The following is a 144,179-nucleotide window of genomic DNA, read 5'->3' as shown; positions in this document are numbered from 1 at the left end:
AGTGATCTCTCTACAAGTGTACTTAGAGTGTTCTCTATCCTGGTTTATGGCATGCCTTACAAGAACAAGATAGCTGTTTTTGTACACATGATTTTTCATCTTTTGCAGGTAAAATAGCCAATATTTGGCCAAAATCAACTATATTATGTTTCCATAACTTATTTTGTTGCATGCATTCCAATCTAGGAGGTAACAGCACATACATAAAGGCATTAGGTAACACAAGTCTATATCTATCATAGCTATAGTTATCAAAAGTCCCCATCCAAAGCCAACCTTTGCTATTTTCTGAAGATTTCATACATTTTATTCTTAAAGAACTTTCAATATTTGACCAAAACTGTTCAGCACACATTTGTTTTCCTACATCAAACTAGTATAGTTCATAAATGCCGCCCACATGTATGCGTTTCTATGGATACACTGTGAGGCTATTCTTTCCTTTAGGTATCACGGTACCAATTGTTTCTCCATATACCTCAATGCTAATGTTCTGTGAAATAAATATACTTTCTGTCCTACCTGGGCATGCATGTCACACACTGCCATATAGAACAATGCTAGATTGTCAATTTGACAATGACATAACCAGGTACTCCATTGCATTTAAGAGAGATAACTCTACTGGAACTAGACAGTGGTTAGAGTTATCTAGTCACAACAAGCACATTTTCAGCCATGTGTACCATATTTTAAAAAAATCATAAAAAATACAAAATATGATCTAGATAGAAATTAACACAAACTCACATGTTGCCAAGAGGCTCAACATTTTTTTAAGCCAAACAGAAAGTACAACTCTTACATAATGCACCAATCACAGCTAGAGTTGTTCTTTAATTCTGAATACAATGTTCCATACACCTTAAGCTCCGCCCACCTGGACTTGCGCAATTGGTACCGTTATACCTATAGAAAACCTTAATTTTTCCAATAATCTGTGAAATAGTTCGGGACTGTATAAGTAACAAATATACTTAGTCTCACTTGTGAAAAACAATTTGATGAGGTACTAGCCTATGTCTTATATGAATGTGTATAGAAATGTCATTGAGCTGTTTGAACTATTGTTTTCATACTTTTGCTTCACCATCAAAATCATCTTTAGAAATAAAATGAATTCTTTCAACTATGAGTTGTATCTTATTCATATCAGCACTTATTGAACTTCACATAGGTGATATGGGATAAATCACATTATGTCATATTATGTAATAACTAGGTCAAAGGTCAATGTACCAAATAGTATGTACCTGTCCTACTTCAAAATGTACAATTCACCTAAAAGAAAGGAATTTATATTTGTTTGGTAGGTGCAGAACTTAACATCAGAGACCAGTGGACATGACCCAATCTTATTATAAAGTATAAGCTTTGAGCACTTTACACTATCTGCAGATACAAGAGGTCACTAACCACCAGTCCTCACACAAAGGTCCACCTACCCATCCTCATTGTAACACAAATAGTAAGCTTTCCTCCTTTGTAATGTGAATAAAATTGTTTCAATAAGCCAATCAGTCACCAGATATAGTAAATCACAGCTTATAAGTGGTTATGTTGGATTGGGGGGTGAAATTAGGGGAATAAAATACAGAAAAATGCCAAATATAAACACTAAGTATAGCACATCAAATGGAGTTAAAAACAGGAGGAATGTGTTTATCTAAAAGGGAGAGGTAGCTTATGATAAAGGAATTAAAGGAGGCAAAATCAGCAATGCGAGAAATGAGAAGTGAAAGTTTGATGACCTTACCTTGGACAAATATATGGGGCAGGGCCCAACAGGTCCAAGGACAGCCCAAAGGCAACTGTGCTATAACATCCTTTACAGGTACCCACATTTCAAGTGAAGTTGTGTTCATTTCCATCTAATATAAAAGGGTGAATAATTTAGATAATATAAATACATATAAAGTATATTTCTTCTACATTAGAATTTAATAATAATTAGCATAAGATAGAGATAAACTTATCTCAGATCCAAGCAGAACATACCTTATCAGTTTTTAAACTTGTAAACTTTACTGTGAGAAATTATTAAACTGCTTCTACTTACATTTGCATCAAGATTGAGGGCTAATATAATACTTCACATATCTTCTCTTTATTTTCATAACCAGTCACTGAAAATGTGAGATTTTATATCCTTGAAATGTTATGACTGGTGTAAGGGAGATAACTGAATGATATACATAAGGTGTGGTAACCTCTAATACAGTATCCATGTAATATAGATGAGTTCATCAACAACCTGTATTAACTTCATTGCAATTAAATTATCTCAAAATACATTACTGATAAAGTGAGAACCTAACATTTAGACTCCTATATTTAGTGGAGACCTCAAGAGTCATGTAATTTTAATTTCTAAGATGACGCAGCTCTTTCATATCACATAGTTCATATTTTCTACAATGTCGGCATGTAGAGTGCAGCCTTCCATAACCATGCAGATATCATCTCATGCCAATTTGGATTCTTGCGATGGGATGCAAAGTTTCAAGAACAGTGTGGATTTGAATGGAATGAATACGCACTGTGTGACTAAAATGGTTATCATTCTGTAATGTTGGACCAAACATGGAAATTCCACAAGAGCAGCTTGACAGAAAGAAATAGGATTAATTGAAAGTCAATAGTAGATTATAATTGGGCTTATACAAGTGCCAATGGGAAATGATGACTTAAGGAAACTGTTCTTGTTTGTTGGTATTCACTGCTACTTCAACAAAAGGGAATGCAAGAGAACTGAACTAACTACATGAACAATTTCAAAGCAGGAAAGTGTAAAAAAAAAAGGACAATTAGAGCAGGACGATTCAAATCAAAGTGTGAAGGAATACCATATCCTTAATAAATTACCTAAAAATTACTCATGCCAGAACATCCCACATGGTACAAGTGATCTCTCTACAAGTGTACTTAGAGTGTTCTCTATCCTGGTTTATGGCATGCCTTACAAGAACAAGATAGCTGTTTTTGTACACATGATTTTTCATCTTTTGCAGGTAAAATAGCCAATATTTGGCCAAAATCAACTATATTATGTTTCCATAACTTATTTTGTTGCATGCATTCCAATCTAGGAGGTAACAGCACATACATAAAGGCATTAGGTAACACAAGTCTATATCTATCATAGCTATAGTTATCAAAAGTCCCCATCCAAATCCAACCTTTGCTATTTTCTGAAGATTTCATACATTTTATTCTTAAAGAACTTTCAATATTTGACCAAAACTGTTCAGCACACATTTGTTTTCCTACATCAAACTAGTATAGTTCATAAATGCCGCCCACATGTATGCGTTTCTATGGATACACTGTGAGGCTATTCTTTCCTTTAGGTATCACGGTACCAATTGTTTCTCCATATACCTCAATGCTAATGTTCTGTGAAATAAATATACTTTCTGTCCTACCTGGGCATGCATGTCACACACTGCCATATAGAACAATGCTAGATTGTCAATTTGACAATGACATAACCAGGTACTCCATTGCATTTAAGAGAGATAACTCGACTGGAACTAGACAGTGGTTAGAGTTATCTAGTCACAACAAGCACATTTTCAGCCATGTGTACCATATTTTAAAAAAATCATAAAAAATACAAAATATGATCTAGATAGAAATTAACACAAACTCACATGTTGCCAAGAGGCTCAACATTTTTTTAAGCCAAACAGAAAGTACAACTCTTACATAATGCACCAATCACAGCTAGAGTTGTTCTTTAATTCTGAATACAATGTTCCATACACCTTAAGCTCCGCCCACCTGGACTTGCGCAATTGGTACCGTTATACCTATAGAAAACCTTAATTTTTCCAATAATCTGTGAAATAGTTCGGGACTGTATAAGTAACAAATATACTTAGTCTCACTTGTGAAAAACAATTTGATGAGGTACTAGCCTATGTCTTCTATGAATGTGTATAGAAATGTCATTGAGCTGTTTGAACTATTGTTTTCATACTTTTGCTTCACCATCAAAATCATCTTTAGAAATAAAATGAATTCTTTCAACTATGAGTTGTATCTTATTCATATCAGCACTTATTGAACTTCACATAGGTGATATGGGATAAATCACATTATGTCATATTATGTAATAACTAGGTCAAAGGTCAATGTACCAAATAGTATGTACCTGTCCTACTTCAAAATGTACAATTCACCTAAAAGAAAGGAATTTATATTTGTTTGGTAGGTGCAGAACTTAACATCAGAGACCAGTGGACATGACCCAATCTTATTATAAAGTATAAGCTTTGACCACTTTACACTATCTGCAGATACAAGAGGTCACTAACCACCAGTCCTCACACAAAGGTCCACCTACCCATCCTCATTGTAACACAAATAGTAAGCTTTCCTCCTTTGTAATGTGAATAAAATTGTTTCAATAAGCCAATCAGTCACCAGATATAGTAAATCACAGCTTATAAGTGGTTATGTTGGATTGGGGGGGGGGTGAAATTAGGGGAATAAAATACAGAAAAATGCCAAATATAAACACTAAGTATAGCACATCAAATGGAGTTAAAAACAGGAGGAATGTGTTTATCTAAAAGGGAGAGGTAGCTTATGATAAAGGAATTAAAGGAGGCAAAATCAGCAATGCGAGAAATGAGAAGTGAAAGTTTCATGACCTTACCTTGGACAAATATATGGGGCAGGGCCCAACAGGTCCAAGGACAGCCCAAAGGCAACTGTGCTATAACATCCCTTACAGGTACCCAAATTTCAAGTGAAGTTGTGTTCATTTCCATCTAATATAAAAGGGTGAATAATTTAGATAATATAAATACATATAAAGTATATTTCTTCTACATTAGAATTTAATAATAATTAGCATAAGATAGAGATAAACTTATCTCAGATCCAAGCAGAACATACCTTATCAGTTTTTAAACTTGTAAACTTTACTGTGAGAAATTATTAAACTGCTTCTACTTACATTTGCATCAAGATTGAGGGCTAATATAATACTTCACATATCTTCTCTTTATTTTCATAACCAGTCACTGAAAATGTGAGATTGTATTTCCTTGAAATGTTATGACTGGTGTAAGGGAGATAACTGAATGATATACATAAGGTGTGGTAACCTCTAATACAGTATCCATGTAATATAGATGAGTTCATCAACAACCTGTATTAACTTCATTGCAATTAAATTATCTCAAAATACATTACTGATAAAGTGAGAACCTAACATTTAGACTCCTATATTTAGTGGAGACCTCAAGAGTCATGTAATTTTAATTTCTAAGATGACGCAGCTCTTTCATATCACATAGTTCATATTTTCTACAATGCCGGCATGTAGAGTGCAGCCTTCCATAACCATGCAGATATCATCTCATGCCAATTTGGATTCTTGCGATGGGATGCAAAGTTTCAAGAACAGTGTGGATTTGAATGGAATGAATACGCACTGTGTGACTAAAATGGTTATCATTCTGTAATGTTGGACCAAACATGGAAATTCCACAAGAGCAGCTTGACAGAAAGAAATAGGATTAATTGAAAGTCAATAGTAGATTATAATTGGGCTTATACAAGTGCCAATGGGAAATGATGACTTAAGGAAACTGTTCTTGTTTATTGGTATTCACTTCTACTTCAACAAAAGGGAATGCAAGAGAACTGAACTAACTACATGAACAATTTCAAAGCAGGAAAGTGTAAAAAAAAAAGGACAATTAGAGCAGGACGATTCAAATCAAAGTGTGAAGGAATACCATATCCTTAATAAATTACCTAAAAATTACTCATGCCAGAACATCCCACATGGTACAAGTGATCTCTCTACAAGTGTACTTAGAGTGTTCTCTATCCTGGTTTATGGCATGCCTTACAAGAACAAGATAGCTGTTTTTGTACACATGATTTTTCATCTTTTGCAGGTAAAATAGCCAATATTTGGCCAAAATCAACTATATTATGTTTCCATAACTTATTTTGTTGCATGCATTCCAATCTAGGAGGTAACAGCACATACATAAAGGCATTAGGTAACACAAGTCTATATCTATCATAGCTATAGTTATCAAAAGTCCCCATCCAAAGCCAACCTTTGCTATTTTCTGAAGATTTCATACATTTTATTCTTAAAGAACTTTCAATATTTGACCAAAACTGTTCAGCACACATTTGTTTTCCTACATCAAACTAGTATAGTTCATAAATGCCGCCCACATGTATGCGTTTCTATGGATACACTGTGAGGCTATTCTTTCCTTTAGGTATCACGGTACCAATTGTTTCTCCATATACCTCAATGCTAATGTTCTGTGAAATAAATATACTTTCTGTCCTACCTGGGCATGCATGTCACACACTGCCATATAGAACAATGCTAGATTGTCAATTTGACAATGACATAACCAGGTACTCCATTGCATTTAAGAGAGATAACTCTACTGGAACTAGACAGTGGTTAGAGTTATCTAGTCACAACAAGCACATTTTCAGCCATGTGTACCATATTTTAAAAAAATCATAAAAAATACAAAATATGATCTAGATAGAAATTAACACAAACTCACATGTTGCCAAGAGGCTCAACATTTTTTTTAAGCCAAACAGAAAGTACAACTCTTACATAATGCACCAATCACAGCTAGAGTTGTTCTTTAATTCTGAATACAATGTTCCATACACCTTAAGCTCCGCCCACCTGGACTTGCGCAATTGGTACCGTTATACCTATAGCAAACCTTAATTTTTCCAATAATCTGTGAAATAGTTCGGGACTGTATAAGTAACAAATATACTTAGTCTCACTTGTGAAAAACAATTTGATGAGGTACTAGCCTATGTCTTATGTGAATGTGTATAGAAATGTCATTGAGCTGTTTGAACTATTGTTTTCATACTTTTGCTTCACCATCAAAATCATCTTTAGAAATAAAATGAATTCTTTCAACTATGAGTTGTATCTTATTCATATCAGCACTTATTGAACTTCACATAGGTGATATGGGATAAATCACATTATGTCATATTATGTAATAACTAGGTCAAAGGTCAATGTACCAAATAGTATGTACCTGTCCTACTTCAAAATGTACAATTCACCTAAAAGAAAGGAATTTATATTTGTTTGGTAGGTGCAGAACTTAACATCAGAGACCAGTGGACATGACCCAATCTTATTATAAAGTATAAGCTTTGAGCACTTTAGACTATCTGCAGATACAAGAGGTCACTAACCACCAGTCCTCACACAAAGGTCCACCTACCCATCCTCATTGTAACACAAATAGTAAGCTTTCCTCCTTTGTAATGTGAATAAAATTGTTTCAATAAGCCAATCAGTCACCAGATATAGTAAATCACAGCTTATAAGTGGTTATGTTGGATTGGGGGGGGGGGGTGAAATTAGGGGAATAAGATACAGAAAAATGCCAAATATAAACACTAAGTATAGCACATCAAATGGAGTTAAAAACAGGAGGAATGTGTTTATCTAAAAGGGAGAGGTAGCTTATGATAAAGGAATTAAAGGAGGCAAAATCAGCAATGCGAGAAATGAGAAGTGAAAGTTTGATGACCTTACCTTGGACAAATATATGGGGCAGGGCCCAACAGGTCCAAGGACAGCCCAAAGGCAACTGTGCTATAACATCCTTTACAGGTACCCAAATTTCAAGTGAAGTTGTGTTCATTTCCATCTAATATAAAAGGGTGAATAATTTAGATAATATAAATACATATAAAGTATATTTCTTCTACATTAGAATTTAATAATAATTAGCATAAGATAGAGATAAACTTATCTCAGATCCAAGCAGAACATACCTTATCAGTTTTTAAACTTGTAAACTTTACTGTGAGAAATTATTAAACTGCTTCTACTTACATTTGCATCAAGATTGAGGGCTAATATAATACTTCACATATCTTCTCTTTATTTTCATAACCAGTCACTGAAAATGTGAGATTTTATTTCCTTGAAATGTTATGACTGGTGTAAGGGAGATAACTGAATGATATACATAAGGTGTGGTAACCTCTAATACAGTATCCATGTAATATAGATGAGTTCATCAACAACCTGTATTAACTTCATTGCAATTAAATTATCTCAAAATACATTACTGATAAAGTGAGAACCTAACATTTAGACTCCTATATTTAGTGGAGACCTCAAGAGTCATGTAATTTTAATTTCTAAGATGACGCAGCTCTTTCATATCACATAGTTCATATTTTCTACAATGCCGGCATGTAGAGTGCAGCCTTCCATAACCATGCAGATATCATCTCATGCCAATTTGGATTCTTGCGATGGGATGCAAAGTTTCAAGAACAGTGTGGATTTGAATGGAATGAATACGCACTGTGTGACTAAAATGGTTATCATTCTGTAATGTTGGACCAAACATGGAAATTCCACAAGAGCAGCTTGACAGAAAGAAATAGGATTAATTGAAAGTCAATAGTAGATTATAATTGGGCTTATACAAGTGCCAATGGGAAATGATGACTTAAGGAAACTGTTCTTGTTTATTGGTATTCACTGCTACTTCAACAAAAGGGAATGCAAGAGAACTGAACTAACTACATGAACAATTTCAAAGCAGGAAAGTGTAAAAAAAAAAGGACAATTAGAGCAGGACGATTCAAATCAAAGTGTGAAGGAATACCATATCCTTAATAAATTACCTAAAAATTACTCATGCCAGAACATCCCACATGGTACAAGTGATCTCTCTACAAGTGTACTTAGAGTGTTCTCTATCCTGGTTTATGGCATGCCTTACAAGAACAAGATAGCTGTTTTTGTACACATGATTTTTCATCTTTTGCAGGTAAAATAGCCAATATTTGGCCAAAATCAACTATATTATGTTTCCATAACTTATTTTGTTGCATGCATTCCAATCTAGGAGGTAACAGCACATACATAAAGGCATTAGGTAACACAAGTCTATATCTATCATAGCTATAGTTATCAAAAGTCCCCATCCAAAGCCAACCTTTGCTATTTTCTGAAGATTTCATACATTTTATTCTTAAAGAACTTTCAATATTTGACCAAAACTGTTCAGCACACATTTGTTTTCCTACATCAAACTAGTATAGTTCATAAATGCCGCCCACATGTATGCGTTTCTATGGATACACTGTGAGGCTATTCTTTCCTTTAGGTATCACGGTACCAATTGTTTCTCCATATACCTCAATGCTAATGTTCTGTGAAATAAATATACTTTCTGTCCTACCTGGGCATGCATGTCACACACTGCCATATAGAACAATGCTAGATTGTCAATTTGACAATGACATAACCAGGTACTCCATTGCATTTAAGAGAGATAACTCTACTGGAACTAGACAGTGGTTAGAGTTATCTAGTCACAACAAGCACATTTTCAGCCATGTGTACCATATTTTAAAAAAATCATAAAAAATACAAAATATGATCTAGATAGAAATTAACACAAACTCACATGTTGCCAAGAGGCTCAACATTTTTTTAAGCCAAACAGAAAGTACAACTCTTACATAATGCACCAATCACAGCTAGAGTTGTTCTTTAATTCTGAATACAATGTTCCATACACCTTAAGCTCCGCCCACCTGGACTTGCGCAATTGGTACCGTTATACCTATAGAAAACCTTAATTTTTCCAATAATCTGTGAAATAGTTCGGGACTGTATAAGTAACAAATATACTTAGTCTCACTTGTGAAAAACAATTTGATGAGGTACTAGCCTATGTCTTATATGAATGTGTATAGAAATGTCATTGAGCTGTTTGAACTATTGTTTTCATACTTTTGCTTCACCATCAAAATCATCTTTAGAAATAAAATGAATTCTTTCAACTATGAGTTGTATCTTATTCATATCAGCACTTATTGAACTTCACATAGGTGATATGGGATAAATCACATTATGTCATATTATGTAATAACTAGGTCAAAGGTCAATGTACCAAATAGTATGTACCTGTCCTACTTCAAAATGTACAATTCACCTAAAAGAAAGGAATTTATATTTGTTTGGTAGGTGCAGAACTTAACATCAGAGACCAGTGGACATGACCCAATCTTATTATAAAGTATAAGCTTTGAGCACTTTACACTATCTGCAGATACAAGAGGTCACTAACCACCAGTCCTCACACAAAGGTCCACCTACCCATCCTCATTGTAACACAAATAGTAAGCTTTCCTCCTTTGTAATGTGAATAAAATTGTTTCAATAAGCCAATCAGTCACCAGATATAGTAAATCACAGCTTATAAGTGGTTATGTTGGATTGGGGGGTGAAATTAGGGGAATAAAATACAGAAAAATGCCAAATATAAACACTAAGTATAGCACATCAAATGGAGTTAAAAACAGGAGGAATGTGTTTATCTAAAAGGGAGAGGTAGCTTATGATAAAGGAATTAAAGGAGGCAAAATCAGCAATGCGAGAAATGAGAAGTGAAAGTTTGATGACCTTACCTTGGACAAATATATGGGGCAGGGCCCAACAGGTCCAAGGACAGCCCAAAGGCAACTGTGCTATAACATCCTTTACAGGTACCCACATTTCAAGTGAAGTTGTGTTCATTTCCATCTAATATAAAAGGGTGAATAATTTAGATAATATAAATACATATAAAGTATATTTCTTCTACATTAGAATTTAATAATAATTAGCATAAGATAGAGATAAACTTATCTCAGATCCAAGCAGAACATACCTTATCAGTTTTTAAACTTGTAAACTTTACTGTGAGAAATTATTAAACTGCTTCTACTTACATTTGCATCAAGATTGAGGGCTAATATAATACTTCACATATCTTCTCTTTATTTTCATAACCAGTCACTGAAAATGTGAGATTTTATATCCTTGAAATGTTATGACTGGTGTAAGGGAGATAACTGAATGATATACATAAGGTGTGGTAACCTCTAATACAGTATCCATGTAATATAGATGAGTTCATCAACAACCTGTATTAACTTCATTGCAATTAAATTATCTCAAAATACATTACTGATAAAGTGAGAACCTAACATTTAGACTCCTATATTTAGTGGAGACCTCAAGAGTCATGTAATTTTAATTTCTAAGATGACGCAGCTCTTTCATATCACATAGTTCATATTTTCTACAATGTCGGCATGTAGAGTGCAGCCTTCCATAACCATGCAGATATCATCTCATGCCAATTTGGATTCTTGCGATGGGATGCAAAGTTTCAAGAACAGTGTGGATTTGAATGGAATGAATACGCACTGTGTGACTAAAATGGTTATCATTCTGTAATGTTGGACCAAACATGGAAATTCCACAAGAGCAGCTTGACAGAAAGAAATAGGATTAATTGAAAGTCAATAGTAGATTATAATTGGGCTTATACAAGTGCCAATGGGAAATGATGACTTAAGGAAACTGTTCTTGTTTGTTGGTATTCACTGCTACTTCAACAAAAGGGAATGCAAGAGAACTGAACTAACTACATGAACAATTTCAAAGCAGGAAAGTGTAAAAAAAAAAGGACAATTAGAGCAGGACGATTCAAATCAAAGTGTGAAGGAATACCATATCCTTAATAAATTACCTAAAAATTACTCATGCCAGAACATCCCACATGGTACAAGTGATCTCTCTACAAGTGTACTTAGAGTGTTCTCTATCCTGGTTTATGGCATGCCTTACAAGAACAAGATAGCTGTTTTTGTACACATGATTTTTCATCTTTTGCAGGTAAAATAGCCAATATTTGGCCAAAATCAACTATATTATGTTTCCATAACTTATTTTGTTGCATGCATTCCAATCTAGGAGGTAACAGCACATACATAAAGGCATTAGGTAACACAAGTCTATATCTATCATAGCTATAGTTATCAAAAGTCCCCATCCAAATCCAACCTTTGCTATTTTCTGAAGATTTCATACATTTTATTCTTAAAGAACTTTCAATATTTGACCAAAACTGTTCAGCACACATTTGTTTTCCTACATCAAACTAGTATAGTTCATAAATGCCGCCCACATGTATGCGTTTCTATGGATACACTGTGAGGCTATTCTTTCCTTTAGGTATCACGGTACCAATTGTTTCTCCATATACCTCAATGCTAATGTTCTGTGAAATAAATATACTTTCTGTCCTACCTGGGCATGCATGTCACACACTGCCATATAGAACAATGCTAGATTGTCAATTTGACAATGACATAACCAGGTACTCCATTGCATTTAAGAGAGATAACTCGACTGGAACTAGACAGTGGTTAGAGTTATCTAGTCACAACAAGCACATTTTCAGCCATGTGTACCATATTTTAAAAAAATCATAAAAAATACAAAATATGATCTAGATAGAAATTAACACAAACTCACATGTTGCCAAGAGGCTCAACATTTTTTTAAGCCAAACAGAAAGTACAACTCTTACATAATGCACCAATCACAGCTAGAGTTGTTCTTTAATTCTGAATACAATGTTCCATACACCTTAAGCTCCGCCCACCTGGACTTGCGCAATTGGTACCGTTATACCTATAGAAAACCTTAATTTTTCCAATAATCTGTGAAATAGTTCGGGACTGTATAAGTAACAAATATACTTAGTCTCACTTGTGAAAAACAATTTGATGAGGTACTAGCCTATGTCTTCTATGAATGTGTATAGAAATGTCATTGAGCTGTTTGAACTATTGTTTTCATACTTTTGCTTCACCATCAAAATCATCTTTAGAAATAAAATGAATTCTTTCAACTATGAGTTGTATCTTATTCATATCAGCACTTATTGAACTTCACATAGGTGATATGGGATAAATCACATTATGTCATATTATGTAATAACTAGGTCAAAGGTCAATGTACCAAATAGTATGTACCTGTCCTACTTCAAAATGTACAATTCACCTAAAAGAAAGGAATTTATATTTGTTTGGTAGGTGCAGAACTTAACATCAGAGACCAGTGGACATGACCCAATCTTATTATAAAGTATAAGCTTTGACCACTTTACACTATCTGCAGATACAAGAGGTCACTAACCACCAGTCCTCACACAAAGGTCCACCTACCCATCCTCATTGTAACACAAATAGTAAGCTTTCCTCCTTTGTAATGTGAATAAAATTGTTTCAATAAGCCAATCAGTCACCAGATATAGTAAATCACAGCTTATAAGTGGTTATGTTGGATTGGGGGGGGGGTGAAATTAGGGGAATAAAATACAGAAAAATGCCAAATATAAACACTAAGTATAGCACATCAAATGGAGTTAAAAACAGGAGGAATGTGTTTATCTAAAAGGGAGAGGTAGCTTATGATAAAGGAATTAAAGGAGGCAAAATCAGCAATGCGAGAAATGAGAAGTGAAAGTTTCATGACCTTACCTTGGACAAATATATGGGGCAGGGCCCAACAGGTCCAAGGACAGCCCAAAGGCAACTGTGCTATAACATCCCTTACAGGTACCCAAATTTCAAGTGAAGTTGTGTTCATTTCCATCTAATATAAAAGGGTGAATAATTTAGATAATATAAATACATATAAAGTATATTTCTTCTACATTAGAATTTAATAATAATTAGCATAAGATAGAGATAAACTTATCTCAGATCCAAGCAGAACATACCTTATCAGTTTTTAAACTTGTAAACTTTACTGTGAGAAATTATTAAACTGCTTCTACTTACATTTGCATCAAGATTGAGGGCTAATATAATACTTCACATATCTTCTCTTTATTTTCATAACCAGTCACTGAAAATGTGAGATTGTATTTCCTTGAAATGTTATGACTGGTGTAAGGGAGATAACTGAATGATATACATAAGGTGTGGTAACCTCTAATACAGTATCCATGTAATATAGATGAGTTCATCAACAACCTGTATTAACTTCATTGCAATTAAATTATCTCAAAATACATTACTGATAAAGTGAGAACCTAACATTTAGACTCCTATATTTAGTGGAGACCTCAAGAGTCATGTAATTTTAATTTCTAAGATGACGCAGCTCTTTCATATCACATAGTTCATATTTTCTACAATGCCGGCATGTAGAGTGCAGCCTTCCATAACCATGCAGATATCATCTCATGCCAATTTGGATTCTTGCGATGGGATGCAAAGTTTCAAGAACAGTGTGGATTTGAATGGAATGAATACGCACTGTGTGACTAAAATGGTTATCATTCTGTAATGTTGGACCAAACATGGAAATTCCACAAGAGCAGCTTGACAGAAAGAAATAGGATTAATTGAAAGTCAATAGTAGATTATAATTGGGCTTATACAAGTGCCAATGGGAAATGATGACTTAAGGAAACTGTTCTTGTTTATTGGTATTCACTTCTACTTCAACAAAAGGGAATGCAAGAGAACTGAACTAACTACATGAACAATTTCAAAGCAGGAAAGTGTAAAAAAAAAAGGACAATTAGAGCAGGACGATTCAAATCAAAGTGTGAAGGAATACCATATCCTTAATAAATTACCTAAAAATTACTCATGCCAGAACATCCCACATGGTACAAGTGATCTCTCTACAAGTGTACTTAGAGTGTTCTCTATCCTGGTTTATGGCATGCCTTACAAGAACAAGATAGCTGTTTTTGTACACATGATTTTTCATCTTTTGCAGGTAAAATAGCCAATATTTGGCCAAAATCAACTATATTATGTTTCCATAACTTATTTTGTTGCATGCATTCCAATCTAGGAGGTAACAGCACATACATAAAGGCATTAGGTAACACAAGTCTATATCTATCATAGCTATAGTTATCAAAAGTCCCCATCCAAAGCCAACCTTTGCTATTTTCTGAAGATTTCATACATTTTATTCTTAAAGAACTTTCAATATTTGACCAAAACTGTTCAGCACACATTTGTTTTCCTACATCAAACTAGTATAGTTCATAAATGCCGCCCACATGTATGCGTTTCTATGGATACACTGTGAGGCTATTCTTTCCTTTAGGTATCACGGTACCAATTGTTTCTCCATATACCTCAATGCTAATGTTCTGTGAAATAAATATACTTTCTGTCCTACCTGGGCATGCATGTCACACACTGCCATATAGAACAATGCTAGATTGTCAATTTGACAATGACATAACCAGGTACTCCATTGCATTTAAGAGAGATAACTCTACTGGAACTAGACAGTGGTTAGAGTTATCTAGTCACAACAAGCACATTTTCAGCCATGTGTACCATATTTTAAAAAAATCATAAAAAATACAAAATATGATCTAGATAGAAATTAACACAAACTCACATGTTGCCAAGAGGCTCAACATTTTTTTTAAGCCAAACAGAAAGTACAACTCTTACATAATGCACCAATCACAGCTAGAGTTGTTCTTTAATTCTGAATACAATGTTCCATACACCTTAAGCTCCGCCCACCTGGACTTGCGCAATTGGTACCGTTATACCTATAGCAAACCTTAATTTTTCCAATAATCTGTGAAATAGTTCGGGACTGTATAAGTAACAAATATACTTAGTCTCACTTGTGAAAAACAATTTGATGAGGTACTAGCCTATGTCTTATGTGAATGTGTATAGAAATGTCATTGAGCTGTTTGAACTATTGTTTTCATACTTTTGCTTCACCATCAAAATCATCTTTAGAAATAAAATGAATTCTTTCAACTATGAGTTGTATCTTATTCATATCAGCACTTATTGAACTTCACATAGGTGATATGGGATAAATCACATTATGTCATATTATGTAATAACTAGGTCAAAGGTCAATGTACCAAATAGTATGTACCTGTCCTACTTCAAAATGTACAATTCACCTAAAAGAAAGGAATTTATATTTGTTTGGTAGGTGCAGAACTTAACATCAGAGACCAGTGGACATGACCCAATCTTATTATAAAGTATAAGCTTTGAGCACTTTACACTATCTGCAGATACAAGAGGTCACTAACCACCAGTCCTCACACAAAGGTCCACCTACCCATCCTCATTGTAACACAAATAGTAAGCTTTCCTCCTTTGTAATGTGAATAAAATTGTTTCAATAAGCCAATCAGTCACCAGATATAGTAAATCACAGCTTATAAGTGGTTATGTTGGATTGGGGGGGGGTGAAATTAGGGGAATAAAATACAGAAAAATGCCAAATATAAACACTAAGTATAGCACATCAAATGGAGTTAAAAACAGGAGGAATGTGTTTATCTAAAAGGGAGAGGTAGCTTATGATAAAGGAATTAAAGGAGGCAAAATCAGCAATGCGAGAAATGAGAAGTGAAAGTTTCATGACCTTACCTTGGACAAATATATGGGGCAGGGCCCAACAGGTCCAAGGACAGCCCAAAGGCAACTGTGCTATAACATCCCTTACAGGTACCCAAATTTCAAGTGAAGTTGTGTTCATTTCCATCTAATATAAAAGGGTGAATAATTTAGATAATATAAATACATATAAAGTATATTTCTTCTACATTAGAATTTAATAATAATTAGCATAAGATAGAGATAAACTTATCTCAGATCCAAGCAGAACATACCTTATCAGTTTTTAAACTTGTAAACTTTACTGTGAGAAATTATTAAACTGCTTCTACTTACATTTGCATCAAGATTGAGGGCTAATATAATACTTCACATATCTTCTCTTTATTTTCATAACCAGTCACTGAAAATGTGAGATTTTATTTCCTTGAAATGTTATGACTGGTGTAAGGGAGATAACTGAATGATATACATAAGGTGTGGTAACCTCTAATACAGTATCCATGTAATATAGATGAGTTCATCAACAACCTGTATTAACTTCATTGCAATTAAATTATCTCAAAATACATTACTGATAAAGTGAGAACCTAACATTTAGACTCCTATATTTAGTGGAGACCTCAAGAGTCATGTAATTTTAATTTCTAAGATGACGCAGCTCTTTCATATCACATAGTTCATATTTTCTACAATGCCGGCATGTAGAGTGCAGCCTTCCATAACCATGCAGATATCATCTCATGCCAATTTGGATTCTTGCGATGGGATGCAAAGTTTCAAGAACAGTGTGGATTTGAATGGAATGAATACGCACTGTGTGACTAAAATGGTTATCATTCTGTAATGTTGGACCAAACATGGAAATTCCACAAGAGCAGCTTGACAGAAAGAAATAGGATTAATTGAAAGTCAATAGTAGATTATAATTGGGCTTATACAAGTGCCAATGGGAAATGATGACTTAAGGAAACTGTTCTTGTTTATTGGTATTCACTTCTACTTCAACAAAAGGGAATGCAAGAGAACTGAACTAACTACATGAACAATTTCAAAGCAGGAAAGTGTAAAAAAAAAAGGACAATTAGAGCAGGACGATTCAAATCAAAGTGTGAAGGAATACCATATCCTTAATAAATTACCTAAAAATTACTCATGCCAGAACATCCCACATGGTACAAGTGATCTCTCTACAAGTGTACTTAGAGTGTTCTCTATCCTGGTTTATGGCATGCCTTACAAGAACAAGATAGCTGTTTTTGTACACATGATTTTTCATCTTTTGCAGGTAAAATAGCCAATATTTGGCCAAAATCAACTATATTATGTTTCCATAACTTATTTTGTTGCATGCATTCCAATCTAGGAGGTAACAGCACATACATAAAGGCATTAGGTAACACAAGTCTATATCTATCATAGCTATAGTTATCAAAAGTCCCCATCCAAAGCCAACCTTTGCTATTTTCTGAAGATTTCATACATTTTATTCTTAAAGAACTTTCAATATTTGACCAAAACTGTTCAGCACACATTTGTTTTCCTACATCAAACTAGTATAGTTCATAAATGCCGCCCACATGTATGCGTTTCTATGGATACACTGTGAGGCTATTCTTTCCTTTAGGTATCACGGTACCAATTGTTTCTCCATATACCTCAATGCTAATGTTCTGTGAAATAAATATACTTTCTGTCCTACCTGGGCATGCATGTCACACACTGCCATATAGAACAATGCTAGATTGTCAATTTGACAATGACATAACCAGGTACTCCATTGCATTTAAGAGAGATAACTCTACTGGAACTAGACAGTGGTTAGAGTTATCTAGTCACAACAAGCACATTTTCAGCCATGTGTACCATATTTTAAAAAAATCATAAAAAATACAAAATATGATCTAGATAGAAATTAACACAAACTCACATGTTGCCAAGAGGCTCAACATTTTTTTTAAGCCAAACAGAAAGTACAACTCTTACATAATGCACCAATCACAGCTAGAGTTGTTCTTTAATTCTGAATACAATGTTCCATACACCTTAAGCTCCGCCCACCTGGACTTGCGCAATTGGTACCGTTATACCTATAGCAAACCTTAATTTTTCCAATAATCTGTGAAATAGTTCGGGACTGTATAAGTAACAAATATACTTAGTCTCACTTGTGAAAAACAATTTGATGAGGTACTAGCCTATGTCTTATGTGAATGTGTATAGAAATGTCATTGAGCTGTTTGAACTATTGTTTTCATACTTTTGCTTCACCATCAAAATCATCTTTAGAAATAAAATGAATTCTTTCAACTATGAGTTGTATCTTATTCATATCAGCACTTATTGAACTTCACATAGGTGATATGGGATAAATCACATTATGTCATATTATGTAATAACTAGGTCAAAGGTCAATGTACCAAATAGTATGTACCTGTCCTACTTCAAAATGTACAATTCACCTAAAAGAAAGGAATTTATATTTGTTTGGTAGGTGCAGAACTTAACATCAGAGACCAGTGGACATGACCCAATCTTATTATAAAGTATAAGCTTTGAGCACTTTACACTATCTGCAGATACAAGAGGTCACTAACCACCAGTCCTCACACAAAGGTCCACCTACCCATCCTCATTGTAACACAAATAGTAAGCTTTCCTCCTTTGTAATGTGAATAAAATTGTTTCAATAAGCCAATCAGTCACCAGATATAGTAAATCACAGCTTATAAGTGGTTATGTTGGATTGGGGGGGGGGGGTGAAATTAGGGGAATAAAATACAGAAAAATGCCAAATATAAACACTAAGTATAGCACATCAAATGGAGTTAAAAACAGGAGGAATGTGTTTATCTAAAAGGGAGAGGTAGCTTATGATAAAGGAATTAAAGGAGGCAAAATCAGCAATGCGAGAAATGAGAAGTGAAAGTTTCATGACCTTACCTTGGACAAATATATGGGGCAGGGCCCAACAGGTCCAAGGACAGCCCAAAGGCAACTGTGCTATAACATCCCTTACAGGTACCCAAATTTCAAGTGAAGTTGTGTTCATTTCCATCTAATATAAAAGGGTGAATAATTTAGATAATATAAATACATATAAAGTATATTTCTTCTACATTAGAATTTAATAATAATTAGCATAAGATAGAGATAAACTTATCTCAGATCCAAGCAGAACATACCTTATCAGTTTTTAAACTTGTAAACTTTACTGTGAGAAATTATTAAACTGCTTCTACTTACATTTGCATCAAGATTGAGGGCTAATATAATACTTCACATATCTTCTCTTTATTTTCATAACCAGTCACTGAAAATGTGAGATTTTATTTCCTTGAAATGTTATGACTGGTGTAAGGGAGATAACTGAATGATATACATAAGGTGTGGTAACCTCTAATACAGTATCCATGTAATATAGATGAGTTCATCAACAACCTGTATTAACTTCATTGCAATTAAATTATCTCAAAATACATTACTGATAAAGTGAGAACCTAACATTTAGACTCCTATATTTAGTGGAGACCTCAAGAGTCATGTAATTTTAATTTCTAAGATGACGCAGCTCTTTCATATCACATAGTTCATATTTTCTACAATGCCGGCATGTAGAGTGCAGCCTTCCATAACCATGCAGATATCATCTCATGCCAATTTGGATTCTTGCGATGGGATGCAAAGTTTCAAGAACAGTGTGGATTTGAATGGAATGAATACGCACTGTGTGACTAAAATGGTTATCATTCTGTAATGTTGGACCAAACATGGAAATTCCACAAGAGCAGCTTGACAGAAAGAAATAGGATTAATTGAAAGTCAATAGTAGATTATAATTGGGCTTATACAAGTGCCAATGGGAAATGATGACTTAAGGAAACTGTTCTTGTTTGTTGGTATTCACTGCTACTTCAACAAAAGGGAATGCAAGAGAACTGAACTAACTACATGAACAATTTCAAAGCAGGAAAGTGTAAAAAAAAAAAAGGACAATTACAGCAGGACGATTCAAATCAAAGTGTGAAGGAATACCATATCCTTAATAAATTACCTAAACATTACTCATGCCAGAACATCCCACATGGTACAAGTGATCTCTCTACAAGTGTACTTAGAGTGTTCTCTATCCTGGTTTATGGCATGCCTTACAAGAACAAGATAGCTGTTTTTGTACACATGATTTTTCATCTTTTGCAGGTAAAATAGCCAATATTTGGCCAAAATCAACTATATTATGTTTCCATAACTTATTTTGTTGCATGCATTCCAATCTAGGAGGTAACAGCACATACATAAAGGCATTAGGTAACACAAGTCTATATCTATCATAGCTATAGTTATCAAAAGTCCCCATCCAAAGCCAACCTTTGCTATTTTCTGAAGATTTCATACATTTTATTCTTAAAGAACTTTCAATATTTGACCAAAACTGTTCAGCACACATTTGTTTTCCTACATCAAACTAGTATAGTTCATAAATGCCGCCCACATGTATGCGTTTCTATGGATACACTGTGAGGCTATTCTTTCCTTTAGGTATCACGGTACCAATTGTTTCTCCATATACCTCAATGCTAATGTTCTGTGAAATAAATATACTTTCTGTCCTACCTGGGCATGCATGTCACACACTGCCATATAGAACAATGCTAGATTGTCAATTTGACAATGACATAACCAGGTACTCCATTGCATTTAAGAGAGATAACTCTACTGGAACTAGACAGTGGTTAGAGTTATCTAGTCACAACAAGCACATTTTCAGCCATGTGTACCATATTTTAAAAAAATCATAAAAAATACAAAATATGATCTAGATAGAAATTAACACAAACTCACATGTTGCCAAGAGGCTCAACATTTTTTTTAAGCCAAACAGAAAGTACAACTCTTACATAATGCACCAATCACAGCTAGAGTTGTTCTTTAATTCTGAATACAATGTTCCATACACCTTAAGCTCCGCCCACCTGGACTTGCGCAATTGGTACCGTTATACCTATAGCAAACCTTAATTTTTCCAATAATCTGTGAAATAGTTCGGGACTGTATAAGTAACAAATATACTTAGTCTCACTTGTGAAAAACAATTTGATGAGGTACTAGCCTATGTCTTATGTGAATGTGTATAGAAATGTCATTGAGCTGTTTGAACTATTGTTTTCATACTTTTGCTTCACCATCAAAATCATCTTTAGAAATAAAATGAATTCTTTCAACTATGAGTTGTATCTTATTCATATCAGCACTTATTGAACTTCACATAGGTGATATGGGATAAATCACATTATGTCATATTATGTAATAACTAGGTCAAAGGTCAATGTACCAAATAGTATGTACCTGTCCTACTTCAAAATGTACAATTCACCTAAAAGAAAGGAATTTATATTTGTTTGGTAGGTGCAGAACTTAACATCAGAGACCAGTGGACATGACCCAATCTTATTATAAAGTATAAGCTTTGAGCACTTTAGACTATCTGCAGATACAAGAGGTCACTAACCACCAGTCCTCACACAAAGGTCCACCTACCCATCCTCATTGTAACACAAATAGTAAGCTTTCCTCCTTTGTAATGTGAATAAAATTGTTTCAATAAGCCAATCAGTCACCAGATATAGTAAATCACAGCTTATAAGTGGTTATGTTGGATTGGGGGGGGGGGTGAAATTAGGGGAATAAGATACAGAAAAATGCCAAATATAAACACTAAGTATAGCACATCAAATGGAGTTAAAAACAGGAGGAATGTGTTTATCTAAAAGGGAGAGGTAGCTTATGATAAAGGAATTAAAGGAGGCAAAATCAGCAATGCGAGAAATGAGAAGTGAAAGTTTCATGACCTTACCTTGGACAAATATATGGGGCAGGGCCCAACAGGTCCAAGGACAGCCCAAAGGCAACTGTGCTATAACATCCCTTACAGGTACCCAAATTTCAAGTGAAGTTGTGTTCATTTCCATCTAATATAAAAGGGTGAATAATTTAGATAATATAAATACATATAAAGTATATTTCTTCTACATTAGAATTTAATAATAATTAGCATAAGATAGAGATAAACTTATCTCAGATCCAAGCAGAACATACCTTATCAGTTTTTAAACTTGTAAACTTTACTGTGAGAAATTATTAAACTGCTTCTACTTACATTTGCATCAAGATTGAGGGCTAATATAATACTTCACATATCTTCTCTTTATTTTCATAACCAGTCACTGAAAATGTGAGATTTTATTTCCTTGAAATGTTATGACTGGTGTAAGGGAGATAACTGAATGATATACATAAGGTGTGGTAACCTCTAATACAGTATCCATGTAATATAGATGAGTTCATCAACAACCTGTATTAACTTCATTGCAATTAAATTATCTCAAAATACATTACTGATAAAGTGAGAACCTAACATTTAGACTCCTATATTTAGTGGAGACCTCAAGAGTCATGTAATTTTAATTTCTAAGATGACGCAGCTCTTTCATATCACATAGTTCATATTTTCTACAATGCCGGCATGTAGAGTGCAGCCTTCCATAACCATGCAGATATCATCTCATGCCAATTTGGATTCTTGCGATGGGATGCAAAGTTTCAAGAACAGTGTGGATTTGAATGGAATGAATACGCACTGTGTGACTAAAATGGTTATCATTCTGTAATGTTGGACCAAACATGGAAATTCCACAAGAGCAGCTTGACAGAAAGAAATAGGATTAATTGAAAGTCAATAGTAGATTATAATTGGGCTTATACAAGTGCCAATGGGAAATGATGACTTAAGGAAACTGTTCTTGTTTATTGGTATTCACTGCTACTTCAACAAAAGGGAATGCAAGAGAACTGAACTAACTACATGAACAATTTCAAAGCAGGAAAGTGTAAAAAAAAAAGGACAATTAGAGCAGGACGATTCAAATCAAAGTGTGAAGGAATACCATATCCTTAATAAATTACCTAAAAATTACTCATGCCAGAACATCCCACATGGTACAAGTGATCTCTCTACAAGTGTACTTAGAGTGTTCTCTATCCTGGTTTATGGCATGCCTTACAAGAACAAGATAGCTGTTTTTGTACACATGATTTTTCATCTTTTGCAGGTAAAATAGCCAATATTTGGCCAAAATCAACTATATTATGTTTCCATAACTTATTTTGTTGCATGCATTCCAATCTAGGAGGTAACAGCACATACATAAAGGCATTAGGTAACACAAGTCTATATCTATCATAGCTATAGTTATCAAAAGTCCCCATCCAAAGCCAACCTTTGCTATTTTCTGAAGATTTCATACATTTTATTCTTAAAGAACTTTCAATATTTGACCAAAACTGTTCAGCACACATTTGTTTTCCTACATCAAACTAGTATAGTTCATAAATGCCGCCCACATGTATGCGTTTCTATGGATACACTGTGAGGCTATTCTTTCCTTTAGGTATCACGGTACCAATTGTTTCTCCATATACCTCAAGGCTAATGTTCTGTGAAATAAATATACTTTCTGTCCTACCTGGGCATGCATGTCACACACTGCCATATAGAACAATGCTAGATTGTCAATTTGACAATGACATAACCAGGTACTCCATTGCATTTAAGAGAGATAACTCTACTGGAACTAGACAGTGGTTAGAGTTATCTAGTCACAACAAGCACATTTTCAGCCATGTGTACCATATTTTAAAAAAATCATAAAAAATACAAAATATGATCTAGATAGAAATTAACACAAACTCACATGTTGCCAAGAGGCTCAACATTTTTTTAAGCCAAACAGAAAGTACAACTCTTACATAATGCACCAATCACAGCTAGAGTTGTTCTTTAATTCTGAATACAATGTTCCATACACCTTAAGCTCCGCCCACCTGGACTTGCGCAATTGGTACCGTTATACCTATAGCAAACCTTAATTTTTCCAATAATCTGTGAAATAGTTCGGGACTGTATAAGTAACAAATATACTTAGTCTCACTTGTGAAAAACAATTTGATGAGGTACTAGCCTATGTCTTATGTGAATGTGTATAGAAATGTCATTGAGCTGTTTGAACTATTGTTTTCATACTTTTGCTTCACCATCAAAATCATCTTTAGAAATAAAATGAATTCTTTCAACTATGAGTTGTATCTTATTCATATCAGCACTTATTGAACTTCACATAGGTGATATGGGATAAATCACATTATGTCATATTATGTAATAACTAGGTCAAAGGTCAATGTACCAAATAGTATGTACCTGTCCTACTTCAAAATGTACAATTCACCTAAAAGAAAGGAATTTATATTTGTTTGGTAGGTGCAGAACTTAACATCAGAGACCAGTGGACATGACCCAATCTTATTATAAAGTATAAGCTTTGAGCACTTTACACTATCTGCAGATACAAGAGGTCACTAACCACCAGTCCTCACACAAAGGTCCACCTACCCATCCTCATTGTAACACAAATAGTAAGCTTTCCTCCTTTGTAATGTGAATAAAATTGTTTCAATAAGCCAATCAGTCACCAGATATAGTAAATCACAGCTTATAAGTGGTTATGTTGGATTGGGGGGGGGGTGAAATTAGGGGAATAAAATACAGAAAAATGCCAAATATAAACACTAAGTATAGCACATCAAATGGAGTTAAAAACAGGAGGAATGTGTTTATCTAAAAGGGAGAGGTAGCTTATGATAAAGGAATTAAAGGAGGCAAAATCAGCAATGCGAGAAATGAGAAGTGAAAGTTTCATGACCTTACCTTGGACAAATATATGGGGCAGGGCCCAACAGGTCCAAGGACAGCCCAAAGGCAACTGTGCTATAACATCCCTTACAGGTACCCAAATTTCAAGTGAAGTTGTGTTCATTTCCATCTAATATAAAAGGGTGAATAATTTAGATAATATAAATACATATAAAGTATATTTCTTCTACATTAGAATTTAATAATAATTAGCATAAGATAGAGATAAACTTATCTCAGATCCAAGCAGAACATACCTTATCAGTTTTTAAACTTGTAAACTTTACTGTGAGAAATTATTAAACTGCTTCTACTTACATTTGCATCAAGATTGAGGGCTAATATAATACTTCACATATCTTCTCTTTATTTTCATAACCAGTCACTGAAAATGTGAGATTTTATTTCCTTGAAATGTTATGACTGGTGTAAGGGAGATAACTGAATGATATACATAAGGTGTGGTAACCTCTAATACAGTATCCATGTAATATAGATGAGTTCATCAACAACCTGTATTAACTTCATTGCAATTAAATTATCTCAAAATACATTACTGATAAAGTGAGAACCTAACATTTAGACTCCTATATTTAGTGGAGACCTCAAGAGTCATGTAATTTTAATTTCTAAGATGACGCAGCTCTTTCATATCACATAGTTCATATTTTCTACAATGCCGGCATGTAGAGTGCAGCCTTCCATAACCATGCAGATATCATCTCATGCCAATTTGGATTCTTGCGATGGGATGCAAAGTTTCAAGAACAGTGTGGATTTGAATGGAATGAATACGCACTGTGTGACTAAAATGGTTATCATTCTGTAATGTTGGACCAAACATGGAAATTCCACAAGAGCAGCTTGACAGAAAGAAATAGGATTAATTGAAAGTCAATAGTAGATTATAATTGGGCTTATACAAGTGCCAATGGGAAATGATGACTTAAGGAAACTGTTCTTGTTTGTTGGTATTCACTGCTACTTCAACAAAAGGGAATGCAAGAGAACTGAACTAACTACATGAACAATTTCAAAGCAGGAAAGTGTAAAAAAAAAAAAGGACAATTACAGCAGGACGATTCAAATCAAAGTGTGAAGGAATACCATATCCTTAATAAATTACCTAAACATTACTCATGCCAGAACATCCCACATGGTACAAGTGATCTCTCTACAAGTGTACTTAGAGTGTTCTCTATCCTGGTTTATGGCATGCCTTACAAGAACAAGATAGCTGTTTTTGTACACATGATTTTTCATCTTTTGCAGGTAAAATAGCCAATATTTGGCCAAAATCAACTATATTATGTTTCCATAACTTATTTTGTTGCATGCATTCCAATCTAGGAGGTAACAGCACATACATAAAGGCATTAGGTAACACAAGTCTATATCTATCATAGCTATAGTTATCAAAAGTCCCCATCCAAAGCCAACCTTTGCTATTTTCTGAAGATTTCATACATTTTATTCTTAAAGAACTTTCAATATTTGACCAAAACTGTTCAGCACACATTTGTTTTCCTACATCAAACTAGTATAGTTCATAAATGCCGCCCACATGTATGCGTTTCTATGGATACACTGTGAGGCTATTCTTTCCTTTAGGTATCACGGTACCAATTGTTTCTCCATATACCTCAATGCTAATGTTCTGTGAAATAAATATACTTTCTGTCCTACCTGGGCATGCATGTCACACACTGCCATATAGAACAATGCTAGATTGTCAATTTGACAATGACATAACCAGGTACTCCATTGCATTTAAGAGAGATAACTCTACTGGAACTAGACAGTGGTTAGAGTTATCTAGTCACAACAAGCACATTTTCAGCCATGTGTACCATATTTTAAAAAAATCATAAAAAATACAAAATATGATCTAGATAGAAATTAACACAAACTCACATGTTGCCAAGAGGCTCAACATTTTTTTTAAGCCAAACAGAAAGTACAACTCTTACATAATGCACCAATCACAGCTAGAGTTGTTCTTTAATTCTGAATACAATGTTCCATACACCTTAAGCTCCGCCCACCTGGACTTGCGCAATTGGTACCGTTATACCTATAGCAAACCTTAATTTTTCCAATAATCTGTGAAATAGTTCGGGACTGTATAAGTAACAAATATACTTAGTCTCACTTGTGAAAAACAATTTGATGAGGTACTAGCCTATGTCTTATGTGAATGTGTATAGAAATGTCATTGAGCTGTTTGAACTATTGTTTTCATACTTTTGCTTCACCATCAAAATCATCTTTAGAAATAAAATGAATTCTTTCAACTATGAGTTGTATCTTATTCATATCAGCACTTATTGAACTTCACATAGGTGATATGGGATAAATCACATTATGTCATATTATGTAATAACTAGGTCAAAGGTCAATGTACCAAATAGTATGTACCTGTCCTACTTCAAAATGTACAATTCACCTAAAAGAAAGGAATTTATATTTGTTTGGTAGGTGCAGAACTTAACATCAGAGACCAGTGGACATGACCCAATCTTATTATAAAGTATAAGCTTTGAGCACTTTAGACTATCTGCAGATACAAGAGGTCACTAACCACCAGTCCTCACACAAAGGTCCACCTACCCATCCTCATTGTAACACAAATAGTAAGCTTTCCTCCTTTGTAATGTGAATAAAATTGTTTCAATAAGCCAATCAGTCACCAGATATAGTAAATCACAGCTTATAAGTGGTTATGTTGGATTGGGGGGGGGGGTGAAATTAGGGGAATAAGATACAGAAAAATGCCAAATATAAACACTAAGTATAGCACATCAAATGGAGTTAAAAACAGGAGGAATGTGTTTATCTAAAAGGGAGAGGTAGCTTATGATAAAGGAATTAAAGGAGGCAAAATCAGCAATGCGAGAAATGAGAAGTGAAAGTTTCATGACCTTACCTTGGACAAATATATGGGGCAGGGCCCAACAGGTCCAAGGACAGCCCAAAGGCAACTGTGCTATAACATCCCTTACAGGTACCCAAATTTCAAGTGAAGTTGTGTTCATTTCCATCTAATATAAAAGGGTGAATAATTTAGATAATATAAATACATATAAAGTATATTTCTTCTACATTAGAATTTAATAATAATTAGCATAAGATAGAGATAAACTTATCTCAGATCCAAGCAGAACATACCTTATCAGTTTTTAAACTTGTAAACTTTACTGTGAGAAATTATTAAACTGCTTCTACTTACATTTGCATCAAGATTGAGGGCTAATATAATACTTCACATATCTTCTCTTTATTTTCATAACCAGTCACTGAAAATGTGAGATTTTATTTCCTTGAAATGTTATGACTGGTGTAAGGGAGATAACTGAATGATATACATAAGGTGTGGTAACCTCTAATACAGTATCCATGTAATATAGATGAGTTCATCAACAACCTGTATTAACTTCATTGCAATTAAATTATCTCAAAATACATTACTGATAAAGTGAGAACCTAACATTTAGACTACTATATTTAGTGGAGACCTCAAGAGTCATGTAATTTTAATTTCTAAGATGACGCAGCTCTTTCATATCACATAGTTCATATTTTCTACAATGCCGGCATGTAGAGTGCAGCCTTCCATAACCATGCAGATATCATCTCATGCCAATTTGGATTCTTGCGATGGGATGCAAAGTTTCAAGAACAGTGTGGATTTGAATGGAATGAATACGCACTGTGTGACTAAAATGGTTATCATTCTGTAATGTTGGACCAAACATGGAAATTCCACAAGAGCAGCTTGACAGAAAGAAATAGGATTAATTGAAAGTCAATAGTAGATTATAATTGGGCTTATACAAGTGCCAATGGGAAATGATGACTTAAGGAAACTGTTCTTGTTTATTGGTATTCACTGCTACTTCAACAAAAGGGAATGCAAGAGAACTGAACTAACTACATGAACAATTTCAAAGCAGGAAAGTGTAAAAAAAAAAGGACAATTAGAGCAGGACGATTCAAATCAAAGTGTGAAGGAATACCATATCCTTAATAAATTACCTAAAAATTACTCATGCCAGAACATCCCACATGGTACAAGTGATCTCTCTACAAGTGTACTTAGAGTGTTCTCTATCCTGGTTTATGGCATGCCTTACAAGAACAAGATAGCTGTTTTTGTACACATGATTTTTCATCTTTTGCAGGTAAAATAGCCAATATTTGGCCAAAATCAACTATATTATGTTTCCATAACTTATTTTGTTGCATGCATTCCAATCTAGGAGGTAACAGCACATACATAAAGGCATTAGGTAACACAAGTCTATATCTATCATAGCTATAGTTATCAAAAGTCCCCATCCAAAGCCAACCTTTGCTATTTTCTGAAGATTTCATACATTTTATTCTTAAAGAACTTTCAATATTTGACCAAAACTGTTCAGCACACATTTGTTTTCCTACATCAAACTAGTATAGTTCATAAATGCCGCCCACATGTATGCGTTTCTATGGATACACTGTGAGGCTATTCTTTCCTTTAGGTATCACGGTACCAATTGTTTCTCCATATACCTCAATGCTAATGTTCTGTGAAATAAATATACTTTCTGTCCTACCTGGGCATGCATGTCACACACTGCCATATAGAACAATGCTAGATTGTCAATTTGACAATGACATAACCAGGTACTCCATTGCATTTAAGAGAGATAACTCTACTGGAACTAGACAGTGGTTAGAGTTATCTAGTCACAACAAGCACATTTTCAGCCATGTGTACCATATTTTAAAAAAATCATAAAAAATACAAAATATGATCTAGATAGAAATTAACACAAACTCACATGTTGCCAAGAGGCTCAACATTTTTTTAAGCCAAACAGAAAGTACAACTCTTACATAATGCACCAATCACAGCTAGAGTTGTTCTTTAATTCTGAATACAATGTTCCATACACCTTAAGCTCCGCCCACCTGGACTTGCGCAATTGGTACCGTTATACCTATAGAAAACCTTAATTTTTCCAATAATCTGTGAAATAGTTCGGGACTGTATAAGTAACAAATATACTTAGTCTCACTTGTGAAAAACAATTTGATGAGGTACTAGCCTATGTCTTCTATGAATGTGTATAGAAATGTCATTGAGCTGTTTGAACTATTGTTTTCATACTTTTGCTTCACCATCAAAATCATCTTTAGAAATAAAATGAATTCTTTCAACTATGAGTTGTATCTTATTCATATCAGCACTTATTGAACTTCACATAGGTGATATGGGATAAATCACATTATGTCATATTATGTAATAACTAGGTCAAAGGTCAATGTACCAAATAGTATGTACCTGTCCTACTTCAAAATGTACAATTCACCTAAAAGAAAGGAATTTATATTTGTTTGGTAGGTGCAGAACTTAACATCAGAGACCAGTGGACATGACCCAATCTTATTATAAAGTATAAGCTTTGACCACTTTACACTATCTGCAGATACAAGAGGTCACTAACCACCAGTCCTCACACAAAGGTCCACCTACCCATCCTCATTGTAACACAAATAGTAAGCTTTCCTCCTTTGTAATGTGAATAAAATTGTTTCAATAAGCCAATCAGTCACCAGATATAGTAAATCACAGCTTATAAGTGGTTATGTTGGATTGGGGGGTGAAATTAGGGGAATAAAATACAGAAAAATGCCAAATATAAACACTAAGTATAGCACATCAAATGGAGTTAAAAACAGGAGGAATGTGTTTATCTAAAAGGGAGAGGTAGCTTATGATAAAGGAATTAAAGGAGGCAAAATCAGCAATGCGAGAAATGAGAAGTGAAAGTTTGATGACCTTACCTTGGACAAATATATGGGGCAGGGCCCAACAGGTCCAAGGACAGCCCAAAGGCAACTGTGCTATAACATCCTTTACAGGTACCCACATTTCAAGTGAAGTTGTGTTCATTTCCATCTAATATAAAAGGGTGAATAATTTAGATAATATAAATACATATAAAGTATATTTCTTCTACATTAGAATTTAATAATAATTAGCATAAGATAGAGATAAACTTATCTCAGATCCAAGCAGAACATACCTTATCAGTTTTTAAACTTGTAAACTTTACTGTGAGAAATTATTAAACTGCTTCTACTTACATTTGCATCAAGATTGAGGGCTAATATAATACTTCACATATCTTCTCTTTATTTTCATAACCAGTCACTGAAAATGTGAGATTTTATATCCTTGAAATGTTATGACTGGTGTAAGGGAGATAACTGAATGATATACATAAGGTGTGGTAACCTCTAATACAGTATCCATGTAATATAGATGAGTTCATCAACAACCTGTATTAACTTCATTGCAATTAAATTATCTCAAAATACATTACTGATAAAGTGAGAACCTAACATTTAGACTCCTATATTTAGTGGAGACCTCAAGAGTCATGTAATTTTAATTTCTAAGATGACGCAGCTCTTTCATATCACATAGTTCATATTTTCTACAATGTCGGCATGTAGAGTGCAGCCTTCCATAACCATGCAGATATCATCTCATGCCAATTTGGATTCTTGCGATGGGATGCAAAGTTTCAAGAACAGTGTGGATTTGAATGGAATGAATACGCACTGTGTGACTAAAATGGTTATCATTCTGTAATGTTGGACCAAACATGGAAATTCCACAAGAGCAGCTTGACAGAAAGAAATAGGATTAATAGAAAGTCAATAGTAGATTATAATTGGGCTTATACAAGTGCCAATGGGAAATGATGACTTAAGGAAACTGTTCTTGTTTGTTGGTATTCACTGCTACTTCAACAAAAGGGAATGCAAGAGAACCGAACTAACTACATGAACAATTTCAAAGCAGGAAAGTGTAAAAAAAAAAGGACAATTAGAGCAGGACGATTCAAATCAAAGTGTGAAGGAATACCATATCCTTAATAAATTACCTAAAAATTACTCATGCCAGAACATCCCACATGGTACAAGTGATCTCTCTACAAGTGTACTTAGAGTGTTCTCTATCCTGGTTTATGGCATGCCTTACAAGAACAAGATAGCTGTTTTTGTACACATGATTTTTCATCTTTTGCAGGTAAAATAGCCAATATTTGGCCAAAATCAACTATATTATGTTTCCATAACTTATTTTGTTGCATGCATTCCAATCTAGGAGGTAACAGCACATACATAAAGGCATTAGGTAACACAAGTCTATATCTATCATAGCTATAGTTATCAAAAGTCCCCATCCAAATCCAACCTTTGCTATTTTCTGAAGATTTCATACATTTTATTCTTAAAGAACTTTCAATATTTGACCAAAACTGTTCAGCACACATTTGTTTTCCTACATCAAACTAGTATAGTTCATAAATGCCGCCCACATGTATGCGTTTCTATGGATACACTGTGAGGCTATTCTTTCCTTTAGGTATCACGGTACCAATTGTTTCTCCATATACCTCAATGCTAATGTTCTGTGAAATAAATATACTTTCTGTCCTACCTGGGCATGCATGTCACACACTGCCATATAGAACAATGCTAGATTGTCAATTTGACAATGACATAACCAGGTACTCCATTGCATTTAAGAGAGATAACTCGACTGGAACTAGACAGTGGTTAGAGTTATCTAGTCACAACAAGCACATTTTCAGCCATGTGTACCATATTTTAAAAAAATCATAAAAAATACAAAATATGATCTAGATAGAAATTAACACAAACTCACATGTTGCCAAGAGGCTCAACATTTTTTTAAGCCAAACAGAAAGTACAACTCTTACATAATGCACCAATCACAGCTAGAGTTGTTCTTTAATTCTGAATACAATGTTCCATACACCTTAAGCTCCGCCCACCTGGACTTGCGCAATTGGTACCGTTATACCTATAGAAAACCTTAATTTTTCCAATAATCTGTGAAATAGTTCGGGACTGTATAAGTAACAAATATACTTAGTCTCACTTGTGAAAAACAATTTGATGAGGTACTAGCCTATGTCTTCTATGAATGTGTATAGAAATGTCATTGAGCTGTTTGAACTATTGTTTTCATACTTTTGCTTCACCATCAAAATCATCTTTAGAAATAAAATGAATTCTTTCAACTATGAGTTGTATCTTATTCATATCAGCACTTATTGAACTTCACATAGGTGATATGGGATAAATCACATTATGTCATATTATGTAATAACTAGGTCAAAGGTCAATGTACCAAATAGTATGTACCTGTCCTACTTCAAAATGTACAATTCACCTAAAAGAAAGGAATTTATATTTGTTTGGTAGGTGCAGAACTTAACATCAGAGACCAGTGGACATGACCCAATCTTATTATAAAGTATAAGCTTTGACCACTTTACACTATCTGCAGATACAAGAGGTCACTAACCACCAGTCCTCACACAAAGGTCCACCTACCCATCCTCATTGTAACACAAATAGTAAGCTTTCCTCCTTTGTAATGTGAATAAAATTGTTTCAATAAGCCAATCAGTCACCAGATATAGTAAATCACAGCTTATAAGTGGTTATGTTGGATTGGGGGGTGAAATTAGGGGAATAAAATACAGAAAAATGCCAAATATAAACACTAAGTATAGCACATCAAATGGAGTTAAAAACAGGAGGAATGTGTTTATCTAAAAGGGAGAGGTAGCTTATGATAAAGGAATTAAAGGAGGCAAAATCAGCAATGCGAGAAATGAGAAGTGAAAGTTTGATGACCTTACCTTGGACAAATATATGGGGCAGGGCCCAACAGGTCCAAGGACAGCCCAAAGGCAACTGTGCTATAACATCCTTTACAGGTACCCACATTTCAAGTGAAGTTGTGTTCATTTCCATCTAATATAAAAGGGTGAATAATTTAGATAATATAAATACATATAAAGTATATTTCTTCTACATTAGAATTTAATAATAATTAGCATAAGATATAGATAAACTTATCTCAGATCCAAGCAGAACATACCTTATCAGTTTTTAAACTTGTAAACTTTACTGTGAGAAATTATTAAACTGCTTCTACTTACATTTGCATCAAGATTGAGGGCTAATATAATACTTCACATATCTTCTCTTTATTTTCATAACCAGTCACTGAAAATGTGAGATTTTATTTCCTTGAAATGTTATGACTGGTGTAAGGGAGATAACTGAATGATATACATAAGGTGTGGTAACCTCTAATACAGTATCCATGTAATATAGATGAGTTCATCAACAACCTGTATTAACTTCATTGCAATTAAATTATCTCAAAATACATTACTGATAAAGTGAGAACCTAACATTTAGACTCCTATATTTAGTGGAGACCTCAAGAGTCATGTAATTTTAATTTCTAAGATGACGCAGCTCTTTCATATCACATAGTTCATATTTTCTACAATGCCGGCATGTAGAGTGCAGCCTTCCATAACCATGCAGATATCATCTCATGCCAATTTGGATTCTTGCGATGGGATGCAAAGTTTCAAGAACAGGGTGGATTTGAATGGAATGAATACGCACTGTGTGACTAAAATGGTTATCATTCTGTAATGTTGGACCAAACATGGAAATTCCACAAGAGCAGCTTGACAGAAAGAAATAGGATTAATTGAAAGTCAATAGTAGATTATAATTGGGCTTATACAAGTGCCAATGGGAAATGATGACTTAAGGAAACTGTTCTTGTTTGTTGGTATTCACTGCTACTTCAACAAAAGGGAATGCAAGAGAACTGAACTAACTACATGAACAATTTCAAAGCAGGAAAGTGTAAAAAAAAAAAAAGGACAATTACAGCAGGACGATTCAAATCAAAGTGTGAAGGAATACCATATGCTTAATAAATTACCTAAACATTACTCATGCCAGAACATCCCACATGGTACAAGTGATCTCTCTACAAGTGTACTTAGAGTGTTCTCTATCCTGGTTTATGGCATGCCTTACAAGAACAAGATAGCTGTTTTTGTACACATGATTTTTCATCTTTTGCAGGTAAAATAGCCAATATTTGGCCAAAATCAACTATATTATGTTTCCATAACTTATTTTGTTGCATGCATTCCAATCTAGGAGGTAACAGCACATACATAAAGGCATTAGGTAACACAAGTCTATATCTATCATAGCTATAGTTATCAAAAGTCCCCATCCAAATCCAACCTTTGCTATTTTCTGAAGATTTCATACATTTTATTCTTAAAGAACTTTCAATATTTGACCAAAACTGTTCAGCACACATTTGTTTTCCTACATCAAACTAGTATAGTTCATAAATGCCGCCCACATGTATGCGTTTCTATGGATACACTGTGAGGCTATTCTTTCCTTTAGGTATCACGGTACCAATTGTTTCTCCATATACCTCAATGCTAATGTTCTGTGAAATAAATATACTTTCTGTCCTACCTGGGCATGCATGTCACACACTGCCATATAGAACAATGCTAGATTGTCAATTTGACAATGACATAACCAGGTACTCCATTGCATTTAAGAGAGATAACTCTACTGGAACTAGACAGTGGTTAGAGTTATCTAGTCACAACAAGCACATTTTCAGCCATGTGTACCATATTTTAAAAAAATCATAAAAAATACAAAATATGATCTAGATAGAAATTAACACAAACTCACATGTTGCCAAGAGGCTCAACATTTTTTTAAGCCAAACAGAAAGTACAACTCTTACATAATGCACCAATCACAGCTAGAGTTGTTCTTTAATTCTGAATACAATGTTCCATACACCTTAAGCTCCGCCCACCTGGACTTGCGCAATTGGTACCGTTATACCTATAGAAAACCTTAATTTTTCCAATAATCTGTGAAATAGTTCGGGACTGTATAAGTAACAAATATACTTAGTCTCACTTGTGAAAAACAATTTGATGAGGTACTAGCCTATGTCTTATATGAATGTGTATAGAAATGTCATTGAGCTGTTTGAACTATTGTTTTCATACTTTTGCTTCACCATCAAAATCATCTTTAGAAATAAAATGAATTCTTTCAACTATGAGTTGTATCTTATTCATATCAGCACTTATTGAACTTCACATAGGTGATATGGGATAAATCACATTATGTCATATTATGTAATAACTAGGTCAAAGGTCAATGTACCAAATAGTATGTACCTGTCCTACTTCAAAATGTACAATTCACCTAAAAGAAAGGAATTTATATTTGTTTGGTAGGTGCAGAACTTAACATCAGAGACCAGTGGACATGACCCAATCTTATTATAAAGTATAAGCTTTGAGCACTTTACACTATCTGCAGATACAAGAGGTCACTAACCACCAGTCCTCACACAAAGGTCCACCTACCCATCCTCATTGTAACACAAATAGTAAGCTTTCCTCCTTTGTAATGTGAATAAAATTGTTTCAATAAGCCAATCAGTCACCAGATATAGTAAATCACAGCTTATAAGTGGTTATGTTGGATTGGGGGGGGGGTGAAATTAGGGGAATAAAATACAGAAAAATGCCAAATATAAACACTAAGGATAGCACATCAAATGGAGTTAAAAACAGGAGGAATGTGTTTATCTAAAAGGGAGAGGTAGCTTATGATAAAGGAATTAAAGGAGGCAAAATCAGCAATGCGAGAAATGAGAAGTGAAAGTTTGATGACCTTACCTTGGACAAATATATGGGGCAGGGCCCAACAGGTCCAAGGACAGCCCAAAGGCAACTGTGCTATAACATCCTTTACAGGTACCCACATTTCAAGTGAAGTTGTGTTCATTTCCATCTAATATAAAAGGGTGAATAATTTAGATAATATAAATACATATAAAGTATATTTCTTCTACATTAGAATTTAATAATAATTAGCATAAGATATAGATAAACTTATCTCAGATCCAAGCAGAACATACCTTATCAGTTTTTAAACTTGTAAACTTTACTGTGAGAAATTATTAAACTGCTTCTACTTACATTTGCATCAAGATTGAGGGCTAATATAATACTTCACATATCTTCTCTTTATTTTCATAACCAGTCACTGAAAATGTGAGATTTTATTTCCTTGAAATGTTATGACTGGTGTAAGGGAGATAACTGAATGATATACATAAGGTGTGGTAACCTCTAATACAGTATCCATGTAATATAGATGAGTTCATCAACAACCTGTATTAACTTCATTGCAATTAAATTATCTCAAAATACATTACTGATAAAGTGAGAACCTAACATTTAGACTCCTATATTTAGTGGAGACCTCAAGAGTCATGTAATTTTAATTTCTAAGATGACGCAGCTCTTTCATATCACATAGTTCATATTTTCTACAATGCCGGCATGTAGAGTGCAGCCTTCCATAACCATGCAGATATCATCTCATGCCAATTTGGATTCTTGCGATGGGATGCAAAGTTTCAAGAACAGGGTGGATTTGAATGGAATGAATACGCACTGTGTGACTAAAATGGTTATCATTCTGTAATGTTGGACCAAACATGGAAATTCCACAAGAGCAGCTTGACAGAAAGAAATAGGATTAATTGAAAGTCAATAGTAGATTATAATTGGGCTTATACAAGTGCCAATGGGAAATGATGACTTAAGGAAACTGTTCTTGTTTGTTGGTATTCACTGCTACTTCAACAAAAGGGAATGCAAGAGAACTGAACTAACTACATGAACAATTTCAAAGCAGGAAAGTGTAAAAAAAAAAGGACAATTAGAGCAGGACGATTCAAATCAAAGTTTGAAGGAATACCATATCCTTAATAAATTACCTAAAAATTACTCATGCCAGAACATCCCACATGGTACAAGTGATCTCTCTACAAGTGTACTTAGAGTGTTCTCTATCCTGGTTTATGGCATGCCTTACAAGAACAAGATAGCTGTTTTTGTACACATGATTTTTCATCTTTTGCAGGTAAAATAGCCAATATTTGGCCAAAATCAACTATATTATGTTTCCATAACTTATTTTGTTGCATGCATTCCAATCTAGGAGGTAACAGCACATACATAAAGGCATTAGGTAACACAAGTCTATATCTATCATAGCTATAGTTATCAAAAGTCCCCATCCAAAGCCAACCTTTGCTATTTTCTGAAGATTTCATACATTTTATTCTTAAAGAACTTTCAATATTTGACCAAAACTGTTCAGCACACATTTGTTTTCCTACATCAAACTAGTATAGTTCATAAATGCCGCCCACATGTATGCGTTTCTATGGATACACTGTGAGGCTATTCTTTCCTTTAGGTATCACGGTACCAATTGTTTCTCCATATACCTCAATGCTAATGTTCTGTGAAATAAATATACTTTCTGTCCTACCTGGGCATGCATGTCACACACTGCCATATAGAACAATGCTAGATTGTCAATTTGACAATGACATAATCAGGTACTCCATTGCATTTAAGAGAGATAACTCTACTGGAACTAGACAGTGGTTAAAGTTATCTAGTCACAACAAGCACATTTTCAGCCATGTGTACCATATTTTAAAAAAATCATAAAAAATACAAAATATGATCTAGATAGAAATTAACACAAACTCACATGTTGCCAAGAGGCTCAACATTTTTTTTAAGCCAAACAGAAAGTACAACTCTTACATAATGCACCAATCACAGCTAGAGTTGTTCTTTAATTCTGAATACAATGTTCCATACACCTTAAGCTCCGCCCACCTGGACTTGCGCAATTGGTACCGTTATACCTATAGCAAACCTTAATTTTTCCAATAATCTGTGAAATAGTTCGGGACTGTATAAGTAACAAATATACTTAGTCTCACTTGTGAAAAACAATTTGATGAGGTACTAGCCTATGTCTTATGTGAATGCGTATAGAAATGTCATTGAGCTGTTTGAACTATTGTTTTCATACTTTTGCTTCACCATCAAAATCATCTTTAGAAATAAAATGAATTCTTTCAACTATGAGTTGTATCTTATTCATATCAGCACTTATTGAACTTCACATAGGTGATATGGGATAAATCACATTATGTCATATTATGTAATAACTAGGTCAAAGGTCAATGTACCAAATAGTATGTACCTGTCCTACTTCAAAATGTACAATTCACCTAAAAGAAAGGAATTTATATTTCTTTGGTAGGTGCAGAACTTAACATCAGAGACCAGTGGACATGACCCAATCTTATTATAAAGTATAAGCTTTGACCACTTTACACTATCTGCAGATACAAGAGGTCACTAACCACCAGTCCTCACACAAAGGTCCACCTACCCATCCTCATTGTAACACAAATAGTAAGCTTTCCTCCTTTGTAATGTGAATAAAATTGTTTCAATAAGCCAATCAGTCACCAGATATAGTAAATCACAGCTTATAAGTGGTTATGTTGGATTGGGGGGGGGGGGGTGAAATTAGGGGAATAAAATACAGAAAAATGCCAAATATAAACACTAAGTATAGCACATCAAATGGAGTTAAAAACAGGAGGAATGTGTTTATCTAAAAGGGAGAGGTAGCTTATGATAAAGGAATTAAAGGAGGCAAAATCAGCAATGCGAGAAATGAGAAGTGAAAGTTTGATGACCTTACCTTGGACAAATATATGGGGCAGGGCCCAACAGGTCCAAGGACAGCCCAAAGGCAACTGTGCTATAACATCCTTTACAGGTACCCACATTTCAAGTGAAGTTGTGTTCATTTCCATCTAATATAAAAGGGTGAATAATTTAGATAATATAAATACATATAAAGTATATTTCTTCTACATTAGAATTTAATAATAATTAGCATAAGATATAGATAAACTTATCTCAGATCCAAGCAGAACATACCTTATCAGTTTTTAAACTTGTAAACTTTACTGTGAGAAATTATTAAACTGCTTCTACTTACATTTGCATCAAGATTGAGGGCTAATATAATACTTCACATATCTTCTCTTTATTTTCATAACCAGTCACTGAAAATGTGAGATTTTATTTCCTTGAAATGTTATGACTGGTGTAAGGGAGATAACTGAATGATATACATAAGGTGTGGTAACCTCTAATACAGTATCCATGTAATATAGATGAGTTCATCAACAACCTGTATTAACTTCATTGCAATTAAATTATCTCAAAATACATTACTGATAAAGTGAGAACCTAACATTTAGACTCCTATAATTAGTGGAGACCTCAAGAGTCATGTAATTTTAATTTCTAAGATGACGCAGCTCTTTCATATCACATAGTTCATATTTTCTACAATGCCGGCATGTAGAGTGCAGCCTTCCATAACCATGCAGATATCATCTCATGCCAATTTGGATTCTTGCGATGGGATGCAAAGTTTCAAGAACAGTGTGGATTTGAATGGAATGAATACGCACTGTGTGACTAAAATGGTTATCATTCTGTAATGTTGGACCAAACATGGAAATTCCACAAGAGCAGCTTGACAGAAAGAAATAGGATTAATTGAAAGTCAATAGTAGATTATAATTGGGCTTATACAAGTGCCAATGGGAAATGATGACTTAAGGAAACTGTTCTTGTTTATTGGTATTCACTGCTACTTCAACAAAAGGGAATGCAAGAGAACTGAACTAACTACATGAACAATTTCAAAGCAGGAAAGTGTAAAAAAAAAAGGACAATTAGAGCAGGACGATTCAAATCAAAGTGTGAAGGAATACCATATCCTTAATAAATTACCTAAAAATTACTCATGCCAGAACATCCCACATGGTACAAGTGATCTCTCTACAAGTGTACTTAGAGTGTTCTCTATCCTGGTTTATGGCATGCCTTACAAGAACAAGATAGCTGTTTTTGTACACATGATTTTTCATCTTTTGCAGGTAAAATAGCCAATATTTGGCCAAAATCAACTATATTATGTTTCCATAACTTATTTTGTTGCATGCATTCCAATCTAGGAGGTAACAGCACATACATAAAGGCATTAGGTAACACAAGTCTATATCTATCATAGCTATAGTTATCAAAAGTCCCCATCCAAAGCCAACCTTTGCTATTTTCTGAAGATTTCATACATTTTATTCTTAAAGAACTTTCAATATTTGACCAAAACTGTTCAGCACACATTTGTTTTCCTACATCAAACTAGTATAGTTCATAAATGCCGCCCACATGTATGCGTTTCTATGGATACACTGTGAGGCTATTCTTTCCTTTAGGTATCACGGTACCAATTGTTTCTCCATATACCTCAATGCTAATGTTCTGTGAAATAAATATACTTTCTGTCCTACCTGGGCATGCATGTCACACACTGCCATATAGAACAATGCTAGATTGTCAATTTGACAATGACATAACCAGGTACTCCATTGCATTTAAGAGAGATAACTCTACTGGAACTAGACAGTGGTTAGAGTTATCTAGTCACAACAAGCACATTTTCAGCCATGTGTACCATATTTTAAAAAAATCATAAAAAATACAAAGTATGATCTAGATAGAAATTAACACAAACTCACATGTTGCCAAGAGGCTCAACATTTTTTTTAAGCCAAACAGAAAGTACAACTCTTACATAATGCACCAATCACAGCTAGAGTTGTTCTTTAATTCTGAATACAATGTTCCATACACCTTAAGCTCCGCCCACCTGGACTTGCGCAATTGGTACCGTTATACCTATAGCAAACCTTAATTTTTCCAATAATCTGTGAAATAGTTCGGGACTGTATAAGTAACAAATATACTTAGTCTCACTTGTGGAAAACAATTTGATGAGGTACTAGCCTATGTCTTATGTGAATGTGTATAGAAATGTCATTGAGCTGTTTGAACTATTGTTTTCATACTTTTGCTTCACCATCAAAATCATCTTTAGAAATAAAATGAATTCTTTCAACTATGAGTTGTATCTTATTCATATCAGCACTTATTGAACTTCACATAGGTGATATGGGATAAATCACATTATGTCATATTATGTAATAACTAGGTCAAAGGTCAATGTACCAAATAGTATGTACCTGTCCTACTTCAAAATGTACAATTCACCTAAAAGAAAGGAATTTATATTTGTTTGGTAGGTGCAGAACTTAACATCAGAGACCAGTGGACATGACCCAATCTTATTATAAAGTATAAGCTTTGAGCACTTTACACTATCTGCAGATACAAGAGGTCACTAACCACCAGTCCTCACACAAAGGTCCACCTACCCATCCTCATTGTAACACAAATAGTAAGCTTTCCTCCTTTGTAATGTGAATAAAATTGTTTCAATAAGCCAATCAGTCACCAGATATAGTAAATCACAGCTTATAAGTGGTTATGTTGTATTGGGGGGGGGGGTGAAATTAGGGGAATAAAATACAGAAAAATGCCAAATATAAACACTAAGTATAGCACATCAAATGGAGTTAAAAACAGGAGGAATGTGTTTATCTAAAAGGGAGAGGTAGCTTATGATAAGGGAATTAAAGGAGGCAAAATCAGCAATGCGAGAAATGAGAAGTGAAAGTTTGATGACCTTACCTTGGACAAATATATGGGGCAGGGCCCAACAGGTCCAAGGACAGCCCAAAGGCAACTGTGCTATAACATCCTTTACAGGTACCCACATTTCAAGTGAAGTTGTGTTCATTTCCATCTAATATAAAAGGGTGAATAATTTAGATAATATAAATACATATAAAGTATATTTCTTCTACATTAGAATTTAATAATAATTAGCATAAGATAGAGATAAACTTATCTCAGATCCAAGCAGAACATACCTTATCAGTTTTTAAACTTGTAAACTTTACTGTGAGAAATTATTAAACTGCTTCTACTTACATTTGCATCAAGATTGAGGGCTAATATAATACTTCACATATCTTCTCTTTATTTTCATAACCAGTCACTGAAAATGTGAGATTTTATTTCCTTGAAATGTTATGACTGGTGTAAGGGAGATAACTGAATGATATACATAAGGTGTGGTAACCTCTAATACAGTATCCATGTAATATAGATGAGTTCATCAACAACCTGTATTAACTTCATTGCAATTAAATTATCTCAAAATACATTACTGATAAAGTGAGAACCTAACATATAGACTCCTATATTTAGTGGAGACCTCAAGAGTCATGTAATTTTAATTTCTAAGATGACGCAGCTCTTTCATATCACATAGTTCATATTTTCTACAATGCCGGCATGTAGAGTGCAGCCTTCCATAACCATGCAGATATCATCTCATGCCAATTTGGATTCTTGCGATGGGATGCAAAGTTTCAAGAACAGTGTGGATTTGAATGGAATGAATACGCACTGTGTGACTAAAATGGTTATCATTCTGTAATGTTGGACCAAACATGGAAATTCCACAAGAGCAGCTTGACAGAAAGAAATAGGATTAATTGAAAGTCAATAGTAGATTATAATTGGGCTTATACAAGTGCCAATGGGAAATGATGACTTAAGGAAACTGTTCTTGTTTGCTGGTATTCACTGCTACTTCAACAAAAGGGAATGCAAGAGAACTGAACTAACTACATGAACAATTTCAAAGCAGGAAAGTGTAAAAAAAAAAGGACAATTAGAGCAGGACGATTCAAATCAAAGTGTGAAGGAATACCATATCCTTAATAAATTACCTAAAAATTACTCATGCCAGAACATCCCACATGGTACAAGTGATCTCTCTACAAGTGTACTTAGAGTGTTCTCTATCCTGGTTTATGGCATGCCTTACAAGAACAAGATAGCTGTTTTTGTACACATGATTTTTCATCTTTTGCAGGTAAAATAGCCAATATTTGGCCAAAATCAACTATATTATGTTTCCATAACTTATTTTGTTGCATGCATTCCAATCTAGGAGGTAACAGCACATACATAAAGGCATTAGGTAACACAAGTCTATATCTATCATAGCTATAGTTATCAAAAGTCCCCATCCAAAGCCAACCTTTGCTATTTTCTGAAGATTTCATACATTTTATTCTTAAAGAACTTTCAATATTTGACCAAAACTGTTCAGCACACATTTGTTTTCCTACATCAAACTAGTATAGTTCATAAATGCCGCCCACATGTATGCGTTTCTATGGATACACTGTGAGGCTATTCTTTCCTTTAGGTATCACGGTACCAATTGTTTCTCCATATACCTCAATGCTAATGTTCTGTGAAATAAATATACTTTCTGTCCTACCTGGGCATGCGTGTCACACACTGCCATATAGAACAATGCTAGATTGTCAATTTGACAATGACATAACCAGGTACTCCATTGCATTTAAGAGAGATAACTCTACTGGAACTAGACAGTGGTTAGAGTTATCTAGTCACAACAAGCACATTTTCAGCCATGTGTACCATATTTTAAAAAAATCATAAAAAATACAAAATATGATCTAGATAGAAATTAACACAAACTCACATGTTGCCAAGAGGCTCAACATTTTTTTTAAGCCAAACAGAAAGTACAACTCTTACATAATGCACCAATCACAGCTAGAGTTGTTCTTTAATTCTGAATACAATGTTCCATACACCTTAAGCTCCGCCCACCTGGACTTGCGCAATTGGTACCGTTATACCTATAGCAAACCTTAATTTTTCCAATAACCTGTGAAATAGTTCGGGACTGTATAAGTAACAAATATACTTAGTCTCACTTGTGAAAAACAATTTGATGAGGTACTAGCCTATGTCTTATGTGAATGTGTATAGAAATGTCATTGAGCTGTTTGAACTATTGTTTTCATACTTTTGCTTCACCATCAAAATCATCTTTAGAAATAAAATGAATTCTTTCAACTATGAGTTGTATCTTATTCATATCAGCACTTATTGAACTTCACATAGGTGATATGGGATAAATCACATTATGTCATATTATGTAATAACTAGGTCAAAGGTCAATGTACCAAATAGTATGTACCTGTCCTACTTCAAAATGTACAATTCACCTAAAAGAAAGGAATTTATATTTGTTTGGTAGGTGCAGAACTTAACATCAGAGACCAGTGGACATGACCCAATCTTATTATAAAGTATAAGCTTTGACCACTTTACACTATCTGCAGATACAAGAGGTCACTAACCACCAGTCCTCACACAAAGGTCCACCTACCCATCCTCATTGTAACACAAATAGTAAGCTTTCCTCCTTTGTAATGTGAATAAAATTGTTTCAATAAGCCAATCAGTCACCAGATATAGTAAATCACAGCTTATAAGTGGTTATGTTGGATGGGGGGGGGGTGAAATTAGGGGAATAAAATACAGAAAAATGCCAAATATAAACACTAAGTATAGCACATCAAATGGAGTTAAAAACAGGAGGAATGTGTTTATCTAAAAGGGAGAGGTAGCTTATGATAAAGGAATTAAAGGAGGCAAAATCAGCAATGCGAGAAATGAGAAGTGAAAGTTTGATGACCTTACCTTGGACAAATATATGGGGCAGGGCCCAACAGGTCCAAGGACAGCCCAAAGGCAACTGTGCTATAACATCCTTTACAGGTACCCACATTTCAAGTGAAGTTGTGTTCATTTCCATCTAATATAAAAGGGTGAATAATTTAGATAATATAAATACATATAAAGTATATTTCTTCTACATTAGAATTTAATAATAATTAGCATAAGATAGAGATAAACTTATCTCAGATCCAAGCAGAACATACCTTATCAGTTTTTAAACTTGTAAACTTTACTGTGAGAAATTATTAAACTGCTTCTACTTACATTTGCATCAAGATTGAGGGCTAATATAATACTTCACATATCTTCTCTTTATTTTCATAACCAGTCACTGAAAATGTGAGATTTTATTTCCTTGAAATGTTATGACTGGTGTAAGGGAGATAACTGAATGATATACATAAGGTGTGGTAACCTCTAATACAGTATCCATGTAATATAGATGAGTTCATCAACAACCTGTATTAACTTCATTGCAATTAAATTATCTCAAAATACATTACTGATAAAGTGAGAACCTAACATTTAGACTCCTATATTTAGTAGAGACCTCAAGAGTCATGTAATTTTAATTTCTAAGATGACGCAGCTCTTTCATATCACATAGTTCATATTTTCTACAATGCCGGCATGTAGAGTGCAGCCTTCCATAACCATGCAGATATCATCTCATGCCAATTTGGATTCTTGCGATGGGATGCAAAGTTTCAAGAACAGTGTGGATTTGAATGGAATGAATACGCACTGTGTGACTAAAATGGTTATCATTCTGTAATGTTGGACCAAACATGGAAATTCCACAAGAGCAGCTTGACAGAAAGAAATAGGATTAATTGAAAGTCAATAGTAGATTATAATTGGGCTTATACAAGTGCCAATGGGAAATGATGACTTAAGGAAACTGTTCTTGTTTGTTGGTATTCACTGCTACTTCAACAAAAGGGAATGCAAGAGAACTGAACTAACTACATGAACAATTTCAAAGCAGGAAAGTGTAAAAAAAAAAAGGACAATTACAGCAGGACGATTCAAATCAAAGTGTGAAGGAATACCATATCCTTAATAAATTACCTAAAAATTACTCATGCCAGAACATCCCACATGGTACAAGTGATCTCTCTACAAGTGTACTTAGAGTGTTCTCTATCCTGGTTTATGGCATGCCTTACAAGAACAAGATAGCTGTTTTTGTACACATGATTTTTCATCTTTTGCAGGTAAAATAGCCAATATTTGGCCAAAATCAACTATATTATGTTTCCATAACTTATTTTGTTGCATGCATTCCAATCTAGGAGGTAACAGCACATACATAAAGGCATCAGGTAACACAAGTCTATATCTATCATAGCTATAGTTATCAAAAGTCCCCATCCAAAGCCAACCTTTGCTATTTTCTGAAGATTTCATACATTTTATTCTTAAAGAACTTTCAATATTTGACCAAAACTGTTCAGCACACATTTGTTTTCCTACATCAAACTAGTATAGTTGATAAATGCCGCCCACATGTATGCGTTTCTATGGATACACTGTGAGGCTATTCTTTCCTTTAGGTATCACGGTACCAATTGTTTCTCCATATACCTCAATGCTAATGTTCTGTGAAATAAATATACTTTCTGTCCTACCTGGGCATGCATGTCACACACTGCCATATAGAACAATGCTAGATTGTCAATTTGACAATGACATAACCAGGTACTCCATTGCATTTAAGAGAGATAACTCTACTGGAACTAGACAGTGGTTAGAGTTATCTAGTCACAACAAGCACATTTTCAGCCATGTGTACCATATTTTAAAAAAATCATAAAAAATACAAAATATGATCTAGATAGAAATCAACACAAACTCACATGTTGCCAAGAGGCTCAACATTTTTTTTAAGCCAAACAGAAAGTACAACTCTTACATAATGCACCAATCACAGCTAGAGTTGTTCTTTAATTCTGAATACAATGTTCCATACACCTTAAGCTCCGCCCACCTGGACTTGCGCAATTGGTACCGTTATACCATATACTTTGATTGGATCTACATTTCACGCTCTAGTAAGTCTATGCTTTTGCAAGATTAGTATATTGCACCTTAATGAAGTCTACACATTTGAATCGATCTATATTGCACCTTAATATGTTTTTGCATCGATCTTTATTATACCTTAATAGAATAAATGCATTTACATGGATCGATAATATACCTTCGTACAGTCTAGCATTCACATTGGTTTACATTACATCTTCACAAAGTCAATGAATTCACATGTATCAATAAAACACGTTCATAAAGTCTATCCATGCACAGGGATCGATAGTACACCTATATAAAATATATGAATATACATGAATCGATATTACACCTTCATACAATCTATGAGTTTGCATGGATCCATATTTTACGCCTTCCTGAAGTCTCTGCATTTGCGTCAGCCTATAGTGCACCTTAACGATGTTCACAAGTCAGCAGGGTTCTATTATATTTTACATTGAAAATTGTATCATCTGAAGAAAAGAAAAAAACAATCATACAAAATTATTCATTAGAGTCTGAAGATTTTAGGTCAGAAACAAAGACTCTAAGTGTGTTTTTTTATCTGGAGCATCGATACAGATATATAGGTGAACATGGGAGCTAATGGTTATTGTGCAGTGGTAAAAAGTCAGATTAGTTGCGTTCCCTGAGTGAATACATCTGCATATCAGATCCAATTTTCTGACTAAGTTTAGAAAGATACTATATCCTAGCTTTACAATATTCGCTAAGCTTATGTCATCAATGATGTGGAATGCAGTTTAGTTAAGTTAATAAGTATGATGTTCTCTTTATTAAATTAAATGTGTATCAACAATAAATATCAAGCACATGCCTGGTTGTTTATTCAATATATTTTATGTCACTGTCAACATGTAAATAGTGTTGGTAAATGTGTGCAGCATGACAGCCGTTTCCCCCATCTATTTTAAGAAGGTGGATCAATGTCTGACCAACATACTGTTGTTTGATTATGGAAACTTTACCTCAAAGAATGAATAGCACTTAAGAAGTTTGACTATGCATGCTACAATTGTACAATGTTTTTAATCATACAAAACAAAAACAACATATTTTTTTAGACATTTAATACAGACACAAAACTTTACATAACGTACCTATGCATTATCCAATATATACTTGTTGTTTTTTTGTGGCATGTTTGGATAAAGGAGAATGTATTGTATTTATTTCCATAATTCCTAGCATGTTTGGTTAAATGATATTACACTGTATATATTTTCATCATTCCTAACAAGTCTGGATGAATGAGACTGTACTGTATTTCCTTTTGTTTGGATAAAGGAGATTGCACTTATGTATATCAGTCATCTCTAGCAGGTTTCGATAAAAGATATTGTATTGTTTTTCGTTCCATCATTCCTCATTTTGATGGATAACAAAACAAGCTCCACAAAGCCATATGATGCAATTGCAATGCTGACGCTTTACTTTTCAATTACTGTATAACTCAAGCATACCTCATCAATGATTGGTCAAATTGTATTTTCACGTTTCAAAAGCAAACCAGTGGGTCTTGAATAACTCAGACCGTAAACTATAATAATACCCACATCATATGTATCGTCCTTATGCCCACACAGATCCACAATATGCAGTTTTGCTGGATGCTTTGAGGTATCTAACCTTTGCGGATCATTGAAATAAATATGGATTATCAAAATGAAAATGTATAACTTACTGGAGAGTGAAAATAAATCATCAATATCCACGAAACAGACAATACGTGACACTCTTGAAAATAAAATGATGCAAATGGAATTGTATGATCAAAATGTACAAAAATCTGTGTAGTGTAGACTCATGAAAAACAATAACATTACCAATGCCAATGAGTATCTATAATAATGATGATGGGGAAACTGACATAGTTCTGTCTAATAAATAATACAAGTACAATAAAAAATGTAGTTTTCTGGACTCTTTTGCAGCCAACAGAGACATTAATAATTGTCATGTCACTAGTACATAATGCTCTACAAAATGTCGAATCAAAGACCTGAATAAACCAGCCGTACAATCCACACAAGAGGTCATGAAATCTGTGTTGCAGTCTTCAACTTGGATTGTCGTACGCAGAACTTGTAGTGACTATGCAGAGCGTTGTCATATCTAACATTTTCTTGCGATTCACTTCTCGATCTAAAAGAAATAAAAACAAAGTTTTAAATTAAGGACATATATTCTTAGCTAACGCCAAAACCATTTGCTAAGTAAATAAACAAATGTAATTATGATAATATTGATAAAGTATTTTTAATCTACATACACGTACAAACTAATAACATGCTACAATATTCAAAATGTGCACATGAATGCAGATCTTATGAGAATACATTTCATCAAAAAGCTTATTTCATTTAACACATCAGTTCAAGGTATGTAGCAGATGTGACGATCCCATGTAGCATGTCCATATTGCAAGGTGTATAAAGTGTGTTGTGATATCTGGTATTTAAAATGAGAGTAAAACACTCAATGTGATAAACTCCTATGACTCATAAATATAGAACTGTCAAATGCTAACAACATCGAACGATGTTTAATCTTTTCACGCATAAATGGTCTATTTGTTAAATCTGGATGGTAAACGTAAGTTTGATAAATATATAATTTTCCTTAAACCATAACAATCCATTAGTCATTTTCTGCAATGGCATATCTTCTATAACCTAAGCTATCCCTGACAGTTTCTCAAACAACCACTATTTATAAAATTGGCCTATGCAAGTTCATGATCATTAGTGGATCTGTGGTTATATCACAAAACAAATGAATGTAAGTGATTTCTGCTTTGATGTTTTAGTTGCAAATAAATGCCATATAATTGGTGTAGCAAGTTTACGCAAGTTCTGATTTAAATGCAGCCTTCATAATGTTACCCATCTCAGAAAATGAGAGACAATGTTGTATTATAACAAACCAATTTACCATGAATAACGAATGTAGCTATAGGTATGATCATCAATAATGTCTCAAAGTCTAGTCTGCACATATAGCCATTTGCAGTTTGCCAAATCAATGTATGTATTAATTCTGTGAAAATTACTCCATTATTCATTGAAACTCAGTGATCCTAATATTGCCTTATTTTATCTGTCAACAGTATATCATATACGAGTTTGCGTACTGCAATGGTTTCGTCCAAGTTTATATGGAAATATCAGTAAAACTACAGAATTCAGTTAAATATATCAATTTAACAGTGAGAGTATTTTACTGCAACGATGCATCATGCCAAAGTTCTCTGAAAACCATTATATTAGGCTTTTCATCGCAATCATTTAAGTGCTTGTGAATGATGTATTTGTACAAAATTTGGGCATCTGTATCATTTGGAGTGATGTCACGTCCTCATTTGTTATGCTGTGAATGAACTATTTACAAGTAGAGTTAATGAAATTTATGATCACTTAGTCTAGGAAATAAAAAGATTTTCTTAACAACAGACAATTTCACAATGTATAAGCAAAATAGCATGTAATAACTAATCACTTACGATCCATTCCTGTACACATATATGTGTACCAGACTAATGTATAACAATTAAAATCAATATGGCCCATGAAATGAAAGTTCACACAACGCTGATTAAAAATACCACAATAAGTCATTTTGTGCAATGGTCTACTGTCATGTTATGTATGTCATACAATATCAAGGTCATGTTGTTTGCCGACATCAATTCTTATAGCAAATAACTAATTACAGAAGAATGTACCCTACCATATCATCATCAGTATGGTGCCCAAAAAGTACCAGGAATGCACAATAATACCATGTAATTTAAAAAATGGTATATTCTGACCCTCAAATATTTATACTGGTAGGACTATACGGTCTTAAACTAAATAACAAAAAAGAGTTAAAACAACTGACTTTTGCAAACTTCAGCAAATAACTTATTTCCCTAGAATACAAAGTGAAAATTTAAAAGGAATTTCAGTGTTACAAATTAAATCTCAAATAGTCCTAAATATTCTAAAACAAGTCCAAAACTACAGAGTATTCTAAATGAATTTCAGTGGTGTTTAGAATAAATTCAAATTCTGAATGTGCCAACATACCAGTTGTCTTGAATGTGCTAATGTACCGACAGTCTTGATGAGCTACACATGTATTATCCAATCTGTCCATGAACTAGTTCACAATAATCCCCAAATAGGGACTTCATCAGAAAATATTCAAAGTTTTGTAATATCAGTGAATACTTTAAATTAAAACTGAACACACCTAAAACAAACAGTAAATGATGAATGGTTGACTCGAATGAAAACACTTTTGGCATGTATTTGTAGGCGTATATTCCAGGGTTAGTGGTACATACCTGTTCCAGGGTTAGGGGTACGTATATGTTTCTGGGTCTATACCGAATTTTGGATATATCTTATTAGTTTGAATAGTTCCTAAATTTTCATTTTACAAAAAATACTTAATTAGGTATAGCATTCAACAAGATCCATTAGCATACACATGATTAATAATAAGAAGAACTGCAAGAATAAAAAATCAGTTATAATAGCAACACAAACATAAAGCAAGTCAATGAGTTAAACTAGCAATAAGGAATACAAGAATGTAAACATGTTATAATGACATGCACGCATACAAATGATTCGTAATAACACAAACAACATACATACAACTCAGTCATAATAGCAATAAGAAATGCAATCATCAAAATGAATTATAACAACAACATATTCAGGAATATATTTTTTTTTTTATAAAAACGTGAAATGCGAGCTTACAAAAGAATAATAGAATAAAACAGCAGCGTACTTATTCCTCGTTAAACACTCAGAATGTTGTTGTATATTGTCCATGACCAGACACAGAGACTATGAACACTTTTAACGCCTGATATTTCATGCAAACATTGTTTCAAGGCTTGGTAGTCAATATCTCGTGGAGCACCTTAAATATAAAACAATTAGCAGAGTATTAAAATAGAAAACAAGTATCAGTTGTTCAAATCAAGCTAAATGACATTTACCATAACTTAAGTATCACTTGTTTAAACTCGTTAGATAATCACTGTGCAAACCATTATATTCCCAAAATACAGCATTCATTTATCTTATTAAATACTGTGGTACACTTTTCAGGCAAATTTTAAAAGATAGTTTTTAAAGTGCTTTATTAAAAAAAAAGCATATACCAAATTAATTATTATGCAAAAAAGAAGACAACAGAAGCGGGGAAAATGTAACCGGTAAACTTTTCATTTGGTTATATTTCCCTTCTTCATAATGTTGGTTCTTCATAAGCCACATCGTGTGTGCCATCATTTTGTGTTTTACAAAAAAAAATCTAACAGTATGAAAAGGGGCCAAGTGTAATAAAAATGGGCCATCCGTAATGAGAATGAATGATTGATTTATTGATCATATTGAAGATTAAATAATCACATGATAGACTATTTCCTAAACTTCGGTTAATTTTATGTTACGATTATTTTTTTCTAAATTTAATGACACTTAAATACCATGATATATACTATATATGTATCTATCCAAATCCATCTATCCATTTTTCGATCTATCCTTACATCCATCAATCTACCAATCCATCATTGGATCACTCGATCCCAGTTTTTGATGTTAATGATTAAGTTCAGATCACCTGATAATGTTAACATTATTATAACAACACCATAGTTTGTCAACCAATGTCCACAATAATGAGGATCGACTGAATATAAAATCAACTATTTGTTCTCTATCAGGTATGTTAACATCAAATTAAACATTATTAAATAGATTAATTTCTCCATGACAATGGATATTATCCATTCTAAAGGTGGCTCTCCACAAATATTATACTTCTAACACAGTGACAGATATAAGGTGAAGTTGCAAAATGCGTAATGGACATAATAATATCATACCTCTATACTACAATAAAGTATATAGAATGAAAACATAACTTGATTGTTTTTACAATTTAGATTTGAAGTCCGGAAAGTGAAAGTGACAAAGTAGTGCTAGCAATGTTTGACAGATTCACACATGAAGTAAGGCAAAGCAGTATACTCCATAACCAAAATTACATCAATCATATAACAATATGAAGTTAATTAAAGGTTATTTTGATATTACCTAGGATATAAACCTAGGAAATTCACTGTCATTAAAAATTGAACTTTATGCAAAATATAAAACTGCAGACCACCAGTTTAAACATAACAATTAACATAATTTGTGCAATTGCTTTTGTCTTTTTCATATCATCATGCATGATTTCATTAAGCTCGCAGTACATTACTATTGATGTTATGTATTAAAATAAGTATATTACGACAATTTTTGACTATTGGCTATACACTATCGACTGTTAGTATTACGTAGAATGGCCTTTTTGTATGGCAAATTAGAAGTCTTAGAACACTGAAAATATCAACCTAAATTTAAACCTTCTGCATTAAGTGAGACAAGGTACAGCCAAACTTTATTTTCATTTATATAATCCTGAAGAAGAAAAGTGATAACAAAAAACTTTCTTTCATAGACTGCTAAATGAATTGGCAAGTCTTTTACACTTCGGCCTTTTAACTCTCAACATCATATATACTATTTCTGTTCAAACTGTTAAATTGATGGGTGACACCTCTAGAATAAATATGACAAGTATGCGCTGCTATCCTTTAGCATTATATTGTTTCGCTATGTTCAGAAAGTTCAATATGCAGTTTTGAAATATATCACAGTCATCAATACGTCAGTGGGACTTTGCTACTAACAAATATTGTCCTGTGGAAGAACTGCACGAGCACTATTCAGAAGGATTTGGTTATATGCTTGCAACTTATATATTTCGGGGCCCCGAATGGCCGAGTTGTCTAAAGCGCTCTCCGTTACGGATCATTGCCATCGCACATATGCCTGTGTGGGTTCGAGTCTCGGATTTGGCTAATGTTGGTATGTGGGAAAGCTTACCAGTAGATTCTCGTGGGCCGGGGGTTCTTTCCGAGATTTTCCCGGGTTCTTCTTCCACCATTGATATTGGCCGCCATGTATAGCCTGAAAATGGCGTCAAACTCTACAACAACAAGAAAAACAACTTATGTATTTCAGCATTACAACCTCAATTAGATCACACAATACTAATACCTATATGGACTTAATTGGGGCTCTGTGCATATAGTATGGCCGTCTAAGAATGATATGTTTAAAGAGAAGTTGTTTTTGCTATTCAATATGCACAGTGGAGGTAATGCTGGCATACCCCATTACTACTTTTATGTACTACGGATAAACGTTCTTTCTAGGTTTTAGTTGTGGAAATCATGCATTATCTAAGGACATTTTTCAACATAATGGCATTCTTATGTGCTCAAAAAATCCGCCCAATCTGATTAAAATCAGATTTCCCTGTCCTACAGACAGCTTATAGATCATGTTCTGGTGACCTATGTCATTAACATAATAGCTATTGTTATCAACGAATCAGATGAAGTCTTATACATTCGCATTTGGGGACTGCGAAGTATGGCCGAGCAACATCAATGTGAGGCGAACAATTTGGTCACTTACAAATTTCAGAAAGATATATTTCCATTTGCTAATTGAAAGGACCCCTAAGCGGTATTTGTAAAATTTACATGTAGGACAGTGGAGTTCTGATTTTAATCAGGTTGAAAATCAACCTGAACTAGTCCATAATACATTCCATTTAAAAGGCAATAAAATAGAGAAAATCACTTTTGCTATAATAGATATTACCAGCTGAAGTTAGTGCAATGAATTAATTATATCATGTACAAAATACAATAACGGTAAGGGCTTTTTAAACTGGCTAAAGTCAGGTTAAGTGAAAATGACTAAACTAAGCTAACAGTTTGTTTGATAGATGCACATCTTAAGTAAGGTCAAGCTGCATACTCTATAAAACATATTGCATTAAACATTCAAACACCAAAAATAATGGATATTAAATTAGTTTTAACAAAAATTAAAATATTTTAGATCTTTTATAAAATAACTATAATGACCTGTGATAAAAACCTCGGAAATTATTTGTCTGTAACAATTTAACCCTCTACGATGTAGGAAACTGTACATCAGAACCAGTATTAATGTGGTCATTCTTCTGGGGGTGAAATAGTCCAAGTATACATTGTCTCCCTCTACTTTATTTAAAAAGCATAAAAGATTAAAGCAAATAGAAGGCATCAAATGCATAGTCATTTAAAATTCCATCAGCTACCTTCTTGCTGACACCAGGAGAGTAAATACGTCAAAAGTCCAGTTTAAAAATCACGTACACATTTGATATAACCAGGCATGTCACTTGAAATTTGAATATTGTTTTATTCGTCCGCACGTTTATTATGTATTGTGCACACTCGAAGTAAACAGACACAAACTTTTTGTTTCGGTGCACATTCGAGAATCGTCGGGTCCCTTCTGAAAGTTAGGAACCACCCACAGCCACTCCAACACTTGACCTGATCCTGCCCTGCCGCATCACGTTTTACGGAATATTTACCTGAGCCATCATCATTTCATGCAATTTCCGTTACGAATCGGGTATAATGGCTGTTATGGATTGACTAGGTCGTAACCACAGGCTCTTGTATCGTTGCTTATAACGTGTCATACATGCACTTATGCAATAGCTACATGTATTGCAGGTACATTGTAAGCAACGATACGAGGTCATGTGGTCATGGCTCGTAGTTAACGGGAATAATGTGTTATTGAACACGTTAGAATGTTGCTGCAATATAATTACGTAATAGTTGACATCCAATACGGTCACCTGCAGTACACAGTGCATAATGATATGTGTACTTCTCAAGCAAGGCTGCTTAATATTCAAGGACTCGTGTACTTTCACGCATTTACCTACATTTATTGCAAGTGACCAACTATACATATCCGAGCAAACCATTTTGAGACTAATTAGGTGCTTCGCTAAATGTATAAAGTTTAATTAGTGCAATTTGAATGAGATGATGAGGGCATAATGTTTTCAACAAACAAAAATAATCAGATATCACACTTAAGTATTGGCGGGGTTCACTCCTCAGGAACTAGACACGCGTTTAATTTTACCGTAAACCTACTTCTTTTTCGCCCACGCTACACAGCACGTCATGTTGCATTCCATAACAACATCTTAACAAATATATTTAATATTGCCGATATGTTCACCTGCCGGGTTTAATATTACCAAATGGACGGGTGAAAATTGTATAAAAATTTAATCCCTTACATAATTTTGGTAGGAGATAAACAGTAGCGTCACAAGGATTGGTGTCACCCAGTACGGTACCTCATGGTGTTAACCCCATGGACCTCCTTCCGTAATTAACAATACATAATCCTTAGTAATGTCATTTTTGTGTCACCCTCTCTGATGGTGTTACTCAGTGAGGTCCACACACCCGCACCCTCTAGTGACGCTGCTGGAGATAAACTCGTGTTTGTTTTGAGTTTAACACCATTTTCTCAGTGCAAGATAACTGTTAAATGTAACTGATGGAGGGAGAACCATGGAAATTATTGGCAAGAACCACCGACCAATGGGACGCTTCTCACGGACCTACTTTGACCGGACCCGAAACTCGAACCCAGGAGGATACAGGTGAGATGGCAATGATCGGTAATGGTGAAAGACAAATACAGCAAAGTACAAATAAGATTGAAAATTTGAAATTGTTTATCTTACAAGCGCTGTTGCTCATGCGTCATTTTTTAGATTGTTAGATCTTTGATAGGTAGCTAACATCCACTATTATTGACACGTGCTAGTAAATCATAATACATATAACGACATTCTGTTGTGTTCAGGTTTGCTTTACAATGGTATAACATGTGAATTTTTGCATGTATAGAACTCAGTCAATTTATAAAGCCATGCTTGCTATTATTTACTCAAATCGGTGGACTTGTTATATTCGTATTTTACGTGAAATACCGTAGTAAATGAATGCTTTTGTTAATCCGACACAACATCTGCAACCTGAAGGAGAAGACGTGAAACACAATGACTGACAAATTACATTTCACATGTCCATTATAAAACTACGGATGTCACTAAACTTTTAGAACGAAGTGTAACTTCTACTTATTGTATCATGTTCTTCATCCTTATATCCTATAAATGTCGAATGAAACTCAGCGCATACAGGTTTTCGTTTACTGCATGTCTCCGCCACTGCATTAGAACTTGTATATGTATAATACATAAATATATTTGAGTCCTTATATTTTCATATATAGACTTTTATATCAATTTGCGATCGAAATTTAAATACAAATGGCACGGTTCGAAAAGTAACACTTGTTAACAGTATTTAAACGCCTATAATCAATATCTATTGTGTGAGTTGTGGAAAGAAATTGTAAAGAAATATGCCATGGCATTATAGAGTTTATGATAATCTTTATAAAATGCCATATACGGAGCTTTGATAAGATATATGATGAAATAACTGTTGTATGCCATATATTCAGCTCTATATAGTCATATTATAAGATCAACTTGATACTGAATGAGCTGTTCCCAAATTAGTGCACTTCATGCAGGCAGTGTTCCGAACCTAATGCACATACGGATATTGAAAACAATACTACTCTCTGCATGTGGCTTCTTCGGACCATGACTTGTACATTCCCCGAATAGTTGGCCTACTCTTTAATAATTAAATAGTTCTCTTATAGGTGAAGATGGTAACTTGAGATTTTGTTGCTTATCTACAAATAATAAGTCATTATTACTCCTCGTCTATTATCGCATATTTCAAATGTCACTGTAAGAGTTTTAATAGCTGCATGGGTATGGATAAGGCTACTTTTTCAGGACGAATAAGAGTATTATAATGTCACTTAGTATCAGTAGTGTAAATGTGACGAAGATTAATGGGTTAGATTATATGAAAACTAAGACAGTTGACACATGCGGTATGAATTTGTCAAAGTCTACGTTGATATCTGAAGCTAAACTTCCGTGATGATATATTTGATGTTGCAAGTGTAGCTGACTAAACGTGACGAAATGACTAAATGTGATCGTAACATGGGCAAAGCATATTCAGACGTATGTGAGATATATAGTTTAGAATGGATAATATACGCGCATTTGTTTACTTTAGGGCATTCAAAGTCATGATCCGACGGAAAGCTTCTTGACAATTTTATATGTACAATATGACGTTAAACTGGCATATGGTGAATCAAGCCAGACATGAATCATCGCTGTGACATTGAATATCAATAATAAAGTATTAAAACTATGAAGTAGCTTGTCCGAAAGAATTCGACGAGGCTGAATAGTACATGTTTAGTTTTTGTTCTACTATTTGTATATTGTACTTGTTCACACTAGTATTATACCAGAGACTTAGAAAACTGATAGTAACAGCTGCATCGTTACGCATTCAGCATTAAGGGGTTAGTTGTAGGACTGACTGGTCGCCTGATGTTAACATAATGTGACAAGGTAGGGACTTCATGATATATGCTTGAGTGCTAGACATCACTATAAACTGCCGCATTTTAACAGCTATGCGATATGACTTCAAAATTGTTAAAACTATTTTGAAATCCCAAATCACATACCCACGCTAGGAATATAGGTCGAGCAATGCAATCTAGTAAAATTTGTAGGTACAAATTGATTATTTTATTATTAAGAGTGTTTTTTTCCCAGGGGAGGTAACGCGTACGTTTACTTACAGGTTTCAAGTTCAAGATGTCTTTCATTAACTGTAAACTTCAATTGCTTATACCACATGATTTTAATTTGCAGGTATACGTATAATGTAACCACTTTCCTAACCACTTTCACCAGTTTTCTCTTCCGTAATTATATTTCATGCATCTAACTTGATCAATGTGTATCGCTATTAAACCTTTGTTCTATCAGCTTTACGTAATGGACTCCTTACTTGTGAATTTACAAGTCCTTGTTCAGCACGTGTTTGTGTGTGATTTTGATTTTAAAGGTAGCTTTGACCATTTTTTAGTCATATCGCTGCAGTGTCCGCAGTGTGGCAGTTTATAGTGATATCTAGTACTGAGGTATGATATCCCACCCAGTCACATTATCCTGACACCAGGTCAAGCAGTCTTAACACTAAACTCTTAATGCTGAGCGCCAAGCGAGGCAGCTGTTAGTATATATTGTATAAGTCTTTGGTGTGCCTCGGCCATGGATCGAACACACGACCTTCCGCATCTGAGGCGGACGCTTTAACTACTAAACCACCGGATCGGTCCCTTGTTTTGTAAAAGAAAACTTTTATTAACCGGACTTAGCAAGAATTAAACGACGACGTTTCATTTCATGTTGTAATAAACGTATATTCTTTATATATATATATATATATATATATATATATATATATATATATATATATATATATATATATATAATTTCTAAATTATTTTGAGTTAAAAGAAGAGTGTCTTTGTAATTAATTAATTTATAAATTAATTTGAGTGTTGTATTATTCGGCAAAAAACATAAATTCTTTCTCACACTTCCTTAACTTAATATCACGGATTCGAATTGTTCTGTTTATAAGTGCGAATGCATTCGTACACAAAACAAAACATGAAGGAAGACCGATCTTTATTAAAGTACGTAATGTATTTGATGACTTCGGATACATTAATAATTTGCTCTAATTTTAGAGGAAATCGAAAGAATTCAGCTAGTATAGATGCAGCACATAAGTACATTGCTCACATGAAAACGCATTTGTAGAGAAGTTATAAAGCATTTACTTCCTGAAGATCTTGTATAAAGTTTCCTTTTATTAGAAATCAATTTTTTAGAGATCGTTTATAAAAGTGAAGCATAACGCATCAAAATAATGTTACATTTCGCACAGCTTAGTATCGTTATATTAGCCTTGCGCTCGTCCGTTCGGACATATCTCTGGTACCTCTTTATGATATTCTGATTTTAAATCCATACATATCCATTTGGATGGTTTGATTATAACGTATCTTTAACCTAATTTGGACATTGAATTTGGTCTATGTCGTCAAAGTCAAAGTCTGTGTAATCAAGAAGTGACGACAAGATATTTCATATTTAAATTCATCCAATGAACACAAACTGACACCAAAACGTAAACTGTGCATGTAACGTATACCTGTGAGATTGAGCTTTGCTGTAACAGAGAGCCACCGTGGCTTATAATCTAACACGGGTTTCGCTCCAGTTTTAATGCCAAAAAAAAAAAAAAAAAAACAGTTTCTCAGAAGAGGTATGTCATATCAAAGTCTAAAGGAGCCAAATATGGAAATATGTACAAATACAATCAGGGATTCTACTATAGTGTTGATCTCAAATAAGTTCAGTAATACTCCTTATTGTAAAGGCATTCTTTGAGAGACGTGTATATATATATATATATATATATATATATATATATATATATATATATATATATATATTAAACCCAAATCGGTAACTATCAGATTAGTCTGCACAAATACGCATGTATATACTTTCTAAATGACCTTTGAAGTGCAGGCAAAATTTAATAGGTTTTAACATTATTTCAAGAGGAAGACAATTTTGCTTTAAATGTCACATGATTCTCAACTTTCTACCTGTATCGTCTTTACAAATGTTGTCTGCATGTAAGCGTACATTTGCGTATGTATATCAATTTATGCATGTATTTGTGCATGAATGAAAGCAGGAGGATATATAAATGCACAATCCTAAAAATGATTTGATTGGTCTGTTGATTGTCATATAAAACTTTGATAGCTTGAAAATTGGGTTTGAAGTAAGTGGCAGCGAAGCGAGGTTGGGTTTTATACGAATACAATTAAATGTAATACTCTGTATATCTTTGTTATGATCAACCAGTCAATACATATTAGAAAAAGTATTATTGAATAGGATCTTGTTTGGGTTGTTCTATTTGTTATCCTCGCAAAAAGATGATGGAAAAGATAGTTTTATAAGGAGCACTAATGGCATCAAGTGTCACAATTACACCAATGATCGAATTACAGAAAATCTGTAAATTGTACTAAATTGTATTTAGGTATGTATTCCTTCGTAGTACAGGGCGGATGTAAACTTGCATTAGTTATATTAAATCTAGATACAGATGTCAAATATTAACAGGAATGTCTTTGTTTATATGTTGAGTGTTTGCCTTGTGATATTAGTCCCAATGGAGAATGGTAGTCAGACGGAAACGTCTTTTGTTGATTATTTTTATTCCGATTGTTCTTGTGCTGCATTATACTCTGAAATCAATTTTTTCTTTCTTTCCTTAATTATATTCTTATGTATATATTGATTTAACAATACTCTCCATTGGTATAATGCAATGCCTAAGTAGCATTTAGGAGTGCCCACACATCAGTTCACGAGATCCAACAATTTATACTCCTTGTGACGTTGTAGTTCCTTTCTATTCCTTAGTCATGTGCAAGTACATTTGAAGCTCTTATAAATCATTTGTACCGAATTGATTTTGTGACATTTAAAGGCAGCCATATTCATTGAAATGCATGAAGATGATATAAACTTAATCGTCCCACAGTTACAGTCACAATCCTTTAAGATGACAATACAATCATTATAAGTATTTTATAATCTACAATGCACAGCATGGGCAACATATCGTATGATTGTCATTCATTGGTCGTTTACCGTATACTTCTCGATAAGAAAATGCAAATTATCCAAACCGTGTCATTTATCACCTGCAAACGTCAAACGCCAAAACATACATCGAACATACAAGATGGTATTCTCAAAAGGGGTCTGTCTTATAATAGGCTACAAACGCCAAAAGTCAGAACGATACTACGAACCGTCAGCACGAGTGTGTCAGATGGGGTCTGTCATAATCCTGTAAATAAATCTTCTGAGACGCAAACAAAACGACATTGATCCTGATATAGACAAACATAAATGTAATATGCAGTCAATCTTAATAGGTGTTCAGTCATGAACACTTTTTAATGCAAGGCTATATGAATGCATTGTGGAAAATAACGACCCATTTCAGTATAAGTATTCATCTAAGCATGATGGTTGGTGTTTAACGACAGTGCGCTAGTTTCATTTATTTGTTGGCGTATTTATACTTGTGTTTTCTATTGTGGAAGTTGTGAAATGTACCCCTATAGACTCATGCCTGTCGGGAAAGTGAGAACTTTACACCAGGTCATTTTATGTCAAAGTGAAGTATTGCATTCGACACGTGTCATACCAATAACCATGCATTAATTGTACATCCTCTAATGCCAATAACTTTTCATGCAATGAAGACATACTTGTAAACATAATGTCCTCAACCTTGTTCAACTAGTGAACCTTGTGTGGTTCTATGTTTTGTAGGTGGTAGCTTTATATGCCAAACGACGTGTGATATATAATGTTTGTCGGAGAATTGCAAACAAAGTGGCTTTTTGGACTAAGTGAAGAAGACAAACACAATGTGAGAAAGATGGAAATTTATGAATGAGTTAATACAGATAAATATATGATGTAAAAATACAATGATTCTCTCACGCTCACTACATACGTTTTACTCAAGCACTCTACACAACATTCACACATCGAAAATAAACAAATATTAAATCAAAATAAAGTACAGATCCAAGAACCCTCATGGATTGCGCATACACCTCAACAGTAACAGACTCACCTAATCTCGAACATAAATTATATTAAGATTCAAAATAATCTTAACACAACTAAGATTCACAATAATCTTAACACAACTAAGATTCACGATAATTTTAACACAACTAAGATTCACGATAATCTTATGAATATAAACAAAAAAAATGCAAAAGCACAACAATTGATCCAAACGTATGCTGCTAGACCCCTTGTTCGGTCGCACGATTCCTTGGGTTGGTCCACACTCTTATCGACCGCTCGCACCCTTTATAAATCCACCAGGAGTACAGTCATACGTTACACGTACAGACAGCATACAGCACTTTTTCAATTTTGCTACGTCTACGTCCGTGGCACAGACATACGTACATACATACATACATACATATCGTCAGAACGTAGCATTAAATGTTCTGGAAACTCCAGATAGCTCTAAGCAACTTTAGACGGCTTTGGACAACTTCGGACCGCTCTAGTCATATCCACAGTCACATTGACAATCACATTTCATAGACACAATCACAGCTACAAACACGGTCAGCTACAGTAACAGTCAGCTACCATAACAGTCAACTACGAACACAGTCAGAATCAGCGCTATGGCTGGGGAACAATGGAGAGTGTATACTCTTTGACGTGATCCAAAAACGACCAGTGTGGTTTTTAGAAATTGGTCTTACTTAAATCCATAGGACAGTGAGTACAAGTCAGGGTAGAATACCCGTGGACATCATGTTAGTCATGATACCTGTCACAAGTAATCTCTGTGGCTAGGTACATGTTAATACAGTCGCTTACCTGGATAAACACATTCACCCTAGATAACGTTGTACACATGTACAACGAGAAATAGTCGAATTGTTTTAAGACAAAACCAAGTTATTTCTTTGTCTAATTCTGTGACAATGTTAAGGACCACAAGAAACACAGGAATATCATACCAAGTTTCGTTCAAAATGTTTCAACGTTATCAATCTGAACTTGTATTACCTGTAGTGTATAAAGTAAGAGTATACATCCTGTTCCCTAACATAAGTTCAGCTACTTTCATGCAATCAGGTTTACAGTTGAAATTTATGGAACGCTACTAATACTCAGTTTTTACGTAACTGAAACAATTAGCAAAAATTGGCTTGATGATCGCCATTTATGATTTACCAGTATGTTAATGCTCGATTAAAGAATCAGACAAACTGACACAAACATGTAGCATTTGATGATGATTAATTTTGCTATCTGATGTTAATATTATAAGGAATTTATTTTGAGCAAAAACTGTCATTGATTTATTGTAAGAATATTAAATCGTCTAATGTACTGAGTCTATACTAAACTGCGCTATCATTCCGTAATTGGTGTGCAAAGATGTATGTATGTATGTATGTATGTATGTATGTATATATATATATATATATATATATATATATATATATATATATATATATATATATATATATATATATATATATATATATATATATATATATATATATATATATATATATATATATATATATATATATATAATCTCATACTTATAATATATGAAATATGTATTGTTGCAAATGCAAGGTAGAGAAAGCTACATTTCAGTTATAACATTTTTTTTTCAACAGCAAGGTAAACATATACACGTGTAACATCGTATCATATTGCTTAAGATATAATATCTACTTGGTTTCCATTTCTTAAACATTATCCTTAATCTTTCTTGTCTCTGGAAAGTTAACTGCTGCAATCAAATACAAATTGACCATAGTGTATTTTCCAGGGCAATTGCAAAGTCGATAGTTATGTTTGAAGGTGTACCAGTCATCGAATGACAGGTCAATATCCTAAAATCTATTTTAAGCCGAGTTGTATTCGCCTGTTGCTTTTATCATAGATCAACAAAAAATATACACTGCTATATACAGCATTCTTATCTTCCATTTTCTTCCGGGAAAATATGGTGGTTCCAAATATAGTGTTTCAACGATGTTTATATTTTACGTTAGCAAATTCATAGAGTCTTTAACCATACTTCTTTATTATAAATAAATCGGCTTTATAAAGGGAGCAATCAAAACATTTAGGGTAACCAATCCACGTGAATGTGAATAGAGAATTAATAAACCACTTGTTATTACAATGTGTACAACACATGGTTAATGAATCTTAGAATTCTAATATAGTGTTGCAGCGCATTAATGTGACATTTACATCGATGTATAGTACTACATTATTGTTTTCAAGACGTATGATTCCGAAATATTAAAGTATCTGGATACGAAAATTTTGAAAGCCACAAAATTAAGCACGACAATTAAATTAAATCCACAATCATATTATAAGGGAACACTTATTGCAATATGTGTATAACATAAATACCAGTATGTAGATGTACACATTTTGAAGATCTGTCTCCAGACAATGAGTAAGTAACAGCAATGAAACTGCAACTCATTCTACGAAGGAGTTAAGCTTGATGTGCCAAAAATAAAAATAACTTCTGTATATAAAATTTAATCAGCCTTCAAAGAAACAATTGTCTTACTATGGATATTATGCAGGACATAAGAACTTTAGTGCCTTTATAATTTTAATATTATTTATTTTTTCCTCCTTTGTAAAATATGTGTCCGTCAAATGTTTAAAATCATTAGGTGCACGAAATTCTCAACAATCTTCTCGCAGCTGGATATCATATTGATTTATATACAGTTTGTAATATGTTAGGTATATCTTATTTAATATATATGTATTTTAATTGAATTGTTTGTTTGTCAGTTTTACATTTTTATTTTTCTTACATGCTATTGTAATGTACATTTATTCAATAGTGTTGATACTTTTTTCAGAAAATTGTTAGACATTGACTTACTTTATAAACAGCATGTGTAGATCTAAATTCTGACCTGGACTCATAATTAGCAAACAACGTTCTCTTTTATCTTAAAATGATTGGTTGTTGTCAAGGTCATGATGGACTACAAGGAATGAGTAAAAAAACACCTTTATTTAATTTTTATTCTGGGATTAACATCATTGGTCTAATCAAGGCCATATTCTTTGAATGTGATATAAACATAATCACCTGACTCCCCCCACCACCACCGTTTGATTTCGCAATCTAATTTTTTCACAACTACGCATTTGTTAGTTATAATAGGGACGTGTAGAGAGAGAGTTCTCAGTATTGGGGCTTTTCATACTGATGTCAAGTTAATTTGCTGCAGCTAGATTTGATCTATACTAAGTATTCACATCAGATGGATTTCAGAAGGATTAATTATTTATTCTCTTTAAATATTTAGAGGAGTGCTCACACAGAAAGTTGGGAAAACATTGCTTACAAATTTAATTTGGATTTCCAACACCGGTGTGCCATTATTTGTATTTCTACAAAGAACAGTAGATAAGCACAGAACTGACTACAGCATACGTCAACGTCATCCATCTTGGATTTTACATCAGGATTGGATTTTGAAATTATTAGAACTTTTATTACTAGGACTTCTGCAATTTAATTCGTGGATTATTCTTAGAATATGTTTGGATTTGACTCTTGAAACCTAAAGTTCTTCTCCATTTTTTATTTTACAGTATTTTCCTGGAAAATAAATGATTTGTTAAATTTTAAAAAGGTTGTTGGTTTCACTCTTTCTGTGTTACTGTTACAACTAAAGGTGCGTATATGTACAAGGAAATATTCTATCCACAATGAATTTGTCAGGGATTCTCTCTATGTATCAATTTAGATTTGTTGACGATGGAAATGACGGATGTTTTTAAACGTAGTTGTTAATATAAAAAGAACATTGGCTTAAGCATCTTATATTTCTAAAAGATGTTGAATATAAAAGTGTCATTAAACCTCCCACATAAGTGGTTTATGAATAACAACGCTACCGATATAAAAAAGATGTCACATTTAATTTTCAGATGCTGGTGTAAAACTGTTCCATAAATGGGAAACAACTCATCGGGATGCCAAATGTAGTCTGCCTAAATAGCTTTTCGCATTGTATGCATCATACACAATTCTAAATTATGGAACCTTTCTAGCATATATTCCTCATGCAGGTCTATGGTTGTAGAAATGCCACGACGTGTCCACACTACGGGATGTAAGAGGCAACTAAGTAGAGGCAACTTGTCTGAAGTTTGGATTATAATTGAAAGGTCGCTCTTGACCTTCACAGCGGTGACCACTTTATAATCTCACTTAAGATCAGCAACACTGTACTCAATTTTTAAATTCCTCAATGGAATTTAAAGAAGGCCAACTGTGCCAAATTTGATACCATTTTGCAACTAGGCTTAACAGGGATACTGTTTTAAACGACAATGACCATATTCAATATTTTACTTCTGTTTTAAACGACATTGCATTGAATCCATTCATATGTAGTCAACGAACTGTAAAATAAGCCAAAACCGTGGTTCACGAAAGAATATAATGAAGCCATTAGACAACGCCAAAAAGCACTGTGAACATTTAACAATTGTCCAACGCCCAAAAATGTAACCTTAAAATTCCCAAAATTTCAGCTAAGTACTGTAACGCAAGGTTGCCACACTATTAAAGAAAGTAAAAGGGTATCATGTAAAACTTGGTTGCAACTTTAAATTCCCCGTTCCTCTGTAAAGAAAGTTTGAGACTATATGAATGGTAAGTGAAAACGCAATTCTAAACTAAACAACGATTTCAATTCCAAAGATGACATAGTTAATATACTTGTTGAAATGTTCATCGTCTGTTTTTTTCAGAACTGTTCCGAAGATTAAACAAAAAAGAACAGAAACAACACGTTGAAATTTACATCGAAAAGGGAGAAAGTTATAATCAACCATTTCCACTGTTGGAGCTAGTGGAAGCTTTGAACAAGACCCATGATACATCATTTGGACCTGATGAAATACATTACCAGTGTTATAAACACCTCCCAGATCTATCATTAACAGTTCTTCTGAAAATCTTTTATGATTTATGGCTTTTGCTAGATCCATATTACATCCGCTAGGCATGTTGCCAGGTTTTGAAATATTATGTAACAGTTATTTTGGAAATCGTTAATGATTTATGTCTTACTGGTAATATACCGAGATCTGGAAACAAGCCAAAATAATACAATTCCCAAAAGAGCAAAAGATACCACAGTGCCTAAAATCTATCGTGCCATTGCTCAGACGAGCTGTGTGTGCAAAAACAGCGGAATGAATTATCAATTCTCGACTTGTATTGTACTTGGAAACTAAAAATGTAATATTTTCTTTCCAAATAGGCTTTCTTTATGGGCGTAGCACAAATGATCATCTGGTTAGACAGGAAAAAATTATCGTGACGCATTTATCAAGAAGGAACGTTTAGTAGCGGTTTTCATTAACTTACATACGGGATACTAAATGACCTGCACGATCTGGGTCTAGGAGGCCGTCTCTCTCTTTCACATCGAACTTTCTCTTTAATAGAGTATTCATGGTACGAGTGGGTTCCACCCTCTCTGATGTGTACGAGGATAAGATGAGTGTGCCCACCTCATTATTTTATCTGTAATGCTTTTCAACATCAAAATTAATATAATTGCCAAGTGCTTGTCTCCTGGTTGGGATTTCTATTTATACGTTGATGATTTTCAATGTTACCGAAAAATGCACATGCATTCAATTGAATGACAACTACAACAAAACATGAACAACATCTAAAAATGGGCCAATTACAACGGTTTCAAATTCTCCAAATCAAATACTATGCATCCATTTCTGCCAGTTGCGAAGACATTATGATCAAACTATAATCATGCTTGACGGAACCCTTATTCTAGTCTTTGAGGAAACACAGTGTTTAGGTGTTATCTTCAACATAAACCTGATATTGATTCAACACATTAAGAACTTGAAATCTAAGCCAACCCTAGGAGAATGTATCTTTCCTAAAGAATCATCCGTAGGGAGGAGGTAGTCATTGCAAGAATTATAACTGTTCATACTTATATAACCCATACTCACATACTAAATGTTCAAGAACCACGATAGTATGCTTTTCGCAATGAATCATTCCATGTAAATAACCTTATGATATACTGTTTCGACCTCCTACCCGCGCGACATCAGTACTACATTGTGGAAAACAGGAGGGAACTGTTTGATTCATGAAACGTCACGTATATGTTAAAAATCTTGAAAGACGTAAACATTTGTTCTAAGTTATGAGTTTTATTCTATCACCTTGAGCATTTTTATACAATTTATATACCGTCCTTTATATTCAATACCTTTGCATCTAAATCTTCATTAACATGCTTTATTTACATTCCCCATTGATTATAGATATTTATCAATTACCCTCAACATCTTATCGTTTTGCTTTTAACTGTCTGATTTTGTTATCGCTGGTCGGTAAGAAACCTTTTGTTATTTTTGAGTAATTTACAGATCAACTTCGAAATAGTGCTAGGAAGCCTAACAATCATTGGGCGTCTTGCAATACAATCGTCAATAAATATGTAGGTCAGTGGGAGTTTGTAAAATATGCCAACTAATTTTTGTAGGTTATGGTAACGTTCAGTAAATTTAGACTGAAAATTAAATTTCCCACGTCGTTTTAAATTTAAATTTGGATTTCGAATAACCTGTGACAGTTTCACATTTTTCTATTCATTTTAACATTATACGTTTCCTTGAATTCATATAATATAATTTGTTACCTGTGTTAACTAATCTTCAATTACAACTGTACCTACATTTTCACATTTGCCATTATTGTCACCATGACAGTGATTATCTTATAGTGGGACTAATACGAAATTTCTATTGCTGCACAAGTGACACCTTAATGTTAAAAAATGACAACTTAACATGAAGGTTCCATTCTCGTTATAACAATGTTAAACCATTATGGTGGCCTAGTGTTAGATCCCGTGTTCGTCCCTGTAGTGATCCTTATATAACTTTTGATGTTGTACAATGAATCTAGTCTCAGCTTATACGAAATAATAGTAACCCGTCAACTATTGTAATCATCTTTATTCCATTATTATATTCGTTATTTCAATTTTTCATAATTAATGGAATAAGTGCAACTCAGCATGTTTATACTGAACAATTCAAGTGCTCGTTTTGAAACCAGACAAAGCCATTTTCGCTACTGAAATGTCACTCTTCAACACTACACAGTTAGAGTATATTTTATCCTTCCAAACCTTACAAAACCGTATTGATTATACTGTTATGTATATTTTATTTGCTTGAATCTGATGCATTTTTTTTTATTTCATAGCTTGTCAGTTTTAATTTTTTTTATTACTTGATATTGCAATATAAATTTATTCACTAGACATGTTACTTTCTCAGAAAATAGTTTGACCTTGACTTCGTTTTATAAACACCAGGTGATGATCAAAATCCTGACTTTGATTCAAAATCTGTGGCAACTACGTAAACAAATTCTGCTTTTATCTTAAAATGAGTTGTTGTTGTCGAGGTCATGATGGGATGTCGTGTTTAAGATGTAAACAATTTATTTTCTTATTTCTTAGAGTAACATGATTGGTTTTCGTCAGGGCCACGCTGGGTAGATGTGATCTTTAATAAGTATTTAATTTCTATGAACTTCCATAGCATGATCACGTTACCCGTTGTTTACGTTTTAGAAGACCATATAACCTCTGTTTTGGAGAACTATTCTCAGTAGAAGCTGTGCTGTTACACAGGAAGTTGGATGTTGTGCTGTTTGGTGTTATTGCACATTACTTGGATTGGAATTATTTCAAATTACTTGGATTCAAAAGGATTAAATTATACTATTTTTCTGGAAAATATGTACTCATGAAAAATTATTGAAAAAGGACAGATTTTTGTATATAAAAAGTTCAGCTATCGAAAACCTGAGTGATAATTTTTGTTTCGGCAAGGAACTGTGGAATTCAACACTACATATTTCACCATGCCTCATCGTCTTCCTTCTTGGATTCTTCGTCGGGATTCAAACTTGAAATCAGTAGAACATTTTATTATTAGGACTTGTACTTTTATTTTTGGATTATACGTGTGTTACTCTATTACCGGGCCTAAACACGTGACATAAGAATACTTGATACAAACACTGTCGTTTTCAGTATATGATCATCCAAAATTACAAAAACTGTTGAACTGAATATAGTATATCTATCTGAGCAATTGTGAAAGGTATGAAACTGTTTCCTAGGTTTAATTGTTTCTATATATATTTTTCTTTCTTCCTTTTTCGGGAACAATCTGCGTATTTTCATGCACTCGTACACCGATATGAGTTTTGAGTGTAAACTTGTATCTAACAGAGATAAACTGATTTTAGTTATAATTGTACTTATCTCATACCTATAGAAAATGTACAAGGACACACCATGTGTGTGGTAACACGTTTGAAAGCAAAGGCAATACTTCCCATGATCGTGTAGTCACCTGAATATGTTCAGTAGTATACTTGCATCATGAATGGGTTAACTTGCAAAAAAATGAAAATTAATATAAACCAAACAACGTGTAAACTACTTGAATCATTATTTAGAGTTAGGTACATTTTCTGTGCTATTTAATATGAGAAATACCAAAAAGGATATACTTGGAACTAAGTCATAATGAAAAGTATTTTTGGACCACAGTAACGTAGTTAAGCACATTATATGCTGATTGTACATGTCACCATTTTAAAGAGGTTTATATTTTGTTTCTTTTATACAAGATACGGCAGGGGAAAAAGCATAAGTGGCATAGAAAAATGGGGATTCTGGGACATTTTTATCACAGCGTGAAAAATGTTAGCCATAAAAGCCACCATGAATCTATGCAAATGAGGGACGAGGGTTTTGACCACTTTACAAAGGGGGAGGTTTTGTCATCTCCAACTTATAGGAAAATGGTGGTTCTTGGCCACCTTTGTCACTACGTGACAAAAGATTGGTCAGGAAGTAACCCTTGATATATGCTACAGAGCGATTGTGATTCTGGGTTACTGGCTGCTTTTTGTGGCCCTAGCTATTATTTTGAAGCTTGTTTATAGTCTCGTATTTCATTGTGTCCATGAGGTTATGTATGAATGCCATCGGTTGAGTAACGTTTATCATCGAAGGGGCATATTCGTTTTGAGAATGAGCATGATGGGTGTTTGTGCTGCTGTGATAGAAAAATTATCATGGAGTAGTATTTGAGACTACCGTGCAGTGCTTGTCTGTAATATATGTGTGTGGTTATTTTAGTAGTGACGTTTGTTTTTACTCCTTTGGCTTTTTTTCTCCTGACGGTGCCATTGTAAAGAGTAATGACGTTAATTTTAACTCGGAGTCCGATGAATTCATTGATTGGTATACACAGGGTTTAATCTTTATGTTTCTGCGAGCGATTTTTTATTGTCGCAGTGGAAATAACTGTGTTGTTTGTGGATAATCCCTAAGATTAAAGAGATGTCTTTGTTGACATCGTCGATCTTTATTTCATAGACGAGTGAGTCTCTATCGATCATGAGTAGTGTGGTATTCTCTCCGCATGTGTGTTTGATGACGTCGGAATGAAACTCGAGCATGAGCGCTTTGGAGAGCTCGAGAACAGCTGCTCCGACGTAGATGTTTGTGTATAGTTTGAGATTAATTTTTCTCGATTCAAAGATTTTCATGTTGAGAAAGGCATCTCATCGTCGAACGACTTTGACGATTTCGATTGTCTCGCGATGTCGAATATTTTCCATGGTTTTTCCGAAGACGCTATTGTACATGAGCTTGAGGAAGCTTTATTCAAAGGTGGTGTTACCTCTGCCTCGTTGTGCCATCTTGAAGTGCATGTAAGGGTTTCATCCACGGTGTCTTTTAAACTTGGGTGTTCAGTGAACTTGCCAAAAACTAGTATGTGTTGGATAGCTTGCTCCATCAGTCGATGTTGCATTTTGTAGCGGCCTTTTGGTTGAGATTACGTAAGAGTTGTTTTAACTTTGGGATGACCGAGACCGAACTGGTGTTTTTGTTAGAGTTCTTGTGGTGCGATCATCGAGTGGGTGACAATAATTGATTCTGCGCAGAAGGGATCATCCGTACGAGCGTCTTGAAGATGATGTGGATGCTCAAGGTTGACTTGGACTAAATATCCCCAGTGATCGCGGTATCCGTCTTGTCTTTCCTCAAGAAACTGTTCTCCGGTGATCCAGTAAGAATCGCCTATGGGAATCGTTTCTGACAATGTCGACCATACAAATTGTTAACGTACTAGTAGAGGATATAGGTGGAAGATTGAGTGTGACCGTAGTTTGACACGCATTTGTGGTTGGCGACTGCGTGCTCTTTCTGATGACGGACATGCCTTCTCGTACCATCTGCTCTGTGAACATGACCATGTCTGGAACGGTAAAGAGTTCCAGGGACACTTCAAATGTTTTATGGAGAACGTCCCATGAGAGTCCTGGTGAGGAAACATACTAAAGGGGATCGAATTGGTAAAGGTGTAGACATGTGCTTCTGAAATTCTCAAAGATATCCGAGTAGGAGCATGCAAGTTTTCTTGTACAGGTCATGATAATCTCCGAGAGATTGACAATCCAGCTCTTGCCATATCTTGCACGCGTTCCGGTATTGTTTGTCGGTGATTCTTGAGAGACGTAGATGGGAAAATGCATTTTGCAGCGGCAACGAAGTTTCATGGATTCACGACAACGCATCGATGTATTTTTAGGGACAACCACCATTTTACTTGAACACGTCTGATTTGTCATCAAATTCTTTTTCCAGGTGAGCAAACTTAGGACAGTTTTTGACGAGTTCTTCTAGCGATGCCTATATGAACTGAAACGAATCAATGGACCAATCGACAACTACAAGTACTTTTCAAAATTGTTGGGGATACATTTATTTTGAGTACCCACTTCGGCGAGAAGTGGTTTGACACGTGGACAACTGTATGATGCCACTATTAAATGTATATGATATCGTAGTAAATTATTCGCGATGACTGGAAGGCAGTCTGGATCTTTGAAGCGTGGATTACAGTGATCATGCGCAGTTTCTCGATAGTGTCCATTGATATGGCAATGATCTCTGACTTTGTATCATGATGATGAAAGTATTCTTCGCATATGTGGCTTCGATGGGGCATCGCAGTGCTGCTTTATGCTGTCGAAGTTGTGATGGTGGTATCGTGTCTGAATTGTTTCCTATGACTTGGATGCGTTTGTATTTATCGGCGATTTGCTCAAAGAACCACGAAACGCTATCACTGCCACGACTCTAGCGATAAGGAGAGGACAAATTCCATCGACAGTGCAGCAAAACGTATAGACAATTACGCAGGGATGCGGTTGCAATAAACTTTAGAAAAAGAATGGCCTGGACTAGGATAGATTCCTTGCAAGTTTTCCTGAATGGCTTCCGAGTCGAAGAAGTGGTGTTCCATCTTCATTGTTCCATCGTTCGGAATCTGTACGGTTTGTTATTTCTGACAGTATCCGGTAGAAACGTGATCGTGTAGTTGTCGATGTTGAGGAAAACATTGTAAGTAGTGATAGCAGTAATATCCGTGATTTTATGTTGTGTCTACTAACATCGGCATAACCGGCTGTAGTCTTTGATGTCCTATAAATGGTTTTGGTAATACAGTAACTTGAGGCTGCGTTATGAGGCTATTTTGAAGAGAGAGACAACGAAATGCTTATCGCTTGTTTTCTTGTCATCGAGTCCAAACACGTTAATTGAACACCCCTTACTGTGCTTGCAGATTTGGAACCTCTTTGACCGATGTTGGAAAGGTGATGCTAGTGTAATGAAGTATATAAAAACATCAAAATAGGAGTGTAGTGGGAGACGCGAGAAACATTTTTTTCTTTTCGGAATGCAAAGCGGAGACGATAGTCTAGTTGAGACAAAGGTCATCGCTGATCGACGTTGATGGACCACTTGGTAGCTAGGATTTTCTTGGCCAGTGGCACATGCGTGCTTCCTCTTGGCGCTGTAAATTTGAACGCTTGAGAAGAGATATAATTTACTCAATCAAAAATCCTAACTCTTGGTAATCTTCAATACGACGCTGGATAAACGATCATGCGACATCGACGATACGACTGAAATCGTCATTATGATACACAATGAGAGATTGGGCTCTGATCTACACGTCGATGTTATTGTGTTCCTTGATTCAGAAAAACCTTGAAAGCTACTCCAAGTTTGACGGCCGTGTGTGTGCGTAGTTGTGCCTCTACGGCAGATTGTAGAATGATAATGATTGTAAATACATTTATTAATCTGCGCGTTAGTTTTGGGTCAGTGCATCGTGATGGTGTGAAATGCGTATGTTTATCGTGGTGTTGCTGAACGGCTTGCGGATCGAGTTTTAAGTACTTTTGTCTCGATATCAGCTCGTAGCGATAAGCTAATGATTTGATGCTAAATGCTAAGGTTTGATAGCTTCATGGATTTTTCCATGAGCGCTTTTTTTGTCTCGCAGTTGCTTCGTGCGCTGCTGTGTGGTAGGGAACTCTTGTCCAGCTAGTGTTTTGTACTTGTTGACCCGCTTGCACGTGTAGGATGTGTATTTAGCATCGCATTGAGGTCCCCTATGACTCGTTCGATTAACTGGTGCAGACTCCATACGATCTTGGACAGGGTATGTGTACATCATATAACAATCGCTCAGTGCTCCTGAGTCGACGAGCAATATCATTTCGCAGGATAAAATCTTTCCCTGGATTAGCTTTATGTGGATACTGGGCCAGTTTCTAGTCTTCCCTTGAGATAATAGACATGCTAAATAAAATAATCCCGTATTTAATGTATTAATTACTTTTTTATTTTTCATTTCTTCAATCGCTTGTTTTGTGTTTTAAAATAATCAATAAAATAGCACAATACGTCTGCGTGGGACGCATACGTGGACATGTTTACCTCAGGACAGCACGGAACGTTGCAGAAAGGCATGCACGACAGAGTACTGAGAATGAAACCTTGGGTTGCCATGAAGGTGTTCGAAGTCAGCTCCAATTGTGACAGCGCTGCTGTGGACGAAACATAATGGACATTACAATATTGCTACGAAAAAAAGAGAACTACCCAGAAACCCCCAAAACCATTCAGCATTGTTCAACAAGTTTCTGACTAGGATTAAACATGACTCAAGAAAGACTGTTGTGGAAAGTGCATAACGCGTTTAGTACTTCGTAAACTAGCACGGAAGGAGAGTTGTGTAGTGTACGCACTTAAATTAGGCTTGTGGTGAAGTTTAGCCCTACACCATCGTTCATGTGTTTGTCCATGAAGTGAGGGCCAGGATGTACCGTGATCCTTTTGTGGTTGAAGCTCATAGTAGAATGGTTCCCACTGTATTTTCCGTCATTCATCTCAACGGAAATCACTCGAATAATCGGATGTGAAACATAGATATATGGCCTGACGGATAGCAAGTAGAATATATTTAAAAAACTGTTTTACAATTTTTTCAACGCCCAGGTATATCAACTTGTTGAGTTTTTCTCTGTGCATGCAAGAGATGCAGTGCTTGAAAACGAGTTCCTTATTGTAAACGATGTTGAATGTGCAACTGTCTTCAAACCATTTAGTGAGTATGAGATACATCATGATGTCTATGTTCAGACGGAACGCATCGACGATGGCATCCTTAAGATCTTTTCTGTTTTCCAGAAGGACCTATGTGAGATATTGCGTTCGATCCACCACGCCAGCATTTATCTTTACGTCCAAATATGTACTAAGATAATTTTAAGATATTTTGGCGTTTCTTTCACTCATACATGACATGTAGTGCTGCCTTATCAGATGTTCATCGAATAAGAGATTAACTCCACTGTCTCGGGATAACTGTATACATTAATCTGACTTGAGTAATGCCTGTCCATAAGCTGCTTCTTGTGTTTTGGTCAGCACTAGTTCGAGCGTCAAGGAAGCAATTATTCGTAATATCGTGGCTATGGCTTCTTGGTTTGCTTCTGGCTGACGCAAGATCACGACTGTCACAAATACATCATCATATTCAGACATCTTTTATAGAATCAGGTTTCCTAGTTGTGGTCAGAATAATTTTTGAATCGGCATAATTCTGTTAGCCCACACTGGTTGATCACCCTGTTCACGATGATATGGTAGACAGTCGTTATCTCGTGAGTGAGCCATGACACGTCAAGAAGAAACTCCGCGCACATACAATCTGATTGTATTGAGCATTTTTTTATAGTTCAGCAATGAATGGATTGGATCTAGAAATTTCATCAGGGTCTGCATGGTTAGTCCGGTTACGTACAAAATCAACATCATCTGGTTGGCTATTGCACCCGTGCAAATCACTCTGGTAGATGTCACGGGTAGAAGGATAATAGAAGTGATTATCAATATGCGTCTGTAACGACTGTACGCAAGACTGTGTATGTAGACTCTCCAATGGTTATAGCTGTAATATACTTCTAGCCTTGCAACTCCGCTTTACCGACACATTCTCGTCGATGTAGTTAAAATCAATGATGGGATTCATTCTGGGTCGACGAAACTCTGCAGCAGCACACCAAGTTGTGGCAAGTTTTCATTTAATAGTTTTATGTTCAAGATAAATTTATCGTCATCAATCACATGCACTTTTTCCAACGAGCCACAGTGGATATATGTTAAATCGTTTTGTGGTTCTAGTCAACTGCTTCAACCTCATAAGATAAGACAGCGTATCAGCAATCGCTTTCAGTTCGATATGGTCCAGATATTGTTGTAATTATATGGCGTGTAACATCTGATCCATGGAACGATGAATGTTTCGATGATACTAGGAGAGATACTAAGACGCCGGAGCGGGGGGGGGGGGGGAGTTCCACCTTGTGATTTACTTTTTCAAAGTCTTTTATCGCTGGAAAAATAAAATCTCTGTTCGTAAAAATCCACGTACTCCAATATTAGGCTAGATATTTTTCTCGATCATCTATTTTATCTGAAAGGTTTCTTAGATGCCTTCGGAAAAAGACAAAGATTCCTAGCAGAAGGGCACATACTTGTTCTTTTTGAACACTAATCAGCTTTTTCTAAATTTCGTCTGGATGAGAATTATGCAAATACCTGTAGGATTCCACATCCACATCTTATTCGCTCTTTTCATACAGAACAAAAATGATCACATTACAAAGCATTTTCATATACTTGCTGTTATCACACACTGTATCCTCATCACTGCTGACTTCATCAACTCCACCAGAGCGTTCGTCAAGTGCCTCACCGACAGGATCGTATAAACGTCCTCGTACGCCAAGCGGAAATTCTGAGACAATTTTTGCGTATCGATAGCGTCTTCAGGTTTTCGATTTCCGTGAAAGCGCTTTCGTGATACCACTTAGCTCAATCAGTCTTCCTATCTAACAAACCGTCGTTTGACGTAGTCTGTTGTCACTACGGCGTCGACAAAGTCTGGATCCAATTCGTAATTGATGCTGTGCACGATGCCTTCGATAGTTTTAACTAACCATGCTGACTCTCTATCGCTGAAAAATTTAGTACAGTATTTATTGATAGCCAATATGCCACACTGATGAGACTGTTTCATGATGTTTCCATCTCTCGTGAGCCTCTTCCAAAGATTTACCACATTGCTCATCTCTTTCAACTCCTCATGCTCTCCCGTGGCCTACTTAAATATGTGCTGGTCTTTATCAGCGTCCGACGCATCAACTATCGTCGAACAGCAACCAGTACAGCCCTGTAGCTTAGCTCATGATTTCTGACATGATCATTATAAGAAACGCATATTATAAGATCATCCAGAGTAACAATATGAAAAAACTCAAGCCGGGATTTTGGGGTTCTGTTGTGAATTCCGTGATTTTAAACATAGAATTTTTAATGTACGTGCTTGGAGCCGCAATGAAAGATTTGTGTATTGTAGATCCTATTTTGGCTGTACCGGTATATAACGCATCCGAGGTAATATCGGGTTTGACTCGGTAGAATCTCCACATGAGAATTAATTCGTCACTATTTCGTCATCTTACCCTAAATTTCCGTATTTCAACTGCTTCGTAAGCTGTATCTTCATATAACGATGGACGTGATTCCGTTAGTTGCCGAATTTCATGAGCTGCCACAAGATATGTAAAAAATACGAGATAGGCCTTGAACGAGGACGAGTATTCTGACAACGCTGAAGCGACGATGCTGCAGTTATTATCCGTGTTTCCAGAGAAAATTGGAAGATAGTACACATTCTTTTTACTCATCCGTAACTACCATTTTAGCTCCCGCTGTCGATGTGAGAATTAGCGTGAGTGTTCCACCAGTCGTGGATAATATTTTAATTCCAAACAAGTTGAACTGATAATATGAAATCCGTTCAGTGTTATCCGTGATTTACCACGTGGCTGGAAGTGCATACAACTTTTAGATTCGCACAGATGTCGTTATGTAGAGAACATTTTGCCTATCTCTGATAGTAATGCAAGTTGATGACGCGAAATCCTTCTTCAGTTTGAACCGTGATGGGATAGTAATTTCATCTCGCCTCTCTATGGACAAAGAGGAAACAATCTGAAGTTCCAGAGTGGTAGACCATGGTCGCTCTCATATTGAGTCCGCAATTCACCCTCACACGTCTGGAATTGTGACAGGTCTTTCAATAATTTGGAAACACCACCACCAGATCGCACGTGACCTGACCTGTTATGGAAATCATGTCGGACACATGCAAATTTCTAGAGACAGATTCACCCATTTTATCGTATTTTCCAGTCAAGGCTTCCTCTCACGGGTTGAAAAAGCCATGGCACTGCTGATGAAGTCTGTGCAAGCGCATTACACACATGTTGAGATTTTCCGTCATCGTTCCACCAACCAACTAAACGTTTGGTTACGCGAGTAGGTTCACGTGAAATCAGCGTGTGGCATTGGTGTCTGGAGGTGGTTAACCCACATCTTCAAGATTGGTGAGATTGTGACTGCTCATTGAGATAACGTTGCATGGAATCTGCAGAGCGTTTGACTTTCCTGTCCAAATCATCTGCAGAATAACTACTTCCAGTTCCATTTATAGTACCAAAAGACGTGTACGAAACTACATCAAAACATGAACTTCATTAACTTCGATGTGAATAAAAAAAACAGAGCATCCGGATCATTGTTTGAATACGATCGCGTCGTGATTTACACGCCTAATCCTCTTAATTGACAAATACCAAACATTGCCTTAGTTTGGAAATACCATTGCAGGAGACGATGACGTCTTCAGCCTAGCCGATCATGACGAGATCCAGCCCGTAAAATAACTCGATTATGATACACTCAAGATTATTGTGTTTGATGACATTACAATCAACCGCGAGAACATGAATTAAAGATATTTTTCGTTGTTGAAACACAAGCGCTGTAGTAGCCTTTATTTAATCCCGTCATAATACGATGTGCCTAAATACATCCGACAACTATCTGATAATTAAACTCCATAACCGTGATATCTCAGGGATCGCACGAAACTGTTGGAGTGACATCACCGCCCAACAATTCAAAGATTGCTGTTCTGCAGTTAAATTGGGTTCTAAGCACACTTGTATGACATTTCTTCGCGATGCGGAAACGATTCCTGATTGTATCGAAACATCTTCGACAAACTTTACCTGTCTGATTAGTATAGAAACAACATTATTATCAATGTTGTTCGACAAGATCACCAGTCGTCTTAGAGCGAGGATGTCCTCAAACAGTTTATCGAATAATGTAGGTCAAAAGATGTTTCAATGTGATGTGATTGACGATTTATTCAAGCCCATTCTGACCAAACTCGAGGAGCCAAATTGACGTTCGATCTAAATCAAGATCAGTTACTTGACACGCATAAATCGACTCAACAACAAGAGCAACGACTGCCGGAGCAGCTCACGCTACCCGCTCCGTAAGTCGACATTTCCGAGATGTCGAGAGACGACCGGAGCTAAACCAACATGAGCAGCAAGGAAGGCCGAAATTTAAAAAATAAAGCGAAAAGAAAACGAAGCATCCGCTTCTCTGGAGAAGACGAAAGAGGAAAATATGGCCACAGAGGTTAGTCTAGAGAAGAGGAAGACAAAGTTGGACAGGGTAAAAAAATCACAGAATTAATTCTCTAACATTGAAATCACAAGAAAACATGACACCATGAAAATTAAGCCGGCCGTGAGTAAGAATGCTTTAAAAATCGATTATTGTAAACCAGAACAACCCAGTAAAGAATTGCTGAAAAAATTCGTAAACGACCTGATTCGAGAAATACACAGCTATGCTGGTCTGGTAACCTCCGCTGATGATAATTAAATTAAGGTGCTCGCTGCACATAGCTTGATCATTCGTACCAATCAACTGTATGACCGTGGATTGAACTTCACGACGAGGCCGAAAAAAACATACCTTAAACTGCTGATTTATAGGTCAAGATAGGTCGGCGAGTTCTGGAGAAAACAAAATAAATCAGGACAAACCCAGGATCCATACCCATATTTACCATAGAATCAGATTAAAATATCGTAGCTCACATCATCAGCTCTGCAGCTATAAATGCAAGAAGAGAGTCTACTTCCTTTCAAATCATTATCAGCTAAGGAACACACAAACCTATGGAAAAAAGAGAAGAGGAACTGAAAGAAAGGACATGAAGGTGAGCATGGAAAAGTAGAATGGGAAAGAAAATTAGCTTAAACAATGGAAAGAATGGAAAGAAGACCAGAGACAATATCTCTCGGTAAGTATCAAAAAGGAGAAGGTATTCGTCACAGTGGTAGCAACCGGTACTTTCACACTCCTGACGAAATCATCTTGCGTCTCAAATTGCTGATCGCCTCCAAACAAGTTGGAAATGAGGGCGTGGAAATAAATAACGAAATGGGAAAAATCCTCAATAATCCTCTGGAATAAAAGCTGATGAATTCGGATCAGTAGCTAATTTTGTGCGACGGCTTGATATATAAAACAACATTATCCGAATGGACGATACCAAGCTATTTTTAGATTCCAAATCGGTCACATCCACGGTAAGGTATAACTCTCCGCTTACATTGTACCACCAACTGTCTTACGAGATCGTTCTGATCTCAGACAAAATCTGGAAAAGTCCACAACCAGCAGCACTCGATTTTCGTAGGTAGCTGCGTTTCAACAAAATACGATCACGATCTCTCCAGGCGGAAACAACATCACGGAAACATCCCGATTGATCATCGCTAATGAAGACGTTTCAGTCAATACTAAAATGGAACCCAATTATTCTACGCTTCGTACTCGAATCAACATTTCTGAAAATTACATCATGCGATTCGACATTATTCGCTCGATAGGATCTCTCCTGCGGTTTAGCGCGGATAATTATCTGTCCATAAATTGAGTGTACGAAGGAGATCTGCAATATCATCGACGTCAATAGCATCCTCATTAACTGCTCGAATGCGTCGTGATTGTTATTTTCGGCAGGATCAGCCTCCAATGTGATTCATTCCACCTCGAATAACGTACATCCGGACTCACACATACAAATTCGTTATAATCCTTTCACTTACTATCCCATAATGAACACGTACGCGATCTTGGAAATCATCATGTGGTTGACAGATCAGTACGGAAATGATTTTGATAATAATAACAAAAGAATCACCTAATGCCTGAATGTGAGATGCAAAGCGTCTTAAAGTAAAGTCTGATAACGTCGCAAAGTCGCCTAAATAAATGTTCGACAATAAACAAAGATGCGATTGGACCTTCACGCGTGCATCATCGTAAAATTGTTAGTAGATTTTCAACCACGCTGTTTTCTTATTTACGAGCAGCACTTCCAGGCATTGCCGGCAAAGCCGCACCAGTTGCTCTCACAGCATTCGAAGCAGGAGCCAATGGAGCAGACTCTGCCTCGAAAACGGTCGTAGAACGATAAATAAATAACCAGCAAAATCACGCCTGTGACTCAGTCACAGACCACACCAGTGACTCCATTGCCTGCATATTTCTTTAGAGAAGGTAAACAGGCTCTTCAAACAACGATCAGGTTCATCAGCAATCGATCCGAAATAAGTATTCAGGGCCTGGACAGAAAGATTTGTGTACCAGGTACACCCTAGGTGGGTGACATCATGTGTGGATATAAATTTAAAAGATCGTGGCAATTTTTGTAATAGTAATGTAGCATATGTATTCGTGATTCACCCCCGATTATATTCGTCCCAACGATGATAATCCCGTGGATAGCTCCACCACCGAGTACGAGTACGTAGAGTATCAGGACAACAACATTACCAATCTCGATGCAAGCAAATATTGAAAATATAGACGCGCGATGAAGATATGTATCTTCTTCCCCATAAGGTACTTTGAAAGTCCAATGGAAAATAGAACCTAACGCCAACCCACTCAGGGACTATTTGGCCGATACGCTGATCTTGCTCGAGATTAATGGTTGGTGGTTATTCAAGTATGCGCAGTATTAACTGAACAATCAGACCGTGCAAGAAACAATGGCTACTTAACTCAAGCCAGAACTATCCTGAAATTAAGCCACACACTTACAACAAGCACATCTTTAATAGCATCGGTCTGCCTCGCATTCACGTCTGCGTCAACTCCAGACAATATTCAAAAGGAGAACTCGAAGAGAACATCACTGTCGTTACCCAAAATTATGCTTGCGCGTAAATGATATGATACAACCCATGTAGAAATATAAAGACGTGGATACAGAAAGGCAGATCTCACTGGACGTTCTCGCTAACTTAGAATCCATCTTCTTCGATCTCTTCAAACATATCGAATGTCTCAAAGAAGTTCCTGCTAACATCGAAATCGCAGGTCTGTCTCTCTCGGAGCTGATTATCTATGGTACGCTCTGGCTACCTCAGATCGATTCATGACCTTGGACGTACTAACTGAAAAAAATGAATATCCTTGCATAAACAACCGTATCCAGAGCAAAAGTCCTCTAAGCGACGACGTGATGTTTGCCTCTTTCCCATCTCCCTTCTTCCCTTCGTCAAGATCATTGTTCCCAAGTTTAAGCTTCCGTCCTTGCATCATTTAATCTGGCTTCAGCCACGGGTCCATATCCGGAGCTACTCAAGAAGCAGTTCTCGCGTATAATAAAACAACACAAAAGTATTGCTTTTCATATAACGTCATATGGTACGTTCGAGTGGAAGTCATGTTGTCACCACAGCATAAATAAAGTACCACAGTAGCAGCCACGTATAAAAGACCAGAAATCATTGACCAATACACCCACACCTGGCCAAGCAGTAGTTAAAATGACATCCACGGAAGCCTTTTTGGCTGACAAAAAAAAAAACAACTGGTCACAGACGTCTTATGTTCTAGATCAAAATTCAAAGTATGTGACCTCATCAGAATCAGCAGCCACTTGCAAAAAGGGAAATACCCATAGCTTGACTGTAGAAGTTTTCATCGTCGATACCATCCTAAAAAATCCATTCCACTGATCTACACCCTCAAAGACCTCTCAGGAGAACACATCCAATGTTCCTTCTACGAGCATGAATTACAAAAAACGAACCAGGACGTCTTCATAGTCCAACAATTCATCTCTACCAAAGGCAGAACAAATATCGCTCGACAAGTGGTTTGGCTATCCCGAACGATTCACCTCGCGGATTCCCACAGCCTCATTGACCAGTGTACATGAGAAACGCCTCTGAATAATTTGTATCATACGATTCACCTACACTCCAGAGATAACGTGGAAGAGACATTTTCACTATACTAGAAAACATATCTCTAATACAATGGGCCAAAACAAAAACAAAAGAGACACTGGCCCAAACCCCCATCCCTCAGTAGCATAGATCCAGTGGGACCTTTTCGGCCACTCTTTCATCACGTCCTACATTTTAAAGCAGACCCCACCCCACCCCCCTTTTCAAGTTGCTCAGAACAGCCAACACTCATTAGCCCACAGGGGCTATTCTGCTTAACATTTTATCACGCATGGAAAAAATTGGCACAGAATCCCCATATCCCGATAATGGATCCAATTTTATTTTCTTCATAGATTGATGAGATTTTTTTAACATCTCAAATGTTGCCATTTTATTCATCATCATCATCCTAACAGATAGCAAACGGCATCGGTAACATGCTTTATTTTCTGCTAATTGCAAACACATTTCAGGGTAGCGGTTTTTTAATGTAAATGAATGAAGGAATATTGTCAATAAGATACATTTTAGACACTCTCCAAATTTATATGTATAAAGTCTATTATAAGTACGAGGTCACTTGATTTAATTTATGAATTAACTTTTGTATTCACGACCTGGTTGCAATTGAAACGGAGCATTAAAAAGAATTAAGGTATATAGTTATATGTTTCATCTTTTATATTTATTTCTCATTGATATTGTTTATCCATAAGATATACAATAAATATTAATGGGCATCTATTTTGATTTTTTCTGGTATAAAATTGCACGACACAATGTTTTGACTTGTTAAGCAATGACCATAAATAAACCAGTGCAAGGTAAGATGAACATGTTTAACAAGTCAACATGCAACTGTGTTAGGTACATTTGTAACAGTCACACCATCACTGTTAAATTGAAATTTGATTTATCATTGATGGATGATATGATTGATTATTAAATGCTTCTATGTTCTGTTATTCTCCGAACATATTGGTAACAGTTTACCCTGATTCCCTTAATACATGCGCATTAACGCAATGTCGAACCTTTGACGGATTGACAAATAGGTTGAATCATGAGGACTTATTTTGTCTTCCTGGTCCAAAGGTTATCTATACATGCCTAGTTTTAAAGTAGGCATGGTGAAAAAAGCATATTTACTGATTATTCTCGTCGCGCTTCCTTGTTCTAGAATCAATGTTATATCGGGCTGAAGATATTTGCTTTCACAAATCGCTTATATCCTAATGTATCTATTCGCACAAGAAGATTACACAAGAAGAAAACAAGGGCTTTATCTTAAGTTTATTTAAACTTGAATACATATGATCACACTATGTTACTATTCAACAATCTGTAGCTCAGTTGTGTAGTATTTTGACCTGGAAATATTACAGAATACTCTTGGATAACACCATATGAAATATGATTGCATGTTTTGCACATCAAAATTGATGGCACCGTATGCTTACAATGTTTAAAGCAAAACACAAGCTCATTCTCAAAATTATAAACCTGAAATGTATTATAACTTTAACTAAAATGAAATTAGATCAGCAGAACTTTACGGAACTTATATATTGTTTCTTCCTCTATTAGTGTTATAAGTTTTAAAACCTTTGTTTAATTCATACATGATATCTTAGTTTGTTGTTTTGAGCGTATTCTCACGCTTGTTGTTTGATCAATTAACAGTAGATCCAAGCTGCTTTGCTTCACTGCAGTCTAACTCTTTCCCGAAACATACAGGTTAGTTTGATTTAGGCTGCACATTACGACTCCAACTATGATAAATCAAGATGAAAAATATACTAATACTCCAATACATGTAGTTTTATCAAGCTCGGTTTGGCAGTGATGCCATGCGAAAACTAATGTAACAGTTATAACATCTATAATTGTTTTATTTATGAACCGAAAAACCAATTAGACATAAGGTAAAACAAACATAAATAGCAAATATTAAGGATCCACAAATAATTCGTCACATGCGAGTAGTGTTGGGTGCTGGTTTGAAGGGAGAAGGTGCACTTTACATCTAACTGAACATGTCTAAACCTCCATTGTACTGTAAGGGCCTACATTGCTAATATATAACCATACATCTGCTTCATGTTGTTGACTCTCTTATGAATTCATAATTGTGTGGACGGAGTTATAAAACTTATCCAGGAAATAAAAATTTGAATAATGATTTTCTACATCATTATTCTATATCTGAACTTAAAGACTTTGCAAAACGATGTCTTAGATAGTTCATAACTCCTTCTTCTTGGTATTGTTCAGAGGTGCAGGAGGCATTCGATGGCCTTAAGAAAACTTTGCTTTTGTAATAAAATGCGCATGAAACAAACATCTAGGAATGTAGTATACTTGGTATAGTATCATTTTAAATACTGTAGGAAAGCTGAAAGACCAATATTTATCGAATTTACATTTATTGCCCAGAGCTATATTTACTTTATTCATGCACCAGCATGCAAATATCATGCTATGTCAACTTAACGTTTGTCGAAGATAGTTATCCCATTTTAGATAGAGGGTATCATGCTAGGAAATGTATTAGCATTGTAATAAAACTGTGTTATCTACGCTGATGTTAACATAAAGGCACCGTTACCGGATAACTAGATCTATCATGACGGGAAATTGAAAGCTAAATGTCATTTCCAAAGATGCACATATGCTGCTTTTCGTGGGTATTGTAGGCATCGCCGGTTCAATAGAGCCAATACGATGCTAAAGTAAATTTAAAGAAAACCCTTAAACACAAATTACATATTTAGTTTTAATTTCTTGTATTGATCACAGGCAATGCTGAATATAAATACAAAATGACATTACGATGTTTGATTATTTATTATATGTAAATTGTTAAATTCAATAGTATTATTATAGTTCTTTGGATTTGTCTTACAATTCTAGGTTACTCTTTTTTATTTCATTATAAAAATATACTAGTGTAGCCAAATACTTGAAGTTGTCTTGTGGAGCCTCCAAATAGCCCTGGCTAGAGACAATATAATGGCAGATTTGAAAAGATTACTCATCAGTTACTGCCAACATATGTGCGGTGGTTTCTCATTGCAGATGCCACGATGTTAAACTCAGTGTCGGGATTGTATAAATCACTTTATTTATTAAATGCATGTAATCGGGTTTCGTTGTTTTGTGAACAACGAAACCCGAGGCTGATTTGTTTATAGTGTAAACTAATTCGATACAATGATTTCGATTCATCCTAGACTGCACGTGGGAATTATTGGAGAGACCATATCAGATCCCATTGTTTAAGCAAAGTTCTTCTTGACCGCGTTGCAAGGAGCATGCAAGAGAATGGGACCCCGCATTCTGCAGGTAAACGTCTTACGGCTGCATCCATCCCACAGTTTGCAGCAACTACACTTGGACAAACACTATGGACGATTCGAGAAAGTGAACTAGTGTCATTAGGGTTCTTTCTAACACTGCTGAAATCATTGCCAAGCATGGCTAAATCATTGCTGATACGGATATGTTTTGTTCACATCAAGGAATACATCACGTTGATTCGGGGGAAAAACTAAATAAATACAATCGTGACAGGGATTTCGTAAAGTCTATACATGATAAAATCAAGAATGATGTTGTCCATGACTTATACGAGAGTAAGTTTCATTTGACACTTGCAGAAGGAAGTGCACATTTACTAGTCAGCCAGTTCAAAATCATTTTCTACCTGATTAGTTTAGGACAAGTTCAATGTACCAGTGTGATTTCTCAGGGATGGTGACTTTTATAAAATTGTTAAATCTGTATCTAACTATATATCTATCTATCTATTTATCTATCTATCTTTATATATATATATATACATATATATATATATATATATATATATATATATATATATATATATATATATATATATATATATATATATATATCAGTATTGGTCTATTTATGGCCACCTTTATGCAAATAAATGTTTTATCGACGAATTTGTTATGTGTCAATTGTTTGCATAGTTGTGCTTAAGGAATAAATAAGTTGATTCTTTATCATAGTTGCAGCTCTTTCGCATGGTTATATAACTGTTCTATTTAAGTGCCTGTATCACTGCATTGATATCTGTTTATGCAAAAAGAACATTGACTGTGTTGCACAAGCCTAAAGAGTTAATATGCTTATATATCCTTAATCCCCTCGATATAATACAACATTTCCAGACGTAAGTGCACTAAAACCAGTTTGAGGACTCACTAATAATTATGATAGTTTAGTAGGATGTTCAAACAATAAAAGTGTTAGAAAATAAGATTATTATATTAGAGACTGAATCAGTGCTAGTTATATACCATATTGCACTTAGTGCATTTTATGCTTACCACTCAATGTCAACCGGTTTGGCAGCCCATTAATATATTATTGTTTACAATGTACTCAAACAGTAATTAGCATTTGCATGTAATGGAATTCTACCAAATAAGAATTACAATACAATCACTATCTTGTGTATATACACCGTTATGTACAGCACCAATGTTCCTAAATCATCCGTTATATTAAGCAGTTGAGCTTCCATGTTAATTATGAGCCATTTTGGAGCTTAAATATATCATTGTCAACATCTTCATAAATTGTATGAGGCACATAATTTATGGGGACATCAGCGTAATTCATATATTTTTAATTATTTTGCATACTTGATTTTCCTATCAGTTCCTTTTTCTGAAAGTATTTGCTAATTATGATTCCCATCTTTAGAAGCATGACTAAGCCACGTGTTGTTATTTGCTAATGGATTCATTTTCTTCTCAATTCATCCGTTAAACCGTTGATAATGCATGCACAGCGACATTACAATAACCTGCTCACCTTAAGCAAAGCTGTTACATTTGTGATTTGACAGCCTTCTTTTTCTGTAACTTTAGCCTGTACATCCTTTATTATATTTAGGACGGTCAGAGACATCATTTATTTTTAAATGGGAAATTGTGTAGAAGAAACAGGGAAAAAAAAGTTCGATTATTTTTGTATACCCATAGTGATTATTAATTACATGAGTGTCTTGATATTTAAGCATAAAACCGTGTTGATATTTTAGTTTGCATTTATTTGAAAATGAAGACCCTTATTATATGTTCGCTTGTTCTGCTGCACAATAGACTAGAAACTACCGAAGTAATGCATCGATAATAAAGGTCTGTTCTTACTTCCACGAACCCAAAACAATGTTTGATATTGTTGGCAACACCGTACTATAAGCATATAAATAATAGTATATAAAGTTTCTTCCGAATCCACACTGGTCTCTTACAATAAACCTCAATGGTTCATATCACTTTACATGGTTTCAGAAAATGGATAGCTCAACAATGATAGGTCTGGATATTTCTTGTGACCATCGGCTAAAGGATGTTATTCAGATGTAGTACATAAACATGCAGTAGCTAATATGACATACTTTCCATTTTATTTCATACTTCCCTTTCATGCTGAATATTTAATTTGATTGAGTGAATACTATGCTGGTGTTCACGTTTATACCACATATGTGGCAGACATGATCATTGATATATTTTATTGCTTGTCCTTGGTGTCTTGCGCAAGTATGTTAGTTTCAGTAATTGGTACAGTGCTGCTTTATTCGCTTTACACTATTTTAATATTCAAGATAAACAGGTCTTGTTAATATGAACTTAAACTTGATCAGATTAAATCATAATATTCGTTAGGGTATTGGCGGCAATACTTGGTCCTTGCATATTCTTTGTTACATAAACCCATACTTTTTCATAAGTGAATAAGCATTTACACATTGACGAAATAAGCCGAATAACCAAATATGTCACAGTTGAAGAAAGCAATAAGAAAATAAAGCAAAACACAAACCGTAGTTACACAAGATGGCGAAAGAGGTTACAACCAAAACAACTCCAGGAAACAAAATTTTAGAAACTTATGAGACTATCCAAAATAAGTAAACATATCGGATAATATGCAGCACATATCGGAAATAAATATCCGTTTTATTTTGTTCAACAATTATAGTTTATCTCAGTTTCCCCATGAGCTTAAAGAGTACGATCTACTTTTGACTTCCACGACTTCCAGGAGAACCGCGGAAGGATTAAATTGTTGGAGTTGACATATTTATAACTTGTTCGGAGTTTGTGGAGTGGATGTAATACAATACAAAAGAAGAATATATCAATTAATTTGCCATATGTAAATAAATAATTTTAAAAGTAGGATTCAGTCTGCCATTGTTATAAATTTTCATTAACGTATTTCACCACGCCTACTTAAGCATTAGGTACATCAGCCAAGAAACATTCGACATCAGCTACAATGCACTTCAGGGCATATAGAGTGTGTAAGATCATTGCATCTTCAGCTTCCATTTGATCTGTGTAGTTTACAATGGGAAATATTCTATTCAATGGTAAACCGTGGAGACGTTGACTTGTAAGATTTCTTGCCTTCTCAACACTGGCAGATTTGTACAACTTTGTGATGTCTTTACTAACTGATGCATCCAGCAGGTCACATTTAGTGAGAAAGACTAACAAAGGTATCGCTGAAAAGTAGAAATAAAGACGCTATATACTTCTAACGAAAACCAATAAGGCTAAGAAGGCAGGTTTCTAAAACACCATAGGATATTCATTGCAAAGAAGAGAATAAAAACACATCACCAGCTTGTGGGATAATGCTTTATAAGAAGTACAGACAATCCTTACCTGTTAATTTTATTTCGATGTAGGTTTTTAAACTGCAATAGATTTTTTTATATAATGAAAAAGTAATACGGTTACTTGGAGCAATCTCACTGGAAGGGATAAACCCACTAATTTCAGTCTTATAAATAATTTATATGCACACACATTTATAACCCAATAATGAGTGAATACTTTGTAATTGCCATCCCATTTAAATTACAAATATTTAAGACTTTTGACTAAAGGATAAAATAAATAATGCATTTGGTAAAAATGCATTATCAGTAACTAAAGAAACAAAATGTAAAAAACCAAAGAAAAATCGGTTTTCCTTTACCTCAAATAGTAAAACAAAGCACTTATAACTGCGGTCAATAAAACGTTACAACACAAATTAACTATAATTACTGAAAAAAGTGTGATTTAGATCGCATTAAACTATGGTCCTATGTACGGCAAGTCAATATTCGGATTATCTTTTGTAAAATATTGTGAATATACTTACCTTCTTTAAATGCATAGTCCAGAACTAAATCCAGTTTTTGAAATATGATTGAATTTTCAAGTTTTAGCGCTGGCAGCTCCGTCTCTATCGCCGTCGCATCCAATACAATGATGATATATGATGCCTGCTTTTTCATGGTGCTTCGGCCGTTATTGTCATCATCCGTATGAACTTGTGTCATCTACAATTAAGACAACATTATGATGGCACGTATTTTCACACCACACCACGTCCCTAAGTATATCAAATTAATTTAACATTACATTAGCAACGGTTAGTTCAAGTGTCCTCTTTTCCTAGATAGGTACGATATCTACAACTCTACAAATCTGATTTCCTGTTACTCAATAATAGCAAATAACCAGTATCAAGTATCTTGTTTCATTTTCCATATTATCTCTTGCCAGAAAGAAAACACAAATCAATGTTAGTTCACTACAATTCGAAATTTTCCGACAATTCAATACGTCCTGTATTAACGCCCTAACCGCTAACTCACCGGAACGGTGGATATGTATGTACTTGTAGTTGTACACATATAACTAAGCGTCTAAATCCAGGATATATATATATATATATATATATATATATATATATATATATATATATATAGATAGATAGATAGATAGATAGATAGATAGATATTCAGTTTTAAAACGTGATGTCCATCAATAATAACTTAAATAATCAAAACTTCAGATTCTGAAGTTTACAGCTATACAGTTTGTGATTCAAATCAATTTATTAACGTGAAGTATTTGGATATTTTTATCTGACCAACGGCCATCTTACTCCCAAAATATTTGTGTTAACCATCTGAACTAAATATCTAAATCCGGTGAAATATGTCAGAATCTTCAAAATATTGAGTGAAAAGGAAAGAGAAGAACATACACGATGTACATTTTAGCGCTATGTCGCTGAAAACAAGTAAATGAAAAATGATTTATATATCAACTTTTATCATAACAATGAGCACTTATGTTTGCAGTCCCTTGTATGTGTAGAAAGTTAAATTTACCTAAAATAAATGCCAAAGGTAGTAACTGCTAATTTAATCTGATCTGATTGATAATTGCATGACATAAATGATATATTGTAAACACTGCATATCAACATAATGGCTGAAAAATGATTTATGAGACTGTTTGCTCTGTATAACCAATCCAGGCTATTGTACCGGATAACAGTTTCTTATGCAGCATATGGTTAGCAGTTTGCATACATATTATTATTTTGCAGGCATTTAAAGTATACGAAATCACCACTGTACGCTGATTGAAAGTTAAGTACATACATTGGAACAAATAATGGTTTGCATCAGACTGAATCAGCTATGGATTTTTATCATTACTTGAGAGAGACTGTCTATTGTATGTTATTGATCGCTGCTTCCGTCTTTCTTTTACGCATACAACTGTCATGCTATATGTGAATCGATACGCTAATCAATTTACGAAAGTTACCAAGACATATAACTATCAGGAGTAGAAAAACTAACATGAAATTGAACTTACATGAAATCAGTATTAGTCAATGTTAATCTTGTTCTTCATGATAATGTTTCAAGGAGTCAAATTAAACATACCAGGTATAAATCATGAGTTTAATCATGTGAACGTAGCTCTTGTTATTAAAATAAAATTTAAAAATTCATTATTTTATCTCATTAAATCGTTAAATTAGTGGATTGTCCAACCATGACACTATTGTATTCCGCACACAACAGATTCAAATGTGACCCGATATATCTTCATTCCCAAAGATCGTAAGCATGGTGCAATTTTCGTGAGTAAGTGACCTATCTTGAACTTCTTCGTTGCTTGCATAATTCATGTGTGCATATGTGTGTTTAATGTCCTAAGGAGAGCAGAAATTATCCCCATGTACTTGTCCTTTCGATATACTGCTAGTGTATATTATCACTGACGAGATATATGATACAATTTAATTTTATTGTATTGTTTGGAAGTTGCTTTTATCTTAAAATTTGACCAGAAAGATAGAGTGCATTTGCGAATTTATATAATATATTAATTGATTCTTGGCGCCCAGTAAGATTTTGCACAATGTTTAATGCTGTTAGGACTAATTAGACGTTTATATCATCCCTTCACCAACATAGCATTGTCTGCGTTGATGTTCTATATAAATTATAATTGCTCCACAAATCAACGAAATTCATTGAGATAAATAGAGGCAAGACAAGTAACAAACCCAACTCAAAAACATCCTTGTGTAAGCTTGTCCTCCACAAATACTCGAATTAAAACATATATTAGATTTATTATAAATATTTGGTATCTTACTACTATTTTGATTTAGTACTGACAATAGCAATATGTCCTAGATATATGTACTTACATCCTCCTTTTGAAGATATTTGCCCGCCACTGCTGCTTTTAGTGCTTCAACACTTTCTTGTCCAGCCTCCTTAACAATGCCACGCGTGTCGCACACTACAAGAACTGATTTGTCCTCCTTGTCATCGCCAAGAGGAATCTTGTATTCGGTATACTGCGTTGATATAGATCACGTTTCAATAATAGTCATGCGATAATTTGCTGCACGAATACAGAAACGTAACTTTCAAAATAAAACTAATCGTCAGAGCCATCTTATCTAATATATTTACCTCACAGCAAACGTTATGTTTATGACAGTTACACAGCTTATAATTCATTACAAGTACTTTTCGTCGTATTTTCATGATGCAATTATTGCACGTTTGATTAAATGTAAGCCCAGTAGTACTTACATTACGACCGAACACATACATCCTTAAAATACAGTGCGATTGTAAAAAAAAAATGTGGCGTTCTCAGATAAAGCAAATTCCCGCAGTACAAGCTACATACATATATGTTCACTTTTGTTTTAGAAAACTAATTTTCAAACAGAATTAGTGTGTCTCCTGCCCAGTTAATCACAGTTTGAAACAATACATTCACGAGAGTCTGTCATATACACGGGTGAAATCAGTTATATTTTTCAGTATAATGAAGTCCTCAAATTATTTTGTTTCAGTTAAACTGCGCACTTCAGACTAGAACGTTAGCATATTCCGCTGCAAAAGCGCATCTGCCTTAACGATTATCTTTTAAAAGAAACAAATGTAATTTCTTTCAATTGACTCAGTGCAGCCCAGCAAATATGCCTCAGTATATTCTGTTTCCTAATCAGTACCTATTAACGTATGGAAACCACAGGAATCCTTTCCGGTTTCTAATTATTTGTGTCAAATGGCAACCAGCAGAAACCAAGGTTATTACTCAAGTTCTATTTTGCAGTAATTGTATTACAGTCGATTCCACTTAACTGCACATCGGTTAACTGCACACTCCGGATAACTGCACGTAGTCACGCCGGTGCCGTTTTTTTCCCAATGCTTTTCAATGGGAACAAACTTCGGATAACTGCATTTCGCTTGAATGCACACTCCGGATAATAGCACGATAATTGTTCTGCCCGTGGCACATCATTCATTACAATTTTACTCCGGTTAACTGCACAATGTATAGTCAGGATCAGTTATTGCCAGTCCACTGCTGTAGCCCTTCAAATAAGCCGACAATTAAGCCGGTAAATGCGACTTTGTAAATGATTGACATGTAAAGGACGCCATAGGTGGTAGATACATGTATATTCCCGCCCACCAGGGAGCAATAGCGTGGTAACAATCATATGTTGCAATAGATGACGATCTTCAGACAGAAGGTGAAATCGACGACTCAGTAGAAAATGACGAAAGAAGTGATGACGACGACGCAGTAGATGACCAGGTTTCAACTAAAGTCGCTATTCAGTCACTCCAGAATTTACGCAGATTCATCGAACAGAGAGAATGTGAGCTGTTTGAACGTTTTACAAAATAGAGTCGGTAAAAAACCAACTTATTAGTAAAACTTGTGTGCAGACAACAATTGCCGATTTCTTTCGGAAATCGTCAATTTCATTGTGTTTGATTTAACAATATTACGTTAGTGCTGTTCATTGTAGACTCTTGTTTCATTTAAATAAACGTTGAAAGAGTGGATTCTAATCATCTTTATACGTTATTGTTCACCGATATTCGTGCCGTGCTGATTTAAAGCTGTACTGTACAGTACTTCGGTTAACTGCACACTCCGTTTAACTGCACAGTCTCGTGACGGGCCCGAGGCTGTGAAGTTAACCGGAGTCGACTGTATTAAGAGAACACAGGACCCTAATAAATCCATATATTGTCACAAGTGGGTATATATATATATATATATATATATATATATATATATATATATATATATATATATATATATATATATATATATATATATATATATATATATATATATATATTCAATATTGCCTTGCGAAGACTATATATGTGTACACACATGTTGTATACACAAAAACAAAAACGAGTACTTTATGGGAGTGACGAAATAAATATAAATTGCCTTACATTCAGACATGGAAATTAATATTTCATGAATAAATCTTACTCAAAGTAGTTCGCGTCTCTGAAGTTTGTTTTACTGAACTCCTTGGCACATGCAATAAACCTGATATGATGCATTTACACAATGTCAAATTTATGTAATTTGTTGCGATATATTAGGACAATCCAATCCTACTACTCTTTTGAAAAGCGTATAGTTGTAGGATAAGGCTAATAAGATGAGGTTTATTTACGCAATTGGGAGTGGGTGTTGTGCCACACAGTGAGTTTAATGATGAAAATTAATTTTAAAACACGTTTATTTAGCTATTGTAGAGTACAAACCCTGTAACAGAATAGTGCTTTTGAATATAGATTCATGACAGATTTAACTACCAACCATGTTATCAAAATATTACATCTGGGAGGAAAATTATATGCGTGACGTTCAACTATGCAGACGACATAATCGTTTCAATGAGACCGACAAAACGGATGATTTGGGTCAGGGCATAGCGATTCCTAGCTTGATGGTACTATAGATCTACATTGTTTAGCATCGTTAGTCACGTATTGTTTATTTGATTCTATTTTATCTACCACAAACTCAAATATATTGCGTTTTTACATTTTGTAATGTTGTTGTTTAGGCATTCATCTCCAGTGGCTTTGTGCCCTATAAAAAAGGAATCTTATGATTTCGAAAGCGCTTGGACTAGTTAAGAACCAGTGTTGCACTATATATGCTGATTAAACGATCATTAGTGCTTACAAATAACAGAAGATATGTACATCTGTATATGAAACAGTGACGCCATACATTTGAATTAAATTTAGGTCATTCTTATGAGTGTGAAACATATATTACCCTCTCTGTTACTTGGTTTGGTCTACCTCCGGTACCTGCAACTTGTACAACTCTTCCTTTCCGTGTTGACATTATACTGTTGATAGTAGCAGACTTTCCTGACCCCGTAGGCCCGCACAATACAATTCGCAGGGATTCTTCGCCACATTTAAGCTCTAATTCCGTCTTCATTTTTCTCAGTTCTTCTCGTAAATCCTGCTCAGAAAGTCATTATTTAACAGTTGTCTTGAATACGTCTTTGCAGGACAGAAAATCACTGGTTTTGATTCGCTTTGGAACTGAATTATTTTCGACATTCTAAGTTTAGATTGAATATTTCGTTCTTTCTTGCTCCCTCTCTCCCCTTTCCTGTCGAGATTTAGGTTACTATTGTCTGCATTTATTTTAACACTAAATTTACACCTATCCATAAGTATGTAATATCTTAATGTTATATTTCAAATATTAGGGGTCATACCTGATTTTCTTTGAAATTACCTATCTAGTTTTGATACAGATTTGGTAAATTATGATTCATTAGCACCATTTTTGGCTCTGTTCTTCAGAGTAAATACTTAGGCTGTTGAATATAAGTATAGATGATAACCTTAAAGCACGTTTTATAATAATAAAGCTTGGGTAATACATTGACGTCTTCAACAGGTATAATTTGTATTGCCGTATATAGCCAACGAATCCAAAATATATTTTACTTCACTTTGTATGCAAATAGGGATTTACTTTCCCCAATCTAGTTGATAACAAATGAAAAAGGCGATTGTATAACTTACTTGGTGTATCGTACATACAAAATAACACATAGCTTGTGATTTTTGCCGCCAATGATGCCAGCATATAAATTTAAAAAATGATACAAATTTTAAGCTGAATAAAAAGTGAATTATTTACTAATAAATCTTTATATGTAGAAGTGTATTCAAACTAGTTTAAAGCTAATAATTTAGCTTAATTATCTGATGAGAATGATCAATATGTTTGTCCTTTGACTTTGCATTTGTAGTCTATTTCTTCGCAGGACAATCCGCCTAGTCTGCTGTCCTATTAAATATTAGCACAATTCAAACTGAATCAAACTACACCCATTACCACAAATGTTACATGGAATATGGCCGAATATGTACGGAATGGGCTCCATGTTCGTAATATCGTCAGGGTACCACTATGCGTATTGAACTAACCAGCTGTTATTCTATACATATAAAAGAAGGGAAGATTTAAATTTGCAAAAGCAGATGTACTCAAACATAAGAGGGTCACAATTTGCTACATTCATGATAACAATTATATTACACTAAACAAAGGAATCAAATTATCGTTCTGAATATTCTTTTATGGTATTTGTCTATATTCAGAAATTAGCTACGAATATTTTATAAATTTTAATGTATGTACAATATACCTATTTGTATTTACATTTATGAACGACAGTTCGATAAAACAGTATCTTTCATAATTGCTTTCGCAAAGTTCCAAACTTATATTTTTTTTTGTCATGATATTATTGGATAGTTATTCCACATGTCATGATATTATTTAATAATTACAGAAGAAAAAAAACACCTGTCGTTCATATTCTAATAATTGTTATACTTAGCAATGCTCCTAAAATGCAATAATATATAGCGTGAATTTCTGGCAAACCTAACAGTGATGTGTTCTTCTCCAAAACACACACACACGCACACACACACACACATATATCTATCTATCTATCTATCTATCTATCTATCTATCTATCTATCTATCTATCTATATATATATATATATATATATATATATATATATATATATATATATATATATATATATATATATACACGTAAGAATGCACATGCGCATGAATTTATCAAAACTTCTGTTGGTATGTAAAGAAGGATATTGCAGTTTAATAGGAAGTGTCACGATAAATAGTTAGATGCGTACATAAATATAGATAGGTATCATGTGTTCATTAGTAGTGGATGGATCATTACCTGGTTTTGCCATTTGTCAAAAGGGTCCTTCAGTGGTTGCTGAAAATGATAAATTGCATAATTAAATTTCTTCGTCGGTTTGAAAATCCTTTCATGTATTCTCCAAATGCAGAATGTGACCAAATTAGTGATCAGAGCTTCTCTTTGAATTGGAGTATATTACTGCTAACTGTATATTCTACTTTGTTCTACAGGACAGTGAGTCTCTGAAGAAAGAACATAGAAGAGAAAAGACCGTAATCACCTTTTTGTTTGTTTATACAAACTGTAAATAGGAGTGTATCACAAGGACTATTTTACTTTTTTGATCCAGTTTGAAATGTACGATTACAAGTTATCTGGTTTATAAGAAAATATTGTTTAAGTTAAAACTCTTTTTCTATTATCATAGAATGTGTTCGTTGAGATGAAGTGTTCAATTGTATATACCAGTGTGAATGGAAAGGTTTTTTAATTGACTCATATCTTTCATACCTAACCGAATGTATAAAGTTGCTCGTACAAAATACATATATGCGTCGTTAGGTGCTTTGCCTCAATTACAAAAATGTGTTACTATGCTATAGATTAGCAGCAAATTCCAGCTCATTAGAAGGTTTTGTAACAGTTGCTCATTTACCGTGTTAAACTGGCATTAGGTTTTTGTTTGAAGTGTTTGTATCAAAACTGAGGCATTCACTTTTCACGATTATACAACAACCGAATATCTCGTTTTCTGCAGCGAACCTTAGGTAGGACCTGTTAGCAGAAAAATTAAACTGTTCACATCTATGGGACAAATATTGGTAATTATAATATGTTCAGAGGGAAGTACAAACATCTCTCCAAAGCAACTAGCAATTGTCTAAAAGTGACAACTTTCTAAATATTTTATACATGCAAACACACACTAACACACAAGTACCAGATATTTAAAATATTTATTTAATCCACAACTGCCAAAGATACTCAACGGTTTTGAAATTCTATATTGTATTCTAATATTGTGTTCTAGTATTCATCCTTCGTGCATTAAATTCACAATTCCGTACATTATAGAAAGTGTATTTGTTTCAATATTTGTATACGCTTTTAAGCGAGTATGCGAATAACATAGCGTGATTAATATAACAAAATATTATTTGAATATAGTCAACATTAGATGCTCATATCATTTAAATGTTAGTTCCCGTTTGTAGTTTTCAATCTTATAATATCTGCTCTATTTCGGAGAAAAATGGGAAAAGATCAGTCTTTCCTAGACTCAAATTATACCCATGGACAAATCTTATAATTTCTCTACTTATAATTTCTTAACAACTTTCGCAAACAACGTACTTTGCATTTCCATATCCTGTATTCTATTATGTCAATTTTGTTGAGAGTTATTGTCTAATTATGTTATTTCCTCCATAATAAATAAATGGCTTTCAAACATTTAAAATGCACAGTATGTGTTATTTATTTGGGACACAACATATGCTAAACTTATTCCTAATAATAATGTTGATTTTGATGTTCACTCTATTCAGCGTATTTCGTTAGCATACTACTTCAGCAATGGGTTAACACAAGGAGCTCAATAATTTAAATGTAGGATAATTACTGATATTGATATTAATAAATAAAATACATGTTACTATGGAACGTTTGTGACTTAAATTGAGTGGTATGAATACAAGAATGATGACAAACTATGAGCCATTATGTATTATTCTTGACGTAAGCGATTCTGTTCGCACGTGATGCTGCATTACAAAAACTAAAATCAAAATATATTTAGTGCGGCCAAACTTGTTTTCTTTTGCATGGTAAATATATATATAAAAAAACGACAGACCTGATAGCGGGACATTATAAAAGTAAATCAATCGAAACCAGATTCATAAACTATTATCTCTCTTGGAGGAGAGAAATGAACTTCATTAAATTTAGCAAATTAAATGTTAGAAATTACTGTGGCAAACGTAAACTCTTATCATGAGATAGTTTGCTACTCATTGTATGTTCATTTTTAACATCTCTACCATACTGTACTGGAGACTTACAACTGGTCGAGAAACCAAACACGAATTAAAATTGTGAGCATATAGCTATGACCCATTTTAAACTAGATTCAAAATTATTCTGATCCTGGCTAAAATTAGATTTTATTGCAGAACATAACATATGAATATGCACAGTCTTCAGAGGGAGAGGAAATTGTTATTGCAAAACAAAGTCAGTTGAAAATCACATTTTATACATTATTTGATTCAATGAACGTTCATATACGATGCATCATGATCCACTCATTTTGCAATTTTGTGCATTGTTGAAGTGGTCTTCATTTTAGAGTTGTATCAATGCTATTGGCAAAATTATTTTTATCTGCAGTACATTTGGTGAACATCAGACTTATTCCCTATAGGTGGATTTTCAATATAAATGGGAAAACGTGGATGCTGACTTGTATTTTAAAAATATACACATGTTTTGATTAGTTCAAACAAGCTTGAATATAGTTTAACATAAGACTTTCAGTAGACATTAAAGTCAATATATAATAAACAGTCTTCTTTCACATTCACCGATTATATAAATGCTAAAGAAGAAATGATGTATGTCTCTCAATCAAACTAAATATAATCTTCATGGCATATTTAGATCCGTAACATACCTTCTTTCTAAATATTCCGGCCATGTCCACTTATTTGCAGAGGAACTGAAATCGTTCGGTGCTCAGAGATAGTAAAGACTGAACAATAGGTACTGCACGAGACTCTTCCAAACAGCCAGACAGTGCGCATGTCTTATTTACACAAGAAAAAAGTGAGTTGTTGGCTAAACAAATGATAACGATACTTGTTGCTACACGCCATAGCCTCGTCTGCTAATGACCCAAATGTAACGTATTTGCAATTATATTGATATTTGCTTGTTAGAATGGATGTGATACATAATCGCTCCAAAAGGTTTTAATGACAATTATAATTAACTCACGTTTATATTGTTTTCCCACGCAATATAATCTAGATGACACCAAAGCCATGGATAATGGTATAAACATTGTACGCTGATTCTATCACAGGCGGTATCAGGCAGTACAAGGTAAGACACACACTTTAACACATCATCACACAAAACACATGGACCCATTCAGATGCATGAATGGACAATTTATTTTCGGCAAATTTAGTGAGTGAATACAGTTCCACACTAAACGGAGTTTCATTGATATGGATTCGTTTATTTTGAATAATCATCAGTATGATACTGGAGTGTGAAAAGATATGACATTTATTTCACCTGGCAAATGTCTAGGTTAAATATTAAGCACGATATAATATAATATAAAGTATGAATTGGCTTATAATCATTGTAATTGTCAATATTTCCCATATACTAATGGGTGCTACCGCAGGATCAATGAGGCTGATGGATCTATTTGGGAAGAAAACATGAAATATTCGTGATGTTTTATTAAAGAAATACAACGATTATTCCAAAATGCATGCGTTTTAAAAGAGCACATATTGTGTAACCTACTAACTCGAATTTAGATAAGTCACAACGATTTATTATTTCCGTCGATAACGCATAGCTTCATGAACCTACTTTTCTGATAAGAAGAATCAGTACTCTGTAATTACTTTACCGTCAAAACTAGTATACAAATATTCTTAAAACAAGTTACATCTCACCAATGTGATGTTGTAAAGATTTATACAACATATTTTTCTTTTTCTAAAGTGTAAGGCATCGCTAACAGATAGTAAAGTGCGTGCTAGTATTGGCAATATTACGTTAACACAAAGAGAATAGAAGTTTGCATCGTTTTCATAGATCACATTTCTGCCAGGAAATCAAGATTGTTTTAGTGTGATCACACTTACCTGACAGCATCAATTGGATATACATATTACTTTAATTACTTCTAGCTTTACTCTATTTTTCACATGTTCTAAACTTTTCTTGATGTACAGAAAATGACAAAGCATAAGGTTTATGTGAATGGGTGGTGTGTAATATGGTATTGTATTGAAAATCATATAACATGTTGCTGCTTTTATTCTTTTTGATGGCTGTAAGTTTGCTTTTTGCGATGTTAACCTCTTTAATGATGCGATTGCATCAAATAAGCCATAATCTCGTTTGAAACTAACTCCTGTAATATTGATGAAAATTGGTTCCTATTGATAGCATAGAACCATGCGCTATAAATGTTACTAAAATTAATAATGAAACATATAGCTGGTGTAACTTATTAAGTGCTGTTCACAGCAAATAAAAACCAAGCGGGTTTGAATATGAAGGCCGAATTGCTGTTGGATAAGTTTATCAAGTGTCAATGCAAATTAAAACTAAATCAATGAAGCTGAATCATTCGAATAACCTTGCAAGTTTAGGATTGTTCATACTGCCAATACTATGGGGGGGGGGACAGAGAAAGACACATATAGACGTATACAGTTATTGCATTAGCACATTTCGAGTTATACATAAACAGCTATATAAGCAGTGCTAGCTATTTTGTATTTCATCATTTCATGAAGTTGTTCAATGTGTTCTACAATAGATGCCAGTTTATGACTTCTTTCATGTCGGATTAATGTATAATAATACAAGATAAGATAAGATTTTATTTAACGTCGGCATGGTTTAAAATAAACTAATTCAACATAAGTTCTAATGAGCATTTTACCGATATAACATAAAACAAATAAGGCATTACAACAAACATTAACAGCAAAACATTTAAACACATCATATCACATAAAATATAGAATCGAATATGACATACTTATCAAAACCATAAAAAAATTAATCCGATGATAAATCAACAAAACGCGGCAAGGCTAAGCTGAACAGTAAAATAATGTTACAACTGATGTTTTCTATTTCTGTTCTTTACAGATGAACTTTACAAAATATACACAGAAATATTTGTTTCTCTTACTTTTTGCTTCCGACAGCATGTATATCATAATAAAATAAACATATTACGTATGAGTGGCTAAATATGTCAGTATATATTAAGAATGAACAAAGTTAAGGCTATATTGTAAAAGATGAAGAACTTTGGCCAGCTTTTCACCTGGCAAACAAGAAAGTTATTTTGAGTTGTTTTACAGCATGCACTATATTTTCAGTGCTCGAGTGTATGCAAATATCATAGGTTGCCATGTTTTCTATGTATTTTACTGAGAAAACGGCACCATCACAAATGTCCTTTGAATGACCAGCATACATGCCCATGTCACGATTCATATTGATTTCCGCTTTGATTAAAAGCGGAAGTTGAAATAAGTTGCAACACCAGATGCAGGTAAAGCATGATTTAAACTGTTAAGTTACAAAGGAATCATGAATGTTTGTTGATCATATCAAGTACGATGGCACTTCAGGACAGAGTACGATGCCACTTCAGGAAACAGTAGTGAAACCAACTGGTTCCAGACCGATAATAGCGGTTTAGGGATGAAATAACGCCACAAAATAGTTATGAAAGAGGTGTTTATTGAACATTTAGATGTATGTTGTGTAAAGGCCGATCGTGTTTTAGTAGCCAGAAATAGCCACCAAAATGCATTTCACATTTATCCATTTATATATTTGGGTATTTACGATCTTTATCTCTGATTTTTGCAGGATGACATCCAACTTTTCTGAGATATCCAAATCCAACGGTATGTTAAACAATTTCAATATATATATATTCCTTTTTCTGATTCATGTATTTTTAACTTTTATTTCGTTATAATGATTATGCGTTGATGATTGAAATTTACGCGATTTATATCTTTGCAAAGAATTTCTTTTCATAACCGTTACAGTCTTAACGAAACGTCAGGTTTTATAGGTTGAGTTTTCAAATGTAAAATGTACTATAATTATAATGGACTGTGCAACAGTTTCAACGTACAATTTCCGCAAACTTTCTCTCCACTGCCTTTTAAACATTTTACACGATTTTTTGTCCAAACTTTGCACTGTTTTTAATCATTTGTCATCTCTTCATCTCTGTCTTATTCCGCATGATTTCAAACCTGGCATAAGCGTGTTATCTGATTACATGTAAGATATGTGTATCGATTTACCAATCTTTAAAGAGCTGTACATACACAACGCTACTTTATATGCCTCGATACTGGATATTCTAGAACATGTTACATGAATAGTATACAGTCATGGTACATTTAAAAGAAAACTTAATTATTAGTATTGCTTTTATTAGTTTATTATTAACATACAATATTTACATTTCCGATTGATCGGCAAGCTTTATATATATTACCATTACCATTTGACGTTTTACTTTCAACTATTTTGTTTGATATCGCGGATCTTTATGAAACCGTTAATCATTTGTAAATGACCATACATTTAACATTTGGTATGACGCAAAAAAGCCAAACAGTGATGGTGCGAGGTAAAATTAAAAACAATCAGTCAATCAGTCAATCAATCAATCAACAAATCAACTAATCAATCAACCAATCAATCAATGCCAAGAGAGCAACCTTGTTCAGTTTATAATTAAGTTTCCATTAAAGGTGGCACTGCATTTTGTCGCTTAAATCAGAGTAAATTAGGAAACGTGCCAAGCACGTACCCTAGCTTCCATTATTTGGATGTTATGGTAAAGCAATTCTGCACCATTTCGGCTGTTATCTGATGTAGACAGTGCACTTTAACCTCAGAAATGTCAATCATGCTATCAATAAAAATTTTAGCGTTCGATGATACAAATACAGATAGGAGCTATCCAAAAGGTCGAGTTTGACACTACATCAATAATTCAAATATGAGATGTAAAACAAAAAAACTTTGTCAATTAAAATAACAATATTCGCGCGATGAGGTACAAAAAACTATTCAAACATATAATTCAAATAAATATTGTTATTTAAAAACATTAAAATCATTAAAATTCGAAACACTTTTACATTATCAAATCCATCGAATTTCATTAGGGACGGTCTATTCTCTGACGCTACACATTGCTAAGGTCTCGTTAATACTGTAGATTATGAGACCTGATCCTATAAATGGCTGAGTACTCGTGTTGATGACTCTACCTAGATGAATGACACTACCTAATCTTCCGAGACTCATATTGTTCCTCATAGTCGAACAAAAAGTACATAAATCTATGAAATCTTTCAAGATAGACTTAAAAACATATAACACATATCCTAGGTTTATGACATTACCTTTGTCTCCGTGATTCACTCCTGTGGTAGTTGTCACACACGTAAAACTTGTTGCCATTGACCAAAAGTGATTACTCCCCTAAGATCAACCACCGACCCGATTCGTGATTCACAAGTTAGTTTCAATGTACGAATAAAAAGTAATTGATCTGATTCTCTAGATCGGCCACTCTATATTAAACTAAATATAAACCAATGCTCACTCCTCTCCTAAAATAAACCAGCGCATAGAGCAGCCAAAAGTTTCATTTTTTTAATGAAAACATTAGGCTGCTCTGATAGGGCTATCAAGGCTGCAAACTTTCATCTATTACTTATGTGTTGCCGACTCATTGGAACAGATCAGGCTCTTGAAAATCAAGAACAGTTACAAAGAAAGAAAGACGATGGCCACAGCAGAGGAAAGGCAATCTTGTACTAACTGATAGGCAGTCAAAGTCATAAATCTCAAGCATAATGAGTGTCTGCCACCTGCTTCAATGCATGTGTAGCAAATACCTCCAGTACAGCCAGCATGATGCAAATGATGCTACTACAATGACAAAGGTATTCCAGGTAGAGAAATGTCATTATCACAGACTGCTTAACAGTTTCCTACTTAAACCGTCGCCCCATGTAAACTTGACAACTCTGATATAGCATCCTTCATACGAACCAAAACCACATCAAAAGAGGACCAAAAGAAATTGTTGCTTCAGAATTAGTGTTGACGGCTACAAAACGTGATTATCTGCAGCTAGTATATATCAGTGAAATCAACAGTTGCGGTTTTAGTCCTAAAGATCTTTACAAAAGAGAAATGGGCAGGATCGTTGCTATCCAGGGCCAACCATTAAGGCATTTTCGGCTGAACCTGGAATTCTTTTTAATAGTGCACAGTCCAAATCAAATAAGTGACTTCAACATGATCCATGAGATCAATAGTCACCTCTTTTAGAGCACAAACAAAACAACTCTAAATATGACATTGACATGGTCAATTCGTTAAGGCCACTTATTAATGTTCGTATCTTACAGTTATTATTTGATATAAAAAACACTGATCATTACTGGCTACTCAACAAACATGTTAACTGCAGGTCAAAGCTGCACTCTCGAAACTGAGATACCATTTATTTCAGTACAACGCATATATCCAAATCCAAAGGTCGCCCATGGATTGCGGCTGTAGACCATAAAATGCGGAAATGTAATCGTCACTGTCAACGTATGCTAGTTGACACGGCATAAATTAACCTATATCAAACATATAGGTCATCAATTGTCCATCTAGACTGCATGTGCAGTGGCAGAGAAAACAGTTCACCATCATCTAAATAAACTCAAATGCACAGTTTCTCTACGCTCAGACTAGTTCTAATCTACGTAACATTTACCTAACGTAGGAAAACAAAATTACATCTTATCAAGGTTTCTGGATGTTAACAATATACATGCATAATATACAAAAAGATAAATTACATATAAATGTCATGTGTCTTAATAACAACAGAATCAAATGACATAATTACTAATGCGGAAACACTCTTGAGCACCACCCATACTGCATTGTCGAATCGACTTTGATAATTCACTCTGTTTAGCAGCTTTTAATAGTTCCTAAACCACCAGTTCAACATGGTCATATCAATTTACCACCGTTACGAGTATTCCTTGTGCTGATTAAAAGTGCTGTTTCTACAAAAATAAAAATATGTAAAAGCACGCGCAGAAGTGTTTATGTGAGTGTCTTGGCGTGGGGTGAGTGGGTATATAAAAACATTTGTCAGACGTTTATAGTTTGTTAATACAAACCTGTATCGTATATACAGTAGTTATGACTTCGGATTCACATTTGTCAGACGATTAGAGTTTGTTAATATAACCCTGTATCGTATATACGGTATTTATGACCTCGGATTCGCAATGAAGTCATGGATAGAAGACCCTCTAACATTCGCATGTGCAGTAAACAGACTACTCTTCTAGGAAAAACGCTATATATCCCACCTCAAATTGATATCCTACATGGACCATTTATCCAAATAGGGCTTGAGGGGCCCCGATCACTTAGTGGTTAATGTGCCGAACTCATGAAAGAAATGGTGCGTATTCGAACCATACCAACCAAATAACATGTATATATATATATATATATATATATATATATATATATATATATATATATATATATTCTCCCGTTAAAATGGAACCGCTCCGGTGGCCTAGTGGTTAGATGCGGGAGGTCGTGGGTTCGATCCCCGGCCGAGTCATACCAGAGACTTAAAAAATGGTATTAACAGTTGCCTCGCTTGGCGTTCAGCATTAAGAGGTTAGTGTTAGGACTGGTCGGCCTGGTGTCAGGATAATGTGACTGGGTGGGACATCATGCTACATGTCTGCGGCATGATGCCCCAGTGCTAGACATCACTATAAAACTGCCACATTGCAGACATCGTAGCGATATGACTGAAAAATTGTTAAAGCTACGTTAAAAATCAAAATCACATCACATAACACAGTTAAAATGGGAATTAAATAAATATTTTTGCTTGCAATTCTTGTTGCAAGCCATAAAACGAGCTTAAAAATATATTCTTTAATTTGTATGTAAGAATGTATGTATGTATGCATGTATGTATGGATGTATGTATGTATGTATGTATGTTAGACACAATAAACGTATGAACGAATTGCATAAAACCACTGTCGGATTTAGGAAGACTAGGGCAGAATTGTTAGACAACCTAAAATGAAAGATCAAACAAAGTATTTTTGGTAACAAATATTTAGGCAGGTTAAGTGGCGTCTTTGCACATGTTCAGTCTAAAAAAATTCAAATATTAATGCCATTTTGGAGAAAGCTAGATAACCATAATTTCTTGATTGTTACCACTCTCCAACAGATAATTAATATTTGTATATATGTTGTGGTGGGCCTTTTATGATTAAATTATACACAAAATATTATGGTTATATGCATTTGCAAGCGTGGGGAGGTAAGAGGACGTAGCGCGATATATGTCGGGAAGGCGGGAAATATGTATGTAGATATGTATGAGTGGTAGATAGGTATGGATATATATGTATATAAGCATGGTCATGGTTAAAGCGTAGAGAAGTTGCTATTGTTCAATATCTAAATAACAATGTAGGAACAGTTCATAACTCTTATCTAACAAGACAAAATGCGTGGGGTTTAACTGTCTAACATGGTTACATACAACTGCACTTGGCAACATGATATGGCAAGAAAATATGTATGACATGTAATCAGTGTGAGAACCGGCAATAATACAAATATTATCATGAATGAGAAACCTATACGCTGTTCAATATATATTGTGCAACAAGCTATTTATAAGCTGGACACAAAAATCATCACACCTCCTTATATTATGTTTTCCTATTTTCACGATCTAGAGTTATCGTCGCTCTTGGAAGAGTTTAGTGTTAACATATATGATTGGAATATATTTGATAAGCGCGATGTATGCAGAAACAACAACCTCAAGGAAGAAGAAAATCATTGTTACTATCCTTAGTCGTGTGTTTTTGTAAGACCACAAAGCCGGCAATAAGGAGACTCACATGAAACATGCGCAGTAATATTACTATAGATCAAGTAATGTAACGGGGACATAATCAGGGGATTTGAGAAGAGCGACAACTGTAAAATGTAGGTCTGATACAAGTCAGGAACTATGTTGTGAAACGCTTATGACGCTAAAGGTGAACATATCTGGCGTGACGCATTATGCCAAAAATATGTTTGCCGTCCATTCGGTGCGGACAGAACTTAGCTAATTCCACGAATACATAATCATCAATATCTGTCCCACACGAGTTTACAACAAAACGTATGATAAATGTTGGTTCGTTTAGATGAAAATGTCATATTCAGAGACCCAGGCTACACACTGGATAAAGGGTTTGAATTGATGCTCTATATCTATCTGCCTATATACGGATATCCGTGTATATAAATCTATCTATCTATCTATATCTATCTATCTATCTATCTATCTATCTATCTATCTATCTATCTATCTGTCTATCAATCTATCTATCTATTTATCTATCTATCTATCTATCTATCTATCTATCTGTTTATCTATATATCTATCTATATATCAATATATCTATCTACCTATCTATATATCTATCTATCTATCTATCTATCTATCTATCTATATATCTATCTATCGATCTGTCCATCGATCTATCGGTCTATCTATCCAGTGAAACTCCTCAAACTGAAACCTTGATACACAGAAATCCCATCAAGATCTGACATTTCTTTTCAGTTTCAATATTTTCCCTTTTAAAACGTCATCGCTTTTGTTTCTTCAAGAAAGAAAAACTCCATAGCTCATAATACGGTAACGAAGAACATCAATGATACGCTTAAAATTCAAGCAAAACTGAAACTCACTTCCAATGTATATTTTATGTAAAATATATTTAAGCTGCTTAACGAGTACTGAAGTGGACTGATATGTGGAAAATGCAAGATTATTAACTGTTTTATATAGCAATATTAAGATGGCAACGTTTATATGACTCGTTTGGTAGTTTTTGCAACTTTTAAATAATTAACTGTGTTTTAGCTAATTTACTTTGTTGCCAATTCCACTTTTGCACAATGTTTACATTAACTAATTCAGTAAAATTATTTGCATGGGAAATGACAATATGAGGTTTAGTATGGTGTATATATATATATATATATATATATATATATATAGGTTATTCGCATCACATATAGTATAAATTATAGGTTTATGTGCAGTTCCTGCATGGTTATTGCTAAATCCAACTACAACTTCTGATACTGGACTCGCTATATATTTGTTTTTATCTAGATCTTATGCGCAATTATCATCTCTGTCAATAATTGAGGCAATAACTAGTATGCAGTCGTTGTAGCCTCTTAAATTTTCTATGCTATCCCATGTTCCGTGCTGCGACTGCATATAAGTTGGTATGAGTAGTTTAGTAAGCATAATAACCGTTCGATCATTTATGTTATATTCATCGTCCTAATAATTGGACTTGTAAGCCACTTTCTCAAGGGATATGTTTAGTACATGATATGTTTGCTGTTTAAAAGTACAATCCATAGTTTAGTTTATATTCTCTATATTCTCTATAGATCAATATGAATGTATTCAGTCTATTGTTTGATTATGTCTAAGTTGCCATCCCCATTCATATGGCTTCAATCATGACTAAAAGTATGTGCTATCATGTCTTTGGCTGATGTCCTAAATCATGTAATAGTTTCCCACTGAAATGCGGAAACAATTGCGCTTTTACCTTTTCAGAATGAAATGCACATTAGCAAGAGAGAAGAAAGTTTATATAATGGTTGAATATCTATATGGCGGAATGCATTTCTCTTTTTATTTGTATTTAATTATTAGCTTTGCTTTAGTTTGTTATTATCTTTCAGTATATTACATTTTTCAACAATCGGAAGGCAAGAGTCCAAAGGATGTATTCGACTGGCTAGGAATTTCTCCACAACCATTGGAAAAACATTTCTCTGGAGAAGATACGAATGATGTGTTTTTCTATATCCAGTGGGGCTATAGCCGAGCTTTTGATGAGATTGCATATGTTCGCAAAGTATTGCTTAACTATGCAAAAGTGACTGGTGAGCATGATTATATATATATATATATATATATATATATATATATATATATATATATATATATATATATATATATATATATAGGGAGACAGACAGAGAGACAGAGATAGGTAGAGACATAGATACATATCAAAGGCGTATAGTCTGATACCTCCATATCATCAAATCTAAACAGTTTCAGTAGGGAACAGTTTGTATATGAGTTCAATGCAGATGAATACACCCCTTACAAAATGATTCAGCATCCTGATAAATAACTAAAAACAGATTTTCAGACTTTATATTCATTGTTGATAGTGCTGAAGCAATCGTGTTTTATAACAAAAAAGAAATCGGCAGAAACATTATACCTACATGCAGCATAGGAAACATGGCCATGGAGTACAGAAAGTGAAAAGATCACTGTTGTAAAACTTCAGCAAGTCTAATGATGATAATATCTTTAATAACTCCATAATGAACCAAAGCCTATATTGTTATAATTGCAACGTCACGTAAGGAAGTCAGTCATTAAACGGAGATAATAACACATTATAAACCAACAGAAAATGTGATGCTAGTAAATCATGATTTTAAGCAGTGCAAGAAGACACACACACACACACACACACACACACACACAAATATATAAACGCGTTTTGTGTGATTTCTTGTCACATATACACAATTAATTCTCAGCGGAATCAATGACCATTGTAATGAATACCTCTGACTACCTAGTCACCAACACACTGACTGGAAAGAACGAATGAATGTATCTGCCCTGAAAACTGCTTTTGTGTTAATATTCAACTCGGTTTCAAATCGACACATATAGTTACATATTCCAACTGGTTTAGATGGATACTAAAGAGAATAGTCCTAGGGCAACAAATCAAATACGAAAACTTAGAATGGATAGTATGTTCATGGAACTTTGAGATGTAAGTGAGACAAATAGTCTTGAGACATGACAATGACGATCAGTATCTGATAGTGTTCGATACGTTTATAATATAAGTAATATTATTTAAAAGAAACGAAATAAAACAAATTGATTGGAACGGAAATTACAACGTATAAGCGCTTAGAAACATGTTAAGTGTGACGAGGGAGAATGATACACATTACTATCAAAAGTAATTTAAAGTGAAAGTCCTTGCACAAGGATAATGCTAAAACAAAAAAGTATTGTTTTGTTAAGATTAAACAAAGAGTATAACAAATGGCGTGGTTTCATAGCAAGGAGGAGAAGTTATGAATGCTTGAAAACTAGAATAGGTCTTTTGATTTATAATACACATCATACCACAGTAAAACAAATGATTTATTTAATTTCTTCCTTCAACGAAAACAATGTCAACAAATGACGTAAAGAAAATATATTCGTACATAATTTATGATGAGTGCATTTAGCTTCTGTTTGTTTCATCTCGCGTCTACGTGTTCCTTTCAGTTATACATTTGTCAGTTCGCATAGTTTATAATATTTACAGGTACTAGTACAATTTATATTCTGGCGATGGCAACATTAGATGATGCCAAAAAACACAAACGTGAGTGTGTTATTGCAAACTGGACGAAAACGAGCAATATCAATTTTGCTGTAATCCATTGTTCATACAGAGGTCACATTCATGACTGCGCTGGGAACAGAAGCATCAAAGGTTCCCTACTTGTAAGTAAAATTGGTTTCTTCATCATGTTTAATGAAATCTGAAAGTTTTTTTTTTCTTTGCGAGAAATAGTAAAAATGAACCTCTAGGCTGCCCCAAAAAGTAATTTGCCAGATACATTACCCTTGAAAATTAGCTGTACAAGGAACAGTAAAATTAGATAAACTCTTAAATAACAACTTAAGAAATAGTACTAAATGTAAGTTTTGTTTCTAAATGTACGTTTCTTTCACTTTTACAGTTCTATCTATACTCCAGTTCTGGCAAGGAAATCTAAAGTGATAAGTGAAAGAGTAAAACTTATAATTAATATAATATGTGAAATACAAACATTAACTAATAATAAAAAACGAAACAAGTGCAATGCTTATGTATCCGGATTTGTCCGTCAATTATCAAACGTATATATTCAATCCATTATTAGCATATAGTAACTTAAAGGTTCGGTACTGCCAATTATAGTTCACATTTATTTTTTTCTTTCGCTAACAGGAATGTTTGACAGCAAAGGGTTTACAGCTCTCAGAGGTAATCATTTGCTATTAGATACATTCTAAGGTTACATTTAGGAAAGATTATTTCACAGCTTCCGTGTCTTAATGTATATTACAGAACCTCATTTAGATATCATGGATTTGACGTGTTGTAATGTTCTTTACGTGACTCACTGATTTGTTTAGCTAAGTATTTTGTTACTTGTGTTTGTGAAACATAGATATTATAATATTTATATTCCTACCACATCCCATGTTTACATATTTTTAGAGGCTCCAACATTTGTTTAAAACTAAATATATTCGCAAGGATTTTGTCCATGCTGTACCTTGGTTGGCATCGAAAATATGACATTTAAAATCTGTATGCTTGATAATGGTCATGTGTAATCAAGTAGACTTGTAAACATCACTCCAGCAACCAGATATTGCATAGTTAACAATACTTTTAGCGGCTTCTTTCTAGAGCATACTAATTGATATTACTTAACAGTAACTTCCCGATTTGACAAATATGTATATAAATCGCAATAAGATTTAGATACTTGTGAAGTTTCAGATTCGTTCCATGTTTAACTGTTCATGTACATGTAGTACTGTCGCGAAATAGTGATATCAATATATTAAAAATTAGTTGAAAAATTGTAAATATTTAAAAATAGTTAAACTCTTTATTAAATATTGCAAAAGTTCTACGCATTCAGTTATATCAACTTCGCTGATGTTGTAAAATGTTTCGCATACTCAAATGAATGTGTGAATAATAATATCTTACTACTATACTTTGAATTCCTAAATGATTTGTACATTTTATTGTCAGCCAAGAGGAACCATAAAAGAAAGTCACTAATATAGATGCTATGTGTATATCAGATGTACAGTTTAGTTAATGCTTCATGTTTAACAATATTTATCACTGACATTGATAGATCGCATTTCATTACATGTTGTCTTTTCGGCTGTCATTGTGCAAGAAGCAGAAGACATGTTTCCTTTCATTTAAGGCCAACACTTGCGAAACGATATGGAAGGCCTGGAAAATGGGCATAACAGTCTTAGCGGGTATCACTGTTGCAGTTTGTATTGGACTACCAGTGTATCTTTCATTCATCATGGATAGACTATGAACATTACTCAGTGGTCGACGCTAAGTTCGTTGAGAGCTATTAATTCAATACGTGCGCTCTGAAAATTATAAATAATGTTCAGATTATATAGAATTATATCTTGAAATTGTGGTATACCAACCCAAAGAAAGTATATGAGTGAAATGCAGACAATGTATGTTACGTAATTACAATATGCGGTAGGGTATTGGCAAATGAAAAACATGCATTTATTATACATGTTTATGATACTTTCTTTTCATATTGCCTGATTTTTATAACAGTAATGCATGTAGTTGTCTATGTCGTCGGCGATGCTGATAATGTTATAGTAAATGTTTTGTATGTGAAATTGGATTTGTCGCATCTTTGTATAAAAAATGTGTGATTCTTATTTGCCCTAAACTCACATGATTAGATGTTATTTTGCTAAATTTACTGCTTTCAAATGTATCATATATTCTGGTAGGAAAGATAAGGAGTTTGTATCATATTCATATAAATAAAACAAATCCTTTAAGTTGATATTTTTTCCAAGCGTAACAATGATATAAAAATAGGTCCGTTTTATATTCTGAATTGTGTGTTATTACAAAACAAATAAATCAACATTAGAGAGAGACGGATGATTAACATTTTATGGACTATTGTTTATTTATTTTGTCTTATGGATTGTGATGATATCAAAAATCTTTAAGCTTGCTTCTCCTAACGCGGTTGGATTAAAAACAAAACAGAAGCCTTTACTGAATATAACTTTTATAATTTAAACAATGTTTCGCAATATGTACGCATGATCCTTCTAATAGAGTCCCCATTGCATATGAATTTAAAACAATTAATTATTGATGCGAATTTTGTCCTTATTTGTTAGGGTGTTTTGCGGAGTTTAATATCTTACAATTTGCTTCACACTTTTCATTGAATTTAGGTTTGTGTCAAGAAGATCATGGACATAATCAATCACCAGAAACATACTCGAATATTTATGAGCAAATGCTACATCAGCTTAGCGGGCATATTTAGCCTCTGGTGATTTTATTGAGGATATACCTTGCCGTTCGACATGAACTAGACACAAGTTATCGGCAAGTTCATTAACTAACAAAGTTTATGCATTGTATTAAACTGTCCATGGATCTATTTCACAAACGTTGTGGGTGACTTGAATGCGTTGATTCTGAAAACTATTTGATGATGTTGCTATATACGACTTGCATTTCATAAAGAATGGATAACAACAAAAGTTTCTAATACGCATTAGCAATGTTATCCTGGATTTGGTCCTCGAAATTTACCAGAATAATGCTTTCTTCCATGAGGATTTCCAAGGTTGTTCAGTCTCCGAATATAGAAAGAAACATTATAGGTACAATACCTGTAATATGTCTCATTCCGTCAGGTGAAGAACGAAATCACATATGTTAGACCGATGCATTATCCGTTGTAGCAGATTCCTACGGTGTCTTTGAATATGCTACATGGTTTCTCTTAGTTACATAAATATAAACTATGAAAAGGAAAATATAAAAAGGCACCTACTAGTATGTTTGTTATTGTACTTCATAAAGTGGAATGTTTAAAATAATATAGTATAGTCTTGACGGTTGCTTAATTGTTGCACCATCAACAATGATTAGGTAGTTTCACTTATTAAATGGTTAAGAAGAATTCAAATGTGAAGTAATTTATTTCCTGTTATTTTTTAATTTAGTAATCAGAGTTAGAAACATATTTACTAGACGTCAATTAAAAATCAATCAGATCGACTTACGTTTTGTACATTCGGCGGTTTATATTTTGGTGTTAGTCAATCGTTGATCAATTAATGCATCCAATGAAAACGAAACCAATGTACAACTCTAGTGCAACCAGTTTCCATCACACGTGATGGGGCATATTTTGAAATATGTATACAAGATGTGGGCAATGGATCAGACTGTGCCCTTAATTGCATACATTAGATACATGGGAAAATGAGATGGTGCCCTACTAAGCTAATTATACACGGTCCATTATAAAATAATGTAGGTAGTGCTTGCCTCTCCGGTCCTTTCATATGTTCTTAAATGCATTAGTAGTATTAATCCAATTATATAGTTACAGATACATATTTTCATGTGTGGAATCCGATTTCATTGGTTTTTAAATATATACTGTGTTTTCCTTTTAAATATTTATTTTTGTCCCCCACCCATCCAAATGTTTTAATGATGTTTTGATGCAACTTTAATAATCACTTTAGTTTTCATTGAATTACACGTGGAAGTCGACTACAATTTGACGTTAACATATGTGGCCTTTCTGGACAGCACCATTAGGTCTTGGTCAATCAAATGTTATTCTACATGACAGCTGTATCACAGATAAATCCCGATTGTATTACATCTTTAGGATTCCATGATATATAAGATTATTTCAGGCATATGTATATATAGACTCTATGTTGGGGTTTTGGCCGAGACAAGGAAATCCCAGTCTAGGGTTTATATTATATGTCTCCCCACGAGGCTTGCCCGGGTGGGGAGATATATAATATAAACCCACAACTGGTACTTCCTTGTCTAGGTCCAAACCCCAACGTAGACTATTTTTTCTCATCCAATAGTTTCCTTTAAAGTAAAAAGAATTCTGCACTAGAGTTTACGTCCAATGTTTACATGCGGCGCATTAATATAAATATGTTAATGACGGTTGTGGTGTGACCGTTGCGTCCGAAGTACAGTTTATACGCGTGAGCAAAAAAAAAAAAAACAACATAAAACGTCGCTTAATAATGAGGAATTATCGCATTTAATATATGGATGTTATATGAAATTGACAAAAAATAATTAATATTTATTACAAGAAACTTTTTTATTTTCATTAGTTCCAATTTTTAAAAGTTATATTGTAAATAATAAAATGATATTGGCTACTCAGCTCTACTGTAGTTATTTTTAGTACAAGCTGTAACGAAGAGTAACATCTTTCTTTAGATTATTCATGGGTAATTAGAGATCTGTGCCACCATCGTATATAACTATTCTTTTCTTTGGAGGAGTTGAAACTGTGTGTGACATACTTGTGTTGTCATTAATATTGATTGTAAAATTACTCCTGTGTATAATAGTCCCTCCAAAAACGGACTCTAGCGGATAACCATGTGCTAAACTTTCAAGTTCACGGATTCTTTGAACATTCGGTTTTCTGTCCTGGAAATATGGCAAGTGATTCAGTGAAATGTGCTTATGGATTAATGTGCTGACGGATAAATTGTTCCTTCTGGCTGGTAAGTGTATTATTTGTCATTAAATAGTGAGGTATATTTTTGATTCAACCGGGGCACAGTGGATATCCTTAACAAAATTAGAAAAAAGCATGTTTTATATAACACTTTTCTGGCCGTTACTAATTTTTCCGTAGTTGTAGAGAGTAGGAAGGCTATGAAGTGTATAGGTCTATAGAATGTATGCATGGATAAGTGTTTTTTGTTATATTGTTCATTTCACACAGCACTGAGAATTTTATCCTATAGTATATACGCATGGTCTATAGTATATATGCATAGATAAGTGTTTCTGTTTTCTGTTATATTGTTCATTTCACACAGTCATTTTTCAGGTCAGCGTCATTAAATGTAGCTAACAATATACAATTTCTTTTACACGAAGTATTTAAAACTAGCTAGGAAGCTTTAGCTACATTTAATGACGCTCATTTAAAAATGTATTCAGCTAGACCTGTATATGGGATAAAATTGACCATGCCGTGTGTAACAAACAAGCATAATACCAAAAGGCTCGACATCAGATGCGGTTGTCTTCGTCTCTCTCGAATTGTTTTGTATGGCGTATTCACATAGATTGATTTAACTTAAATTACTATGTTTTTGTTGTATATTTGTTCCTGTTGTTGTTGTTGTTGCTTTTTTATTTTAGTACAACTACGTCAGGCACAGCAGAAGACAACAAAGGTTTCTATTTTATAAAAGTAGTTCTAAATGCGTGGACACCTTGACTGAGACGACTGGTCTCAGATGACTAGACTGAGACAAGAAAAGTAAGGTTATCAAAACAAGTAGATTTCTCTGTCGCATGGGTGAGAAAAAGTGTTTCCTAGTCACACCCCAGGGAATAACCCCTATCTAATAGCTGGGAAAGTACTGAGATCCAAGACAATATGCATTTTTATTAAAAACGTCAGAAGAACAATTATTGCATAAACCCACTGCAAACCTTATGCAGTAGCTTGTATTTTTAGTCGTGACCTAAGCACAAACAAAATTAGTATATTATGCAATGGATAATTTGATGAGAATTTGTACTAAATATAACCAACTGTTGAGCTACATAAATGTTGTATTTGTAAAGAAACTGAGAACCACTTTAAAATCAATATTTCCTAATTAACATCGTACTAAGTTGCGCAAACACACACACACACACACACACACACACACACACACACACATAGCTATATATATATATATATATATATATATATATATATATATATATATATATATATATATATATATATGCTTATATATATATATATATACACACACACAGAGACAGAATGCTGGCTATTAATCAGCTCATGCAATCATCATAAGAATCTCTGGGGTGCGAGAAAAACTTAAAACTTGGAATGTTAGGACTTTCCTCGGATAAGCTGTGTATAATAGTTATCAATGTCGCGAAATATCAGTGGAGTATTATATTAAGATTCAATCAAGGGCCAAGCTTGCTGAAAGATATCTGATGTATGAGGATAAACAAGGGCGCAGCCAGCTTTCCAAAAGTAATATTGCCTCCGAAATTGTAAAATAGCACTCACGACAGATACAATTTTCCGATTTTTATTTGTATTATCGTTGAAGTGTTTTACAACTCTACCGATCGAATATAAACTTTGTAAAAACGCAATGAAATTACTTTCAAAGATACATCCATCAATTACATTAATATTACAGAGCCCAGCCATCTCCAATGTGTAGTTGGAGATTGTTCTCCTTGTGCATGTGATTATATTTGCTTAAACGTGAAAATGATGGAGTGATTGAAATCACAAGCCAGTAGATTTAATAGTTCTCGTGTCATCTTGAGTCTCAAATGCATTGAAAACATTTTTGAGGAAATCGACAGATCTTTTCCAATGATCCTTGTAATATTGGAACAATTCACCAACACCGAGTTAGAATGAACTCTGGACGGATGCTTTGAAATTAAATTTCATATTTGCATGATGAATCCTTGCCGCGGACCATATTACACTAAAGAACCAATATATTTTCACCGGCGAGCAGTCATCATTTGTACAAACGTACAGTCGATATTTTAAATGGGCGCTTTCATCAACGTTGTATCCCCATTTCGATAACATAATCCGATCTTACAAACTGCTTGAACATGCATGATGTACAGCACACATTTGGACTGATGACCGATCTTGCAACCAATGAACGTAGGCGAGCATCAGTGGATTAGTCTTGATGATCATGCATGCACGAATACGACAGTATGAAGTTGACTTGGAGTATCCACACCAGCTTTACAGTGGCCACAACTATTAGCCGCTAGCATTGAGGGCATCGAGAAGGGCTGTCCTTTTCATCAGCGTGTAATCACGGATTATTCCGGACTCGAGTTTATGGAATATGTCAAGCTGGATCCAAGCCTGTGAATTAAGCAAACTAATTTATCTCATGTACGTACTCTACAGTTCTATTTTCGATTGTGTTTGCTTATACAACGCATCCATGAGGTGCTGAGGTTTTGTGTAAGCGTTTGGATAGATCTGGGATCTCCTTTACTGGAGCAGTGAATCGGCTTAACAACGATTAAACTCGTGAACAACGCTGTATTGCGGAAAACGTTGGCTAATATGCGAAACCGAATCCACATTAACCTTGTTGGGTACAGCGAGCAAGATAAGTCTCGCAAGCTCATAGCTGATCTCGCATATGAGACCAAGAAGATTTTCGATTGTGGATTTATGAGTTTTTCCAGTTTAACATCGGTCAAAAATAATACGATACTTGTTACAGAACATAATCACAAATGATGTTCCTGTTCGGATCTTACTTAGAGTAGCACGATCAGAGCACACCTCCCCGCTGATCTGTACTCTATACTGGCTATCTTTTCGATCCAGAATGAAACACAATTTTTTTCTCTGTGCTACGTTTCACTGTCGGACTCTAGTTCAACATACCTATCCGACCTCACTCATGTGTACAAGCCAGCAAGATACTTACGCTCCTCTTCTAACAATCGTATACGCATTATTCCCACTATTAAAACAAAGTCATATGGACAGCGTTCTTTTGCATACAGGGCCCAGCAACGTGGAATCAATTGCCCACCAAACTTAGACACAAAGTCACAGTGATCACATTTAAGAGGGCTCTCAAAATTCACTTATTTCGACTGGAAGAACAAACCTATAAACCTAATAATATTTCCTACCTTAAATATTCTCAGCATGTTTTTTTTTATGTTTTCTAATTTCATGGTGTTAGTTTTTTAATCATATCATTATATGTTTTTTATCTTATAGGCGTTGTCTAATGTTATAAAGAGCTTAGAGCTCCTAAAGATTAGGCGCTATACATAGTCCTCATTATTATTAGTATTATTATTATTGATATCTAATTATATAATCACATTTTTTGTGTCGATTAAATGACCCTGTCTCTATATCTCTACCAGTAGTAATAAAAAGGTGACACTTTACTTAATATTATTTTGAAAGAGTTTTAACTTCAATCGTACTGTACGAAAGGGAGACTGAGATAATTTTCCTGGACAAGTTCTGAAGTTTAGCCCACACTATTAAGAAGGTTTTAATAGAGTCGACACCATGACGTGAATATTAGGTTTGGTATAAAAAAATATACTCTGTACATTAGAACATAGGTTAACGTATGCTTAGGTGTGATCAAACATCAAGTGCACCATCTTACTTTAAACCAACATGAAATATAGCAAGCTGGACATTAATGGGCGGGTTTTATTTCACAAGTAATATTCATTTGTATTAATGTTCTGAACTAAAATATGTATTTTATTTTTGAATGGTTATATTACTTTGTGGTATGGAATGTATTCATAAAGCTATATCATTCACATTATGTCTAACTGAATACGGCTTGTTTTTCTGACAATATATAGACTATAAAGAAACAAAGAAGTCTCGTCCCCAAATGTAATTAACTTGTCAATAGAGAAACTCGTGAATACACTCAAACCAACAAACCCTGGTATTATACCTTGATGAAATCATCGCAATATGGCAGGCTATTAGACGAATCGAAGTTTAGAATGCCCTGAATATTATACTAATCAAATTTAAATGTACTTCTAATCTCAATACATTATACTAATCTAATTTAAATGTACTTCTAATCTCAATACATTATACTAATCTAATTTAAATGTACTTCTAATCTCAATACATTATACTAATCTAATTTAAATGTACTTCTAATCTCAATACATTATACTAATCTAATTTAAATGTACTTCTAATCTCAATACATTATACTAATCTAATTTAAATGTACTTCTAATCTCAATACATTATACTAATCTAATTTAAATGTACTTCTAGTCTCAATACATTCAAGGTTTCTGATATTGATATTGAATATGAGTAAATATGTGTTTTCACGGAACCAGCTTTAGAACTAGACAGGTTCAGATATGTTTTCACAAAACGAACGAAAATATGCATGACTCGACCCTGTTTTAAATTGTTCAAGGGTTTAGGTCTTGTACAAGTGTGCGTGTGTGTTTATGCTCGCTTTAGTGCGTTTTGCCACGAAACTGTTACAAAAGAATAGCTTACATTCCCTGGAGGAAGAGGACGAACACGAATTTATTCGGAAGTTAATGATATAAAGAAGAAAGAGATATAGAAGCCTAACTTCTCAAAATCAATCATACCAGCCATCAATACTAAATAAAGTTCCAGTTGAAATCTTTTGACTTTATCACTGACTATCTTACCTTTTGCAACTGAATGTAAAACAATTGCTTGTTCACTTGTAAATTCGATTTATTTTCATTATCCGTTGCTTGGGTTTATTTCATGCATTTTCTTAACAAGTTAAAAACTCGTTTCATGCATTTTGTATACTATCAAAATACTATCAAAGTAAACAAAATATATGTAATTTTATATTTAGTGAACAATTTATGGCTTGATATAAGTAATCGGAAACATACGAGAAAGATGGGAATGTCTTCTTTGACATGGTCGTAGCATACTGTTTCCAATGCAACAAACTCGTGAACACAAAACTTATGTCAGAAATTAAATCACACCCCACCATGCGTCTAATATGAATCGTCTTGAGATATTTGGAAAGAAGACATGAACTGACCCTTATTCATTATATTCCTTTGTTATGAATAAGATCGCATGCAGAGTTTTCAAAACATGTAGCTGCCGCTTTTAACTCCACCGAATCAGTGAAGCACGTGTTGAAAATAATATCAATTCAAATTCTGTATTGACCAAGTAGCTATTCGGAGCAATTAATCTACTAAAAAGAAACCGTTGTCAAGCTATTTGATTATTAAAATGGAATCTTTAATGCAGTTAATGCATAAGACTAAAATCAATATGTTCTATACGGGTATATACAAAACTCTGTCATCCGGACATAATCTTTACAGAACCCGGTTGACGTCGCACAATCAGAGAACAGTTATCGGTTGGCCAGAACATATTAATGAAGTTCTTTCTGCTGTACTAATCTTCTGGCCAGGACGTGGAAGGTCCGGATATGATATTGAGCCAGACATTTTAGAATAACTACCACGAGGTAGATACATTTATTATTTGACGCTGTCATTAGAAATAAGGGAAATTGAGGTCCCAGGAGGTAATTCTTCAGAATTGCAGATTGTTTTGGTTATTCCCTATTTAGACACGAGGTATTTTGCTCTCAATTACATCCGCAGCATCCTCGCATCTTCCATGTCACAATCACCAGTTGACGCAGCTGCTCATTACCCTTATGGATTTCTACAGGAAAATATTAGATCTCTGCGAGGATAACTTAACAATACACCTGTACATTAGATATTGAGATACATTTTAAATATAATGACGGTTATAAATGAAGTTGTGATACAAATACTGAGCAACAATTCTAGCACCTTTTAGCAAAGTTGTTTAATAAAGCCGCTGAGACAATTAATCGAACAAATATAAAACCACAAGTGCAGGACAACTCTTCGTATCTTTGCATTTAATGGAAGTTAAGTAATAACTTATACAGGCCTATAATAATCCGTGTACCACCGATGCTAAGATTTGTTTAGTCAACATCAGCATCATGAATATTGAGGTACATTTAGCACCACACGTGATACTGATCAACGATGCAAAGGGGCGAGCTGACGTCATAAACCTGTCGTATGGTCGACTTAAATTTGCTGCTGGTTGTTATAGTTATAATGGTTTTCAAAAGTCAATATTGCTAATTGATCACCAGCGTACCTCTACAATATAAATACCTGCGCACAACATCCTAGTTTACTTACAGTGCATTTCATATTTGCAGCACTAATACCATTATTGCCCGTATGTAATATAACACTCGGAATGGCTCTGTCTGGACTCATATATGGCCGTCTTTAGCCTTAGAATTTAATGTCAATGTATCTTGACATGTAAATATTGGATTCTGAACGTGGTGACGAGATTGTAGTAATTAGTCTTCTCCGTGATGGAGCGGTTGCTAACATTCATATTAATTATTTTCCGCTTATCGTTGGATATCTATTTCACAATTATAGCAATGCACGACGCTTGCATGCACTAAATGATAATTGTATTAAGGGGCAAATATAATGGACAGTTGGACCAACAGGATGTACCAATGTGAAACTTGGAATCATTTCTTGAGCAGATCGTTAAACGCACAGGCAGGCAGTAATTTTATAACCAATTCCACCAATGCTGCGTTCCTTATATAATGTGTTGGACTGAAATTGACTCAAACAAGAAGAGAACAGTCTCGACTGCTAACACAATGGCAGTTGTTCACTTAAGATATTTTATTTTTTTGGACAAAAACAACACAATTATTTGCAGACCCGGACTTAACGAGCGCCACGCTGGCAGTGGAACCCAATCGGATGAGTTAATGTGGCATGCCTAATTGTGTTGTCAATTGGAGCCAGGGATCCTGAATGCACCAGAGCAAACAACCTCCTTGCCGTATTGCCGGTCTGGGTATTTTCTGACACCCATCAATCGTCCAATCAAAATAAGTGAACAAGCTGCTAAGATCCCATAATGAACTGTTGATAGAACGTTAAATAATTCGGCGAGTCTCACTTTGCATGGCTGACAATTGTACCAGTAAAAAGAGCTGAAAAAGCCATTGCGTGTTGTAACTTAGCAAGACCTGCAATCGTGTAATACGGCGACAAATATGGCCTTGTTACACTACAATGTGTACACTAAACGGATCTTCTGTCGGAGTTGAATCGATGTTGTGCTACCAAAATGATCTTATGTTAGGAGGCAGTTACCAAACTGAAATAGATGCTTATTCAGAATAAAATAATTATCATGTGTTCGACAAAATTTTGGTTTCAATAAGAAATCACTGAAACAATGGAGCACATGTAGGAACCGGGGATTAACTACCAAATCATACAGTCAGTTAATATCGATTACATTTTTTTCAGTATCCCAACATAAACTAGTTGAGCCTAGAGACTACTGTGTTGAGGCTCCTCAAGAGAATGTCAAGTGTGGGGCTACACCGGTTTGGAATGTAATCGCCTAGCATGATAATGACGATTTGTTTGATTGATGATCTGGGTTAAATACGTCTACCAACATAGCTTTCCTCTGTCAAGCGAGCCTCTTGGTAGCTTTGCTGACCGGCTAGCTAGCACACATGATGCCCAAAGTAAAACATGGGGGTAGAAGGTTTTAACCTAGATCCGTAACAAAAATCTTATCTGGTGCATAATATATCTCATACAATGAGGCTGATAAGCGACGTTGCAGAATCTTGCAGTGTTTTATATATTGATGCATATAGGACATGATACGTAATTATTTATAACAGTCTGTGAGCATATGCAATCTAACTATTTTTTTAAAACAGACCGCGATAAGCTAACTCCGTGCAAATCAGTATACTAAAATTAGAACAATAAGGCAAAGAAACAAAGAACTCTACACATTTATGTGTATGCGTCCGTTCTTAGAAAAGCATAATCATTGTAAGCGTGCATTAGCAAAGGGTTGCAAGTTTCTAAAATGTCGTTCGTCAGAAATCGTACAAACCGTGCAAAGAATGTTATCACTATTTGTCATTTACATATTCAGCGTTTAAGTCAACTATTATATTTGGAGGCACACTTGTGGATGTGTGTATTTCATTTGTACTTGCTTACTTTTACTTGCATATTACTTGCGCTCAATTCATGTATATCAGGAACAGAGAATTAGGTTGAAATATACCAACATATTCCTCGATCACGAACTAATCTTACTCAGAGATAATTTGCTCAAATAGTGGCGACTGTATTTTGTACCATTCGCAAATTTTAATGTCAGATAATAGGTAAACATATTAAGTTACCTTTAATAAATATATTTGTGTTTCATTTATCATATTATATTGCACTATATTAACAATAAATGATTGTATCATACATAATTTGGAACCCACATGTATAATATCATATAGCTAGTTTTCAATTAAATGTGCATGAACCATGGCAATAACCTTTTATCTACAACCTTTACAACATGCAAAAGGAAAATGTAAGATAATACTAATTGATATATCTTGCATGATCGTGACATTCAAAATATTCATCTTAACGCATTAGGTTGCATGGGCCAACACTTGCTTCTTTATTATTATTATTATTATTATTATTATTATTATTATTGTTATTATTATCATAATTATTATTATTATTACCATCATCATTATCATCATTACCGATTGTCAAACGATCTGAGTTATTACGAAATATAGTGTAAGAAACTAAATTTCCTCTAAATGCACAATGGATTAACTTTTTGAAGACCTGCAAGTGTTTGCGCTTACGCGCTTTGTATATAAAATAATGAAACATATCTTCTCCTGTACTTTCGTCAGGCAGCTTACGAGTCTTTGATTTCTCGTAAAACCATGGATTATTGATGTTCGAGAAGAATCATATTCACAGAAGAGTCGTACAATAATATAATATATTTCAATGGTCTGATATAGTAGTATGTATGTATGACAAGTATATGAAGTTTGAATCACAATCCTATTGAACTTTGAATATTGGTTATGATTGATATATACTGCCTTTATGCCTTTTTTCACGATTTTGTAGCTTTTCTCTGTAGTCTGATTTTGAAGAAAGCAAGGTTTCTCGACTACGGAAACACTTTATCAGATTGCTCTGTAACACTAGTTAACACACACACACAGATACACATTCACGAAGAATAACGTTCTAAGCAACCATTTATTTCGTTATAATGCAACAGTTTGTCCTTGCAAGCTACATCACAAGTTTCAATAAAGGCTGAGTTCATGCCCTAATCAGATCCTGAGAAAATCGTGTGTATATACAAGCAGCCGCCTTTCTCATTTAAAAACTCATCCATTGCCAAGGACAACTTTTGAAATGAATGTAACCATTAAAGAGTCAGAATATTGTCTCCTAATTTCTTGCACAAATGTTGAGGTATTAAAATAAGGTGGCTAAAAATCACACGCTGCTTGCATTGTTCATCTGCATACACTATGTATAATGATCAAAAAGATCTGCTGTCACATATGTGACATACATTTACCTGAAGGAACCACAGGTACTTATGTGACAATGAAAATCCAGAAACTCAACACTGCCGAGGTAGGACGTACGCACTGCAGACACAACGATTTGTTCTCGATATGTTCGTTCTTATAACTTTTGTCTTTCCTCAATATTTCGCAAGACAAATCGGTGCAAATCTACTTCAGGAAACAAGGGAGTACAAATCAAAAATTAGTTGCCTATTGACCTATGGGCATTAAGCATGTGAAGTATCAATAAAGATATAGTGAAATATTAATAAGAAAGAAAAATCTCTTTACCGAAAGAAAGTCATGAAGAAGGGTATTTTTCAATTAGGAATTTCTTTTTTGAAAGTAAAGAATGTTAAATTTCGTGTCTCTTTTTCTAAACGTGTTATTCGAATGAAACTCTCCTGCATTCATTATGTTTATCTAGGTCTATTTTCTGTTTAACAACGACCCTTGAACACGGGCTGATGTTGCAAATTGCATAGTAAATGGTATACTTTTAATGTCATAATCCAAAATTATATATGAGCAGTCTTGCTCCAGGTCAAAATTTCTGCTCAGTTTCTACTTTGTATGACCATATAATCTTAGAACAATGTGGATCTCATACTGAAAAACTAAAATGCATGTGTCTTACTGTCCACGTTATATTTATTGTTGGACCGTGAGTACCTTAGTATCCACTACTCGTTTAAAATCAATCTTGACATATGTACACCAGTATGGCTGTATGACAACATTTTGGGGAGATTCTTTATATAGATTTCTAACTAGTATACCAAAAACAAACACAGGATTATAAACAGTATAGTGTTGCGTACAAATTGCAGCTGCAATTTACATGCCTATTTTAGGTAAGGAACAAAAAACAAGATTGTATAGTTGTTGTACTTTCACATGTTCTTTATATCAGCCTTAATATAATGAGTGACATGAAACAGCTTTACTTCGTTTCACAATTGGACAAAACAGGGATAGACACAGACGAGAACATATGTGTGAGAGTTGCGTATGCTTTACAAGGTTAAAAGATGACTGCTAAAACAAAGAATGCAAACGTGCTGTCCAGCTGGAGGGCACTTGTTAAATGATGTTGTAGATGCAGAAATATGGTAATATTTGAGATTTTGACAAACACCTACCTATCGACTTACATGCCATCTTGTAATTTCATGTTTAGATTTTAGTTTTAAATTTATGCATTTCCTTTTCAGCTGCGAGTGCAGAGAGCAATGGACAATGAAATTAATGAACAACATAACAACATAATTTGGCGTTTATTCTGCTGCAGAAGATATGCATGTATGTGTTAGCAGCAAAGAAGATATCAAGGAAAGCTTGTGTAGAAAATGGCCTGAACCAAGCATGAGCATATACTTGAAAATTCTGCTCAGTAACAGTATTACATTTAAAGGACTAACCCATAATTTTATATGTCTATATCTGCGTCACTCTGTCGATATTGTGGTCGTAATTATTTGTATTGATTGACTAAAATATTTGAACGAATTATACGCTTCTGTCAAATGTATCCGTCTAAATTCCACCTGTATTGTTTACTGTATTTTAAAATGTGGATTTGTATATGTACACATTTAATTGTTTCAATGTTATCAACTTAGCCCTGAACTAGAATGTACTTTTTGGTAATCTCTATGGATACCAGTCAGAATTCCCCCATTGTTCACAGTAATATACATTTTTGTTTTATCCATGAAACAAATATCCAAGCAAGACATACACTGATTTTAGAACGTGTGTAAACTAGTATGTAATAAATTGTATATTCTAGTACTCTCTTGCGTCATATGTGTGTGTCATCACTCGATGTAAATAAAAATGCAACTAAGTAGACGACAGTAACGAAGAAAGAGATAGAATAGTGAAATTTATGTTTCTCATATTGACATAACTGAAAATATATTCCTAAGTGTCAAATACTAATTTTAAAAATATTTGCATAATTTGGTCATGTCCGTGTTCTTGAATTTGCACGTTACCCAATATACGATTCGCTGAGGTATGGTTTGGAGACAATATATTTAGATGGTTTGCCTTTAACACAGCTAGACTATTTGCATAAATCCTTAGTTAACCGAGTGCGTGATAAATGAAAAAAGCAGGCTAACATAAGACACTAAAACGGAAAAATACCTTCTTTAGCCTCAATTCATGTGTTGTTTAAAATATAATGTGATTAAATTATGATTGTACAGATTATTAGAGTATCATATGTGTACAATGTTTAAGGGACGGTCACTTTTATACATGCCACATTCCTTTAGGAATATGTTTTGGCAGCAATTTAACACATCATTGGATCATTTAATGAATATAATATGTCATTTGAAAACAATCTGGATTGTGTATGTGGTCATTGCCAGTTTAGTCCGTCCACTTCATTTAAAGAAACCACTGAGATCAGTCGAAATATTTACAGATAATCCTTCAAGTTAAGGAAAATACAAAACTCCTAGTCATGCTGATCTCAGAGAATTAGAATGATAACGAGATAGAGAGACTGAGGAAGAAACAGTGAGAGAAAGTTAAAAACTTGGTGCTTATTAGTAGCGATTTCCCGCAATGACCATTATAATATCTAACAGCAGAGAGTCTCGCATAATAACTGTGCGTGCAATTTAATAATTAATATTAAAGATACAGCACCTTTCATCATCCGTAACAAGGAGAAGCCGCTTGTGCACGCTGTCATTTGAAAACAATTTTCCTTGGACACCTTTTAGTCAGAACAAATATAAACAAAATTAATGCGCTTGGGCAAATGAGCGCTTGTCGCTAGAATATATAGTTTACATAGACACTTGCCATAACGAAGCTAGATGCATATACGATATATAACCGTTGTATTGCAAAAGCGATAGTAGTAAATAATTATGTCAGTGATTTATTTTTCTTACGAGTAAATATTTATATGTTGGCTTTACTCTGATTAAGTACCATTCCGTAGGAATAGGAGTTAGCGCTCGCAATTGAAGAAAATAAGTATTTAAGTCCTCTTCTTCTTATATTTATGTAATTAGAGCTAAGACCCTATTTACTCTATATGATGTTAAACATCGATTATTTTGTTTTACCATTGGAAGTCTCTGTCACATTATTCGTTTTTTAATACAGTGTTCAACAAGATAACGGATCCAAATGAGAAGGAACAATCGTAAGACTGTAATGCATGACGTTGCCCTCCCATACACTGTCGCACATTATTACACATGTTTATTAAATCGGGCATGGATTCACATGTTTTCCTCCTTTTCAAGGCTTGGATGAAAGAAAGATTGATGGCGCCTTAATGAGTTGACTATATACGAAGTTTTAGAAAAAGAATGCAAGAATTATGATTATGTCGCCTATTTGTCTGCTCGAAAATGTATTAGCAAAGTAATATCGCTCCTCCTATATCGTTACAGGTAGATAATTTGATATATGAGATACGATGCAAGTGGTTAGCGGATGTAATGCAAAGTATGTTTCTATATTGTTATATGTTCCCATGGGTGGATGTTTCAGTATGGTTTAATTTTAAATTTGTTGAAACACCATATACTCATTTAATGTTTCCTGCTTCATACCATCAACCCCAATGAGATTCCGAGACTAAAACCCAAATAAAAATTTCATGAAGGTAATTACAAGGGATCAGGCATATAGATAAACAGACACTTCATTATACACCTGTGACAGAAAACGTACCGTTGTTTAATAAGTAGATAAGACTTTCAATCACCGTCTCAAAACAACATACAAGTTTTAAAAACATACTAGGTAAACGTCAGACATATATATATATATATATATATATATATATATATATATATATATATAGATAGATAGATAGAGAGAGAGAGAGAGAGAGAGAGAGAAACAGAAAAAATGAGAAAAGTACAACAGAGAGTGAAAAACAAAGGCAGATATATGTTGATATATAATGAGCATGAAGAGACAAATATACATGTTAATCCAACACTGACCCTGTGTTATTGCCCACGACAGTTTTCATGTGCCTGTTGGTACAGCTTAGTAGTTGTACTATTCGTATACTTAATGTGACAACATTCTTTGAGGTAAAATGTTTACAAAAGTTACTGCATATATATCAGTGGATACAACGTCAGTTGCACCGGGGAAAGTGGATTTTTGAGAAACAAACATTAACTATAATGTCTGCATGAATTAAAATTACACTTTAATCTCGTTTCCTGGTGCTCATACTTTTATCACAGAACGTACATACAGCTTTTTTCCAGAGAGAATTACTCAAGAACACAAATTATTGATTTCAGTCAAAAACAAGAATAAATGACCATGAAGTGAATGTACAAGGAGACAATATGTTCGTTTTGGTAACACGACTAAATTTTCTTAATGTGGCTATACGTTAAATATATCTTGTCCACTTGCATTTCTAGTCGAAAGGTATAAACACAATACTAATATGATTAGAAGTGGAGAATTGTATGGATTTTGTATTCAGAGTAACATAGGTTTCGCCCAAAGAAGGACGCCATTGTAAGGAAACTGTCCAATCCCTATAAAATCAATATCAGAATTCTGGCACACGATAACACTTGCACGAACGATCAATGGTTAAGAGTCACTACTATAACTACGGCTACAACTGCTAATAAAGTTATGTCCAGTTTACAGACATTCTGTTTAATTAAGAAATGCTACTTTTGAAGAAAACAAAGAAAAAACCTGCATCACCTAAATGACAAGGAAGTTGTTGCTGTTGTAGAGTCTAACGCCATTTTGCACCAAAGTAGAGGCTATATATGGCGGTCAGTAACAGTTGTGGAGGATGTATGCATGCATGCATGCATGTATGTATGTATGTATGTATGTATGTATGTATGTATGTATGTATGTATGTATGTTCATACACAATCTTGTAAATAATCATTACGGTATGTTTTGAATGACGGTAAATTTCAAATATAATGTTATTTCTGCTTGCTCCTTATAGCAATTTATTATCTGCGCCATATAATCAAACTTTGTAGAAAATAGTTCTTCAGTTTTGTTGCCGCGAATGGGCTAACTGTCTATGCCCGGCAACAAAACCGAAGAACTATTTTCTACTTAATACTTTACGTTCTATGATGATAGCAAGTGGCTTATCCGATTTATCCCTAAAGCAGATATTGTATATATGTTTTTGCGTTATACAAAAGCAAAATTCATAACCGTAGAATAGAATCATGTATGCAATGACTAAGTCTACAATAGCTACTATAATCAATGTTATTTATTCTGTTGCACAAACGCTACATGCATGGGTTCGCAGTAGAAGATTCAAAACGAGAACAGTTCCCTAGTACAGCATGGTCATAATCCTGCTTTGAAGAGGGATACAAAATAGTGATGTATTAGAGGAACACGAAGAAGTAGATGGCGAAATATAATATGGAAAAGAAGGAGCTGATTGTGCTTAGGATACGCAGCGGAGTTGGATAATTATAATGCTAAGAATGCTACTAATAGTAAATAAGTAAGTCAATAAATTGATAACAAATAAATAAAAACGAACACGATTGTCAGAAAGAAAACACATAAATAAACAAATAAATATATTTTTTTAAAAATATAAACTCAGTTGCAGCAGGAATAACAATAAAGTAGTCTATGAATTTTCTTCAGATGAAATATTAAACTTTGACACGAGATCAAATACTAAAACATCGTTCCAGATCAGGAAGTTGGATGCAACACACATTTGTTATACACAGAACGCCTTGCATTGCAAACGCAAAACAAATTACAAAGTGAACATTTCCAAGATATTAACAAAAGAACAAGACAAATCAAATCAAATAGATACATTTAGTAAAGTTAAACCCATAGTAAAATTACTGTGTTTGATGAATTTTAAATGTCTTTGGAAACCTTAAAAAAATACAGGAAATAACCAAACGTTGCTAAGAATATTGCCTGTCAGCAAATACTTTCATAATCTTATTTGTATGTATATTGTTGTTTCTTATCCTAAACCAGCCAAAATATAGACCGCATTGATGTAATGATAGGACGCCATTACAAAATACAATGTGACCGGCATTTATAATTTACCGAGATCTATACATGGTTATAAATATTAGTTTCTTGTAGAGTAAATAGCTCGGTTCCTTCCAGATTTATTGTTCTCACCCAGTAACTACCCAACCCTCTTTCCTGATCATTATGCAATGAGTTGGTATTTGAGGGCAATAGGTTGTGATCAGTTGTATTTAATGCTGCTAAATACAGATTGAACATGTACATATAGGATGTGTTTTATTCATTAGTATCATTGAATTCAAGTTTCTGAATGTGCTGATTTTACCAACATCCTTGAATATCTTAAAGTGTCAACAGTCTTGATGCATTACAATGACATTGTAGAAAACTCCTTTCAATGGATTCATTCAATTTAAGAAATGTTCCTCATTTTGTAACTCCAACGAAACTCGAAACAAATGGATGGTCTTAGATTATGTCGAAACACAGTATTAAATATATATGCAGTCTGATATCATAACAAAAAAATGCATAAATAACAATTATTTAATTGTCCAACTCTGAGTCATTACATGCACCTCTACGGATCTAGCTCGCAATGTTTTCCTCCTCGACCTATGTCGCAATAAATTCCATGTCAGATATTTCAAAATACATGTGAACGTTGGAACAAACCACATGATCGAATCTTCCAATGCGAAATTACCCTAAACTTGTAAACAGATTTATTAATAAGGTTTTTAATGTATCAACACCTATATGTGTATCTAATGCAACCTAACGTCGTCTACCAGCATGTGAGACACAATATATCTATGCATAACAATATTAAATCATAAAATACTATACCATGACCAGTATGAAGATCAACCTATCTCCTTCTCAGAATTTTAAGTTTGCAAATATGGCTAGACCGTTAACTCGAATATCAAGAAACAACTGTAATATGTATATATATATATATATATATATATATATATATATATATATATATATATATATATATATATATATATATATATATATATATATATATATATATATATATATATATATATATATATATATATATATATATATATATATATATATATATATATATATATATATATATATATATATATATATATATATATATATATATATATATATATATATATATATATTCTTGATTTTAACTCGAATGAATAATTCTAGAGTTTTGTCAAAAGTTTTGCATGAAAAGTGGCATCCATTTACTTTACTTCTACTTGAGGTTTGAGGTTTTTTATCAAGCATGTTATGCTACTATAAAATGATTAAACAATGAGTCCTTTATAAGAATATATTACATTTGATTGGTTGATATATTCGGATGTATTTGACATGAAAATTTCAATATATTTGCTTCATGACCAGATATTGTCATATAATAATTAATTTTCGAACTATATCTCCAAGCTTTAATTGCGAGCAGTGTTCCAGAAATTATTATGTTACTATGTGTGGGTTTCACACTACTATCATTATTATTATTATTATTATTATTATTATTATTATTATTATTATTATTATTATTATAATGCATTATTATCTATAAACGCTTACAGTTTCTGAAAATGTGATAAAAATAGCCAATACATGAAAATATGTTATATTTGTTTTTTATTTGATTGTTTTCAAATGCTTGATTGACCTGAACAGTATATCCATGTAACAAACAAACTTAGATGACTACTTATATTATTCTGTTCACGTAAAGCACACGTGATACAGAGATTTTGTATATGTCTTAGCCAACACAGTTAGTAGTAAGTACATGATGACACATCTAAAATACTAACTGGTCTGTGGAAGCAAACTTGACACTACGATCAGTTACAGCTTTCAAAACTTTCATCCTTTCTTCTTATTTGACATTCATCCTGACATGCAATAAATTATGTAAAGCTTTTGGAAAATTCATATTGTCTTAGCCAGTCATATAAATGTTAAATACGACATTGTCTAAGACTCTTTTGTCATTTACTGATATGCTGGTATTTTACCACAAGACCCTATGGGATGGTATGCTGTTTATCTGTTATCTGTCATCTGTACGAGGTTGTCATCATTAATATCCCTTATTTACTTGAATTGTCGTGAAATGGTACAGAAGTCTATCCAATTTCCAGTTGGTTCTAAATTCAAATGGTTCTACCTATACATGAAAACATATGACCAGAACAAAAGGTTATCTTGAAAAGCTTGCGATCGCTACTCCTCCTTAACGGATGGTTATATCAATATTGGGTTATCACTGAATAACTCTTGTAATGTACAGTTGGTCCTAAGTTGTGCCGATTTGACGTCCACTATAACGAACATGTTCATCTTGTTTGTTCTACTAATGAACAAAGTATTATATTGCCAACATGAGATTTTCACCAGAATAATTTGAATGGTATCTAGTTGATTCTGTACTACAATGTTGCCATCCTGCTGTCCTGAAAATCTTGAAAATGTTGCTACCATAGCTGCTTGTGAATGTATGGTCACATTTGCTACATTTTTCACTTAAATGCATTTTATGATATCTAGTCGGCCATCTTGTAAATGTTGCTATACCTATAGTCCCAAATGGTTGGTAATGTCATCATTGTGCACGAATAAAGTCTTATGATTTTTTAAGGGGTAGTCTGTTACTAGGTCAGTAATTCAACGTTTCATTACCACTTCAAATACCTTTTAATTGCAGAAGATCAAATTCATGTCAATTTTAAAAACAGGTTAAACATCGCCAATGAGTAATTTCTGATATTCAACCAGGTCTCCTTGCACACTACTCCTACTACTCTACGTGAAACAATGTATTGAAACCTTCTACTTACGTTCATCACATTGGTTTGTTTGTCCTAATTAATATAGTGCCGCTTAGACCTTCATCATGGCCACTACATCTAATTCTTCTTATCAGTAATTCGTATTAACACAGGTTTTCTCAAGAAGACTTATTATGCTGTTTGACTGGAGCTGAATGAAAATGGTTCCCCTGGACACAATGCGGTCAATACAGTGTCCGTCTTTAAAATACAGGTATTGTTATTAAAAATGAATATACCGATACATATTTCACCAATTCCCCTGAACGCATGGTCATATCAACAATTTTTATAACCCAAAAATTCATCTAATGGTGTGTAGTTTTTGTCTCTCTGTAAATGCTTCCTAACATCCTTTGTAAAAGCCGGTCAGATTGATTGCTTTGACATTTTGAAAGCTCAGTAGTTTACAAAAATTGTCGTATCTTGAATTCCTGAAATTTCGCTGAGGGCAGGTCGATTGGTCCTAGTAGTTGGTATTTACAGTACACGCACAGCTCACCTGTGTCAGGGTTGGTTTTCGATTTGACTCGATGAATACGGATATATGAAATAGTGTCAGCAGCTTCTCTTTCGTTTTTGCTTCTTCCCGGCCTCGTCAAAAAACGAACTATACTTGCTAGCAGGCAATGTCACATCACGTGCTTAAAGTCACAGTTTATTTCAGAACGTAACCAATAATACTTTCACACGAATCGTGCTGGCCATAATTTGAAGATATACACATTTACAAGTTACATAATTTTCGTTTAATTATTAGACTTGTTATATTGCTGGTATTGGTACCTGATGATGTATTTGCCGAATTTTGTAAACGTACATAATATTATAGTTTCTACAATAGATCACCTTAAAACTGTGCAGATGTTATATGGATCCTTCATAGATGCTGACATGGACAATTAGTTTAGTTCTCTGAATTGTTTGCAAGAGAAATTGCTCTAATTTACTTTCATGTTGTTTAACGTGAAAATAAATTTGCAGATACTCTACCAGTTTTAGTGGATTGTATTGAATTTAGTACGCATTATTCTCATAATCACAATATGTAAAGGCTGACCAGTCCTTTTTCTCATACTATGTTCAGAACAGTTTGAATATAGACTCATTTTCATCATTCGATAAGAGTGAAATGGATTATAGTTCCGTGAACACACGCCACATTATTTATAAATTTATTTCCTAATTTATCCGTTATTTTATGTACAATGTGTAACATTATGGTGCAAAAAGTAATTAATTGGCTTCGCGTTCATAAATCGTCGTAACTATAGATTGTACTTAACCCGAAAATATTGTCCCTGTTGAATCTTTTGGTCTGTCTTTCTAGAGGCCAGTATAAAGAGATTATTTGAATTGGTTAATCATACTATACGTTTCTAACGTTGAGGAGGATGTGAGATTTATGCCTGATTCACTTACTTCCACATTTTTGTTGTGGGCTGTTGATTTGATCTTTGTAAATGGACAATGATGAATAAAGAATGGTATCTGCTTCGTGTCTACGACAAAGTATCTGTTGACACATTTCATATATACTTATCTAATTGTGTTATTCGAGATAAAAATGAAACTGAATATCATGCTTTATGACTGTTGTATTTTATATGCTGAGAAACGACTATTGACCATGGGATATTATTGGAAATCACATAATACATGTTGCATGTATTAGATTCATAATCTAAATGTATATGACAACAGTCTCGCTATAGGAAGAATTGCCAGCTGGGTTCAATTTTTAGTGACCTGACGTGCTTTTACAATATAATCTTGCAGGAAGGTGGCGCTAATATTTAAAACTAAGCTTCACGAGTTGTGATGACCCCCAGTTATATTCTATGCACATTATAATGGAGGTTTAGACATCTTTTGTTTTTTATTAGATACCTAGTGTTTTCCTTCCTGCAGACTAACAACACTAATACGTGAACGTTAACATGTGGATCGTTTATGAACGGTACTTATATCTCAAGTTATATACATTTTAAGTTATAACATATTAATCAAAAGAGCCCCTTAATTAGACAATATATACATTACAGTCATGAAAAGAATACTAGTCCGTGTGTTTTCTTCACTAGTACAGGTAGAAATGCTCAAAACAATAAAGTCAGATATTATAAGTGAACAAAAATCATCTTATAACCGACATCTAGCAAGCGAAAATGGAGAAATCAAATTTTAGAAGATATGATAGTTTTTCTGATCAAACTTTATCTTATTCAAAGTTTAAACGCGTCAAAATATGTTTGATTTTGGAGCGAATATACTATAAATGTCAAAGAAATAACCAACACACTGGCAAATTGTATCTATATACGCGATTCTAAAGTAAAATCCTAGTACAAAGTATTTGTCTATGACATGTTGCAACAAGTGTGAACTCAAGGATAATAGTTTATAAGGATTATTTATATAATATTTTTAAATAGTAAATGTATATGGATCATACTTTTTCACTTTTAAAAAATGTTTTATTATTGTAACAGGTATATAAATCAATTGAAAGGTTTCAAGGGTGAGTGGTACTATTACATTCAGGCAAGCATCATGCGATGTGAATGGAGGTCATTGGTTTTCTAAATAGCCATGCTAATTTCTTATTTCGGATTAGCAAGTGTAATAAACGTGACCGTGTTTACGGCTGAGATTATAGTTATGCGACGCTTTATATTGCTCTTAAGTGAAATATATACAATAATTAGTATGAAGGATTATGCATTCTAAGTCCCACTTAGCGACTTTATAATAAACATTCTTTAAATTCGGAAATCAAAGCAAATCTGCACAAGAAATATTCATATCACCTACCACAAGGAAAGAGCTAACTGAAACAGCTATTAATTGAATATGAGTACTCTTTTCCAGACGTTCCAACAACGGCATGTACAATTGACCATGATACTGAAACAGTAGATGTTTCACGTATGCATCGCCATCCTTACAAGCCTGTTTAAGGACAAAATTAAATATTCACAGAACCAAATGAAAGCAACTGGAGTTAACCATGTTATATTATGCAGCAACTAGATAATACATGGAGTATGTATAATGATTATAGGAAAGTAAACAGTGTCACCTAGACATTTCCAATATCTAGATTCAATGAATCTATTGATGTAATTGGAAATGAAAATTATGTCACCAAGTTTGACGTTTTGAATTGTAACTAAATTTGGACTTTCACGATACTGTAAATCCAAACTAAGTATTATATTAAACAAACGCAAAGATCAGAAATTATCCACCACGATTCAAAGTAAGGATGAAAAACATATAAGTGAACTGACAATACATTACAGTAGAGTTGAACTCCTGAAAGAAACAATACCAGATAAAAATATAACTACAAACGGAGCACAAACAGAAAAAGAGCAAATGGAAAACAAAATAGATGACTTAGTACAGAACGAGATGAGATACACAGTGAACTGGCGCTAATGGAAAACCAATTAGGGAAAACAAAGAACAGTCAAAAAGGGATAATAAAAGAGGGAAAATAATAATAAGAATAGAAAAAACAGCCACAAAGTATAAATACAACGTATAAATAACATATACATATCTAACAAAAACAGCAAACGGATAAGCAACGAGAGAAAAGTACACATAAACTCTTTATTTATAAATAAACACAGTTCTGGAAACTTGACCCATAGCAACTTCCTTATGGTAAAACAAAGAACACATGAATACAACTTTGAATCATCTAGAAAGACCTACGGTGCAAGGGCAAGTTATATTTCGGTAAATATAAAAGTAAAAGCGTTAAACATGAATTACCTGAACTGAGGTGATTACTTACCCGAAAAAAACCAGTGTAGAAAACACGGAAAATTAGGAAATTAACGTAAAGAGGAGAGTAACTCAAACTTATATTTTAAAATTTGAGAAACGTGTAGCATGTTGGTTATGGAAATTTAATGAAGAGCCACATCTGAAGATCTAATCCATTATATATGTTTGGACGGGCTAAATGGTGACAACAAATGACCCTGATATTAACAGTTATTGTTTCCTCTCTTATGTAATTCTGATTTAGTTTTGATGCCATAAAGAGTCTAACATGTAAATATGGGATATTCCAAAACAAATAGGAAGTACAGTAATTTATATAAAGCACAAACTTGAAGAGAAAACAGAAAATATGTGTACCTTATGGTATACTTTTTGTTAGGACATTTCTAAGGTTTTTCATAGATCCTCTTACTTATTTGCACATAGGTTTTCAGATTTATAAGGAAAATGGCTATGATTAGAATTTACTAACCAAATATTCTTACATGTGTTATATTTGCAGAATGTTTTATTTACAAAAACGTTGTTCATCTGCACGATTGTATTACGTTTTGCTTATTTTTGTTATTGTTTCTTTTGGTGATTCTACGCATGGTTTCAGCACATAATTGCTATACGTGGCGACCAGTTCAGCTGTTAGAGGAAGAAACAGAGGAAACTATTATAGGAGCCATAGACCTACTAGAAGAAACTGCAGATTTTCTCGCATATCGATATTGAATGATAATCCCGACTTATTTAAATGCAAGATAGGATTATGTGTTACAATTTTAGTCAACCTATTATCATTTTGTCGTGACTAGAAAAGATGTTGAAATGATGAAGCGTGATACAATTCCGTTGCCAGCATAAACAAACTAGGATATAAATAATGAAATAGATCTATGAAGTCTAGTAGCAAGTAGATGCTATATTATTTTCTTTTAAACAGCTCATGCCTAGAAATAATGTAGATTAGATTATTTCATGATTTAAATTTTGCATTCTTTCATATTTCGCATAATCAGCTATCGTCCCTAATAAAAGCTTTCTTTCCATTATTTGAACTAACTAGAGGTACGGTTATTAAACATTTATTCGCAAAATATTACCACAAAAGGAATACACTAATTAAATTAAACATTTTCGTAAATACAACTGAAGAGTAGTATTTTGAGGTTGCTAAGCACTGCCGGGCTATTGAGCTTGGAAGAAACTGAAGCAATGACAAGCTAGGTTCCATTAAAAAGACATGTAATTGCGTTGCCAGTGGGAGCCCTGTCAAAACCGCTCCATCTGCTTTGCGTTTACTCGGTTTTGGTGATCAATATAATTCGCCATATATAATTATAGTCTGCTTTTTTGCAAATGCTTACCACGACAATTAAAACGAAACAATTGAATATTCGCAGACTAAGCAAAACCTGAAAAACACGCGAACGAGTTCCAGCTGAAAATTTAAATTCAAGGAAGTGATAAAAGATTGCAGCACTAATGATTCATATACAAACCATAAATACCATCGTAAATCTGAACAATTTTGCATCTGTCACTGGTTTACTTTGCAATGAATCAAACCCTAGAATTCGAAAAGACACATTTTCAAAAGAAAAATTTAATCAATCTGACAAGATCCTTATATATCTGCTAATGAAATTTTAGACAAAAATGGATGTGATTTGGAGCTTTGAATAAAATATTGATTCTAATGTGTACGAAACCTGTTATGTTATAGGAAGCAACTGCATCAATAGAATTGCTGTATATAACAGCCAATCTATTCCAAGTCTATAATATATTATCTGTCACTTTGTTAACCTCACTCAGACAGAAAAGCTTAAATGTTTATACGAAGCATCACGTCTGTCGAAGGTTGCGTTTGCATATATTTATATAAAGGTTGCATCTGTTTAACACAATATGCAGTATAAATAACTGTCGCTTGTATTGATTGCAGAAAACAATGCTCTGACAAAATGGTAGACATGTTATAAAAATAGAACATTCATTAAAACAGGATAAAATTATATCATATCACGAGTGCAACTAATGAGTGTATGCCATCGCCGTTCAACAAGTTTAATCACGGATGCACAACACTTAAAGCGCAACAAGGGCCAACAAAACAATGAAAACAAAAACTAACACGCTATAAACTCATAAATATTTCACGGCTGCCACTTGATGACTCGTTTTACTCAATACAATGCAGCCAGGGAACATATGCAAGCATTATTCTGTCATACACGTCGAATGTGAATTGCTTTGTACACAAACTGTATTACTCTATTCAGAAATAAAGTGATGAAATAAGCTTACTATGTTTGAAATGTCTAATCTCACTCTCTAATCAGCACACCAGATCAACGTGGTGTTTTATTTCGGTAACGTTTTCTTGATGGATATATGGTTGCGTTGTTATTGTTCGACTAGAAAGTTATACTTGAAGACAATTGACCCAATCCATCATCAAGGAATAAGACTCGCTCTGGGAGCATTTAATATATCTCCATGAGAAAGACTTTTCGCCGAAGAGAACCAGCTACATTTATCACATCGTAGGGAAATGCTTTATGTACAGTATACTCTCAAATTAAGATAAAACACACCGAACTCTAATTTTTCTGCTGTTTCCCAACCCAAATAGAAAACAATATACGAACGTAAACCAAATGCCATGCCATCCTTTGACACTAGAATATCATCCAGCCTTGACAGTATACAATTTGATCTCTCTAAATTACAGAAAACATCCTTGTATGAAAAATACCTGCCTCTGTTACTTGAGCAACCAAATGACCTTTTCTACTCTACACGATGGAGTAAAAAATATATGTGACAAACTTATCTATCTTTGAAACATATTTTGTTGAATTACTCGCCGAATTTAAACACTACACAATTTACACTGATGGATCAATGAATGGGGTAAAAGCTGCTGCAGCCTTCGTTAGTAGAAAACACAAAACAAAAGTCCGCTCACTAAATGGCGAACTGATTTTCTCAGAAGCAATCAGAGCAATAGACCTTTCTTTGCGGTATATTGGAAGCGAACTTATTTTAAACAGCATGGTATTCTCCTACTAACTACATTACTTCAGTCAGTACACAATAGAAAACTGGAAATCCCATTATTAACCAATATTCTGATAGGAACTATTTCACAGAGTACCTCCCAAAATATCGTATACTGTTGGTTACCAAGCTATATTGGTATTAAAGGTAATGAAACGGCAAATCGAGCTGGTAAAATGGCTCTATCCCTAGAACCATCTAATTTTAAAACAACGTATGTACGAGTTTAGAGAAAAGGGTACTGGCCACATAAATGAGATGTTTCCGAAAGATCTTCGCCGTCATATACAAGGACCGTGTCACCAATGAAGATATAAGGCAAAGGATCAGACACGTCATGGGGTCTCACGAAAACCTCCTGATCACAGTGATAAAACGTAAACTGCAGTGGTACGGGCATGTCGCGCGATCATC

The 144,179-nt window shown here is 34.2% G+C and overlaps 2 protein-coding genes across 4 annotated transcripts; one reads left to right on the top strand and one right to left on the bottom strand.

Annotated features, from left to right (window-relative positions):
• Positions 1-85,991: 85,991 nt before the first annotated feature.
• LOC149792184 (interferon-induced protein 44-like) lies at positions 85,992-101,914 on the bottom strand. Its single transcript, XM_089970704.1, has 6 exons — positions 101,812-101,914; positions 99,174-99,212; positions 97,201-97,395; positions 94,277-94,429; positions 91,913-92,093; positions 85,992-91,265 (listed from the first exon to the last, which is right to left on the bottom strand). The coding sequence occupies exons 1-6, from the start codon at positions 101,833-101,835 to the stop codon at positions 90,991-90,993; spliced, it is 867 nt and encodes a 288-aa protein (XP_089826830.1). The 5' UTR covers positions 101,836-101,914; the 3' UTR covers positions 85,992-90,990.
• A 105-nt stretch (positions 101,915-102,019) lies between these two features.
• Positions 102,020-129,614, top strand: LOC149792183 (uncharacterized). 3 transcript variants are annotated; one of them, XM_089970703.1, is made up of 6 exons: positions 102,020-102,242; positions 104,784-104,821; positions 111,783-111,986; positions 113,462-113,643; positions 114,134-114,169; positions 129,270-129,614. In XM_089970703.1, the coding sequence occupies exons 2-6, from the start codon at positions 104,785-104,787 to the stop codon at positions 129,366-129,368; spliced, it is 558 nt and encodes a 185-aa protein (XP_089826829.1). In that variant the 5' UTR covers positions 102,020-102,242; position 104,784; the 3' UTR covers positions 129,369-129,614. The 3 variants fall into 3 exon arrangements, with proteins under 3 accessions (XP_089826829.1, XP_089826828.1, XP_089826826.1); XM_089970702.1 differs by lacking the exon at positions 129,270-129,614 and adding an exon at positions 115,140-115,874; XM_089970700.1 differs by lacking the exon at positions 129,270-129,614 and adding an exon at positions 115,113-115,874.
• The last annotated feature ends 14,565 nt before the right edge of the window (positions 129,615-144,179 follow it).

The sequence above is a fragment of the Sinohyriopsis cumingii genome, chromosome 9 (genome assembly GCF_028554795.1).
Source record: "Sinohyriopsis cumingii isolate HCF-2022 chromosome 9, ASM2855479v2, whole genome shotgun sequence".
Lineage (NCBI taxonomy): Eukaryota > Metazoa > Mollusca > Bivalvia > Unionida > Unionidae > Sinohyriopsis > Sinohyriopsis cumingii.
Note: the sequence above shows the minus strand (reverse complement) of the source record. Positions and strands in the feature narration are given on the sequence as shown.

Coding starts and splice junctions, on each gene's coding strand:
- LOC149792184 (XM_089970704.1), bottom strand. CDS start 101,835: ATGGCCGGAATATTTAGAAAGAAG. Junction 97,396..99,173: donor TTGACAAATGGCAAAACCAG/GTAATGATCCAT, acceptor CTTTCTGAGCAG/GATTTACGAGAAGAACTGAG. Junction 92,094..94,276: donor AATATCTTCAAAAGGAGGAT/GTAAGTACATAT, acceptor TCTTAATTGTAG/ATGACACAAGTTCATACGGA.
- LOC149792183 (XM_089970700.1), top strand. CDS start 104,785: ATGACATCCAACTTTTCTGAGATATCCAAATCCAACG. Junction 104,822..111,782: donor TGAGATATCCAAATCCAACG/GTATGTTAAACA, acceptor ATTATCTTTCAG/TATATTACATTTTTCAACAA. Junction 114,170..115,112: donor AGGGTTTACAGCTCTCAGAG/GTAATCATTTGC, acceptor TTGTGCAAGAAG/CAGAAGACATGTTTCCTTTC.